The following is a 133,882-nucleotide window of genomic DNA, read 5'->3' as shown; positions in this document are numbered from 1 at the left end:
TCTCCAGTTTATCAACACCCTTCTTGAATTGTGGACTCCAGCTCTGGACACAGTATTCCAGCAGTGGTTGCACCAGTGTCAAACAAAGAGGTAAAATAGCCTCTCTATTCTTCCTTGAGATTCCCCTATTTATGCGTCCCAGACTAGCATTAGCTCTTTTGCTCACAGCATCACGCTGGCAGCTCATGTTCAGCTGATTATCCACCATGACTCCCAAATCTTTTTCAGAGTCCCTGCTTCCCTAGATCTAGTTGGCCATCTTGATTTTGTTTACATTTAGCCACATTAAAATGGATATTATTTGCCCAACCAATCAAACTTGCTCTGAATCAGTGTCCTGTCCTCCTCATTATTTACCACTCCCCCAATTTGTGTCAATCTGTAAATTTTATCAGTGATGATTTTATGTTTTCTTCCAGGCCATTCATAAAAACATTAAATAATGTAGGCCCAAAAACTGCAGGACTGTACTGGAAACATAGTCCCTCAATGACTATTCCCCTTTTGCAATAACATTTCGAGACCTATCAGTTAGCCATCTTTTAATCCATTTAATGTGTGCAGTGTTAATTTGATACTATTCTAGTTTAATCAAAATGTCATGCAGTACTAAACCACCCCAATTCAGTATCTTTTTTTCCTTTATCTTTCTCTTCCTGATTTACAAGACGCTTCTCTATGCTAATTAATGTGAAGGAAAACATAGCCAAAGGCTTGATGGTCTGTGAGGCCCTCCTTATTGACTGATGATCTGAGGGGGGTGACTGTGGATGTTGTATCCCAGCCAGAGGAGTCTCGGCCTCTGTACTGACTGTCCAGCTCCATTTGGAATGATCCATGAGTGGATTCATGGGTATTGAGTTCTGCAGTCTGTGCCTGGGCACCCTTGGAGCTGGGACTTCTGCAGGCAGAGTGGTGTTCCAGCGAGGCTAGCCCTTTCAGCCCTCTGCTAAGGCTGTAATTTAAAGTAATGAACAACACTCTGCACTTTTATTGCACCATGTATCTACCCCTGTTTCTCATTGACTGCAACAAAAATCCTCCCCCTTTGATCACAAATTAAAATATTTTTCAGTACGTGCTTATATCTCCTTTCACTCTTTTAAATTACCTTGTTGTGTTTAACCTTTTCATATAACTGCTTTAAAAAAATGTTTTCCCTTGTTGCAGTTTTCTGGGGCCTAATAAAACTGGGACTGATGCTTTGTGCTGAGTTGAGGCTTACACTAGTGGGTCACATTACTCTACAAAGCTGTATATAACTGAAGGAAAAATGTGGAAGTTAGTATGAACTGAGGTCTGTACTAGGCCCATAGTTCAGTCAGAAAGTGATCAGAGGTTTCAGAAGAAGGTTTAGAACTAAGGTCACATAATTACCCTATAAAGAGTCTACTCCGTAAATCTACTTGAATTGAAACGAGAACTCTCCCTGCAGGCACTTGTCTCTTCTCTTGCATTAGGGCTGTAGATGGCTCTGAGAGCGCAAATAGTGATGTCAGTTAGCGGTGGCTTTTTGTGATCTAGACACGGCCACTAAAAATGAAATCATCTAAATTCTTGAAGCCGAGAGAGTACCAAAGAGCCACCAGATGGTAGGTCGCATCCAGCCATTGCTGATTTGGCCCAGTTTGGAAAAGTGACTTGGAGGTGAGAAGTTTTGAGAGTTAGTCACCTCCAATGAGATTGAGAAACCTGCCTCTGACTGACTGTAGAGTGGCTCATTAGGCAGTGACTGTGTAGGCAGAAGTGGTGACCTGCATGGGATATTTAGAAGTAAAAAATACCTCTAGGGAAAAATGTCTCTCTCATGCGCCATTTCATTGTCTTGTGGGAAGTGGGGCTTGTGCACACAGCCCAGGTTCTCTGAGAACAAGGATGGTTTAGAACAGGGGTCTCAAACGCGTGGCCCGCAGGGTTCTTTCGTGCGGCCCGCCACACTCCCCGTGCCCTCTGCCTACCTCCAGGCCTGGGGTGGGCAAACTACAGCCCGCAAGCCCCGCACTACTCCCTGAAGCAGCCAGAACCACGTCCCTGCGGCCCCTGGAGGGGAGAGGGCAGAGGGCTCCGTGCGTTGCTCTTGCTTCTAGGCACCGCTCCCCGCAGCTCCCATTGGCCGGGAACGGGGAACCGCGGTCAATGGGAGTTTCAGGGGAGGTACCTGGAGGAGTGGCAAGAGCAGCAGGCAGAGCCCTGTTCCCCACCTCCCTCCCGCAGGGACATGGTTCCAGCTGCTTCCTTCACTGCCACCCCGGAGCCACTCTAGGTAAGTGGCGCCGGAGCCCACACCCCGAACTCCTCCTGCGCCCCAACTCCCTGCCCTGAGCCCCTGCTGCACCCTGCACCCCAACCCCCTGCTGCACCCCTCACCCCTCCTGCACCCCATACCTCAACTCCCTGCCCTGAGCCCTCTGCCACACCCTGCACACCTCCTGCACTCCCTGCCCTGAGCCCCTGCTGCACCCCAACCCCGTCACACCCCTCGCCCCTCCTGCACCGCACCCCACATCCCACCTCCCTGCACCCTGAGCCCCCGCCACACCCGGCACCCCTCCTGCACCCCCTGGGGGCAGGGAGGGGGTGAAGCTGGGGTGGGGACTTCCGGGAAGGGGTTGGAATGGGGCTCGTCAAGGCAAACTGTCTCTTACTATATGTATGTACAGCAAATAGCGCCATGAGGCCCCAGTCTTGGTTGGGGCCTGTAAACGCTAGCATAACACAAATGCTTTGCAGAACAAAATCTGTGCCTTGTTCTAGGGCAGCATGAAGGAGTTTTCAGAATTGCTCAGTGATGCAAAGGCCTGAGCTTACATCTGATGGTAAAGTGTTTTTTCCAAACAGACAGAAAAGGAATTTGTAAGACAGATATTAAAGCAAACATGAAATTAATATAACACGTGACTTGTGTATATGCCTTTGCCATGTCTTTACATCTAGATGTTGTATTTACTGGTTGATTGTCAAAATAGGTAATATTCCAGTTAACCTGGAGGTGGGGTCTGTAACAGACAGGACTATAAAGCACCATGGCTTTGGGTGATTTTTTATCGTTTCTGTTACAAGAACTTTTTGTAAAAGCACAAAGTGCTTCTAAAAAAAATAAAAGCCCAAAGGCGCCCTCCTCCAAATCTGCTTTCCTTGATCTTTTTGTTCTCTTACCTCATAGTTTCACAGAGCAGCTCCTTATCATGAAATTAAAATAATAATTTGTACTGGAAATGTTTTTACAATTACCCTTCTGGGAGCAACCAAGAACCAACCACTGAGTAATATATCCTAGTATCTTGGATTCCTGGGAAACATGGTGGGTTTGGATACATAAATGTACCCTTATGTTTCTTTTCAGCTAAAGGAATCGTGTATATGCAGCATGTATTTGGATGTATGTATCCTATGATGTACAGCCATTTTATTTGGTATTAAGTTCATGCTCTCAAAATATGTACAGGAGTTCAGTTTTTAAAATGCATATTACCTTGGGAGAGTGTAGGAGAGAAGATTTAGTGCTATTCTCCAGAGCAGTGGTTCTCAACCAGGGATCTGGGGCCCCCTGAGTTTCAGGGGGTCCACCAAGCAGGGCCAGTGTTAGACTCGCTAGGGTCCAGGGCAGAAAACCAAAGCCCCACGACATGGGACTGAAGCCGGGGCCCTAAGCCCCACCATCCGGGGCTGAAGCCGAAGCTTGAACAAAGTAGCTTTGTGGGAGGTCCTGTGGCATGGGGCCCCAGGCTATTGCCCTGCATGCTACCTCTAATGCTGGCCCTGGCTTTCCTATGCCGAAAACCAGTTATTGTGGCACAAGTGGGCCTCAGAGTTTTTATGCCATGTTGGGGGGGACCTAAGAGAGTAAAAATGGTTGAGAACCCCTGCTCTAGAGCACAGACAAATCAGGCAACAACTGAGACTACCAAAAAGGATCCTAATTTTTATATTTAGAAAGTCAAGGTGTGTAATAGGCAAAAACTGAGAAAAAGAGATGACACACCAGCATGAAAAGTAAAATTACTTACTGTACTCTCCCACATCTGAGATGAGCATGCAGCCTTAAAGTCAAGAGTAGAACAGCCGCTCACTGGAAGAGCTTCTCAGAGAAGCCAGCAGAGAGCTGCATTACTGGATGCTGCAACAGCACAATTGCTGTGAGAAGGAATAATCGTCGTCATCATCTTGCCTTGATCGATCCTGCAGCACTTTGCAGATATGGAGGAATCATCCCCAATCCCTAGCCACCACTGGGATGGAATGACAGCTGTTTGTATGGCACACAACTAAACACATCCAAGTTAGTAGAGAGTTACAGGAACGCAGGCTCTTGGGGCAGGGACTGACTTTTCAGTGTGTATGTGTGCAGCACCCTGCACAACGGGGCTGGGCCCCACACCTTCCCACAATACTAGTGACCCTGTGTGTGGGTGCAGTGCCTGGCATGATGCGGTCCAGTTTCCCAACTGAAGCCGCTGAATGCTAAGAGGTCACCAGGACACAGTGCCATTATGTTCACACTGGGGTGAGGATGCGGCTAGTGCTGGCCTGGGCTGCACACCAGGAGGGGGTGCAGATGCTCATGGGGGCTGTGGTGTGGGGAAATCAGGGGGGTGGCTCTGGTAGGGGCCTGCACAACCCACTCACAACCAAGGTCCGTCCATCCATCTATGTATTCCTCCATTCTGCTATCGATCCTTCCATGGACTCATCCCTCTGTCTGTCTGTCCAGCAAAGTGTCAAGAATCTGACCATCCCTAGGTCTGTCCATGGATCCATCAGTCTGTCCATTGGTCTGTGAATCCGTCCATCCCTGTGTCCATCTGTCCACAGACCCGTCTGTCTGTCCACAGATCCCCCATCTCTCCGTCCATCCCTGTGTCCGTCTGTCCGCAGACCCGTCTGTCTGTCCACGGATCCCCTGTCTGTCTGTCCATCCCCCGTCCGTCTGTACACAGACCCGTTTGTCCATCCCTGTGTCCCTCTGTCCGTCCGCGGATCCCCCGTCTCTCCGTCCATCCCTCTCTCCGTCTGTCCACAGACCCGTCTGTCTGTCCACGGATCCCCCGTCTGTCTGTCCATCCCTGTGTCCGTCTGTCTGTCCATCCCTGTGTCCGTCTGTCTGTCCGCGGATCCCCCGTCTGTCCGTCCACCCCTCTGTCCGTCTGTCCACTGACCCGTCTGTCCATCCCTGTGTCCGTCTGTCCGTCCGCGGATCCCCCGTCTGTCCGTCTGCGGATCCCCCATCTGTCCGTCCATCCCTCTGTCCGGCTGTCCACTGACCTTTCTGTCCGTCCGCGGATCCCCTGTCTCTCCGTCCATCCCTGTGTCCGTCTGTCCACCCCTGTGTCCGTCTGTCCGTCCGCGGATCCCCCGTCTCTCCGTCCATCCCTGTGTCCGTCTGTCCACCCCTCTGTCCGTCTGTCCGTCCGCGGATCCCCCGTCTCTCCGTCCATTCCTGTGTCCGTCTGTCCACAGACCCGTCTGTCCGTCCGCCCCTGTGTCCCTCTGTCCGTCCGCGGGTCCCCCGTCTCTCCGTCCATTCCTGTGTCCGTCTGTCCAGGGATCCCGTCTCTCCGTCCATCCCTCTGTCTGTCTGTCCACAGACCCGTCTGTCCGTCCGCCCCTGTGTCCTGTCCTGCCCGTGCACCCGCGGGGGCAGAGGCGCGGGCCCAGGGAGCGCTGTCCCCGGACGCCGGCTGAGACCCCTGAGCGCCGCGCAGGCGGAGGGGCCCCGGGGGACCGGGTCTTCGGCCGGGCGTCGCGGCCCCTTTAAGCCGCCGCGGGCGCGCGGGAAGCGGCCTCGCGAGCCAGGAGACGCCCCGGCCGCCGTGCGGAGCGCGCTGACGTCACCGCGCGCCCGCCGTTGGCGGGAGCCTCGAGCCGGGATGGCGGAGGGCCCGGAGCTGCGCGAGCGGGACTCGGACGGGAGCAGCGAGGAGCTGGTGCTGACCCCCGCCCAGCTCATCCGCAGCCTGGAGCAGGTGGGTGGGGCCGGAAGCCTGGGGCCCCGGACGCCTGGGTTCTATCTCCGGAGGGGCTGGGAGCCCGGACTCCTGGGTTCAATCCCGGCTCCGGGAGGGGAGTGGTGGGAGGGGCTGGGAGCCCGGACTCCTGGGTTCAATCCCGGCTCCGGGAGGGGAGTGGTCGGAGGGGCTGGGAGCCCGGACTCCTGGGTTCTATCCCGGCTTGGGGAGGGGAGCCTGGACTCCTGGGTTCAATCCCGGCTCCGGGAGGGGAGTGGTTGGAGGGGCTGGGAGCCCGGACTCCTGGGTTCAATCCTGGCTCCGGGAGGGGAGTGGTGGGAGGGGCTGGGAGCCCGGACTCCTGGGTTCAATCCCGGCTCCGGGAGGGGAGTGGTTGGAGGGGCTGGGAGCCCGGACTCCTGGGTTCAATCCTGGCTCCGGGAGGGGAGTGGTGGGAGGGGCTGGGAGCCCGGACTCCTGGGTTCTATCCCGGCTCCGGGAGGGGCTGGGAGCCCGGACTCCTGGGTTCTATCCCGGCTCCGGGAGGGGCTGGGAGCCCGGACTCCTGGGTTCTATCCCGGCTCCGGGAGGGGAGTGGGGGCTGGTGGGTCAGATCACGGGGGCTCAGTGTTAGGCCGGTTTGTGGCTCACTGTTCTACTGTGCTGGCAGGCCTGGCTGAATGAGAAGTTTGCCCCAGAGCTGCTGGAGAGCAAGTCTGAAATCGTGGAGTGTGTCATGGAGCAGCTGGACCACATGGTGCGTGTCTGGGGGCACAGGTGGGGGCAGGGGTTGGGAATGGCTGGGCAGGTTCATACTGTTATTGCTAAACTCCGTGCCCTGGGGTCCCCTGCCTAAGTCGGGCCAGTGCTTCTATCCGTCCCCCTCTCCAGTGTCCCCCACAGAGGGTGGATGTAGTTCTGAGCATCTTGTGGTTAACCTGCATGCTCTGCCCAAGCAGTGATAGTTCATGCTATGTGCTGAGAGCAGCAAGAGCCCCCAGGCTCCTGGCGTGTTGCTGTTAGTCACAGAGGTTAAAATTGGCATCAGCTGTTGTTGTTGCCCTTGTCTGCTATTCTATAGGGCCTTCAGCGTGGTTGCTGTTCATCCTGGCCTGCAGCTTGTTGTTCGCCAAAGTGGGCTGGTCATGGGGGCAGTGCTGCTAGCCAGTTCCTGGTTCTTTGTGCAGTTGTTTGCTACAGAGGTGGTGTAAATCTCCTGCTCCAGGCAGACTCACAGTTGCCTGGATGACAGAATCAACCATCTGCAGTCTTGGCCAATGGCCATTACCTGCCCAAATCCTATATACTGCAAAATCTGGCATGTGGTTCTTGGATTCCCTTTTCCAAGGAGCTGTCCCATGTGTTGGTTCCCATGTGGCAGTGAGGGGTGGTAACCTGCATTCGTGGTGCAGGTGCTCTGTCTGCAAGAGGCAGCTGCAATCTAGGTCTTTCCCGGGGCTCAGTCTGCGGACATTGGCCTCTCTGTGTCTTTAGCTATTGAGTGTTTGAACAGTCTGATATTCCCCCCATGTGCCCCTTTGCAGGAGTCAAATCTGAAACGAGCCAAGCACGGAGACCTGAAGGTCAGCATCCACCGCATGGAGATTGAGAGGATCCGCTATGTCCTCAGCAGCTACTTGCGCTGCAGGCTTGTGAAGGTAACACCCTGCTATTCTGTGCCATGGCAAGGTGACTCTTAAGAGAGTGGCTGGAGGCATGGCGTTCTGGCCACATCAAAAGCATATTGCTTTGGTCCGGGGCTCTGAGTCATGGGCCCTTGACATGTTTGGTTAGAGTGACCAGAAGGTTCACCTGGGGAATCCATTCCTCATTGCTGTCAAGCGCAGCACCTTGTTCTGGGTATCACAGTGACTTGGTGGGGGGGGTCACAGTGCTGTGGTGAGCATGTTTATTACCCTGTGGAGGGTCAGCACAGTGCAATCTTCCTCCTGGAAACTCCATTGCCATCCCACCTCTCAGGCGCAGACAGCCCTGCGTGGGTCCGGAACTAATCCCAGGGCAGATGTGCCACCTTTGCACCTCACCAATCTGCAGCGACAGATTCCCTCTGGCTATAGAAGGGAGGATGCTGGGAGCTGCCTATGATGGAGCTCTCTGTTTCGATCACAGCTGGCTCTTCTTTGGGGCTTTTCTTCCCCTGCAGATCGAGAAGTTTTTCCCCCATATCCTGGAGAAGGAGAAGTCCCGAGCGGAAGGAGAGCCTTCCATCCTCTCTCCAGAGGAGTTTGCCTTTGCTAAAGAGTGAGTAGGTATGGAAGGAGGGCTGGGCAGCGGGGTTAGCCAGGTCTTGTTCTACTGCGCAGTAGAACTAGGTCCAGGCCAGAACTGGGGTTGTATGCACTCTGGCTCTCCCTTTGTGCCTCCGCTTCACATGCTGTAGATCCTCCCTTGGCAAACTTGGCTGTGGCAGCTTGGTTGGAAAAACCTTGTCCCCTAGTGACCAGCTAACGAGTCCCTCGCTCTCTGTTGGGCCTGCAGTGAAGCTAGAGGCTTGGCCCTGAGCGCTCCTGACTGTCTGGGAAGGCGTTGAAAAAAGATCCCCGCTCAGCCTTCATCAGTCTTGGTGTCTGCCCACTTGCCTCCTTCCGTGTGCATGCCAGATTCATGACCGGAGCCTCGTCCTGCTGCACAGCTTCCTCTCCTGTCTCCAGTCAGCCTTCCACTGGCAAACTGTGGCAGGCCATTGGCCAAGGAGGTATCTAGGGGCAGTCTCACTTCAGCCACCCACTAAACTATGCCAGAAAAGTTCCCTCTGCTGCCCGAGTCCTGCCAGTGGGAAGAGCCCTCACTGCCTTTTGTGTCACTTTCCCTTGGAGATAGGCTGTGCCCTTGGGTGCTGAAGGATTTGTGTGCGCTGTTTTGCTGGAGCAGAGAAGTCTTCATTTCAGCTTCTGTCCCTCCAGACCCAGCCGCTTGCTGCTGTCTTCCCACCGTGCTTGCGGGTTCAGCGTGTCTCGCTGGTACCTGGAGTCCATTCTGGCCCACCAGCTTTTGCCGTGATCTGACTGACAATAAGGGCTGTTTGTTTCAGGTACATGGCGAACACAGAAACCTACCTGAAAAATGTGGCCCTGAAACACATGCCTCCAAACCTGCAGAAAGTGGATCTCCTGAGACTGGGTAAGAGAAGCCCGGCTGCAGTACAGGCAAGAGGATTCTAGCAGTGGCTCTCTGGGGACGAGCCCTGGAGTAACCTGAAGTCCTAGAGAGCAAGCAGTGTAAGCGCTAGAGCTCCGGCGAGTGCTTGGAAGAGGCAGGTGTCTGAGCATGGCCCTCTCCACACTGCTGGCCCTTTAGAAGCTGTTCTGGATATGTTTGCACCGCCCTCTCCTAGAATCGCCCTCTTGGGAGAGACAAGGGGGTCACCAGGCTATTTACACTGGTCTCTGTGTTCTGACTCTCCTGCCGTCTCAAGTATGTGTTGGCTGGTGCATATGGGGCTGGCCAGTCACCTGTGGGGCTAGTGACCAGCATTGCACTGTGTCCTCATGAGCATCCCAGCTCCGCGTGAAGGTCCTGCAGAGGAGCAGAGACTGTTCCCAGGAGTGGCTCGTGCAGCACAAAGTGCCCTGATCTCAGTCACATGAGCCCAGGGACAGGGCTGAGTGTGTCACTTTCCTTGCAGTTCCCAAACCCAACCTGGACTCCTTTGTATTCCTGAGGGTGCAGGAGAGGCAGGAAAACATATTGGTGGAGCCAGAGACTGATGAGCAGAGGTAGGTGGCCTATTGCTTTGCTGTGCACTGATACGCACATGCCTTAGAAATGCCATCCCGACTGTATTCTGCTCAGCTTCCCGCAGCGGAGAGTGCAGGGGGGCGTCTCTGCGAGTTGCCTGTGTAGCTGTGGGTGGGTGGGCTGGATGGAGCAGCACCCCTCCTCCTTGCCTAATCCGGTCATGTTGCCGCGGCTGTTATACCAATAAAATAAAAACCAGCAGGAGCTTATTAAAGGGGAAAAGGCAAAGTGCCACATTTATTGTGAATACAGAAAGAATCATAGTAAGCAGTTAGTTATAGCTATAACTTTCCATTCAGTTTCATATTTATTCACACATTCATTCATACACACACACACACACACACAGAGGTTCTGCAAGGTTGTTATCATAGTTACCAGCCTTAGAGTTGCTCATGCCAAGCCACTGGCCAGGTGGCCTGGACATGAGGAGGGAGCAGGGCCTTGTCAGATGCTCATCTGATGCTCCTGGAAGTTGGTTTGCAGAATCAGACCCCCCCAAAGTTCTCACTTTCTAGAGTCCATTTTTATAGGAATTTCTTCCTATGCCAGTCTATGGGAATTGCTTCATCATGCTGTTGCTGAATCAATCAGCAGATGGCACATTCCTGATGGCTCCGTGCTGCCAGATGTTATCTTGTTCTTTGGTTCTCCCATTCTTGAGGCTGTTGGGTGGATCCCAGTCTGCCCTCCGGGGGTCCTCTGGTTATTTCCACTTGACGCCTTCTTCAGCCGATGGACACTGGATTCTTAGGCTGGCACCTCCCCGATCATTCAGTTATTATCCACACCAAGAATCCAGCCACATGCATCCTCTATCTCTATTTTAATCACAATTGTTAACAGAACGAGATGAATACAACAAAAGGGCGGGGAGCCTCTGGGTGCTGTTGTTACAGAGTATTGCTTTGAGTCTCTCTCTGTGTGAGTAGTTGTTGTTACAAAGAATTGCTTTGAGAACAGACTCTGTCTTAGAATTAGCAGCTTGCAAGTTTCACACAGAGAGGGAGAGAAACAGTACCAAAAACCAAGAGACCTCTTAATTAGTAATACCCTGGAATTTAAACTATGGGGAATCAAACTCATTTGTGATTTTAATACAGAACTTCTTTTATATGATCCAACACTGCAACCCTGAAAAGCAAGCAGGAGCCTCAGGAGAATGCAGCACCTCTCTCCTCTCGGTCTGAGCTTGCTGCCACCCTTCCATCTGAACCTGTCTCTCTTTCCCCTTCAGAGAATATGTGATTGACCTGGAGGAGGGCTCACAGCACCTGATCAGATACAAAACCATTGCCCCCCTGGTGGCCTCAGGAGCAGTTCAGCTAATTTGAAACATCACAAAACTTAAAGGGGCCAGGCAGGAGGCCCTGCAGTCTGGAAGGGCAAGTGCCGTGCACAAGACCACCTGAGAGCATCGTTGTGCCAGTCAGCACATGGGGACACAGCAGTTGTGGACAGTTGCAAATACCCATCCTTCCCCCGGCCCAGCCTGGGGGCCCAGCAGCTCAGTTTTCTGTAGCCTGAGGACAGGAAGATAAACAGCCAGGTAAAGGTGCCATCAGCAAGTGCCCCTGTGTGGGGAATGAGGAACTGCCGCTGAAAGAAAGCTGAGCCCGGTCTTCTATCCAGCTGCAGCCTCTGCAAAGCTACTGCTCTGTTGTGGAGCCAGCAGGTGGCACCATTGCCCTGCTTATACTCCGGATATTTCAGCTGGCTGGCAAGAACCCCCTGGAATGAGTTAGTGACTGTTGGAGGAGGATGTGCCAGTGTGAGCGAGGTACGTTATAAAGACAACAGCAAAATCTCCATGCGTGCCTAACAGGGCACCACTGCCCAAGATCCTGTCCAAGCCTCCTGTGCAGCTAAATTAGGAGAGATGCTTAAATGTAGTGTGGGGAGGGGATTAGGCAATGGATGAGTGCTTGTGTGGGTTTGCAGCAGGTATCAGCCCTGAATGGCCTGGGGTGGGGCTGGTCATGTGTGGAACCTGCAGGCGCTGTGGAGCTCTTACAGGCCTGGGGATGGCGAGTACAATGATCGGCCTGAGAGAGCACAAATAAACCAGTGGGGTATCTCTGGCTCTAGCTATCAATGAGGAGGAGGTGGCGTCTGCATCCCTGACAGCAATTCTGATTCACTTTGTTGTATTCGTGGCACCCATTAAACAATCTGTGACTCTTCCTGAAAGCCGGCAGCCTGTGTTCCAGACTGCATCCAGCATGGCCTGGGCATGGGCCGCCCAGCCTTCCCCCAATGAGCATTCCAGTTTCCAGGTCTGTGCCTCCTCTTGGGTGTAAAGCACAGGGGCACCAGTGCTTACCGTGGTCCAACAAAAGCGGGTGGTTGGTGTCAAACTCTGGGAGCCACAGCTTTAGAAAGACTGGCATCCTGGCTTGATGGGATGTTGGTTGCCAGGTCTGTGACCCTCTTGTGACCTGCCCACCTCCAGTTTAAGCACTGCCCTTTGCCAGGTGATCCATTCAGCCAAAAAGCACAGTGCACAGATTCTCCATTGCAAATAGTAGAGGTGGGAGTGACCGGGAGCTAGAAGTGGAGAGAGTGCTGGGCAGACCCTTCTGTGTGGGGGAGGAGTGGGGAGGAACAATAGCTTAATGTTCAGAATGTGCTAAATACCAGGTTACCTCAGCACAGTGTGAAAGGGCTGCTCGCTTGTTTCCTTGATTGCCAGCTTGATGGTATTAATGGGGAAAGGAAGCTTTGCCATTAGTACCTCATTAGGTGAATGGGGTCCTGAATGGCCTGGGTGTTGGACTGGAGATTGCTCCCAGCACCCTGGGAAGGCTCCTCCCGTGGGGACAGGCAGGGTATCTGTACAAGCTGTAAAAAGAAAAGTAGTACTTGTGGCACCTTAGAGACTAACAAATTTATTTGAGCATAAACTTTTGTGAGCTACAGCTCACTTCATTGGATGCATGCAGTGGAAAATACAGTGGGGAGATTTTGTATACACAGAGAACATGAAACAGTGGGTGTTACCATACACACTATAAAAAGAGTGATCAGGTAAGGTGAGCTATTACCAGCAGGAGAGGTGGGGCAGGGGACCTTTTGTAGTGATAATAAAGGTGGGCCATTTCCAGCAGTTGACAAGAACATGTGAGGAACAGTAGGGGGTGGAAATAAACATGGGGAAATAGTTTTACTTTGGGCTAAGCTTAATAGCTTTACCCTTTAGTTGGAACTGCCAACTGTCTCTGAGGATGCAGTCTTCCTGGTGTCCACCAGAAAGAGTTTCCTTGTATAAAAGTCCTCTTTCTACAACAAACCTGGATCGATGAGAAGAGCTGAGAGGCGGTGGGTTGCTCCGTGCCACCGTCCAAGCTCTCTGGAGGTTTTCATCTGCTTCCTGTTCGATCTGGAACTGTTCCCTTGATGCTGGAGACATCAGTTCCTCATTGGATTGTGGACCTGGGCTTGGTCCCTCTGGAAGCGATGTAGGGGTGGGGCTGTTTCCGTTGACTGTGAACCGCTCTCCGCTGGTGCACTATGCTGGGGTTCAGGCTCCAGCTAAGCCTCTTGTGTAGGGTTATCGGCTGCTGCTGGTGCAGGTTCGGTGGGGCCCTCTGGTGTTGGGGTTGCAAGTACTGGATTCAGTGCTGGCAATGGTTCTGGTGCTGGTTGTTCCGCCGTTTCCGGTTCTGAGACTGGCTCTGTCTGGGTCTCTGGGACTGGATCCACTACTGCTGTTGCAGACGTTGGCATGGGGTCCGGTTCCCTCACCTCTGACCGGGTCCTGGTAGAAGTTCCTGGAACAGAGCTAGGTGTGACAGCTTGCTTAGCCTGGCTGCGGTTGACCATTCCCACCCTCTTGGCTCACTTCACATGATTGGCCAAGTCTTCCTCCAACAGCATGGGGATGGGATAGTCATCATAGACTGCAAAAGTCCACGTTCCTGACCAGCCCTTGTACTGGACTGGCAACTTGGCTGTAGGCAGGTCAAAAGAGTTTGACTTGAAGGGTTGAATAGTCACTTGGACCGCTGGGTCAATTAAATTGGGGTGCACTAAGGAAGCATGGGTAGCCGACACTTGTGCTCCGGTGTCCCTCCGCGTGGTGACCAAGCTGTGCCATCTAGGTAAAGCAGCACACATAACTCCCAGTGTGGAGTGGCCACAATTACAGTGTAGTGATTCCTGTGGCTACAGGCTTGTCTACACGTCAGATGCTGCAGCAAAGACACCAGCTATGCAGGCAGGAGGTGTGGGCCCCATGGCAGTGGCGTGCAGTGAGTGTTTGTGCCAGAACCTCAGTGACTTCTGCAGGTTTCAGTGTCTGAGAGCCTGGCCCAGGTGACGCTTATGGCCCAGCTACCCAAGGCTTTGTCTCCCTGCATGCAGAGACCATGTGCTGTGCCGCTGCCAGAGCAAATACAGTTGCGCAGAGGATTTGGTGGCTTGCCTTTTACCTCTTGAAATCCTGTATGACTGCTTTGGAGCCATTGCTTCTAGAAGTGCCCAGCATGGGGGTCAGGGACCTTCTCTTAGCTTCTGTCTGTACTGATTGGCTTCAGGGAGAGGAGAGGGAGGTGCACAGCTAATCCCCAAACCCAAGGCCACTCCAGTGGGTTCAGCCAATGAACTCTAATGCAAATACATTATCTCCCCACTCCCTGCCACCCCTTGTATGTGCACAGAGAGGGCCTTGTCTAATCAGCTGGTGAGTGAAGGTCAGGAGGGCTTTGGGAGGAATTTCTAAGTGGCTCGAGGGAGTCCCTGTGGCCTTCCTGTTAACTGGAATTTCTGCCTGCAGTGACTGGTGCTCTGGACAGCACCTGTCTGCAGGGAGTGGCTTTCCCAGAGCAATTCTGCAATAGAGTCCTGCCAGGGAATGAGACCAAATCCCCTTTTCTGGTTCTCCTTTCTCCAGCCCTTCCCTTTCCCCACTCCTTCCTGTCTCTAACAGGAGTTTACACAGCACCTGGAGGATAATAGCCTTATAAGGAATAGCCAGCATGGATTTGTCAAGAACAAATCATGTCAAACCAACCTCATTCCCTTCTTCGTTGGGGTTACTGATCTAGTGGATGGTGGGGGGCAGCAGATGTGATATATCTTGATTTTTGACACAGTTCCACATGGCATTCTCATAAGCAAACTAGGGAAATACAGTCTAGATGAAATTACTGTAAGGCGGATGCACAACTGATTGAAAGATCATGCTCAAAGAGTAGTTATCAATGATTGGCTGTCAAACTGGGAGGGGTATCTAGTGGGGTCCTGCAGGAGTCAGTCCTGGTCTAGTACTAGTCAGTATTTTCATTCATGACTTGGATAATGGAGTGGAGAGCATGCTTATAAAATCTGCAGATGAACCCAATCTGGAAGGGCTTGCAGGCACTTCAGAGGACAGGGTTCAAATTCAGAACAACCTTGACATTTCAACAAGATGAAATTCAAAAAGACAAGTGCAAAGTACCACACTTAGGAAGAAAAAATCAAATGCACAACTACAAAATGGGGACTAACTCGCTAGGTGTTCGTTCTGCTGAAAAGGATCTCGGGGTTTTGGGGGATCACAAATTGAATAGGAGTTAATGGTGTGATGCAGTTGCAAAAACGGCAAATCTCATTCCAGGCTGTATTAACAGGACTGTCATAGGTAAGACATGGGAGAGGCCTCAGCTGGAGTTCTGTGCCCAATTCTGGGTACCACAGTAAAAAAGATGTGAATAAATTGGAAGAGCAACAAAAATCATAAAAGGCTCATCAAAAAATCCGACCTATGAGGAAAGATTAAAATCTGGGCACGTGTAGTTGTGAGAAAAGACCACCGAGCAAGGCCCTGAGGCTTCAGGCCTGTTCCGGGCTGTTGGAAAGAGGACGGGGATCGATTGTTCTCCATGGCCACTGAAGGTCGGACAAGAAGTGATGGGCTTGATCTGCGGCAAAGGAGACCGTGGTTAGGTAGCAGGAAAAACTTTCTAACGCTCAGGGTAGTTAAGCTGTGGACCGGGCTCCCAAGGGAGGTGGCGGAATCCCCGTGATTGGAGGATTTTAGGAACAGGTTGGACAAACCCCTCTTGGGATCCAGGTTTACTCGGTCTTGCCTCGGTTCAGGGGACTAAACTTGATGACCTCTCCAGAGCACTTCTCGCCCAATGTTTTGATGATTGTATCGTTTCCCAAGTGGGAGATGGCCCTGGAGGGAACCTGTTCATGGTATCCAACGGGAGCAGATGATCCATACTGATCCCTCACTCCAGTGCACAAAGGTTGCAGGAATGTGCTGTGTGAGGTTAGACACAGTGGTCAGATCTACGCGAGGTAATTTAAGATTCCGTACCCCACAGGCCTTGTTAAGTTCAGCTTCTCTGTTGCTAGCAGCATTGTAGACAGGGCAGTGACTGCAGGCACCTTGTCAACTAGCACCGAGGGTCTCTGCACTGAGGCTGCTGCTTTTGCTAGCATTGGTTCAGCACCCCCAGTGCTAGTTACCATGTAAATACTAGTGTGGATGGGACACAAGGATCTCTACCACTGTGTCTAGCCCTGCTCTGAGCAGATTTTCTTGCCATGGTGGGGAAATGCCCAAGCCCTGTCTGCACCAGGAGCTTAACACCAATGCGGCTGAGCTGGTGCTACCTAACTACAGGTATTAACTCTTCTAGCATAGACATACCCTAGACATGAGAGAAGAGCTCCGTCTGCAAGGCCCCTGCAGTCCCTGGCCTCTCCGCTGAGACAAGCCAACAGTACCGTCTGGGCTGTGACTGTCTGCTCCAGGGATCTAGATCAAGAGCCCCTGCATCCTTCAGGTACCAAACAGCTGTTCACGGTTAATGCCACTAGCTCCTTCCAACTTAGCATAGATTACAGCCATAACAGCATCCATATCCCAGTCCCCAACCTGAGGACTTAAACAAGAGTATGCCTTTCAGAAATGCACTGAATGTTGCTTCAGGTCTTCTCTCCGCATCTCAGGAAAAAGGGTACAGCAGAAATGGGAAGAGTTGAGAGAAGGGCAATGAAAACACGTAGCAACCTCGGAAGACTTCAGACAAGGCCTGGGACTGCTTAGGTCAACGAGGAGATAATAGGGGATGGCATGATGGATGTGTATGAAATGATGAACCATATAGTGAAGGCTAGGGAAGTTTTCCTACTGTATATGCCCTTTCTCATGCTATCTGGAGATCTAAATCAAAGCAAAGGATCACTCAATGAAATTAAAAGGCAACTAATTTAAAGCCAGTAAAAGGAAATATTGCTTTACCTGCTGTGTGACCTGTGAGACTCCCTGCCACAAGGTGTTGCTGAAGCAAAGAGCTTAGTAGGATTCAAATAAGGTGAAAAATAAGAATAGCGACAGCTAACATGATGTGGAAGGAATCTAAAGCCACATACTTCAGTACACGTAAGCTACCTGCCGGAGCTAGGAAGAAATTCTCCTAGGAAGATGTTATACCACCCCAGCCCATGGCAGGATTTTTGTGTCTTCCTCTGGAATAGCTGGTCTGACCATTGCTGGAGTTGGGGTACAGGGCTGGAGGGACCGTTGGGTCAGGCACTTCATTCCTTTGTCCTTGTTGGATAGAGAAGAGAAGCTCCTCCTTCCTTGCTGGTTCCCACATGCCTCTTCTGTGTAAGCGGGAGCCACTTCAGTAACTTCCAGGGCTCTGTGCCCCCTGCCGTGGCCATGGGTCTGTGGGTGTATCCAAGGGCACAGGCCTGCAGTCCTCAAAGGGCCTGGCCTCCCCTTCATGTGCTCTTGGGATGTGAGGGAGCAACCCAGCTCCCCTGGGTAGCAGGAGGCATGGGGATGGCATGTGTGCAGTACAGCATGGGGTGAGCAGCTTGGCGTGTGCTGTGGTTTAGAACATCCCTAATGAATCCATTTATGTAAAGAAGATTCATTAGGCACAAACATGAAGAGGAAGTTGGGTTTAATCCTAAAGAAGTGGCACCAAAGGCTGATGGTTACAGTTCCCACACAGGGATCTGGTCTATGCCCTGCCCCCACAGACAGCCCTTATGAAAATCCTCTCATGGGCTCTGCAGCTCCCAGACAAATCGCTGTTGAGTTTCCACTGGAGAAACAGATACTGTGGGAGAGACTTGCTTGAGTTTCTCTCTGTAGCACGTGTTCACTGGACCCCTTTCTCCTTCACCCTATTGGGTTTAATTAAGAACAGTAATTGTCTGGGCAGCTGCTTTAGAGTTGCAAAGTCTGAGCTGGGAGGGGAGAGCAGAGGGAAGTCACCCCTGCTGTCCCACGCAGGAGAGAGAAGCTGGATCTTTCCATCGGGGCACTTCTGGAGCTTGCTGCCCTCAGCCCTTCCTGCCTTTGGAAATGCAGCACCTGGGGCACCATCTTTGTGTCACAAAAACACCCTCCTTCACGCATGAATGCTCCATGATCACCACAGGACAGCGCTGCTACAGGCAGAGGATGGTGGGAGGGATAGCTCAGTGGTTTGAGCATTGGCCTGCCAAACCCAGGATTGTGAGTTCAATCCTTGAGGGGCCCATTTAGGGATCTGGGGCAGAAGTTGGGGATTGGTCCTGCTTTGAGCAGGGGCTTGGACTAGATGACCTCCTGAGGTCCCTTCCAACCCTGGTATTCTATGATTCTGTGACTGAGTGGTCGGAGTAGGGTGCTGAGAGCCAGCACCTGGGGCCAGATTTGAAGATGGAGAGAGGCACCTACTGGGATTTTTCAAAAGAACCTAGGCCAGGGGTGGGCAAACTACAGCCTGTGGGCTGGATCCTGCCCTTAAGCTCCCTCCGGGGCTTGCCCTGCTCCGGCACTCCAGCCAGGGAGCAGGGTCGGAGGCCGCTCCACGCGGCTCCCAGAAGCAGTGGCATGGCCCCCCTCCAGCTTCTATGCAAAGCAGAGCGCCTGGCCATGCCTCCGCAAAGGAGCTGGAAGAGGGACATGCCACTGCTTTCTGGAGCTGCTTGAGGTAAGCACCAGCTGGAGCCTGCACCCCGAGCCTCCTCCCGCACCCAAACCCGCCGCCCTGAGCCCCCTCCTTCCCTCTGAACCTCTCGGTCCCAGCCCAGAGCACTCTCCTGCACCCCAAACTCCTCATTCCTAGCCCCATTCTAGAGCCCGCACTCCCAGCCGGAGACCTAACCTCTCCCTGCACCCCCACCGCCCCCACACCAACCCGGAGCCCCCTCCCACACCTGAAGTCCTCCTTTCTGGCCCCACCCCAGAGCCCGCACCCCAACCCCAATTTTGTGAGCTTTCATGGCCTGCCATACAATTTCTTTTCCCAGATGTGGCTCTCAGGCCAAAACGTTTGCCCACCCCTGACCTAGGCACATGCCCTGCTGTAGCTCACGAAAGCTTATGCTCAAATAAATTGGTTAGTCTCTAAGGTGCCACAAGTACTCCTTTTCTTTTTACTCCTCATAACACAAGAACTCGGGGTCACCCAATTAATAGGCAGCAGGTTTAAAACAAAAGAAAATATTTCATCACACAATGCACTGTCAGTCTGTGGAACTCTTTGCCAGAGGATGTTGTGAAGGCCAAGACTATACCAGGGTTCAAAAAAGAACTAGTTAAGTTCATGGAGGATAAGTCCATCAGTGGCTATTAGCCAGGATGGGCAGGGATGGTGTCCCTAGCCTCTGTTTGCCAGAAGCTGGGAATGGGTGACAGGGGATGGATCACTTGATGATTCCCTGTTCTGTTCATTCCCTCTGAAGCACCTGGCATTGGCCACTGTTGGAAGACCAGCTACTGGCTAGATGTCCCTTGGTCTGAGCCAGTATGGCCGTTCTTATGTTAAGCTGAGCGCTGGAGGAGAAAGCAGGGCCTGGAAATAAGCATCCCAGGTACGGTGAGCACTGCTGCAGGGACTAGGGCTCTCAAACCTTACTCCTGCCGCTCAAGGTGGCTCAAGCTCTCTGGTTTGTCTGTGTGATGAGTTCATAGCCCAGAGCAGGAGGAGGGCACCAGTAGGGCGTTGATTTCCGCAGCCTCCAGTTTGAGTCAGATCCCTTCCCCGCAGGAAGTGGGCAGCGGAGGGTGGGGGGTGGTACTTTCATTGCTGGAGAAATGCCCAATGATGGTGAGCTGCTTGTCACTAAATCAGGGGGCAGGAAGTGAAAGCCACAGAGGATGTGATGAAAGGGTGATTTGGAGAAAGCAATCTGCTGACCTAAACTATTGGCTTAGTCACTGCCAAAAAGTAACAGACAGACGTGTGGTGGAGTGGGAGCTACGTGTGCAGACGTGCAAGCACTGAACTCCATCCAGCGCACGAACACACCACAGCCTTTAGACAGGCCACATACCTCCAGGGTGTTACTCCCATGAGCCCCTTCCCAGTCCCAGGAGCAGAATGACAGGCATGGCTTGAGAAACCTGCCATTTGAGTCTCACCTTGCACTAGCGCCTTTGCCGAAGCCCAGCTGCTGACAGCCACAACCCCTGCTGCATACCTCTGCAGTTCTGGGTAGGGTATGAACTTGGGCTTCTTGGCTGGGACGGGCTCTGCACTCGAGTCAGACCAGATGTCCCGAGTGGTGGTGTTCTGACTAGTGTGTAAGCTCCTGTGGGCAGGGCAGGGTGTGCTGGAGGCCAGTGCTGCTCCTTCCCCATCACCCTAGCCCCCGCGGCACATTACACATTATACCTATGTGCGTGGTGCTGCGTTCCATATCGTCCTCTGGGTATCCTGGGCATGTCCTTTTTGCTCAGAGGTGGGCCCTGAATTCTTTCCTTGTGCTCTGAGATGTGTGGGGGAAATGTCTGAGAGAGGTTCCTCTGGGCTTCTGAGAAGGAGCCTCCTGTCCTGCTCCCGGGAGCTGTGACTCAGGGCTGCATGTCTGGGGCTTTGGGCTGCAGCTCCTTCTCCTGGGGGTGTCTGGCTCCTCAGCCATAGGCCAACCTTAGCTGCAGGAAGCAGCACAGCCACGTCCAACAGCTGCTGAGGCCTTGTGGGAGTTGGCATCAGAAGATCGCGGGAGGAGCGAGCACTGCTGCTAATAGAACAGGAGTACCTGTGGCACCACAAGTACTCCTGTTCTTTTTGTGGACACAGACTAACATGGCTGCTACTCTGAAAGCTGTCTCTGCTGCAAATGTTAGAGTCCCTCAGTACAACTGCCAAACTGGGCCTGAGTTCTTGGGCTTTGGGACCCACGTCTCCCACAGCTAGCTGGGCACCCTGATCCTGCTCTGCCAGCAGCCTGCTTGGGCTGACGGAGGACAGGCCTATTAGGGAGAACAAGTCTCTGCAAGGAACAGCCCGAGTGTTTGGGCAGTGCCAGGGCACGGCGCTTGGAAAGGCCGGGCACGGCGCTTGGAAAGGCCAGGCACTACCCTGTACCAGAAGCCTTGGGCATGCTGCTAGTATATGGAGAGGTGTAACTGGATCCCTGTTATCAGTCAAGGACGCTGTGGAGCTCTTTCTCCCTGGGGGGGTCTGCATGATTACTGGGGAGCACATCATGTGTGCTCCTTTCCTAGCCCACTGGTCCTGACTCACCATTATCATTCTCTTTTCCTTTGTTTACCCACAGCTGCAGGAAAGCCCTGAACTCTGCAAGACCCTGGGAGGCAATGTCTAATGACAGGTTTCAGAGTAATGAGTAAACCCCAGGTGTTCGCAGAGGCTGCGGCTGGCAGGGCTCAGAGCTCCAGGTACTCAGCGGAGCAACTGTTCCCTGGCTGCTGCCCCATTCTCTGCAGCTGCGATGTCCCAGTGACTCTCTCCCTCTGCAGCCAGCAGTGGAGGGCAGCGTGACTAGCGCCTGCCCATAGACCCTCCCCACCCTCACTGCAGGGCCTTGCGCTCCCCACACCCTGAGGCCTTGCGGAGTGTAATGTGGGCTGAGTGCACAGAGGGCAGTGCTGCCCATCTCAGCTCCTGCGCCCTTGGCTGACTGGTGGTGGTTTTTAGCCATGTATAAAAGGGTCTAGGTGCACGCAGCTGTGTCCATATTGCTTCTTTCTCAGAGCAGCAAACTGAGAGGCCAGGTCTGTGCCGTAACCTGGTGCTGTCATCATAGGCACCGACTCCATGGGCGCTCTGGGGCTGGAGCACCCATGGGGAAAAATTAGTGGGTGCTGTGCATCCACTGGCAGCCAAGCTCCCCTCCTCCCATGCCTGACCTCCTCCTTTCCCCCCTGAGCGTGCCACATCCCTGCTCCTCCACCTACTTCTCAGCGCTTCCTGGCCGGTCGCTGCCAAACAGCTGTTTGGCAGTGTTAGCATGCTCTGGGAAGGGGTGGGAGGAGCGGGAACATGGCACGCTCGGGGGCGCAGAGCTGGGGCAGGGAGGGGGCGGAGACTTTGGGGGAAGGGGTAGGAATGGGCGCAGGGGCTTCATGGAAGGGGTGGAGCTGGGGGCAGAGGTGAGGGGGGTCAAGCACCCAGGGGAAAGAGGGGAAATCAGGGCCTATGGCTGGCATAGCTGTTAGTCGGGTGTGATGAGGTGCAGTTTGTACCTGACATCACTGTGCTGGCAAAAGCCACTAGTGTTCACCTGGCCTGAGTCTTGCCTGCTGGCCCCAGGAGTATGAGCATTTTGAGGCTCTGTACTCTACACCAAGGAGCCCTACTTTCTTCCCTGACTACATGCCGCTACAGAGGCAGGAAGGTTGGCGCCTTCTTGCTAGATCCTGCCAAAGCCCCTAACTTACAGCCTGATGCTCCAGCTCTGGCCCCATTGCATTGTCATTCTCACCTGAGTGAGATGGGTGTGAAATGTTGCACAGGCGTAAATGATGGCCCTAGGTGCTGGCACTGGAGACTCAGGCTTCAAGGAAAATTTCTCCACCATCACAGCCACCCCACCACCACTGAGATTCTCCCGTGACTCCAGCAGCTGGGACTTTAAAGAAACACCAAGTACTGTGAGACTAGTGATTAAACTCCTGAGTTGGCAGCAGTGTGCTGGTGTAGAGAAGCACCTGGAGCGGTGTGCTAGTGCAGAGAAGTGGCTGCCAGGTTATTAATTATTTGTATTTTAGCACCTAGGGACCCTTAGTCATGGACCAGGGCCCCACAGTCCTAGGTGCTGTACAGACCCGTAACAATCCCAAAGAGCCTGCATCTGTTGTATAAATAAAAAAACAAGGGGATCCAACAAAAAAGAGGAGCACAAGGTGAGATAAAACTTCAGCATGAAGAGCAGTGCAATTGTAGCCATCTTGGTCCCAGGACATTAGAGAGACAAGGTGGGGGAGGTAATATCTTTTATTGGACCAACCTCTGTTAGTAAGAGAGAGAAGCCTTTGAGCTGCATGGAGCTGAAGAATAGCTCTGTGTAAGCTTCTCTTTCTCACCAACAGAGGTTGGGCCAATAAAAAATATTACCTCCCCACCTTGTGTGTCAGCACGAAGAGCAACAGTCCAGCACACCAGCTGCGTACCCGTTGTCAGGTTTTTTGGTAGGCATCCCTGCAAAGGAGAGAGTGAAGGGGGGCAACAAGGGGCTTTTCAGCCCCGTGTTGTCCTGGGGGCGCAATGACAACCAGAAAGGTTTTTTTTCCCCTCTCCTGAGACTGGTCTACCTCTGCTGCCGCTGCAGTTCAGAAAGAGACAGAGCTGTCTAGCTGCCTGGGATCTCAGGCTAGTCCCGGTTCGGAAGATTTACCGACTCCTTGACCCAAATCAGAACTTGTCATCTGTGGTGCCTCTCCAGAGGCCACACAAGTGAGTAACTTCTGGGAAGGTGCAGTCCACTGGTGATAATGTCCCTGAAATGACGGCTCCTCCCTTCGACCTGCAGTAAAATGCCAGCCAAAGGCAAATGTCACCTGCTCTTACTGTTCCTCCAGACTGTGTGCATCCCCCCGGGCTGGGGGTAGGAAGCCTCAGGAAGGAGATGTCTGCAGCATCTGCTGTCTGTCTACATCAGGCAGGATGGTTGCATGATCCTCTGGTTTCTGGCCTCTAGTTCAAAGGTCCCTCTCAAACCCCACAGCATTGTAGCACTTTACATAGTAATAATAAAATCCCCGCCCCACCCCCAGCTAGCTCTAAGTTTGCTTCTGCTGCCAGGCAGAGAGCGGGATTTCTGTTTACATTTACTGGAAGGCTCTCAGATACCATGGTGATGGGCAGCCACGTAAAAAACACAATAGATGAGTTTCAGAACAGCAGCCGTGTTAGTCTGTATCTGCAAAAAGAAAAGGAGTACTTGTGGCACCTTAGAGACTAACAAATTTATTTGAGCACAAGCTTTCATGAGCTACAGCTCACTTCATCGGATGCATGCAGTGGATGAGTTGTGTCAGTGGCTGATGAAGATCTGTGCTGTCAGCAGGTGGAATCAGTCATGCTTAACGGAAGTGGCTAGGCAGCTTGAGAGAGATTAGCAGGGGGGCAGGGAACGGGTGAACTGATTCAAGTGCTGGCATTTTCTACCAGCAAGCCTTGTGAGGGCTGACTAGGAAAGGTGAACCTGAATGTTATTTCCAGACATGCAATATTGATCATTTTTACTGGACAGTCTAATACGGGCTCTCCCATTCCAGGACTCTTCATCTGCTCAGGATAGGGTGTGTTTCTCTGCAACTGCAGGAAACCCAGGACAAACCGTTTCAGTTGCAGCTGGTAGGCAGGCCATAGACTCTGGGATTAAACCTCTGTGTTTAGCCACTGGAGAACTAGAGGGGGGAGCTCAGAGTGAGCCATTTTTATCCATCTCTACTAGCCAGAGAGACCTTGAGAAACCATGGCCCCTACCTTGCCCTTGGATTCTGAGTTAGGTCTTTCCATGGCCATTACTGAGGGTTGTAGTTTAAAAAGAAAACTGTGATGATGTGAAACTCATTTTTTAGCTTTTTCAGAGCCACCCATGGGCCGGTGTCCTGTTAACTCAGCCCTGCAAAGCTGTGAACTTTTCTCTCCTTCCCCCTGGTCAATGAGGTGAGAACTGCCCTGTGCACGTGGGCTATCCAAATACCAAACCCTGGTCTGGCCTCTCTCCCTCTGCTTTCCCCACATGGCATCTCAACTAGGAACAGACTGGGAGTTCTGTCCATCTGCTAGCCTGTCCTTGTTCACAAACACACATCCACAGCTGGAGACTGGAAAGCAGCAACTTTGCGAAGTTTGTCAAGCAAAAGGGAGATCTTGGGTCAGTGCCTGGCTCTGACACTGTGACCTTGGACAACTCCTTTCATCTCTCTGTATCCAGGTTCCCTCTCTGTGACATGAGGACACTTTCCCATCTCACCCAGGCATTGTGTGGATAAAGCCAGTCCTGATTGCAGGGTGCTCTGCTATTACAATGCTGAGGGTGATGTTAGCATCCACCTGGATAGTACACGAGTCCTGATCTTCATGGGGCCCTCTGTGGCCTGTGGTGATACACTGCAATAATCATGAACTTCACTAGCAGAGAGACTAGACCGGGGTTCTCAAACTGGGGGTTGGGACCCCTCAGGGGGTGGCAAGGTTATTACATGGGGGGTTGCGAGATGTCAGCCTCCACCCCGCTTTGCCTCCAGCATTTATAATGGTGTTAAGTATATAAAAACGTGTTTTTAATTGGGGGGGGGGGTCACGTAGCAAGCCTCTGAGTGTGAAAGGGGTCACCAGTACATAAGTTTGAGAACCACTGGACTAGCCCCTGCACTGAGGGGCGGTACCCTTGCGCCGGACCCAGATGTCCGCGCTCAGCACAGATTTCCGCCTTCCCCGGGCCTTCCTGGCAATCCCTGGCACCCCAGGGCGCGGCTGCTAGGTCTGGCTGGCCACAGAGCGCATTACGGGGCTGGTTTTAAGCCCGGCGGGTGGATTTAGAAGCCGTGTCTCAGGGCTGGTGTTGGCGGCTGGTTCAGCAGGGGAGGATTAGCCATTAGCCCCGGCCAGAGCTGATGCTAATCGGGCAGTGAGCCGCTCCTGAGCCCTGGGCAGGCCGAGCCGAGGGCGGGGAGCCGCGGGCGGGGTGAGTGCCCCGCAGCAGCAGGCCTGCTCCCGGAAAGGGGTTGAGCAACGGCCCGTTCCCCGAAGGGAAGTGGCGCCCGGCCCCTTGCCCCATCCCAGCTGCTCCGGGCCCCGCAGCGCCCCGCACGTACCCCGGGCTGCGGGGTTTGGAGCGGGAGCCGCTGCGCTGGCACCTCGGGCCCCCCGGGAGCCCGGCCCCTGAGCCCGCAGCGCCCCGGGCGCCGCACATCCCGCGCCGGCTCCGGGCCCCGCAGCGCCCCGCACAGCCCGCGCCCGCCCCCCGCAGCGTCCCGCGGGGGCCGGGCTCCCAGGGCGGGGCTGCAGCGGCAGTCTCGGCTGCCATTGGTCGCTCTGTCCCGAGGGGGCGTGTCCCGCACGCTGATTGGCAGGCGCGGGGGTGTACCGGCCGCGCGTGGCTCCCAGCTGTGGCAGTGAGGCGAGGAGCGGAGCCATGAGCTGCAGCGAGTGAGTGAGAGCGGAGGGGGGGGGCTGGTTAGGGGCTGGGGTGACCAGGTGTCCCCATTTTCGGGTCTTTTCCTTGTATCGGCTCCTATTACCCCCCACCCCGTCCCGGTTGTTCACATTTGGTGTCTGGTCAAATGTTGGGGGGGGGGGGGGCGGAGGGGAACGCGGGGGCTGGTCTGGGGGTGAAGGAGAGCGGGGCGGGGCTGGCCGGGGGGGCGGAGGGGAGAGGTGGGGGGCAAAGGGGAGCAGGTGGGCTGGTTGGGGGGCAAAGGGGGGCTGGTTGGGGTGCAGTGGGGCGAAGGGGGGCAGAGGGGGGCTGGTCAGTGGGGCGAAGGGGGGGCAGAGGGGAGAAGGTGGGCTGGGGGGTGCTGGCGGTGGATTTGAGGGTGGATGTTGGTTGGTTTCTTGGGCAAAGTGGCTTCTGGTCTCTGGTGGGGCATGTGGGGCTGGTGGGTGGTTAGTGTGCAGGAGTTTGGGGGTTGACCAGCAGGGTGGAAGGAAGCAGCCCTAAGTTCATTGGTTGCAGGTCTCTGGCAGTGGGGTTGCTGGTGATCTGTGGTGAGTGGGTCTGGGAGGTTCTGGGGGGGGGTTGTTGCTAGGCATAAACACCACCCTCTTCTCGCTCTGATCGCAATGTCCCCTGGCCCTGCTAGATATCTCCTGCTGTTCTCGGCTCTCCTGCCCCCAGGCTACACCCCTAACCCCATGTCTGTGCTTCTTTCCAGACTGTTCCAGGTGTTCAGCACACCCCCAGCCATGCCTGTGGATTTTGCCATGCGGCTCTGCCTGACCCACTCTCCTCCCATCCGCAAGCTGCTGAACTCCTATGAGGAGCTGCGGGGTGGCCGGGGGCGCAAACCCCTCCGCTCCTGCCTGAACCAGAAGCCCAGTGCAGAGCTGGAGCAGCGGGACAGCGCCAAGGGCAGCCGGAGCAAGAAGAAGAGGGTGGTGTTTGCTGACATGAAGGGGCTTTCCTTGACAGCGGTCCGCTTCTTCTCCAAGATCGAGGAGGACCTGTGCGACCTGCAGCAAGCCCTGTCTGACCTGACCTGCCTCAGGCCCAAGCTGCGAGACCCCCACCTAGAGACAAAGAAGTACACACTGGACTTCCCACAGCCCTCTGCCGACTACATGGCTTTCCGCAGCCGCCTGCACACCAACCTGATCTGCCTGGAGAACTGTCTGATCCAGGAGCGGTCCCTGTCGGGGACCATCAAGGTCAGGAACATCGGGTATGAGAAGAAGGTGCATGTCCGCATCACCTTTGACTCCTGGAGGAGTTTCCGGGATGTCTGCTGCCAATATATGCACAGCACATACGGCCCCACTGATGCAGACACGTTCTCCTTCAGCATCACCCTGCCCAAAGCATCCAGCCTCCACGGAGCCATCGAGTTTTGCGTTTCCTTTCAGTGTGGGCAGAAAACCTACTGGGACAACAACAATGGGAGCAACTACAAGGTGCGCCACATGAGTTCCTCGTCCCCTCCCAGCACCTTCTCCCAGCTGGCAAGGGGCTCCAGCGTGGCTGGGGAGCACCTGGGCCCCTCCAAGGCAGCGGCGCTGGTCCTCTCTCACTGGCAGACCTGGAGGCGTTTGGAGAACCATGGTCCATACTGGTAGGAACGAGAGTTCTAAGTGTGGGTACAAATGCTCCACTCCAGTAGAGGCAATGCCTTGCGGGGGTCCCGCTGCGGAAGACACTGCTCGCTACGTCACTAGCTTGTCCGTGTCGCCTCTGGTCTTCGTGGATGCTGCTTCAGCACCAGGACCTGCCATAGAAGCTGGAGGCCGTAGCTCAGCTTGAATCCTGGGTCTGGGTTCTTAGCGCAGAACACATCACTAGCAGAGACTGTGCCAGGGAGGCTGGGCAGGGATTGTGCTGCTGTCTCATCATTTGCGAAAGTAGCTGGGGAAGGGCTAGGCCAGACCTTGGCTTGTTTGCAGAGGCCAGCAAAGCTGCTGGCGGGTCAAAGGACTGAGTTACCAAGCCGCAATAAAAACTGCCCAGCCAGCCTAGCAACCAAGGGTCTTTGGACTCGGTGGGGGTGCAGGTCAGAACGGCAGACCCAGTGGGCATAGAAACAGAAATGGGAGAGGCTGCCTAAGTGCCTTGTAGTTGCCAGGCATTTGGGACAAATAGGCATCCAGGCCCGTGCTGCAGATAATGGTATGAATGTCTGCGGCACCCAATGGCCAGCATGCGTACCGTGAGCTATGCCTACATCCCCCCTGAAGGGAACCAGTGGCTGTCGCTTTAAATCCTCTCAATGGCAAGGGGCTGCAGGACAAGGCACCGGCCTGGCTGTTAGGGCTGCTGTCTCATTTACCCCAGTGGGGGTGGCTGGCAGGTTCTTCACATTGAAGATGACAGACTGCGGGTGGCCTGGCACGGTGGTGAGCGGCTCATTGGGATGTGCTCCTTCAGGACCTGCTGCTGTGGGAGGAAGGCTGGCCTGGGCTCGGCTGGCTTTTGCTGAGGCCGCTAGTGACACAGCACATTGGTCGCTGCGTCAGTTCGTATCACGCCTCCGTAGGGGACCACGCTCACCTGCGTCTGGTGTCACTGGCCGCCCTCCAGGAGGGCAGTAAGTCAGTGCAGTGACAGTGTGCAAAGTGCAGGTGCCCAGTGTAGCCTGGCTCACTCTGAGTGACACTGTGTCTCTGCAGTCCGTGCAGGGCACAGGCTGAGCTGGACTGGCTGTCAGTGCTTATCTGGGCTGGCTGCTGCTGCGATCTTGGGCCTGGGCCACTGGGAAACCTTCTGGTTTTAGCTTTTGTGAATAGATTCAGAACCTTAATAAAGTCTCTGTATATTGAGAACCCTGCTCCTCTGTCTCTCCAGTCGACGGACAGCGCCTCCCACCCCTGTAGCACATGCCAGGCAGTGCACTAAACAGTCTCCGCCTCAGGTCCATCCTCCACGTATTGCACTGCTTTTTGGTGAGAGGTGGGAGCAGTGCCTGGTTGTCGCTTCGCTGACAGGCACAAGGGCATGAAAGTTGCCCTGCAGACTGTCCTCCCCCCGCCCCCACCCCCTGGCAAAGCTGCAAAGCTTGGACTAGCTGAAGTTTTTCAGAAAATTTAGTTTCATTCTGTTTCTATACAGGCCCATTGCTGTGCATGGAGCTGCAAACCGGTAACCAGACAGGCCCGTCTTCTTGTGACTGCAGCCTAAACAGCCAAATGCTGATGATTTCCTGCACAAAGAATAGGTCTAGCACCCACTGCCCCAATAATGGGCTGAAAACCTTTTCCCCCCCCCCCCCCATCAAACACAGGATGGGGAGATGTGATCTCCCTGGTATTGCTAAGGTAGCCCATCCCCCTCAATGAATCACATGGAAGAGTTACAGACCCCCTGGCTGCATGGATTGTGTTGTCCCCCAGCTGGGTTACTGCTGGGGAGAGTTGCCTTGCCAGTGTAGGCGGATGATAGGCACAAGCCTGTCTTAGGTTTCCTATCCCTCCCCTGAACAGAGCTCATCCCATTTCACCAAGGGAAGGAGCAATTTTGCAAGCCAGAGAAATGGCAACACCTTCCTCCTCATCCCTCCAAGTGCACCTCCTGCTGGGAGCCTCTGGTCACTGCACTGGCTGTAGTCCAGCAGGAACCTCCGAGGGAAGCTCAGCAGGAGCTTTGAATCTTTCCCTGCCCTGCCTCCACCACTCTGCTCAGGGCTGGGTGCTTTGAGGCACGAAGAACTGTGACCAAAATCTCTCTCTCCCTTGCCCTAGGGCTGTGGGAAGAAATGCCAAACCCACACTGCCTCCTGGAGTTTCCCCCCATTGGCACGTGCCAGTAACTTCAATGGTGTGACAGAGTCTAGGGCTGTCCCAGAAGCCTCTTCTCCCTGGCTTTCCTGTGTTGCCTGGCTGCCGGTGCAGCCCCAGGGTCTCTTGCCCCTCTTGTGGGATGTGTGTCTGTTGAGGGTCCCTTTTTCTTATGCCCTTCTCTGCTCCTCACCTTTAGGTAGTAAGCTGCCCCAAGGAGCCTGGATTTCAGGGGCTTGCGTCATGGAACTGAAAGCCCGTTAGCTCCTGCATCCTTTGCCAGTGATTAGCAGGCAGCTGGGATTGGAAGGTGACATAGCAGTGATATCTATAGCTCCTAATTCCTGAGTCCATTACAGCAAAAGCCTCTTTGGTTGGACTGTGGCCCAGTGAGCACTCTGCAGCACCAGCACATAACTCACCCTGGGCCTCGGTAAGTTACAGCTCCAGGCAGGTACCTGGGTCCTAGGTGACTCACCTTGCATGGACCCAGCTCCTACCACCAAATACTGTCCCTTTCAGCTCCTTGCATGCCCCTTTTCAGCTTGCAGTCTTCAGAGAGGCCAGCAGCTGTGGTGCAGTCAGTGACAGGTGCATGCCGGCTCCTACAGCACAGTGCCCCCCAGGTAGGAGGCCCCCAGGTCTGGCTGCCTGCAGCATATGCTGCTGAGTGCAGTGTTTGGTGTGTGGCTGGTGGAACGCAGAGCACCACCGAAAGCAACCCATCATGCTGTGCCTGTTACAGGACAAGGAGCCCTGGCCCTGATTGCCCCTAGGGCAGGCAGCCCCCATTCTTCTTACCAACTGCCAGAGCTCCCTGTGCCGTTGGGAGGAGCTGAGCAAGTTTAGGTTGATTCAGGCCCTTCCCCTTGGGAGGGGTGGTCAGTGGGGCTACCGGGGCTTGTCTGCACTGACAAGTTTTGTTGCCAAAAACTGCCTTTTGGTGACAAAACAGCAAGAGCGTTGGCCATAAAAAAAACTTCCACCCCTATGAGAGACTTATCTTTTCCCCTCCCTTTATTGTCAACAAAGAGCGTATACACGCTGCTGATTGTTTTGTCCACAGAACTGGTTTCCGCCAGTATCCCACAATGCCTGCCCTGATTGCTCTGCTCAGTGGTTTGATCTCTGCTGCCCTGCAGGCATGCACCCCTCCCCTTTCAAAGCTCCGGGAAGTATCTGTGTGCTACTCCCTTTGGGGAACAAAGAAAGAGCAAATTGTGGGAATGCTCCTGTTCTGCCCTGCACTAGGAACACAGACTGCTGTGCTGCTTTCATAGAGCTACTCGTGATGCTGCTCTGGGCAGCTGAGGGGCTGTGGGAGAACTCGGAGAGAATCCCAAGGTGCACCGCGATCGGCTCTTCCTTCCCACAATGCTGCACTGTGGGATACATACCCACCGTGCATTCCTCACCGTGTCAATGACGTTGTCCCCAGTGTGGACACGATCTGTCGACAGAGGGAGCAAGTGTGAACACCCTTTGGCGATTTTTGTTTTGTTGACTTTTGGGTGTTGACATAAGTTTTGTCAACAAAACTTGGTAGTGTAGACAAGCCCTAGGAAGAGCCTCAGATCTGCCATGACTGCAGCCTAACTAGCACCCCCCTACCATGTTACTCCTGTGTCCCCTGCTCAGGTGGGAAACCAGACTTTACTGGCAGCTTGGTAAGTAAATTAAAGCACCTCTGCCTGTAATGGCCTTGACCATTATCACAAATCAACAAGCCAGGCTTGGCTGTGTGACTTGCAATCTGCAGGTTAGCAAAGGCAAAGTGTTCAGATGGTGTGTGGCCATCGAGTTAGGCCTAAAACCCTTAAAAGCCCCCAACCTTAACCCCTAGCTGGGAGATGCAAAGAGCAGTAATGGTCTCCTCTCATCATAAACAGCTTCTCCCCTGCCAGGGGTGGGTCCTGGACTGGGGCTCAGGATTAAAGGGTTTTTTAATGTGTCCTAGGCCATGTTCTATAGCTAACAATTGCCCCCTTAGTCTCGCCGCGTTCTCATTAAACCTCTTCCCTCGCCCACCCCATCAGCGCTTTTACAGGCCCGAGGAAGGAAGTGAGGCAGGAGGAAGGGAGATGGCTGGCAGCAGGTCTGGCACCCCGCTCAGTAACGGAACTGGGGCTTTGTCCTGCACCCTGCACCCGCTACAGGGCCAGACGTAGTTCATCACGGTGTCTTCCCGCTGAACGGCGTTTGCCTGGCTGGGTGGGGGGCGGGACGGGCTTGCCCAGGGTTGTAGCGACCACAGGGAAGGACCGTGCTCGGGCGGGAGAGACAGCCCGGGCGGGCGGGGGAGAGTGCGGAAACCCCCCACCTTGGCAGTGGGCCAGGGCCGCGTGGGCGGGTGGCCAGGGGCCAGCGCCGGGCGGGGCGAAGGCGTCGCGGCGGCCAAGGCTCCTGGGAGCGCTCAGCACCTGCCCCTGCCCGAGCCTTGGCGCCTCGCCCGGGTGCTGCGCTGCCCGGCCCGGCCCGGCCCGCTCTCCAGGCCCCCCCCCCAGTCTGTGCGCTGACCCGCCCAGGCCAGGGCCCCGGCCGCGCGCAGCACCACGGGCCAGGGCAATGCTGCCGGCCTCGCGCCCCCCGGAGAGCCTCGGCTACAGCGGCGCGTTGCCCGGGGCGGAACCCAGGCGTCCTGGCCCCGCCCCTAGCACGCCCCCGGCGTGTCCCTTTGCCGGGAGGCCGTGGCGCGGCCGCCCTCTGCTGGGCCGGAAGCGTCACTACAGCGGACAGCTCCTGCCGGACAGGCCGGCACCCTGTCGGGCCGCGGGTTGCGGTTCGCCCCGCTTCTCTGACTACGTCACCACGTCGCGGCCATGTGACTGCCGTGACGAGGCTGTGGCGGCCCCGCCCCGCTCGCTCACAGCGGCACCCAGAGGGCGGGGCGCCCGCAGGACACGCCCCCGAGTGCCGCGGCCCGCCCCGCGCAGTCCCTGACGCCAAGGCGGCCTGCAGAGTGCTGACTCGCCACCCTGCGGGCCGCGCGATGACGTTTTACGTAACACAGGGCGAAGGGCGGGCACGCGCACGGTACGTGGTGGAGGCGGAGCCCGAGCCCGAGCCCGGCGGTAGCGGCGGCAGGTGAGTGACACTGGCCCGGTTCGGCCTGGCTTTACATACCCTCCCCGATCCCTGGGAGCTCCCTGCCGCCGAGCCCCGGGGAGACCGCCAGTCCCGCCCAGGCGGCGATGGAAAACCGTTATCCCCCACCCCCTGGCCTGCAGTGAGTGCGCGCCCCCCCCCCCCCGCGGTCCTGTGAGATGGGGCCGTCCGCGCAGCGCCCCCCCCCCCCGGCCGTCCCGTGAGATGGGGCCGTCCGCGCAGCGCCCCCCCCCCCCGGCCGTCCTGTGAGATGGGGCCGTCCCCGCAGCGCCCCTCCTCCCCATCACCCCCGGCCATCCTGTGAGATGGGGCCGTCCGCGCAGCGCCCCTCCTCCCCCCCCCCCCGGCCGTCCTGTGAGATGGGACCGTCCGCGCAGCGCCCCTCCTCCCCACCACCCCCGGCCGTCCTGTGAGATGGGGCCGTCCCCGCAGCGCCCCTCCTCCCCCCCCCCCGGCCGTCCTGTGAGATGGGGCCGTCCCCGCAGCGCCCCTCCCCACCACCCCCGGCCGTCCTGTGAGATGGGGCCGTCCGCGCAGCGCCCCTCCTCCCCCCCCCCCGGCCGTCCTGTGAGATGGGACCGTCCGCGCAGCGGCCCCCCCTCCCGATTGGAGACTCCCTCCCCGTGCTCCCTCCTCGCTGCTCCCCACGTGGGCCCTGCACCGCGGCCCCGCTGAGGGGTTCCCGTGTCGCGGTGGGTGCCCGCGCTCTCGGGCCTGTGCAGTGCCCGGCGCTGGGCCATTCTGGGCCACACACACACACACACACACCCCAGGTCCCAACACCCCGCAACACCCCTTCCCCACGGCGCCGCCGGCTCCCAGCGCTCTGCGCAGCCCCGGGCTCTGCGTGGGAGATACTGGGGGGCCCCGGTCTGGGCCCATTCAGCCTGGTTCCCCCTCTTCTGCTGCGCTGCGCGGGCCCAGTCGGCTCGCCCAGCCGGCGCTGCATGGATCAGACCAGCGGGGTCACGGCTCCCCCTCCCGCCCCCATGCGGGCATCCAGCTCGGTGTTACCAGGCGGCCCCGCGTCCCATTTCGGGGAACGGACGCCTGCACTGGCGCTGCTGCCGAGTCCTTGAAACCAGGCTGATGCCCTGGGGCAGGGCCCCTCCTGCCTTTGGCTGTTCTGTTGTGTGTGGTGCAGAGGATGCTGTTACCTGTCCTGTCTCTGGGATGCCTCAGTGATTACACACGCTGCAGGGAATGGATTGCAAGCACCTGAGTCCACTCTGGGCCGTAGAGTGGTTTCCCCTGATAGCATGGCACTGTTCTAGGAGCCATTGCTGAGGGGAAAGGGATTGCTGATCTCTCCTAGGGCTTCTGGCAGGGTCCCTGTGTTCACAACAATATGTTTCCCTTGTTTAGTGCTTAGAGCAGAGCTCTGAGGCCAGGGACTCCGGGGCAGAACCCCAGCTTTTCACTGACTTGCAGCATGACCTTGGGCTGGTCCCTTTGCCTCGTGCTGCTATTGCCCATGAGTAAAATGGACAGAATGTGCTTCCCTGACTGGTTCCCAGGGGCTTGTGAGGAGTAACTGTAGTTTGTACAACATTGTACTATGAAAATCTGGTTGTTGAGGTAAAAGTTCCTCATCCAACCCTGCTGGTGGTGGAGGACAGGAGCCTGCGCTCTGTGGGTATCAGCATGAGATCCCTGCAGGGTGTGAACCCTTGGAGCTATCTTGGGAAAGCAGCCAGCTATGCAGCCTGATCTGGGCTGTTCCTGGAGGGCCTCTGAGACAATCATTCCAGCAGTTGGGTTCCACAGGGAGCGTGCGAGGGTGACACCAGCTAGAGATCCCAGTGACAGTGTCACCACCCTGTCTAGAAACTTCTGTGGCTGAAGCTTGTGAGCAAAGCTGAACAGGGTTGCCTCAAATTATGCCTGGTGCTGCTGGTCATTGCCAGGGCATGATTTGAATTGGGCCATTAGGCCAGAACAGGGTGTTACATGGAAGGAATGTGCTAATTAAGTCCTATAATTCTTTCTCTTCTCCACCCAGGCACCTTCTGGTGAGTCAGGGCGGTGGTGAGTAGGCTGGCTGGGCTGACTGGTTAGTTTGCCACGTGGGATTCCTGGGTTTGGTGCATGAGGGGGCTGACATTCTGGGGAGTTAGGCGACTGATCAGCAAGGCTTGGCCCATAGGAGAGGAAGGCAGCAGCAGGGATAGGCAGAGAGTGTCTTCTTTAGGGAGCAGGGTTTACTGGTGCGGCATTCCATGCAGCACGGAGGATGCTCTTAGTGGTGCTGAGCCAGCAGCCAGAGCCTCCAGTGTGCTGTGGGAAGTAGCGGGAAGCCAAGCGGGGCTGGAGGGTTGTCTGAAAGGGGAAGGGAGGGCTCTCCTGCTTCCCCAGCTGTCCTGTGGTTGGGAATGACTCCTCCTGCAGAGCTGGGCTTGGTGCCCCCACCTATTGCCTGTCACTGTGTATCAGAGGGTCAGGCTAGGGCGGTAGGTGGATGGGAATTGCCCTCTCCCCCCACCCCAGTGATTCAGCAGGAGAAGCTCTCTACAGAGTGGGAATTGAGCCGTGGCCCAGCATGATGCAAAGGATGCTGTGCACCTGGAGGTGCCATCTCTCAGATGAGATGTAACACTGAGACGCTGACCTTGGTTTTAGTCACAGTCACCTGGCAAGTTCCAATTTGGATAATCATATTTAGCCTCCTTTCATTCTCACTGCAGGATTACTTCACTTCCTGTCCTAAAGTCCATTGTAGTGCTGCCATGTGTCAAAAAGCTGCCAAGTCCCACCCCAGAGAGGCTGTGTTCAGTGGTGGAAGAAATGTTTCTGAGTGTAGCTAGTAAAGTGCTCAGGGATCCCTCAGGATAGAGGTGCTGAGTGGTGATATCCATATCAGTCGGGAGGGGGTCCCTCACTCCATTTGCTGCTCTCCTGCTCTGGAGACTCACCGGCCTTATGCAGTACCTCTGTGAGCCAGGGCAAGGTACAGAAGGCTCCTGCACTGATCTGATTTGCAGACCTAGGCTGAAAATGCAGGGACCAGGAGGGTAGCGAGTCCACTTCCCAGCTCTTTGCACTGTACCAGTGTGAGGCAGGAGCTGAGGATTCAGATCTGCTGATTCCCAAACCCTGCACTGTGAGCAGTGTGTCCTCAGCTTGAACTCTGCCCTCTCAGATCCAGCGCCTCACTGCTCCTGGGCCTCAGGAGACCCTCTGTGCGTTGACGTCTCGCTACCTGATTTGCCTGACTCTGTTTTTTCTTTCCTCCCCTAGCACTGGTGGCATGTGAGGGGCTCTCTTGCCAAGAAGGCAGCTCACAGCTCAGGGGCCCTCACAGGGGCAGAGGCACTGTCCCTTTCCGCAAGGACTCCAGCATGGGTGGATGCCAGAGGTCTCTGGAATGACACTTATTACAGGCGGCAGGAGAGGCCCCGAACTAGTGGTGGCAAAGACAGTAGCTCCGCATGTGGCAGGCTCCTAGAAATACCGATTTTTCCAGAGGTCCTCCAATGCGGGATCAGGAATGGACCCCACCTCACCCCTGTGAAAAGACCTCTCCTTGTTGCTTCCTCAACAAGCCAAAGGGAATTCCACTGTCTGGCCGCGCAGGAGTCACCCTGCAACAAGACTTGTTTGGTGGGCCACAGGGGGAATCCCCGTTCACACAGCTGCCTTGTTACAGTGCCACTCGCAAACCCTCTAAGAACCCACGCTCCATGTTCCAGCCGCGCTGAGCCCCGGAGACCAAGCTGCTCAGTCTCGCCTGACCGTTCTCTCGTCTGGTTCCCTCGCATTCCTCCTCCCGCGGGCTGCTAGGAAAGGATGTGAACTTTGGAATGGAGTCTGTGACCTGCTGGGGACTCGGAGCATGCATGGGACTGTTGCTGTTTAGCAGGAGGACTGGCTGATTGCTGTGGACAGCCCTTCTCTCCTGGCCCCAGGGTCGCAGGGCATTGGCCTTGCCTGGACCCTCCACCATGTTCCTCCTGCTCCCCTTTGACAGCCTGGTTGTTAACCTGCTGGGGATCTCCCTGACCGTCCTCTTCACACTGCTTCTGGTTTTCATCATTGTGCCAGCCATTTTTGGGGTTTCCTTTGGCATCCGCAGGATTTATATGAAAACACTCTTAAAGATTTTCCGGGTGAGTCATGCTTCCAGGATGTACTGTGCAGGAGCTCGGGTGCCCTGACCACTGTCCATGTGTCTGGGGGAGATCCCTGCCAGGGGCATGTGCCTTCGAATAGAGGGTGTCCCTGGATGGTGGAGGGTGGGTGACTGAATGGGAGTTGGGCTGTTGGTGATGCAAGTGTTGGTGCTAGAAACCTCCGGGGGATCCTTGGAGTGGCTCAGGCATCTTAGCCACACTCTGTTATTGAGCCAGCTCCAGCTCCATAGAGCTGTGCTTGTAGGTCATTCCAAAGTGCCCCCATGCTGAGGACAAAGGCCTTGTAAACAAGTGCTGCAGAGACTGTATTGTCACTGGCTGACAGCAGCAGAGCCCCTCTGGAGAGAAAAAAGAACAGGAGGACTTGTGGCACCTTAGAGACTAACCAATTTATGTGAGCATAAGCTCTCGTGAGCTACAGCTCACTTCATCGGAGCTGTAGCTCACGAAAGCTTATGCTCACATAAATTGGTTAGTCTCTAAGCTGCCACAAGTCCTCCTTTCCTTTTTGTAGATACAGACTAACATGGCTGCTACTCTGAAACCTCTGGAGAGAGAAGGCCTGAGTCTCACACATGGCAGACCCAAGCAAGGGCAGATTTCAGCACCTCTCAAGAACAGCCCCGTGGTGGGAGGAGACCAAGGCGAACAGGGCCTGCGGGCGGGGTGAGGAGCAGGCACCTCGTTCCTGGGGTTGGGGAGGGCTGTTCATCTGGGGCAGCAGAAACAGCATCTCTTCTTTAACACAAGTTTGGGTGAAGGAAGCTGGGTGTCAGCTGGGCTCTCTGCCCTACAGGGTCCCTGGCCACATGCTCTGCCCCTTGTGGTCAGTGTGTTCTGTGCTGCCATCTGCCCATTGACCCAAGGAAACATGCCTGGCACTGGGGCCTGTTGCCAGCTGTAGAGCCAGTGTGGAACTGGCTGGCTGGGGCTGTTTCCAGAAGCCCTCTCTGGACCTCTGACCTCTGAGGGGTAGCCAGGAGCCCTCACGGCGCTTCTTGGCTCAGAGAAGCCAAGTGGAATTTTCCAGTCTGTTCCTGCCTGCCCTTCACAGTCTGATCTCCTGGGCTGCCTTAAAGCTGGGCCTCCCCCGAGACAGGGTCCATGCAGGCCCAGGACTCTGCTGAGTTCCCAGGAGGTGGGGCTGGAGGAGGCCAAGGCCGCAGGAGAGTGATGCTGTGTCCTCTACACTCAGTAGTGAAGTTCCATGCAGGAAACTGGAGTGCAGCGTGACAATGCTCATGCCCAGCCATTGGTGTCTATAATAGGAAGGAGGGTGCTGCCTGGGGTGATGGGTCTCAGGCCTGGCCAGCATGCTTAGCTCTGCAAGCTCTGGGGACAGCTAGGTCATTCTCCCAAGTCAGACTGTCGGTCTGTCCAGGTCCAGCCACTTCTGTACTCGCCTCTGGCAGTAGCGGTGCTCCATGATGTACCTAGCCAGTTGTGTGGGAGGTTTCAGGGGAGACTCCTAGCCCAAGAGGCAGTGTTTCCTCTGACCTCTGGCAAAGCATGGGGCATGGCCAGGATTTAGCTCTTGGAGATTGGAGACTACCCTGGGACATGTCTGCCTGGCTGTGAAGGAGCTCTCATCAGCCTTTCAGGGCATAGGGCTGGCTCAGTGCTGCCAGCAAAGCAGGTGTGATCAGAACTCTGCAAGGGCCCTTTCCCCCAAAACCTTGGTAACAGGGACTGACCTCAGACCGGAACCTCTCTAAAGGCTGCCAGGACACCAATTCCGGCCTCGCTCCCCTGCTGGGAGACACTGGGGCTGGAGTAGGTGTGCACATTTTGTTCACCTTAAGAGTTTGTTGTCAAGGCCCAAATTAAGAAGGCAGGCAAGCTTGATAGAATTCTGGTTTTAATTTCTCTAATTTTGGCAAATGATAGCAATGTTTGTTTTTAAGCATTTTTTATTTTTATCCATTTAATTTTTCACTGTTGTGGGAAATTGGGGGGGGTGGGCAGACAGTTATATAATGACAGTAGACACTGAGATTCATAAAGTTCAAGCTTTATAATGGTTAAAACACAAACTTGTCAATATCAGAAGTCAGAGTTTACAAAGTAAATCTCTGTAAGTTAAACTCTGATAGGTTCTCAAGCAGCCTTTTTCCCTTTGCTTAGCTGTACATTTTGATCGTTATCGATGGAATTATTTTTTTCTGTGGTTTGCATGTGTATGGTGAAATAGACATTTAGAGAAAAATCTAACCCTTCCCAGCCTAGCCATCGAGAAGGTTCTGTGGAGGGCAGGCTGATTGGCTGGAAATCCAACCTGTGTGTTTGTTTATCTGGTGCCCTTGGGGAGCAGCTGAGGGGGGAGATTTCTGTGAATAAGGGTGATCTGGGCATTGATTCTGGCTGTTGCTGCCAGATAGCTGCCTGGAGGCTGCTCAGGGCTGCTGTTTGTGAGCAATAGTGCACAGAGAAGTAGCAGCAGCTGTTAGCCAAGTGGGAGAAGGGAGGGGTCCCAGCCCTTCACACTATTGGCCTGCTGGTTCCATCAGCAACCTTGAAATGCAGCCTCTGATTCCATGAGGGAGGAAAAGAGAATCAGAAAATAGTGGTGGGTTAGTCACCTGATCACCCTGTGCTGGAGCCCCCTGCCAAGGGGTAAGAACAAGTGATCAGGGTCCATATGGAGTCCAGCCAATGGCACCCATGTCAGGGAGCAGCAAAGTGCCATGGGACTGCCTGAAAGCCGCAGAGCGTGCTCTGGGGCTGTGGAGAGGTGTTCCATAACGCCCTCCCCCAGCCCTGGGGTAGTTGTTGCTCTTCTTGAAGTTCCTCTGCTCTGTCTGTATCTCTCAGGTGACACGGTGCCCAGAATGGAATGCAGATGCCTGCAGAACAGTCTCTCCCAGTGGGGCTCTCCCCCCAGCTCCAGCCCATGCACCATCCTCATTAGTAGCCAGGTCCCGCAGCAGACAGCTGTCCTGGCTGGTTGCCTGTGTAGGCTAGTGGACTTTCCCAGCCCAATCCCCATTCTCTCCTTTCCACAGTATGCATCCGATGAAGTGAGCTGTAGCTCACGAAAGCTTATGCTCAAATAAATTGGTTAGTCTCTAAGGTGCCACAAGTACTCCTTTTCTTTTTGCGAATACAGACTAACACGTCTGTTACTCTGAAAACTGATCTCTGTAGGCTCTGACCTCCCGTCAGTGCTGTGCTGAGAACCCCTCTTCGAGCTGCTGGAATGAGCCCTACCTCTGTTCCCACAGCCAGGGACTTGGCGGGGAAGAAGCCCCGGAAGATGAGGGTGCCTGGGGGGTTGGAAGTCCTGCTTATCTAGTGTCTCTTTCAGTGGGCGACGCTGAGGATAGAGCGTGGTGCCAAGGAGAAGAACCATCCACTGTACAAGCCCTATGTAAATGGTGAGAGCCTGCCGTCCCCTCCCATCAGCAGCTCCATGTCTGTGTGTGCATGTGGGAGGTCCCTGTCATGAGTGGGTGGGAATGCCTCATCTCTGGGCAAGGGAGATATGTGGGGTACACCTGGTCTGTGGGTGTCCCATGTCTAGGACAGGGCCCAGGGGTGGTCCCACCTGCAGGCAGGAGGAGGGAGAGAGGGACCGGGGCTGGCCCCACCTGCTGGCAGGGGGCGGGCCTGTCAGGCTGCCATCGCTGGAACAAGTGGCCTTGTTGCAGGTATCATTGCAAAGGAGCCCACATCCCTGGAGGAGGAGATTAAAGAGATCCGTCGGAGTGGCAGCAGCAAAGCCCTGGATACACCTGAGTTTGAGCTCTCTGACATCTTCTACTTCTGCCGCAAGGGCATTGAGACCATCATGGACGACGAGGTGACCAAGCGGTTCTCAGCTGAGGAGCTGGAGTCTTGGAACCTGCTCAGCCGGACCAATTACAACTTCCAGTACATCAGTCTGCGCCTCACTGTGCTGTGGGGGCTGGGTGTGCTCATCCGGTACTGCTTCCTGCTGCCACTCAGGTGAGGAGCTGCTCCTACCAATGGCCTCCCTGCTGGGCACCCCTGGCACTGCACTGGCTGGCGCGTTGGCTGCTTCCAGTCATCTTGCCTACAACAAGAGAGGGGCCAAGGGCTGATGGTTAGAGCCAGGGGCTGGGACTTGAGGCTCCTGCCTCTGTCTTCGGCCCTGGGAGAAGAGTGTGGTCTGGTGGTTAGATCAATGGCGGGGAGCCAGGGTAGTGTGAGCTGGGGTGGGGGATCCCAAGATGGCCACGTACATTCCCATGGGCCCATCCTCTCTGCAGCAGTCCCAGCTGGCTCAGGGGAACCAGAGGTGCTGGGTCCTCCTGGCAGCACAAGGACACAGAGAGACACCCACCCTGCAGCAGGGTCCATTGAGAGACAGCTGCCTGGCAGGCAGGAGCAGGGCTTCACACCCACGGGGCTGCATGGAATTTGTTCACTGGCCTGTAACATCCCTCTCCCTCCTGCAGGATTGCCCTGGCCTTCACAGGCATCAGCTTGTTGGTGGTTGGCACCACAGTGGTGGGATATTTGCCCAGTGGAAGGTGAGTTGGCCCTTCACTGAACATGGAGGAGTATGGATGGAGTGGCAGGAAGGGGAGTCTCCCCCTCTACATTCCAGCCACTGTCGAGATGTATGTCTGTGGGTGAGGGGCCAAGGTGACTGGCACCTGCTTCCCTGGGGGGACGGACACAGCAGGATCTATGCCACAACTAAGCCCCTGTGGCAAACCTCACAGCCCTGAACTCTACAAAGGAGCAAAACACAAAGCCCAGCTCAGATGAGCAAAGTGTCACTCTCAGTTCATGGGTTTCTCTCTCGGCTTGTGACTAGCTTGGAAAGGGGTCGGGCTGGACTGATGGATGGGATGGCAGCCAGCCTGCATGGTGTCCCATTTGGGCTGGGTTAGTACAGTTACAAACACCTCTGCCCTTCACATGCTCCATGAGGGGAGGGGAAGTTGTTGTACACTCTTTTGTAGGGTACACAGTCAGGTCAGCCTTGTCACTCCCCCAGCCCAGTATACGCGCCAGCTCACCACATGGCCCTTGCAGCAGCTCCTGGCTCAGGGTAGGGCGCTCCAGCATGGGTGGCTTGTGGGGCTGTCTGTGGTAAGTCTCTGCTCTGCCTCTGCAGGTGGAAGGAGTTCCTGAGCAAGCACGTTCACCTGATGTGTTACCGGATCTGTGTGCGTGCCCTCACCGCCATCATCACCTACCATGACCAGTAAGGGGCAGCACCGTCTCCCGGCCTGCCTTGCCGTGCTCTTCCCTGGCTCAGGCTGGGCTCCCGCGTCCCTTGTCACCCCATTTTGGTTTTGTGTTATATTTAGGGAAAACAGACCCCGAAATGGAGGCATCTGCGTGGCTAATCACACCTCCCCCATTGACGTGATCATCCTGGCCAGCGATGGCTACTACGCTATGGTAAGGGCCACTCCCTCCATCCCCAGGGAGGCCTTTGCCCTGGGCAGGTCGCTGTGCTGCTGTACAATGGAGCCGATGCTCTTCTGCCTGGGGGGAGGAAGGTGTTCTGAAGCTTAGGGAGTTTGCAAAGTGTGTGGACCTGAATGGGCTGGTCTGGGGCCCCGAGCCTGGATACCCAGCACTGCTTGTGTACACAGCCCCTCTCACATCTGGTTGATTCCCCGCAGTGGTTCAGCAGCCTCTGGGCACCCCAGTTGCAGAGGCCAGTGCTCCTTTGGTGTGGGGACGCAGGACTTCCAGAGGCCCCAGGACATTAGCCATTAGTGCTGTGGGCTTTGCTGGCTGTGGAAAGGGCAGGTCGCAGTCTCAGCCTGGCCACTCTGAGCACAAATTGTATGATGAGGATCTGGGCTCCTCCCAGACTGTCCCCTCTGGCAACTTTGGTACATCACCCCTCAGGTGTGACCTTCCCCTAACAGCCACCTGGGAGGGGCAGGGCTGTCTCTCCAGCCCTCTGCTGGGAAGGGGGCAGAGGGGGAAATCTATCTAGTTATTGAGGCTAGGAGCTGCCTGGCGACTCCTGCAGGCCAAGGCAAAGACTTTAACCTGCATTTTCCTCTGGCTCAGGTGGGTCAGATCCATGGCGGGCTCATGGGCGTGATCCAGAGGGCCGTGGTGAAGGCGTGTCCCCATGTCTGGTTCGAACGCTCTGAGGTCAAGGATCGCCATCTTGTGGCCAAAAGGTAGGACAGCAGTCAATAGCTTTCTCTCAGGCAGGGGAAGGGAGGGCCTGCTGGAGACAGTGGGTTCTCCTGAACTCCATACAGGCATGGCTGGGGAGGGGGAGCCAGGGCTGTCTGGCTCCAGTGGAGGAGGAACCTGCTTCCTGTCAGGGTTCTGGTTGTCCCAGGTGGCTCTTGGGAGCCTGGGAGCTGTCCCGTCCCAGGGGCATTACATGCACCCAGCGAGTGCACCCTGACTGAAGGTTGATGGGTGCGCACTGTATGTTCAGGGCTGCTGGGTGCAGAACCAGCAGGGCGCCCCAGGGAGCTGTGCCAGTCAGTGACTCTCTCTTCCCTGCAGGCTGACAGAGCATGTCCAGGACAAGAGCAAACTGCCCATCCTCATCTTCCCAGAAGGTGAGCTGCAGGTCAGGCCACACTGACCCATGGCGGGTTGTGAAGTATGCCGTATGGCTGATGCCAGCATGTGTGTCATCCCCTCTCCTCTGGGGCAAGGCAAGGGGGGCCTGCATCCTCAATGTTGCCAGAGCTCTGAGGCTGTCCCTCAGGTCAGGGCTGAGCCAAGTGAGCCTGCAACAGTGCTGGGCACTGACTGCCGTGGTGGGGGGACCCCAGGGCACCTTCCTCGCATTCCCAGCCAGGACTCTGGCATATGCTCACAGGGGGAGGCTGAGGCAGCTGCATTCATCTCTTCACAGGCACCTGCATCAACAACACGTCTGTGATGATGTTCAAGAAGGGAAGCTTTGAAATTGGAGCCACAGTCTACCCGGTAGCCATCAAGGTGCGAGCAGCTCCCAGCCTGGGGCAGACAGCAGTGCCCCTCTGGGAGGTTGGCTGCGTTGAGCCCATCCCGCTAGGGCTGCTTATGGAAGGTGGAAACAGGGGTGCTATAGAACAAGGCCCTTCCCAGTGGCCGTGCAGGGAACTGGAGGGGCATAGACCCAGCTTCCCTGCAGCAGGGCCCCAAAGCTGTGAAGCCCCGGTTGGCATGAGGGGCTGTTCTCCGCTTTGAGTAGTGGGCAGTAGGGAGATGGTCCTGAATCTCTGGGGCTCATCTCATGAGCCTGTGCTGTGGGTGTGGGGAAGCCGAGATCTGGCCATGCTTGTAGGTTGGGGAGCCTGACTGAGGCCTTGCCCGTGGTGATGCCCCGGCCAGCCCTACTGTGGGTCTCAATCTCATGGGCTCTCTCGCCCTCTGCAGTATGACCCGCAGTTTGGAGATGCATTTTGGAACAGCAGCAAGTACGGAATGGTGACCTACCTGCTGAGGATGATGACCAGCTGGGCCATCGTCTGCAGCGTCTGGTACCTGCCCCCCATGACCAGGGAGGTGAGTGAGGGGGCTGTGCCAGGCCTGTGGAGGAGCTGCCGAGGGCTGGGTCCCTTGCTCGTACTAAACAGCTCTGCTCTCCCACAGCCTGAAGAGGATGCTGTCCAGTTTGCCAACCGGGTGAAGTCAGCAATTGCCAGGCAGGGAGGCCTTGTGGATCTGCTGTGGTGAGTCAGAACCAGAACTTCCCCTCCCAGTGCTGGGTCCAAGGCCTCAGAGGTACCTGGCTTACCCTGCTCCCAGGCTCCAGCCCACAGGAGGGAGGTCCAGCTGCCAGAGCCAGCCTTCTGGCCGCCTGGTTCAGGAGGGCTGTGGTTGTGAGGCAGGCAGCAACTCCTAGGTGCAGTACGTGTCCATAGGCAGAGTGTGGGGGCTGAGGGCACACAAAACCCCATTGAACCGTGCAGGGGCACGGTGGAGTTTTCTGGGGGATCCTGGAAAGGGCAGGGCTGTCGGGTGCTTGGAGCAGTGCACAGAGCCCTGCCTGGAGGTGTGTAGGCCTCAGATCCATGCTGTAGAGAACCATGTGCTGAGCATGCTCCGGCAGTGCCCTCTGGAGCCTGCAGCTGCATGTGCAGCCTAGACCAGCTGCCTCTTGCTCATGCTGTGTGGGCCTTACTCTCGAATGCCAGCTTGCGGTGGGACACCCTGCTTCTAAACAAACTCTCCCCTGGGTGGTGTCCTGGAATAGCAAGCCAGGCAGGTGTCCTTTCCCGATCACTGGGGCTTCAGAGGCTGAGAATGAAAAGTTCATCAGCCAGGCTCCTGTATCGCAGCCAAAGGCTGAGCAGGTTGGTCCCTCTGCTGCCGGGGGGTCGGGTGGCTGAGCACGGCCAGGAGCCCGGGACTTCTGAGTTCTGGCCCTGGCTCACCAAGTCACGGGAAAATGAGGACAGTGCTCCCATCCCAGGTGTGTGAGAGCTGGTCAGGGCAGCCCCAGCACCAACAGGGCTTGGGGAAAGGTACTGTGAGTCCAGGGCAGCCCTCCCCCACAGCCTGTCTGATCGCTCGACTCTCCCCAGGGACGGGGGCCTGAAGAGGGAGAAAGTGAAGGACACATTCAAGGAGGAGCAGCAGAAACTCTACAGCAAGACGATTGTTGGCAACCATGAGGACCGGAGCCGCTCCTGAGCTCTCTGCCTGCACGCTGTCCCCGGGCCCATCTGGAGTGCTCTGTGTCCAGCGCTGCCCCGGGCCCCTTTGGAGCCACGTTGTGTCCTCAGGCTGCTCCAGAGCTGCTCAGCCCACTCCTCCATCCTCTGGCTCTGCCCCAGAGACACTGTGCTGCCTGGAGCCTGCAGGCCCCGAGTGGCTGCTGGCAAAGATGCCTTCTCGTTACTGTTACAGCTCAGCCCGTTGCAGGGCCAGCATTAAATGGAACACTGACAGCTGTGCCGTGGTCTGTGGGGCCTAGTGGGAGGGGCTGGGGGGGCGAGTTGGTCAGTGCCAGGCTACTGCCAGCAGCCAGGAGAGGGGTCCCTGCTGCCCCAGATACCTCAACAGCAGGAAGGGACCTTGTAGGCCCACCCCTCTCAGTGACTCTTCTGAATAGCACCTCAGAGGTGCACAGCTTGGGCGCGTTGCATTGCCCTGTGCCCCGATGGCTGCAGCGTTGGGGTTCCCTCCCCCGGTGCAGGAATCTCCTATGGCTGGATGTGTCAGCCCCCCAAGCTCTAACCTCTCTTGGGGAAGCCAGGGGATAGAGGGACCCGCCTGCACTCAGAGCTGCTATACAGATACGCGCGCCGCGCCACCCCACCCCAGCTTCTTCCCTGGACGGTGGGGTGGAGACCGTGTGGTGCAGGGAGGCAAGCGGGCCCTGCTGATGATGCTTGGGCCCTGTGTCAGCATCAGGCCTTGCGGGGAGGGGAGTTCTGTGCAGACACATGCAGCTGTGAGCTCATGAGTGTAATGTCAAATTGCTGCCAGTCTCCTGTATCCCTAGTGACTTCCAGCCCCAGGGTTGCACCCTGCACTCCCTTCTTTTAGCCCCACACATGCAACCAGCTCTGGGGTAGAGGGCATCAGCCATTTCACAGCCCACAGCACCACAAGGAGAGCCTGTGCATGGCAGCACCACCTCTCCTCACCTCTGGTCGGTGAGTCAGATGGCATGACCACCTCTAGGGTGAGAGGAGAGTTCAGTCTCCAGGGCCCCCAGTGGAGCCTGCCAGGGGCTGAGTGCTCCTTGTGCACCTGCCTCTGGCCTTCCCTGGAACCACCAGCCCTGCAAATCGCTGTCTGAGCAGAGTGCTGTGACCACGGTTGCCAGGGCATGGAGCCATCAGCCTCGCTCAGCTGCAGCCCTTTCTGCTCTGCTCTGGGACGTGCATCCTCCAAACTACAGTCTAGCACTGTCTCCTGCTTTCCTAACTGTAGGGGCCTATCGCCTGACTTAAGGGGGAGAGAGTCAGGGAAGGCTGGGCCAGCCATGGGTTGGAGAGCAGCAGCCAGGGAACGGGAGAGTGAAAAGTGCTGGGCAGCTCTCCCTGGCTACTGAGCAGGCAGCCAGCCCCCTACTGCCCTGGCTCTACTGCCTAAGCGGGGGATTGGCTGGCTGGATTTCTGTGGCTAATTCCTTGGCCATGTGCTCTGAATATGTTCCATGATGGCATGAGGCTGCTGGCGATTATGAATTGGAAGTTAGGTGCCCAGAAGTTCCAGAAGTGCCGATTCAGCTGCAATGGGCCAGTGGGTGCTCACGGGATCAGCACATGGGTGGCATGGGGAATGCTGGCAGTGCAGCCTAGGAGTGGGCCTGGCAGGCTTGTGCATCCCCCAGAGCCATGGGCTTAGTCCCATGGGAGCCTTAGAGCCATTCCCACCTGGGTGAGCCATCTGCCCACCAGGAGAGCTTGGTGTGGTCTCTGGCTCTGAGCACGCCCCAGGCCTCCGCTTCGCAGGGGCTGTTCTCACTTTGTGCTGTGAGCCTGGGCTCAGGCCCACGTTAGTCCTAAAGTCACTGCTGTTTCTGGCTGCTATGCTCAAGCCACCAGATCTCCCTGAGCCAGCTGCAGTGGGTCCTGACTGGAGGTTGCCCACAGCCCCATTCTCCTCCCTCTGGGGCTTGGGCTGGTTTATTGCTCCTCCCACATGGGGCCTGGAGGGCCTGGCTTCTGTTTCCCTCTGCCCCAGTGCTGGGCCACTGGCTAGTCCCCTGCAGTGATACCACCAAATGCTGAGGCCTAGAGCCCCACCGTGAGTCCTTGCTGTGCTGGGTGCCTCCCCCAGGCTCTGCTTCAGCCAGCCTCCCACACAGGGTCTATGGCCCAGCCCCTCTGCACCCTGGCCTTTCCCCTGGAGCTGGGAGTAGGTTCTGCTCCAGCACCCTGGCGTGGGCACTGCACACACCAACATGCCTGCTTAACCCAGGCAAGGGGCTCCAGCGCTGCTCCACTGGGCCTCTCAAACCGGGGGGAAGGAACAGCCACTGGAAGTCACTCCAAGGGGAGTCTTTGCCCCCCATGCCAGGTTCTGGGCTCTCTCTGGGGGATCTCTCTACTCTCCTCATGTTGCGTGGCCCCCGCCTCAAGGCAGAAGCTCTAGCCCCAGCCGCAGCCTAGTTCCAGCTGCATTGCACGGTGTTTTGAAGCACTTCAGGGCCCATGTATGCTCAGGGGTTGGTGTGAGCGTCAGGCCCACCCCATCCCAGGATCTGGGTACCCTGGGGGGTTGGGATGAGCACCAGGCTCCCCCACTATGTATGCAGGGGTTCACCATGAGCACCAGGCACCCCTGGCCAGGGCACTTGTGTACCCAGAGGGGCCACCAGCCGCCAGGGTGACTGGACAGCAAGTGTGAACAATTGGGGCACTTTTTGTTTTTGGGGGGTGGGGGGAGGGAACTGCCTATATAAGACAAAGCCCCTACTATTGGGCTGTCTGGCCACCTCACCATGAGTGCCAGGCCCCCCATCCAGACTCCCGTGTAGTAGGCGGTTGGCGTAAGCCTGGGGCCCAAGTACTTAAAGGGGTTAGTGCAGATCGGCAAGGGGCAGGGCCCTTGCTGAGCAGCGGGGGCTTCTTGGGACCCCTTTGCTAACAGGTGTGAGCGAGGCCTTTGTCCCACAGAGGCTTCCTTACAAAGGCTCAGCTCTCGCTGGCCATGCTACTGGCTCTTGCTTGAGGCACCTTCCCTTGGCCTCTCACTGTCTACCAGGCTCCCCTGCCTGAGCTGTGAACTGCTGCAGGGATCGGGCCCTCCATGTGCACACCTGGTCATGTCACGCTGTCCGGGCCCCACAGGGGGCGCCCTTTCCCCACACACCAGAGCCGCTGCCCCCGGGGTGGTTGGGGAGGAGAGGGGACTAGCTGATGCAGGGAGAGGAGCAGCCTCTGGGGGAGCAGGCACAGAGCCTGCCCTGCCTACGGCAGCACCCCCCAGCCTGGCCCAGTCCCCTGCAGCTCCAGCCCTGGTGCCCACCCCCCTGCTGGGCCTCTCCCAGGTCTCTCCACAGCAGATCCCCAGGCCTGCTTCAGGCCTCCTGCAGCTCTCAGGCATTGCACATGTGTGGGCCTGGCCCCTGGGGCTGGGGAGCACAGTGGCTGGATCCTTCCCTCCACGCAGTGGGGCTGGGCTCTGAACACATGGACAGCCAAAGCCTTCCAGCGCAGTTCGTGGGCACCAGGGCTCTGGTGCCAGGCCCCAGCTGGGGCTTCGAAGTGCCTGCTCTCAGGGGTGGTAGGGGGCTCTTTACAGACAATGGCCTTGTCCCCGGGAGTGCCTAATCATTCTCCTCACTGTTACAGGGCCCTGGTCCTGCTCCTCCTAGGGTAAGGAGGGGAGACAGGATGCGCTGGTGATGTCTGGGTGTCCCTACTCCTGCCCTCAGCTCTGAGGTGCTGCAAGTGTCTCTGTGAGTGCCCATGCTGCAGAGCCACACACCATGTCTTCCCCAGGCGGCCAGGCTGGCTGCTCCCTCCTACTGCCTGGGCAGGCTCCGGCAGGCAAGGTGCGTGCCGGCCAGGTTAACATCCATCTTGCCGCGCTCCCCCTTCCCGTGGCCCCAGTCAATACGTCTCTCTCCGATGGGAAAGTTAATAAATTTAGCTCTAGATTAAAAGTATCGATCATTTCATTTGTAAACGATAAATAAACAGGGGGCGCTCTGGGCAGCCCACAAGGCAGCTGCTGCTGGCTCTAGCTGGTGCAGCAGTGGGGAGATGGGGATGGGGGGCGCTTGGCCCCTCATCTACATTCTGCCCTGCTGCCGGCATTGATTTCCTATTAGTCTCCCTGCACCACCCTGTAGCACATCATTCCAGGAGCTGCTATTAATGGCCTTTTGATAAATAATCACTTGTAAGTCAATAAATTTTTATTAAACAGTTTGGCGCTTTGATTTATGAAAATCCGACGGGGTTTGTCTGGGAGAAAAGGGATGTGGAATTGAAGTGGAGACGCCATCCATCTGCCTGCCAGGCCGGCCTGCCTGCCCACACTCACCACCCGCAAACAATCGCCTTTTAACACAAACAGCCCAGCCGGCCAGGGAGCTGGGGGCCAGGGAAACTTTGTCTACGTCAGGGTTCTTTGCTCGGAGCAGCTGCCAGCCTGAGTTTCTGTGAACGCTTAACTTGGGCAGCGTCCGCGTCCCACTGTCCTGCTCTGAGGGCTGCAGGCCCAAGCACAGACAACTGCTGCGGCATTGGATCGGGAGGTAACGGAGGTACCAGCAAACTCAGGGAGAGAAAGGACTGACAGCCTGCTGTGAGCTCCCCCAGCACAGTGCCCAGGTCAGATGCTAGTGCTGTGAGCTTCTCTGCAGCAGTGCCCTGCACTGCCTCACTGGGCCTCCTGTGCTGTGAGCTTCTGCATAGCAGTGCCCTGTCTGTGCCCAGCCAGGCCCCAGTGCTGAGAACGGCAATAGGCTGTCCATGCCAGTCTGGGATAGGGTACACCCCCCTCGCCCACCCCAGCAATCTGAGCTCCCTGTGGGTAACCAGTGGATGGTGCAGGAGCTGGGGGCTGAGGGAACCAAAGGGGTGACTAGTTTTTTCAGGGTAGTGGTGTGTCCCCCATTGGGGAGGCCTGCCTGGCTATGGGTACTGTCTGAGCCCCATAGCTGGGGGAGAGGCTGGCACCCTGTTGGTCAGGTGTAACCCAGAGCAGGTAGAGCAGCACCCATTCGATGGCTGCGCTTCTAGATCTGTGTGTGTGTGTGTGGAGAGGCTTCTGGCCCCACTGTGTCGCCTGGCTTGGAGACATGAGCATGGCTAGGCCAGAGTGTGATGGGGGAGCCTAGGTGGGGGGGGGGGTGAAGGGAGTGAGCTAGCCCTCCCTGGCAACACAGGGGTCTGTGGGGCAGAGCTGGCCCCCTCTGGAAGGGCTGCAGCAGAGGAGCCGAGTTGGGGCAGGCTGGTTACAGCTGCTATTTGTCACTCTCCCTGGCTGCAGGAGGCCCTTTGCCACCTGCTTTATTTGTCTCCCGGTGCTGACGTGGCAGCAGACAGGTGTTAAACTACTTAATCACTTTAAAATTGTTTTAATTTTCTGTTTTTTATTGATCTCCCCAGCACCAATTAATCAGCTCACTGGACCAGGCAGTTAGTACATTAAAAATTGTCAGCCACACCGGGCAGCTTAGAAAATGTCAAAAAAATATCCCGCCAGCTTCCTCGCAGAGCAGAGCCCAGGCTCCCAGCCAAGCGGCTACCTCTGGGGCTCAGGGCTGCTGAGACCCCCAAGAACCCACTGACCAGAGGAGTTTGCAGGGGGAGCCCCATAGTCCTGAGGCCTGGCTTCTCCAACCACCAGCTTACCTGAGTCGCTGGACAGGACCAGGCCGTGATGCTCTTGGCACCCTGGTGTGAGGCCTCCAGCCTGGCCCCTGGCTCTCTTCAGGGCTGCTTCTTTCGCTGGCATTCCTTCATCCCCACCTGCCCCCCGGGAGGAGTCGGGGGGTGGCACAACCTGGGCAGTGTTGCCGCCCCTGGCACCTCTTCGCTCTGTGGGAGAGGGCAGGGGCTGCTGGGCCCAGACACCCAGGGGACCCCACTGAGGGGGTGGGGACTGTGCTCAGAGTGGGGCCAGCCGAGGGGCCTGCGCTTTGCAATGGCAGGGCTGCCAAGAGGCCTGCAGGACAGGGAGGGTCCCACACTGCCAGGCGCCTGGCTTTGAGCTCAGCCCTCCCTTGAGAGGCTGAGGGAGCCGGGGAGAGGCTGGCAGCAGGGGAGTGAGGTGAATGCAGGCGACAGGGCCCGAGGGCGAGCGGGAGGGCTGCCGGGGCCAGCGGGCAGTCAGGCACTGCGGGCAGGGGGCACCGGCTCCGGGGAGGGGGCAGGCGGCCTGTGGCTCAGGACATTACGTTGCCGTGGCCCAGCGGAGCGTCACGACTCAGCCAGCCAGGCACCTGCAGGCTCCAGATGGGGCCGTGCGGCCTGTTAGGCTCCGCACAGGGCTAGCCAGCGTGCGCCCGTGTGCCCGGAGCCTGGCGGGGCCGGAGTCCTCCCTGGCACCAGGGCTGGGCAGCCAGCGGCAGCGCCCTGGGGCCCGGGGCTTGGCCGGCGTGCGGCCAGGCTCCAGGCTCATGGGGCCCTGCTGGTCTCCAAGCTGCAGGCCTCAGCCTGTCACCGAAGGAGCCCCCTCCCGCAATGGCGTACTCTGGGGCCGCCCCACGGGATCCCGCCCTGTTCCCCCATAGCGTCAGGGCAGAGATTTTGCTATAGGTCTTCATTCAGCTGGAAGGGCTCTTGTGCTGCCAGGAGCCAGGCTGTGCTGGGGGGGGGCCTCACTGTAGGGCCTGGGGCTGTATTGGGGGTTACTGTAGAGTCAGGTTGAGTGGTCAGGGGCTGGATTGCATGGCGGAGCTGGGGGCCAGGCTGTGGCACTGGGGCTGGGGGATGGGCAGTGGCGCAGGGGGGGCATGCCTTGGCGTTGGGGGAGCCGGGCTGGGGGCCAGGTGTGGCATTGGGGATGGGGGATGGGCAGTGGCGCTGGGGGCTGTGCCGTGGCACCAATGGACGGGCTGTGCGGTTGGGTGGGGGGCAGCCATGCCGTGGTGTTGGGGTGGGGACTGGACAGTGGTGCTGGAGGCCATGCCATGGCATTGGGGGTGGGGGGGCGGGGCAATTACGCTGGGGGAGGCATGCCATGGCATTGGGAGGGGCTGGACTGGGGGCCATGCTGTGGCATTGGGGGTGGGCAGGCTGTGCGGGGGGTGGGAGGCATGCCGTGGCGTTGGGAGGGGCTGGGGGGCCATGCCATGGCATTGGGGGGGGCTGGGCTGTGTGGGGGGGAGGCATGCCATGGCATTGGGAGGGGCTAGACTGGGGGTCCGTACCATGGTGCCAGCAGACAGGCCATGCTGTGACCCCGGGGCTGCATTGCATTGGTGATGGTTTCACGACAGTGGGGACTGGCGGATGGTGCAGCGCTGGGCTTTGATGCCAGGCAGGGGCTGCTGGAGGTCTGTTGGGGGTCCAGACCCCAATGGGTCATGGCAGCTGGGCTGGGCTACCTGGTTAAAGGTGCCCACCCCCATACTAATCACTCTATGATAGGCCCACACCACCTTATCTCCTATTGATTTCCTCCCCAGGATGCTGCAGCTTGTTTGCTCACAGCTGGCCACCATGTAATTGGCTCTCACCTTTGGTAAGTAGGAGAGCTTATCAGGGGCTGGGTTATTTGCTAGCACACAGTGACGTGCGCGAGTTTGCACACATGGCTCACAATTGGGGTGCCCAGGCCCGTCACATGTGGCCTGGCTAGGGCACCCTGTCCCCGTGCCTTGGCATGGCCAATACAGTGAGGCCCAAACCTCATACCAAGGTGACCCACCAACTGCAGTTTGTCTTTTTTGCAATCCACCCGCGGGACAAATTTTTTGCAGGGTGGCACCTAAAATCAGGCCAGCGTCCTTCTCCACCATTGCCTCGCCCTCCTGGGAGGGGGCAGTGGCCACCGGCTGCAGCACCTCCTGCCCTGGCACGGCCACCTTAATCCCTCCCGGGCGGTGGAACGGGAGCCTGTCCCACCTCAGTCTGCAGCAGCAGCTCCTGTCCTGTGGGGCTGTGGCCAGCCCGCCAGCGATGCTATTGTGAATGACGGAGGCCAAATCTGAATAGCTTTGCACCAGTTTGCGATGCCTGGCACTGAGGGGAAAGCCCAGACCCACGGGAAAAGAGCTGCAGGGGGACTGGCTTGCACAACAACTACCTCCCTCTCCCTTCCCACCCCGAAATACCCGCTCCCCCAGGGCTACCACACCCAGGCAGGGTCAGAGTCTGGCCAGCCCGTGGTTGGTGCAGTAGGAGCAGGAGAACCATGTTTACATGGGAACGTGGCATGGTGCACAAGTGCACACTCATCCCCTAGTGCAGGGGCTGTGCCCGTACTTCAACTGAACACATGGTATGTAGTCCCCCCACCCCGCCGCGTCTCAGAGCAAGCCTGGCTCCGGCTCTGAGCGCAGGCCAGCCCAGCCCCTTGGGGGCAGCCCATATGCGCCCTACAGGCAGTGCTGTGCCCAGGAGGGGCTGGGCAAGCCAGCCTGGGGGCCTAGCATGGGTGAGGGCACACACATGCTGCTCTGGGCACTCTCGCTTGTGACCCACACATAGGGTGGGCGGAGGGCGTGCGCAGGTTGGAGTGGCAGTAAACACTCCTTTGCTATTGACACAGCATCAATCGTGTGGCTGCGACAGGTGAATGGGCTTTCACTCACCGCCCCAAGATAAATGGTATTTATTTGCTGCTAATAAGTTCCAACAAGAGGCCTAACGAGCGACTTTTGAACTGGTGCCTCATGCAGTAGCTCAGGGTACGCTGAGTACCTGAGAGCTACAAGCTGCAAAGAAACCCAGAGCTCCCCTCCCCCTCCAGGGCGCTGACCCTGCTCCCCACAGCATCCCGGCTGGGAGAGGCTGGCACTGGGGTAGCTTGGTGCTCCTGCTGCATTCAGCACTCTGCTGTATGAGGCGGGTCTACAACAGTGTCTCTGCGGCTGTTGGGCTAACCTCCCACCTGGGACTGGTCACGCTGCCCCTGGCCTGCCTGGACCCCTCCCCCAGCACCCCATGGCCATTGCCCCTTACAGCTGGGCTGGTTCTCCATGGCCCTCACAGCGTTACTGCTTGTGCGTGAATGGCCAGCAACAGCTGCTGGCTCGGCCTCGGACACTAATGCTTGGACAGAGGGCTCCAAATGCCGCCTGCTGGGGTACCCGCCCTGCATGGAGCCGCGCGGGTCGGCTTCACCCAGCCCAGGGAGCTGTGCGGATCAGGTTCGCCCGGGCAAGGGACCAGCACGGACTCAGGCAGGGGCAGGGTGACAGCACGCAGGCCCTGCTGAGTCCATGGGGCAGAGAGCAGGGCTGGGCTAATGAGGAAAGATGGGGCAACGCCCCAGGTCAAACTTCAAATTAATTAATAAATAATGTACCCGCAGGAATCTAGTGCTGGTGGCTCCAGGACTGTGACCTTTTCCACAGCAGCGCTGTCAAGACTGCGTGCCAGCGTTACCATGGCAGTGCCAGCGTCCTTTCAGCTGCTGCCCAGCTCAGCTACTGTCTTTCAGCCCCAGTGAGTGTCCCCAGCGCCTCCCCCTGGTTGCGTGCTGAGCCGAGGCCCAGGCCAGCCAACACTCAGTGCAGGTCCCGCAGGGACCCTTTGTTCAGTGTGGGGTTCAATGGGTTATAGCTTAACCCCCTCACCAGGCAGCTCAGCCATTGACACTCTGCTACCGCCCCAGCCAGCTGCACCCACGGACACGCCGCAGTCAAATAACTGCCCAGATGCAGAGGGGGCTGGGACCTTTATTTCATCACTGCTCATGGCACGGCAGGGTCTGTAACACCAACAGCCCGGGACATACTGGAGCCCAGCTTCCTCCTGCCCAGGGTGGGGGCCGCCCCCTCCCAGCATGGGGCAGGAACAGAGGCAGAGCCCCCCTTTCCCATTTGCAGCCTGGCTCTATGGCCCAAGGCTGCACCAGAAGCTCCTGTTGGGTCAGGGCTGCTCCTGTCCCCTCACGACTCAGCCGGGGAGGAGGCAGGCTCCAGCATCCCTGCTCCAGGACCCTGTACCTCACGGTTCGACCCCTCCCGCTCAGAGCAGCCCCTGCCAGCTCGGGCGCTGCTCTGCGTGTCTCTGGCTCCGAGCAGGCTGGTGCACAGGCATCTCGGGCACGGGGCCAGTGCCAGGCACTGCAGGGGGCCGGGGGCTCAGCCACTGTGGGTGCCCAGACTGAGCACTGAGAACGCAGCCCGGTGCTTCCTCAGCAGCAGGCGGATCTTCTCATCGTCCGAGTCAGGGTCCAGGGGCTTGTTGTACTCGTCGTCCTCGGTCTCAGAGGTGGCCCGCTCGCCCGCCACCCGCTGCGAGGAGGACGAGGGCTCCAGCGCGCTCTTCTTCCGCCACTTGGTCCGTCGGTTCTGGAACCACACCTGGCCGGGGATGGGGAGTGCGTTAGGGCTGCACTGAGCTGATGGGCCCCCCTCCCAGCTCCCTGTTCATCCCCACTGCTGCTGAGGGGTGACCAGCCCCCACTGCCCTGGCCAAGCCCCTCAGTGCCCAGTGAACCGGCACCCCACACAGGCCAGTTTGCCGAAGGATCCAGCCCAGCCCTGAGGGAGCTCGGGTCAGTCTCCACTGGCCCCTTTAATAAAACGGCCCTGAGTGGCCCGGCCCCTGAGTCCCAGCGCTGGCCCTGGCCCCTCACTCACCTTCACCTGCGACTCGGTCATGCCGAGGGAATAGGCCAGACGTGCCCGCTCGGGCCCTGCCAGGTACTTGGTCTGCTCAAAGGTTTTCTCCAGCGCAAAGATCTGGTGGCCAGTGAAGGTGGGGCGCGTGTGCTTCTTCTTGTGGATGCTGTCGGCCAGGTGAGCCGGGGCTGGCGGAGGGAGGGGACCGGTCAGTGCAGGGGGTCTGGCACAGCTTGAGCTGACCAGCCAGGCACCTACTGCCCCAGAGGGCGCAGCTGGGCAGGACGCGCAGAGCCCTAGTGGAGCCCAGTGGGAGCTGTGCCTGCAGCCCCCCCCCCCCCCCGCCGAGTGGGTTGTGCCCCACGGTCCCCCCTTTCCCTGGGGTGACAGTTCCCCCCACCCCATGAGCAGGACATGCCTCATGCCCCCCCCGGGTAACAGTAACCCCCAGAGGGGAATGTGCCCTGCAGCCTTCCCCAGGGAGCTGGTAACCCCCCCAGAGCAACAGTAACACCCCCCACAGGGTGACAGTAACCCCCCCAGAGCAGGACCACCACCCCCCGGAGTGACAGTAACACCTCCCTCCCCCAGAGCAGGACACCCCCCCAGAGCAAGACGTGCCTCCCCAAGGGTGATGGTAACACTGCTTTTGAGTGGGATGCTCCCCACGCCCTGACCAGAGCAATAACTCCCCACCCACAAAGCTGGACATTCCCCACAGCCTCCCCGGGTGACAGTAACTCCCCCCTCCCAGTGGGCTGCTCCCTGTGCCCCCCCCCCAGCCCCCGGGGTGACAGTAACGCCCTGTATTGGGCACGCTGTTCTGTCCCCTGAGCGGGGTCTGGCACCTGCTGGGCTTGTTTCGGATGCTGTCATCACAGCCACAAGGGATGGGCCCCCCCATGCCTCCATCAGGGAAATGGAGGCCCAGCCCCACCCCCACGAGTGACATCAAATGCCCTTGAGAGGCCCAGTGGCCCTTGTGCCACATGGCACCCTGGTGCCTGGCAGCAAGTGGGGCACGCACGCTGCCTTGCCCAGCCAGCCAGGGGCATGGTGCCCATCCCGGCTGCTCCCAAGTCAAGGCCAGCTGCTATGGCCGCCTTAAAGCAGCCACTCGTGGCCCAAGGGCTTGTGCTAGCATGAGCAGTGGGGAAGTGCCCCAGGGCAGCCTGTCCCTATGGCCTGGGCTCCCCCCATGTTGGCCGCCATGGGGATCTGGAACAGGGGCTTGTGGCTACAGGGCCAGGCTTTCCGGGGTACCCACAGGTCAGGTGTGTTTTGGGTGCTGAGCCCCTAAGGACCCCCACAGGGTTGGGGATCAATCAACTCACTCCTCCCAGCACTCATCCAACACATCCCTTGGAGGGGTGGGCAGGGCAGGCTGACAGGTCCCTGCAGGCTCTGCCCCAGTCCTGCTGTCCCACCCTCTCCCTTGAGCCAGGTGATCCCTGAGCCGGCTCCTCTCCCTGCCCCGTGGGCTGAATGTAGTGCGTCCTGGAGCTCGCGCTGCTGGCAAAGAGAGCAGAGTTCCCACCCATGCAGGTGGGTGCCAGAGCAAGGCGCCCAGCTGGGGCAGAGGGATTCTGCCCCCAGCTCGGGATTCTGGGGCTCAGCCCCTCTCCCTGCAGGGGGCTCAGCTCTGTCCCTGCAGGGGGAAGGACGCTGATTTCTGCCCTGCCCTAGAACGGTTCTAACCACTCCCCCCTCCTCCCACCAGCGGGTGTGTAAAGTGACTTGGGTCCCAGCAGCAGTGGCCCAGGAAAGCAGTTGTGCCGTCACCTGCCATCCTTCCCAGGCATCCTCCCTGGTGCTCAGCACAGACATTCACCAGCCTCTGAGCGCAGCTCCGGGGCCCTCCCAGCCCTGCCTCTGAGTGGGTCATGGCCAGGCAGAGTGGAGGGGGCAGGGCGGGGCCCTTGTGAGCTGTCTCTGACCTCCCCAGCGGAATGGTCCCTTGGAGGGTGGCCCTGCCCCAAGTGCCTGGCACCTGCCCCAGGCTGGGAGCAGCAGTGGCTTTGCGGCCCAGACAGGGAGCAGAGCACGGGCTATGGGGCGCAGGCGGGCTGGGGCAGTTGGTAGGGGCATGGGGACCATGGGCTAGTGGGGCCTGCTGAGCCAAATCTCTATGTCTGGCCTCATGCTGCCGAGCCCCCTGCCCCCCCACCCCTGCCAGCTGCGGTGCCAAGCCAGGTACTTACTGCTGCCGCATGGTCGGCCTCCTCGCCAGTCCTGGCTGGTGTCTGCCCAGCAGTCCCTGCCACGGGATGGATAGTCGCTCCCTGCCTTGGAGAAGGGCCCCACCTGGGGTCCATAGTAGATGGGCTGGGAGCCCAGGCTGTTAAAGCCGCCCGTGTGGGGGTAGGCTGAGAGCAGGCTGCTGTTTGGGCGGCTCAGGATGTCGGTGATGCCGTGCGGCGTGCCGGCTGCCAGCTGGGCGCTGAGTCCTGGTGGGCTGAGTTTGTAGAAGGAGTTCTGCACCGAGTACTGGCACATGGGGGCCTTCGCCTCCGGGAAGGGGGCCAGCGAGGGGCTGTTGAGCAGGAATGTCCCCTGCAGGTTGGCGTCCATGGCTCCGCTTCGCCCCGGCAGAGGCCGGCGAATGCACCAAACCGGCCCCTAGCGCCCCGGCTGCATGCCGCCTGCTAGCAAAGCCATCCCAGGCAGCCTGGCCTCGGTGCGGGGCCGTGCCCGCTGGCCACAGTCCTGCCGCTTCCCGACAGGCCTGCCTGGGCGTCAGCTGCTGGCACCGCCCGGGCAGCGGGCACCACGGCAGCCGCGTGCCCCGGCGGGCTCCCAGGGGGCAGACTGGTCCAGGAGCACCTTGCCAGGTGCTGGCCAGGGCTCAGGCCCAGGCCATGCAATGCCGGGGCCGGCTGGCCTGACTGACCCCAGGTGCCCCCAGAGACGCTGCACCCAGGCCCCTGCCACAGAAGTTTAACTTCAAGAGAAGCAACATTTCTCTGATAAAGATGTGGGCCATTAGAATACTGGACCCCGATTGGCTGAGCTGCTGGGGCTAAGCTCCCATTGGCTGGGTGACAGGGCAGGCCCTGGATTGGCTCAGCCCAGACAAATTGCAATTTGAAAGATTAGCTGTAAAAAATAATCAGCTGCTTGCTGCAGGGCTCAGAGCCCAGGCCTGGGGCTGCCCCACGCCCCAGCCAGGGACGCTGCGCCAGGAGCCCAGGCTAGGCTGGGCTGGGCTGGGCTGGGCTGGGCTGGGCTGGGCTGGGTGGGGCAGGGCCGTGCAGGTGTGTGCAGGGGCCACGGGGTTGGGGACTGCCTGGGCCAGAGAGTGCGAGGCCACGTGTGCGCAGCAGGGCCTGGGTGAGCGTGCAGGTCTGGCTATGTGCACGTACATACATGCCTGAGAGCGTGGGCTGCCTGTGTGTGCAGCGCCCCAGCCCCAGCCGTGGGGGTCCATACCTGTGCGCGCCACTATTTGGCCATGGCTGGCATGGAGACGGTGGTGGGGATGCATGTGATAGAGCGTGTGTGCGGGGAGGGGCTATTGTGTATTGTGCAGTTGCGTATGGGGGGTCTTGTGTGTATGGGGCGGGAGCGCTCATGTCTGCGGTGCAGCGCCCTGTGGCTGCTGGCTTGTGGTTGGTGGGCTTGCCTGGCCTTAGCCCATGTGGCACCCGGGCCCTGCAGGGGTTCCAGGGCAGAGGCCGCACCGCTCCCTCTGACCCTAGGGCCCACGCAGCCGCCCACACTGATGGACAGCAGCTGTGGGGAGGTGCAAGCAGCCAACAGGCCTGATCCCTTGGGCTGCAGCGCAGGGCTCCTGGTTCGTGTGATGTGTCAGCTCAATGAATGGGGCAGGGCAGGGCAGGTGTGATTGCCCCAGCCTGGCGGGCTCCATTTTGTAGTATTAATCGTCCCTACTTGTACAAGCAGTGTCCTCCCGCTCCAGCCTGCCAGCCCCCGTGTGACGAAGTGGGACTGTTCTTAATGTTTCCTCTGAATAGTGTGGGGGTGCCTCAGTTTCCCCTATGCATTTCTTAAGTATCTAGGTGATGGGGTAAGGGTGTATGATCATTGCAGAGTCCTAGAGGGCAGGTGTGTGCAGGGACCTGGACACAGAGGATGGCCGACACCCTGTTTCCTGGCACCTGATGGCCTGGGCCCTTCCCCCCTGCAAGGTAAGAGCTAAAGGGTTGGAGAACAAAAGAATCCAGTGACCTCCTGGCCCGGGAAAGGGACAAAGCCCAGAGGAGGAGGGGCTGGAGGGAGTTTCAGTTTGGGGCTGGCTGGAGACATGGAGTGAAGGGCAGACGTGGTTTTCTGGCTCACTGCCCCCCAGAATGGACCCAGCTGAGGGGTCTGGTTCTCTGCACCTACAAGCTCTGTTTTAGACCATGTTCGTGTCGTCTAATAAACCTTCTGTTTTACTGGCTGGCTGAGAGTCACGTCTGACTGCGAAGTTGGGGGGCAGGACCCTCTGGCTTCCCCAGGACCCCGCCTGGGCGGACTCGCTGTGGGAAGCGCATGGAGGGGCAGAGGATGCTGAATGCTCCGAGGTCAGACCCAGGAAGATGGAAGCTGTGTGAGCCGTTTGTCCTGAAGACAGGCTGCTCACAGGAAGGCGACTGCCCCAGAGTCCTGACTGGCTTCATGGGGAGCAGTTCCAGAGCATCGCCCAGGGACTCTGTGACAACTGGTGGCAGCGGTGGGATGTACTGCACCCCGTGGACAGCGCTTCCTGCAGTAAGTGACGGGGGAGCAGTAAAACAAAGGGGGATTGACGAGGACCAGGAGTGCTGAAGGCTCAGAGAGGAGTGGTTTCAGGGGCGGTTAACCCCTGGGAGTGTGTGACCAGCAAGAAGGACTGTGCAGTAATGGGGTCCCCCTGGGGACTGCGGTGAGCAGTCTCCGGGGCGGAGGAGCCTGCGGCTTGGCCGTGGGAGAGAGAAGGACTTTTGCAGTAACAGAGTTCCCCGGGGGATTGCAGCGAGCAGTCCAAGGGGCAGAGGAGTCTGCCGCTCGACCCTGGCAAAGAGGTGGTGACCTCGAGAAGGGCTGGCACACTAGGGGTTCTCCCTGGAAACCGTGGGGAGCTGACAGCACACAGGCCTGTGAGTCCACAACAACTTGGGAAGAGCGGAGTGATGGCCTGTCACCATCACAGGAGAAGAAGGAGAAGAAGGACACTGTAACCCTGTGCAGAAAGAAAGGGTTGAGCATTGGAAAGTTCACCAAAGCACAGTTAATCGTGCAGCTGGAGGAGGATGACCGCTCTAAGGAGCAGATTCCTGACCCCAAATGGGGCTATAGCAGGATCTGGGAGCAGCTGGAGTGGTAGCCAGGCATCCCCAAGACTCCAGTCCCCGACCAGACGAGGGTCTTCACGATCGGGTTCCCCATCTGGGGATCGGAGATGGATGGGATTGGAGCTGAGTCCGAGAGAGCAAGAGGACTGTGAGAGACAGCGAGAGCCCGAGAAAGAGCTGCAGAAGCAGCAGCAGCATGAACTGGCGATGGTGGAGCGGAGAGGCCTAGGGGACTTCCCAGGGGTGAGTGGGGATAGACCCCGGGGGTGCCAGTTCCACAGGGAACCTCGAGACTAAATTGCTGCCCCTGGTTAAGGGGGGGGTGTGTGGATGCCCACCTCACTGCCTTTGAGCAGGCTGGAGATTTGAACCAAGGGGACCTGCGAAAAAGCCCCGGTGTCTAGCTCCCTTGCTGGGTCCCAAGGCCACAGACTCCGTCAGCCAGATGGGTGGGGAGGTGGACAGGTTCCCACTCCTGACCCCAACCTATATGTCTGTGTGGAGTTTCCTGGGGCCAGGCCCCTTGGACCTCCAGTGGGTGTGGAAGGTGATGGTCAATGGGGAGACATTCCTGGGGTGGCGAGATCCTGGGACAGAGAGAACTGTTGTCAGGCCCTGGGTGGTGCAGCCTCAGATGCTGAGGGGCTGTGTGAGCTGGGTGAGGGTCCCAGGGATGAAGCCCCTCGCCCTGCCTATGGCCTAGATCCCTGTGCAGACCCAGGAGGTGTCGGTCTGGCTGGCTGTTGGGGTGCTCCAGGATACCAGCTGCGAGACCCTGTTGTGGGGTGACTGTGTCTCTTTGGGACAGGATCCAGGCCTTGCTCCAGTAACTGCCAAGGGTTTGAATTTGAATCCAGGGAACCAATCGGTGGAGAGGGGGCTCACGCTGGCTCTGATGCAGTGAGGAAAGCAGGGAGCTTGCTGCCTACCCCACTGGGACAGCAAGGGCAGCGCTGAGCACAGTGGGAGCTGAGACCCCAGCTGAGGGGGGGAGACACAGGCAGGGCAGGGGATCTGTTGGGAGTGGCAAGGTGCTTGGTAAGGAAAGTCTGGATGAGCCTAGGCAGCCTTGTGAGCTGATGGCTGTGTCTAGTCAGCAGGGTGGGAAGGCGAGGAGAGTGGAAGATGAGTGTCCCTTGACCTTACCTGTTAGCTGGGTGGAGAATTGGGACAGTGAAGGAAACGTGCCTGTGTCTGTCAGGGGTATTGACTTGTCTATGGAGGGAGCTACCCTGATCTCCAAGCAATTGTCTGTGACCAGCCTTGTGTGCTGGGACAAGGGGAAAGAGATCCCAAGCTGTGTGTCTGGTCAAGGAGAAAGTGTGTCCGGCTCTTCTTTGTCTGTGGAGCAGACAGAAGGGGTCTTTCAGCCTGTGATGGTTGAGGGTCGTGCAGTTGTCTCAGAGCTGGTTCTGGATTCAGCTAAAGCCCAGGAAGGGAAGGGTCCTAAGTTTGTGTCTGCTCGGGAGAATGGTACTGTAACTAGGTCGCATCCAGTTAGTGTCTATGTAAAATCCCAGAGCCCAGACAATTCTGGTGCTTGTATTTTGCCCGTTGCTAGTGTGTCTAATCTGTCTAATCAGGGTGAGATCCTAGCCAGGGCACAAGGAGAGCATGAAGGTGATGTGATTATGTTACCTACTGAGGGTGTAGAAACCTGTAGCAAGAAGGAAAAGATTCCTGAACTGGTGTGTGGCAAAGGGAAAGAGAATGCTTCTGACCTTTTATCTAGGAAGTCTGTAAGTCTGCCTGAAAGGGGATTGTGTAGGAATCCACCGGATGGGCCAGAGGTGACTCTGGATGTAAGGGAGACCCAGAAAGAGTCTGTTGTTGCTCAGGAAAGTGTTCCTCTAGAGCAAGCCCTAGGTAAAGAGGGTAAGAGCAGAATTTCTGTGAGGGGTGAATTGTTGCACAGAAAAGCCCCTAGGGAAAGGAATCCTCATGAAGTCTTTGCAAGCAGTTTATTGTAACTGAAGGGTGTGAAAGTGATTTAATCAAGAAAGTTTCAGTTCCTAACAGCCAGAAATTTTCTGTTGTGAATGGATCCACTGACTTTCCTGTTGAAAGACCCAGTGTGGATAGCTTTGAGAAGGTCTCAGACGGAGTGAAAGCTGTTAAGAAAGTTAAACAGTCCTATAACCAAGTGGCTGTGTTTGGCCAGCTTGTTGGGGAGAAGACCCAATCCCAGTTTGACCCCCTGGGGTTCTGGGGTGGCCAAAGGGCACGGGCCACATAAACCTTCCCACATGCAGCCTGCGAGTGCTATTGACCACCCCCGACCTAAGGGAGGGCGTGAAACTGGAAGGGCCTGGTGTAACTCCTACCAAGGAATGGGAGAGATACTGGGGCATCAATGGGAACGTTGGTGGCTTCCAACTTCCCCAGGTCACTGGCTAAAGTGACCCCGCTCAGTTTGATCTCGAAGGGGGGAGAGATGTGACGAAGCAGGACTGTTCTTAATGTTTCCTCTGAATAGTGTGGGGGTGCCTCAGTTTCCCCCATGCAGTTCTTAAGTATCTAGGGGGTGGGGTAAGGGTGTATGATCATTGCAGAGCCCTAGAGGGCAGGTGTGTGCAGGGGTCTGGACACAGAGGATGGCCGACACCCTGTTTCCTGGCAACTGATGGCCTGGGCCCTTCCCCCCTGCAAGGTGAGAGCTAAAGGGTTGGAGAACAAAGGAATCCGGTGACCTCCTGGCCCGGGAAAGGGACAAAGCCCAGAGGAGGAGGGGCTGGAGGGAGTTTCAGTTTGGGGCTGGCTGGGACATGGAGTGAAGTGCAGACGTGGTTGTCTGGCTCACTGCCCCCCAAAATGGACCCAGCTGAGGGGTCTGGTTCTCTGCACCTACAAGCTCTGTTTTAGACCATGTTTGTGTCGTCTAATAAACCTCTGTTTTACTGGCTGGCTGAGAGTCACGTCTGACTGCGAAGTTGGGGGGCAGGACCCTCTGGCTTCCCCAAGACCCCGCCTGGGCGGACTCGCTGAGGGAAGCGCACGGAGGGGCAGAGGAGGCTGAAGGCTCCGAGCTCAGACCCAGGAAGGTGGAAGCCAGGTGAGCTGTGTGTCCTGCAGACAGGCTGCTCCCAGAGAGGAGGCTTCCCCAGAGTCCTGACTGGCTTCATGGGGAGCAGTTCCAGAGCATTGCTCAGGGACTCCGTGCCCCCCCGCCACACACCTGTCCCTGCACGTGCCCCCCCCGCATGCATGCCCCACCACACCTGTCCCTGCATCCCCCCCCGCCCCATACATCTGTCCCTGCATGCACAGTCATGCGTGCACACATGCAAATATGCCCTTCCCCTGCCCAGGCAGGAGGCAGGAAAACGATTAACAAACGGCACCAACTGGGAAGCTGGTTCCCATCTCCCTCCCTTGAGTCGGTGCTGTTCAATCCAGCCAGACACCTGCTGTGTGTGCAAACGGGGCTCTGTGCCCAGGTGCCCACATGGCCAAAGCCATGGGCCATTCCCCACTGTTCTGTGACGGGTCTGGGGGCTGGGAGGCAAAAGTCACAGGCAGCCACAGTGAAAGCAGCCAGTGCACCTGGGTGTGCCTCCGGGTGGCCCTCCCACAAGGGGCAGCGCTCAGCTGTGGCAAGGCAGCAAGTGACACGGGAGAAGCAGGGGCGGTGATGTCATTCCCTGCACAGGGCTGGTGCTGTCCAGCTGGGTATTTCTACCCTGTGTCCCACCAGGATGTCAAGCCTCCAGGCCTCGGCACATCCCCAGAGGATGCCACTGCTGGGTCCCACCTTCAAGGGGACAGCCCTGTGCTGGGGCAGCAGACCTGAATCTTTTGCTGCCCTGGGCACCTTTCTGTTTGCAGCTCTCCCTCCCACCCACCCTGGTGAGCAGGGAAAGCAGTGGTGTGCGTTCATGGCAGGACATGGACTTGACCACCAGATCTGCAGCCTTGTTACCCCTCCCTCCATTAGCCTGGGCAATGGGGACCCCAGGGAGGGAGCTGCTGTCTGGCTAGGACACCCCTGGCCCCCCGCAGAAAAGCAGAGACAAGGCCCAGCTCTTGTTGGTTTCTTTATTAAGTTGTAGTCTGGTAGCTGGTGTACAGGGAGAATGGTCTATACATCAGCGGCTAAGATGGGGGCAGGGAGAGCCAAAAGGCTCGTCGTCATAACAGTAAAAAAAGGAAATAAAATTATTTTAAAACTTCTAAAAAGCGTCTAGTGCGCAGCCTGCAGCATTCTCTAGGCGTCATGTCGAGCGCGCCCCTGCCCCTACCAGCTCCTACTAGCAATCAGAGCGCGAAGCAACGGCTCCCGCGGGGCCGGCACAGTGCAGTGGAGCATTCCCTACGGAGTATAGAGGCCAAAGCAGGGGGCCCGCACTAGACTCTGCGGAGATGCTATCAAAGTCAGCCATTCTAGGGACATTATGTTACAGAGCGGAGGGTTGTGGATGGACGGTCTGTACCCTACGTGGTTTGCAGTTGTGTCGCTTTGCTCTCCGAGGAGAAGGCTGGCCTAGTCGCGTCTCTGCATCTACTCCACCTCCTCAGCCTGCCAGGGAGCAGAGGGCTTTTCAACGAGACATGCCCACCAGCCAAGGCCTGCTGGGCATGGCGGCTGCAGCCTGGCTCCAGTGGCGGGCTTGGCCTGGGCGTTGCCACCAGGAAACACGTCAGCCCCTTTGAGACGGGGCCATGGCGACGTCCTGGGGAAAGCGCAAGTCCAATTGTTTCTGCCTGGCTCCTTCCTGCACCCTTAAGGGAGGTGAGGGACGTGGCAGCCAGCACCCCCTTCCTGCAACCAGCCTGCGTGGGGTCACATGTCACATAGCCCAGGTAGCTCCCACCCCCCCGCCTCCTGCCAAGACAGAGCTGTTGGCAGGAACAGCTGAGCCAAGGGGCCAGCCTGGGGCAGAGCTCTGCTGTCCCCAGTTAAAGCTCCCGGGGCTGGGACTCCAGGTTGCAGCGTGACCCTCTCTGTTCCGGCCAGACGGCAGCAGTAGGGTTTGTGGTGCCGACGCAGTGCACGAGCCTGGGAGAGCTGCTCTGACGCGCCTCCTTTGCCCTGGGCACTGGGGGTTGGTCCTGGAAGGGTCAGGGGACACTGGGGCTGTGCTGATTTTGGCCTTTCGGAGAGGCCGAGGGACCCTGGAGGGCCTCACAAATGGTGCAGAGGACAGGGGTGCAAACCCCACTGCTGTTTCCTTGCATCTCTCCTGAGCAGCCATTGTGCTGGGTAGAGCCAAGCATGGGCTGAGGCAGGTGCTACGCTGTGCCAGTGCTCACCACCTGCCCGTCCCGTGCCAGGGCAGTAGGGCCTGGTGGGAGGCTCTCAGCTCTGCCCTATCTGTAACCAAAGTGGGCAGGGGCTGGCACAGGTGTCCCAGCCCCATGCCTGGCCCCGGGTGGGTGTCAGGAAATGAACAAGGCCAAGGGGAGTAAAAGCGCCAGGCTGACACTGGGAGGTTTGGCTCTGTCGCCCTCTGACACCACCAGCTTCCCAGCTGCACTGGCCGGAGCTCCTCCCTGGCGGGGGCTGATGAGCCATCCCTGTCCTACAGCCGGCGAGGTATGCGGGCACGGAGCGGGCAGTGCTCTGCACACCGCTGAGTGCCCTCGGGCGTTGCATAGTATTTATTTGTTCATATACACAAGGCTGAGTACTGTACAGTTTACACTTTCAACACAAGCGAGGAGCTCAGTGCTGCTGGGAGCCACACGCTCACACTGGGGGAAGCTCCTGGAGAAACAGGGGCAAGGCAGCCACAATCCAGTCCCCTCCCCCTGCCCTTGCTGGGGCTGCTCCCTCGAGAGCTGCAGTTCTGCCCTCCCCCCACCGCCCCCTTAGGTTCTGACATCCCCCCTCCCGACACACTCCTTGGAAGGGGATGAAGCAGCAAAATCCAGCCAGGAGACAACATGAGGGATAGGTGGGAGCCGACGCCCCCACCCTGGACAGCCCTTCATAGCCGCAGCCTCCTGTCCGGAGTCAGGGTGTGCGCAGCAGAGTCACGTCCCTGCCAGAGAAACGCTGCCCCGGGTGCTGCTGGCTCCTGGGGTCCCCGTCCGTAGTCATGCGTTGGCAGTCGGTCAATCATGCGAATAGGACGGGAAGTAAGTCTCTTACAGAAATCATGCCATTAACCTAGAGCAACGTGTACAGCCAGCCCTGCTCCCATCGCCTGTCCGCTTTCGCCTCTCCTTGCGGGGCTGGCTGCACGTGGCTGCAGTCAGTGGTTCGGGGTGGAGGTGAGATCCTGAAGGACAGAGAAGACGGAGCTTGGGTTACAAACAGCGCCCTGCTGGCTCCCCCGCAGGGCAGCAGGCCAGAGCTGGGGGCATGACCCAACGCTCCACTTACAGGCATGGCTACTGGACCAGAGGACAGCAGTTCCGAGGCACTGGCTGATGCTGGGGGCAGGGACAAAGGTAGGAGGCAGCTGGGAAAGCAGAAGCCCTGGTGCTGGATGTGAGACCCTCTGGCACCCAACACTGCAGCACCCAGCAAAGGGCGAGATGCTGGCTGAAACCAGCCCCCATCTGTTCATTTCCAAGGGTCTGGTGTGAGGAGGGTGCTGGAGCCGCAGCTGTGAACAGCGGGAGTCAGCTGCCTGCTCAGAGGGAACAGGCCCCAGCAATGGCTGTCTGCATTGGAGATGTGCTCAGCCGGGGCGGCCGTGTGGGGGATGCAGAGGCGTGAGGCAGAATGCATGGACTGGGGGTTACTGCCCTGTGGTGGTCTGGGAGGGGAGGTGGTCCCTGGGCAGGGTGTGATGACGAATGCACAGGGGGGTGAGTGTCCCCCACCCCATCACCAGAGGTTTAACTGTTACTTGCAGCCTTGTGCAGGGGCCAGATGGGCTCTCTCAGGTTATTTCCCTGCCACACCCGCCCACGAGCGCTCTGTGCAGGAACATACACCCCACCTCAAAGCCATCACTGCAGCCACCAGCCTTTGCCTCTCAGCCCATGCTGTTCCAGGGAAAGAACCCAGGTGGCTGGGCCAGACTTGCAGCTCGCAGAGCACGGGTGAGGGAGCAGGGAGGCCCCACCCCTGGGGACTGCCAGCCCCAGGACCCCCTCCCCAGAGCACTGCAGAGAAACAAGCTAGGCTGGATACCTGTGTTCCTGCAGGACAGGCCATGCCATGCGTCTCATGCACACGCATGCACAAACGACAGAGACCCGAGGGAGCAGGCACCTATCCCCCTGGCTGTGCTCTAGCAGGATAGAGGCAGCCAGGAAAGGGTTACTGCTGCAGATCAGCCCCCTGGCCTCTCAGCAGGAACCGCAGCACTGCAGGGCTCCTGGGTGCAAGCGCGTGAGGGACAGCAAGGCACGCCGTGTCCAAGCATGCATCCAGCGCTGTCCGAGGGCCAGGAAACGACCCAACACCCAGCGTCACAGTGTCTAGCGCACAAGCTGCATCGAGGGCACTGTAGGAGGCACCCGTCCTGTGGTCGCCCCATGGCCCTGGCATCCAGCTGCCAATCTGGCTCAGCGCTCTGAGACCCGTGCAGACGTCACTGCAGACAGGCCCTGAGCAGCCAGGAGATCCTGGTGGGACTGGAGCCTGGCACTTCCACCCCACCAGCAAAAACAACCATCTCTGTCATAGGCACGCACTGCCCGCTGCCCCATCTGCCCCTTCACCCCCCGGGCACAATGCCCTGGACATGGGCATGCAGCCCCCCCGCCCCATCGCTACTGCACACATACCTGCCATGAGCACACTGACCTTCCTAGTCCCTCACTGCTGCCCGCTCCCTACACTCCACCCTGGGCACATGGCCCCCCCAGGCCACCGGCACACTGCCTGCGCCCTCCTCCCACCACGGTTCCACCATCCCTACCTGCAGCCGCCTGCAAGCTGTAGGTTCTCTGCTGCCCTCTGGTGCCCAGAGCCCCTCATGACCCCGCCAAGAAGGCCCTGCATGGCATGTTAGCAGCACTGCCAGGCAGCAATGCCCAAGGGGTGCTGCGGGTGAAAGCGGCTTATGTGGCAGGTGGAGGCGGCTGTGAGTTATGGGTGCCATGAGCAGGGGCTGGCCTCCCCCGGGTGCAACGTGCAGCTCCCTGCAGCACCCAGTCGCTGAGAGGGCGTTTGACGTGAGGCGGCGCCGCCGTGGGTCAGCCCCATGCTCCAGGGCACTTGGCACCTCATTCCAGGAAACCCGACCCCAGACCCAGGCTCCAGGACACGCTCTGGGGCACAGCTGACAGCGCAGGGACTGCCTGACAGGCTGGAATGTCAGCAACTTGTCACTGGGGCAGCATTCAGGGGCTATTTATAGCAGCGGCACTGGGGCCTCTGCAAGGGGCAAGGTGAGCACGCAGAGAAATGGGGAATGGGGCAGCTGCACTAGGGAATGGGGTCCAGGCAAAGCTCAGCCCAAGAGCTGGCAGGGAAGGACTGTGCCAAGGGCAATCTCCACAGCATGCATGCTGTAGCTACTGGTTACAGTCCCCTGGAATGCTGTCACTGTGGTAACACCATCGTGGCCACCACGGTACACTGTAACCTGGAGTAACAGTGCCCTTGGCTGTCGTAATTGTGGTGACACCATCGCAGCCCCCACAGTACGCTGTAACCCAGGCTAACAATCCCCCTGGCTGTCGTAACCGCGGTGACACCGTCGCAGCCCTCATGGTACACTGTAACCCAGGGTAACAATGCCCTTGGCTGTCATAACCATGGTGACACCACTGTGGTCCCCACGGTGCACTGTAACTAGGGGTAACAAGCCCCCTAGCTGTTGTAACTGCAGTGACACCATCACAGTCCCCACAGTACACTGTAACCCACAGTAACAATCCTCCTGGCTGTCGTAACCGTGGTGACAGCCTGACGCCCTCCTCCCCTAGAACGCCATGTGAGCCAGACAGACAGGTGCTACAATGGCAGCCTCCCCGGCACGCAGTGTGCAGAGAAGCCAGCCCCCTTCCCCAGGAGCAGCATGGGGCTCGCAGGCTTGGCAGCAGCGGGGAAGAGGCAGCCAGCGCTGGGCTTGTTCTCCAGCATGCCCTAATGGAGCAACCGAGTCTCCCCTCTGGACAGGGGGAGCGCACAGTGGCTGGGTGGGCTCCACACAGGGCACACAGCACAGAGAGCTGGATCTGTAGTCAGAACAAAGGTGGCATTACCTCGGAAGAGGCCCTGGGAGGGGTCACTGCTTTCCCCTTTTCAGGCTGGCTCGTTTCACTATGTAAGCCCCCATCCTGCCCCCGATCAGCTCCGATTCTGGGATGTGCCCTTGCGCCTCCTCCTGGGGAGAGCAGCAGAGAGAGGAAGCAGGAGGCGTCACACAGACAGACAGACACAGAGAGGACAAGGAGGAGGACGGGAGAGCCGGCTGGCAAGGAGAAGGCTGCAGCGCGGGGGGGAAGCATGGCCCCTCACAGCCCCAGAGGTACAGCAGAAGAAGAGCACAGGGAAGGAGAGGAGGCCAGGGAGGATCCAGCCAGAGCCCTCTAGGAGCCCTGCCTGGCTGGGCGCATGGCTGTGCTGCCCAGAGCTGGCGAAGGGCCAGGAGAGGAGCAGGCTCTGTACCTTGCTGCCCAGACTGTCCTGATGCAGGATGGCGTATTTCATAAAGTGATCTGCCTCAGCTTCCAGCTCCTGGGGCTCCTGCAGAGAGCCCTCAAGAATCACCTCCTTCTCCTCGTCGCCCGCGCTGATCCGCCGCACCACCTTCCGGATGATCTGCAGAGAGTGGGCATTAGAGCTGCCTGCCACCAGCCAGGCTAGGCCCCACACACCCCCAGGGACTCAGCCACACCACCCCTCCAGTCCTACTCCCGCTCGGCCCTGCCCTGCCATCGGCCCCAGAGACAGAACTGGGTGAGGGCTGTTTCCAGGGAAGGCCCCAGAATATCCAGCCCTGGGGGCAAGGAGAGCAGGGCAGACGCTGGGCGGAGACTGGGGGGCTCTGTGTCTGGCTCGTACTCACCTTCTTGGTGATGATGTTGCCTTGCTCATCAGTGAATTGCTCCTCGGTCACCTGCTCCCCCGGAATATCCTGAACCTGATTGCCCTGCAGCACCAAGGAGAGAACAGAGCGAGGCAGTGAGGGGGAGGGCAGGGAGCCAAAGCCCCACAGGTAGCCCCTTGTGTTCACTGCAGGGCACCAAGTGGGGCAAAAGCCCCAGCCCCTGCATAAGTGACACCAAATCCGACTTCCCCGCTGACTGCCAACCCCATGCGCCAACCCCCTGCACAACACCCCTGCACCACACCACGCCAGCTCCTAGCCCTGCCAGACCCCTCACTGGGAAGCAGCCATTGCTGGAAGCGCAGGGGCAGGGCCAGGACCAGGGCACACGAGTGCTACACTCCGGGCATGCAGGAACGAGCCAGGCTCAGAGCCCTGAGCTGGAACAGGAGGTGACGAGCCAGGCTGGCTCTGCATGGCTCCCCTGGGGCCAGCGACAGCCCCACAGGCAAGGCAGTGCCTGATGCCTCAGGGCTCCCACTCCCCGCCTGTGTTACCTTCACAATGACGCGCCGACGGACCACCCTGGTGGAGATGGACTCCTCATCGTCCGTCAGCCCCTCGCTCTCACCCAGCTCCTTGTCCAGCTCCTGGTGGACGTGCTTGAGCAGGAAGCGTACGGAGCCCTTGACAATGTGCAGGACATTCTGGCAGCTGACCAGGAAGAAGCCCAGCAGCACCAGGGTGATCAGCAGCTGGGTCAGGAAGGCCAACATGGTGCGTCTGCTAGGGCCACAAGCGCATGGCCACTTGCCGAGCCCAGCACCTAGATCCTGGCCATGGCGTCGCTCTGCAGTGGGGCGTGCACCCTGCCTCTGGCTCGGCTGCCCCCTGCTCTGTGCGCAGCCTGGGCAGGCTGCTGTAACTGTAGCTGCTGCATACCAGCCGGCTGCACCACTTGCCGGGCTGGGTTTGTCCTCTGCACTTGGAGCTCTGTCAAAGTCATCTGGCCTCAGACTGACAGCCGCAGCCCCTCCCCCCAGGCAGAGGGGAGCTGCCCCCCCCGCAGTGTCTCTGTGGCAGGCTGCGGACGGGGCAGAAGGGCAGCATGGGCGATATGAGCCAGGACGTCTCACCCACAGCAGACTTGTGAGGAGTGTGGAGAAGTCACACAGCCCCTCAGTGACTCCAGCCAAGGGGCTGCAAGCCGGCCAGCCCCCAGCATCGCTGCATTCACCGCAGGGCTCTTCCTCCCCGTCCCCCACCCTGGGGCTCCTGGGAAGTGCTCTGGGAGGATTGGTCCAGGGCGCTCCGCAGCACCCCAGGGCCTGCTACGCCATGCCCACCCTGCTCCACGTGCCATCCTGCACTAGCCCTTCCCTGGCCCTGCCCAGCTCTGCATGGCCATGGCAGGATTCCCAAAACCCCAGCCCTGCCCCTGGCCATCCGGGCCAGCTCTATTTCTGGACTCTCCATGCCTGGTGCTGGCGAACCGAAGAGGGCAGGCACCCTGGGAGCTACCCAATTAGGAAGCATGCAGGGTGGCTGTCTGGGTTATAAATGAAGAACAGAGGCAGAGGCTGATATGTGAAATCAAACCCCTGGGCCTAGTGCAAGCCAGGCTATTCTGGGCCCCTTCCCCCGCAGGAGCCTGGGCAGGGAGGCTGGCAGGGGGCAGTGCCCGGAGCTGGGGGCAGGGCAGCAGGAGGCACTTGCCCAGCACTCTGTGCCAAAGCATGCGTTATTCTGCTGAGGGACCCCAGCTGCTGGGGGAGGGGGCAGTGATGGGCAGGTCACCAGGCTCTGGTACCTCTGCTCAAGAAGCGGAGGCTCCCAGGCCAGGCTCTTCAGACAGGGCAGCCCGGCATTCACTCCTGTGTGTGCTCTGGCTCCCGGCAAGGGTGCCATGGGCCTCACACACAGCGAGGGGGCTCCAACCAGTGGCTCCATTGCAATGCACAGCCCCCGGGGGCCGGCTCTCGCTGTCACCCTCGTACCCTCGTTTGCCTGAAGAAGCTGCTATCCACCTTCTCCAGCCGTTGGCTGTAGTCCTGGCTCCTCGTGTGCTGGGGCTGCCAGCCGCTCTCCTCAGGGGGGTCGATTCGCAGACGCTCGGGCGGGGGCCCCAGAACCTGCTCCTGGCCCCTCCCCTGGGGGGCTGCCCCGGGGGCTGCTCTGGGCAGCAGACGTGGGCTTCTGGGAACCCCCTCCTGCCAGGAGCCCTCAGGCAGGTCCTGCAGGCAGGAGACAAAGGAGCCTTCTGCATTCCAGTCCCTCAGCCTGGGCAGCAGAGAGAGGAACAAGGACAGAGAGAGACACGGTCAGTTTCTACCCTCTGGCATGCTGCCCCCTGTGTGGGCCCAGCCTCGCTCTCCTGCCCACACACAGGCTGTCGGCCCCACTGACTGGCCTTTGCACTCGGAGCCCCCCTTTGTAACGTGGATCCTGAACTAGCCCCACATCCCACCCCACCCATGGAGCAACAGAACGCCCTCCGGAGACAGCCACGGGTGGCCCGGCCCTGTCTGGGCACAGCAGCAGGCTGATGGCACAAGGAGCGGGTGAGGAAGGGGAGGGAGCTGGCCTAGAGGCCAGCCAGGCCCTTCATGCTCGCCCTGCCCCTGCCTGCCCCAGGCACTATGGCAGGGAACGGCAGGGACTGCCAGGCAGCCCTCAGCCCCGGCAGAGTACCTTCATCGGGAGCTCAGCTCCCTGCCAACGAGAGCACCAAGGCCATCCCCGAGCCTGGAGCTGGGCTGGCACCCCAGGTGGTTGCTGAGGGATTCCCCAAAGCCGTGGGAAGCTCCTTGGCCGATCCAATCCTTCCCCTGGCCAAGCGTGCTCTCTGGGGCATCATGCTCAAATGGGGGCCTACGGAGCAGCAGCTGCACTGCCGCTCATCCCTCCCCACCTTACCCCATGGCTCTGCCCTGTGGCGTGGACACCCCAGGGGTCCCTCGGGCTGCCCTGTCCAGCTCCAAGCAGCCTGGCCAGGAAGCATTACCTGCCCTTGCTCCTCTCCATGACCCGGCTCACAGTTGGCGACTCCAGGATCCTGGCCTGCACCCTCTGCTGGTCTGAAACAAAAGAGACTTCATCCTCCGAGCCCTGCTCCCCCGCCAGCCCGGCCTGGCGCTCACACGCTGGCAGCTTCACCTCGGACCTCTGACCTTCCTCCTGCTCCAGCAGGTCGATAAGGCCATTCATGGCATCTGAATCCACTGTGTCGTCCTCAGCCAGATCCAGTGAGCCCAGGTGGTCCAGGCCGTGCACATCATCCAGCAGCTGCCCCGGGAAGCGGCCTTCACTCATGGCGTCCGAGTCCTCAGCCTTGCTGCACTCCAGAGAGGAGTCTTCAGCAGTCACCAGCGAGGGGGTGAGCCCCGAGGACCACACCTGCATGTCGGACAGCTCCAGCAGGGCGTCCTGCTCGGTGGGGGCCATGGGGATGGCATCCAGGATGGCCACCTCGTTCCAGTACTGGTCTGCACGCAGCGGGGACGGCAGCGTGTACTGCAGGGAGGCAGGGGAGAGGAGCTCATCCTGCAGCGAAGTGTAACCTACAGGGGCAGACAGAGGCAACAGCTCCAGCAGCCTTTCTGTGCAGACACGGAGAGGATGGGACAGGCCCACACTGTCCCCAGCCCCTGGGCAGCGCTGCGTTCCCTGCATCCCTGCCCAGGGTGGAGCTGCTCAAGGGAGTCCTTTCCAGGGCAGAGGAGCGCCCCAGAGCAGCCACCACACCAGCGCCCTGCACTGCTCCCCTGGCGGCACTGGGTGCCAGCAGAGCCCATGCCCCAGTGGAAGGGTCTGAGACAGGAGCACAGCCCTCAGGCAGCACCTGGCGCTGGGCTGGTCCCAGTGAGTTAGACAACAGGACCCCCTTGGCAGGGTGAGCTGCCTCCAGCCGGGTTCCCGGGAGGGGTGGAGACAGCTGCTCATGTTTTACTTCTCTGGAGCCTGAGTGCACGGCGTGGTGCTGTGCCAGTGCCCCCCAGTCCCCTGCTAGCCTTGCCCTGGGCTCCCCTGCCCCACAGCTCTGCCGGTGCCCCTCAGCCCCCTGCTAGCCCGCCTGGGCTCCCCCGTCCTACAGCTCTGCCAGTGCCCCCCAGCCCCCTGCTAGCTCGGCCCTGTGCTCCCCTGCCCCACAGCTCTGCCGGTGCCCCTCAGCCCCCTGCTAGCCTGCCTGGCCTCCCCTCCACAGCTCTGCCGGTGCCCCCCAACCCCCTGCTAGCCCGCCTGGGCTCCCCCATCCCACAGCTCTGCCAGCGGCCCCCAGCCCCCTGCTATCCCCACCCCAGGCTCCCCTGCCCCACAGCTCTGCCGGTGCCCCTCAGCCCCCTGCTAGCCCTGCCCTGGGCTCCCCGCCCACAGCTCTGCCTGTGCCCCCCAGCTCCCTGCTAGCCCTGCCTGGGCTCCCTCCCTGCCTCTGCTGAGATCTCTCAAATCTAACCCACAGTGCCCCTGTCATAAATATAAAGGGAACCTTTAAAATCCCTCCTGGACAGAGGAAAAACCCTTTCACCTGTAAAGGGTTAAGAAGCTAGGATAACCTCGCTGGCACCTGACCAAAATGACCAATGAGGAGACAAGATACTTTCAAAGCTGGAGGGGAGGGACAAAGGGTCTGGGTCTGTCTGTGTGATGCTTTTGCCGGGGACAGAACAGGAATGGAGTCTTAGAACTTAGTAAGTAATCTAGCTAGATATGCGTTAGATTCTGATTTCTTTAAATGGCTGGTAAAATAAGCTGTGCTGAATGGAATGGATATTCCTGTTTTTGTGTCTTTTTGTAACTTAAGGTTTTGCCTAGAGGGGTTCTCTATGTTTTGAATCTGATTACCCTGTAAGGGATTTATCATCCTGTTTACAGAGGTGATTCTTTTTTACTTTTTCTTCTATTAAAATTCTTCTTTTAAGAAACTGACTCCTTCTTTTCATTGTTCTTAAGATCCAAGGGTTTGGGTCTGTGGTCACCTATGCAAATTGGTGAGGATTTTTATCAAACCTTCCCCAGAAAACAGGGGGTAAGATTTGGGAGGATTTTGGGGGGAAAGACGTTTCCAAACGAACTCTTTCCTAATAATAATAATACCGGTGTTAGACATTTGGTGGTGGCAGCGAAAGTCCAAGGGCAAAGGGTAAAATAGTTTGTACCTTAGGGAAGTTTTAACCTAAGCTGGTAAAAGTAAGCTTAGGAGGTTTTCATGCAGGTCCCCACATCAGAGTGGGGAAGGAACCTTGACAGGTGAAAGGGTTTTTCCTCTGGCCAGGAGGGATTTTAAAGGTGTTTACCCTTCCCTTTATATTTATGACAGCCCCCTTGCCAGTCTTGTGCCTCCACATAGCTAAGCCTCCGGGCCCAACTCCGGTCTGGCTCTGGGAGAGACGGTACAGGATTCCCTTGGACTGCAGCTCCCAAGCAGAATGGGGCAGAGACAGGTGGGTGGGGGCTTCAGGAGCCCCTCAGATCAGGGCTGGCTGGTTTGTGGGCTGCGGGCAGAGCTAGCCAGCCAGGCCCCTCCTGCCCTATAGGCGCAGCGCAGTGCTAAGGGGTGGAGGCATGGAGGAGGCTGGGTGCACAGGGACCCAGCACCCCGGCAGCAGCTGCTCATTTCCCGAGCCACCTGCTGAGGCCCAGGTGGGCATTAAAATGGAGATGCAGCTGGGCAGCGGTGGGGCACGCACGGGCCATGCCCAGAGACCCTACAGGCACTGGAGGGCTCTGGATATCTCTGGATATCTCTCCTATCCAACAGCCCTGACGGCCAGTGACGGGCATGGGGCGCTGCATGTCCTGGGGACACTTGGGGGCAGGGTAGGGGCATCCCAGTAGCACCTGTGGTGGGCAGGGAGGGGGGCATCCTGGTGGCACCCCTGCTGCCATTTGCACACCCATGGAGAGCATGTCGTGGGCATTTCCACAGGGACCTGTGCCCTGGCGCTGTGGCTGCACCGGCACTTTGCCCTGTAACCAAACCGGCTCACATCCGTGCTGTTTGCACACACAGCCCTGGGGCTCTGGCCCGAAGGGCCCCGTCCTGGTCGCTCTGTGGCTGCGAGTGCTGCCAGGTCCTTGCACCTTGTGGCTGACTGCCCAGGGCAGCTGAAGAGGCAGAGGCAGGAGTGCCAGCCACCATGGCCCTGCACATCTTGCCACCTCACCCATTCAGAGACACTGTTCCCTGTGCTGGGGTGCCGTGTGGAGCCAGCCCTGGGCATTGCTGGGGGAAGCCCACAGAGGGCCAAGCGGACACACACAGCCATGAGGTGTTGGCAGTGCATGCACGTGCCCGAGCAGGACGGCCGCTCTCCCAGGGCTCAGCTGAGGTGGAGACAGTGGAGACAGGCCGTGGAGGAGGAGGCGAGAACAAGAGGTCAGGAGGAGGTCAGAGGAGAAAGGTGACAGGATGTGATCAACAGGAGTGGCCTGCACCCGGCAGCCTTGAATGGCATGTGTGAGAGAAGAGAACAAAGGGGAGAGCATTCAGCATGCAGAGCTCACGGCCACGCCCCCGGGGAAGGCACAAGGGCCCAAAGGGACTCCTGCTGCCAAGGCTGGCACCCGACCACACACCCCTGCCTGGGCCCAAAGGGACACAGGACCACTACGCTTACTGCAGGCACCTGACCATGCCCCCGGCACCCAGCCCTCCGCGCCTGGACACCCCAGGCTGTCTTTATACATGCTGCTACCCCGCCCAGGGTTGTCACAGGCTACAAGGGAAGTTGCATGAGCCCGGCTTGCAGCAGAAGGCAGGCAGAGGGCAGAGACCTGTCAGCTGGGTGGGAGGGGTGGGGCCGGCAGGGCACGTCTGCTCACTAGTAACACGCTGCAACCCGGGCTGAGCCTGAAGAGCCATGCAACCTCGCGGCTGAGGGGCCAGGGAGGTTGGGCGTGAAGGCTAGAGAGCTGGGGTCAGGCCTTGCAGGGTGCAGCACGTCTACACTGGAGCTGGCGGGGTCGTTTCCAGCATGGGCAGAAGTATGGGCACATTAAAAGGAGCCATGTGGCGGCTGCAGACTGGGCGGCGGGAGCGGCTATTCCGAGAGCCTGGTTGGGGCTGGCCTTGGGGTGTTTAGCTCCTTGCAGTTGCACTTCCCCCAGAGCGCTGGCATGGGCACACCCACCCCCCACTGCAGACGTCCCCTGCGGCCGCACTGCTCGCCAAGGCGTGCCTGCAGCATGGGAGGCTACAGACCGTGCAGACGCAGTGGTGCAGACTTCGGTATGGGCTAGCAACCCGGCTATGGACCTAGGGTGCCCGGTTTGGACAGGTCGCACTGTCGCATTGACACCGCTTTCTTAGCTGTGCTGGGGCAGGTACGTCTACCTGTGTCGCACTCACACCTGGCCACAGCATAGAGCCATGCAGGCCGGGCCCTTGGTCTGAGACTGCTTTCTCTGCCCACAGTCAGCCAGTCTGTGGGCAGCCCAGACAGGCTCAACGTCCTGCCCCAGGCCCCCCAGCCTTTACGTCAGTGGGAACTCGGATTTTGTCCGCACGGCTGGAGCAGAGCAGCCTGGCAGGGCCGTTGGTCTCATTGATGTGTCTTGTCTCTGCTTGGCTGCCGTCCCTCCCCAGGGCAATGTCACGCCCGCCCTGCCGAGGGACTCACGGCTCAGGCTCACCCGCGGGAGCATGGGATCCCCAGTGGGTTCACAGCCGAGTGCCAGGGACTCACCATTCATCTGGGAGGGTGAGAGGGAATAGTCCTTGTCAGCATAATGCCGGTCGCCTTTCAGGCTGCGGCTCTGCCGGCCCGAGCCCTCCAGCATGTTGACAATCTCGCTGCGGTCGATGCTCCTCAGGGCCGCATACAGATTCTCCACTGTCAGGGGGAGCAGCTGGTGTCATCAAAAGGCAGCACAGGCCCACCCCTGCCAGGCAGATCTATCCCCGCTGCCCCCACCCACAACACGCCAGCCTCACCCACCCTCTGGAAAGAGGCCCCAGCCCGATGGACTCAGCCACCCTCAAACTGCGCTGCAAATCCCCCTGGGAACAGACACGCATGCAGACCTGTGACCCAGCGCAGGCCAGCTGTGCATGGGAGCCAACAGCGCCCATCTGCACACATATGAGCCAGCGTAGCATGGCGTGTGCAAGGAAGCACTACATGTCTGTGGATGGCCCAGCCTCTTTTGGGGGGAAAGACTGGATAGGATATAGTGGTCCCCTCTTCTCCAACCTACCATGTGTATCCATGCCTGTCCCGGATCCCCAGCCTGCCCTTCCTACTCACGCCCGGCCTGGCTCTGCAGCCTCGTGTGTGTATCCACCCCGTCCCTCCTCCCCGGCCTGCCCTGCCTACCCACGCCCAGCTCAGCTCCCCAACCCACCTTGCCTACCCATGCCTGGCCCGGCTCCCCGGCCTGCCCTGCCTACCTACCCCCGGCTCAGCTCCCCGGCCCACCTTGCCTATCCAACCCCCGCCTGGCATGCCTGCTAGAGCCCCAGGCTGGCGGCACAGACCGCCTGTGGAACCCCTGGGGTGCTACCTGTGCCCTCGCCCCTGCAGAAGGTGGCAAATACCCACTCTTGGCATTCTTGCCCTCACGGCTGACCCACAGGTTGAGCAGGGCCACGCTCTGCTCCAGCAGGGAGTTGGGGTTCTCCACCCGGATCCTGTTGATATCGTCCACCCCAAACTGCAGCTCCCGGGCCAGCTCTGTAGGAAACACAGCGCATGCGTTAGGCATAGTCCCAGGCTCATGTGCAGCAAAGAGAGCAGGGGACAGCACCCGCTCACCAGTATCACGGGCGCAGCCACCTCTGCTCGAGACACCTCTAGGCAAGTAGCCCTGGGGATGCCGCCCAGGTCCAGCTGTCACCCACGTGTCTCCACCCATGTCCACCCAGAGCTTGTACATCCCACCGATGCAACAGAATAATGGGGGGGTGTAAAAGGGCAGAAGGTCCCAGTTTAGTGTCACTGGATGTGAAACAGGGCCCGCTGGGCTCAGCCTGGCTGCCTGCAGCTGGGTCACAACTGCTCTGACCGGGAAGGATGGTTCCTGAGCCTCCTGGTAGCCGTGGCTGTAATATAACAAGCGATATCAGCACTGCCCCTGCTGGGTTGGGCCCCAGTGCCAAAGACCTTGCTGCCCTGCTTCAGGAAGCAGGAAAACTTACAAATGCAGAGCAAAATCCTGTCCTGGCTGGCACAGAGATGGGGTGTGTGTGCATGCTAGCGATGTGCAAGGTGCACCAGTGCATGCCTGCGTGTGTGGAAGAGGGCAGTGAACAACAGTGTACATCCATGCCACAGGGCAGTGCCCAGCAGTGTGTGCATGCGAAGGTGTGTGTGCACATCCCCACAAGGGGGCAGTGCACCAGTGTGCATGGGTACACAAGGTGGTGGTGCACTGGTGTGCATGCATACCAAAAGGTAGTGCACAGGCATGTGTGCATGGGAATGTGCAAGGGGGAGGTGTACTGGCGTGCGGGGACGTGCGAGGGGACGGTGCACCGGCATGCAGAGACGTGCGAGGGGACGGTGCACCAGCATGCATGCACACTGGCTGGGACTGTACTCTTTTTCCGAGCCCCGTTGTCAGGGAGACAGAGCAGGATGTGGACCCGGTGCGCCCAGTGAACACACCCACCACCTGCTGCAGCAGCCTAGCCAGTGAGCTGCTGTTGGGGTGCACACAGATGCAGGAGGCTGCCCAAGCTCAGCCCCCAACTGCTCCACAGCCCCCAGAACAGTCCCACCGCCGGACAGGCAGCGTAAACTCGTGCCTGCTGTCAGCCCAGCTATCCGATTCGATGTCAGAGTGAGCTGGGCCGAGCAGTGCCCCACCGGGAGCTGCGAGCAACGGGAGCAAAGCCTGCCCTGGTGCACTGAACTGCAGAGAGCAGGGGTCCGCACCCCCTCGGTGCAGAGAGCGCCAGGCACAGACTCACCAGCCCAGCTGAGGCCCAGTTGCTCCGAGATAACAGCCATCTTCACGTCAGCCTTCTCCGTGCCGCTCAGAGGCCCTAGGGGACATGAGCACGTCACAGCAGCGTCTGCTCAGGCCCTGCTCCTACTCGCAGCCCGCAGCAGGGAAAAGGGGAGCTGCAAGCACTGCACTCTCCTCAGTGTGGGGTAGGGCAGGGCAGCCTAGCCACTGGGCCCAGCCCCTCCCTCTTGTGGCTCTTCCCAAGCACCAGTGGGCTGTGGAGGGCCAGGCGTGGATAGGCAGGGCGGGCCGGGAAGCCAGGACGGCCGTGGATAGGCAGGGTGGGTTGGGGGGTGACTAGGCAGGGTGGGTGGGGGAGCTGCGCGGCAGGGTGGATAGGCAGGGCAGGCTCAGGGGTGGATAGGCAGGGCAGACTCGGGGGTTGGATAGGCAGGGCGGGCCGGGTGCCCGGCCGGGAGTGGATAGCCAGGGTGGGCTGCATACCCAGAGTGTTCTCACTGAGGATGCTGTATCTCTCTCGCAGAGCCAGCGGTGTCAGAGTCCTCCTTCGCTCCTCGCTGCCAGTCCCCTGGAGGAGAAGCCACCATGGGTCACCAGCCCCACAGGGAATGGAGCCATCCGGCCCCTCAGTCTGGGAGCTCCCTGGCGGGAACTGGCGAGACCCAGGGTGCCCAGCCCACCCCAGGGGCGTGGGCTGGATCCCCCAGTAACGCCCCAGCTGCCCGGGCCCCTGGCCCAGCGCTCACTGACCTTGGTGCATGGCGGCATGGTGATGTTCAAGTGGCACAGGGCATGCTGCAAGTCCTCGTACTTCATGGCCTTGCGCAGGAAGGAGAGCGAGCCACCTGCCTCCCGGCTGCCGTCCCTCACCTAGACACCACAACACAGGTGGGCAGCATGGAGCAGAGACGGGCCCGCGGCCCAGCCCGGCCCAGCCACTCAAACCCTCAGGCGGCTGTTACCTTGACGGGGATGGCCAGTCGGTTCTCCTGGAAGGACTGGAAGTGGAAGCTGCGCTGCTGCGTGGCCTTCTTGACAGGCACCAGGTTCCCCGAGAGCTCGACATGCAGGGGCATCCCCTCCAGCACCTGGCAGAGCGGGGAGGGGTCAGGCTCAGAGCTCCCTTTTCCCCTGCCCCACAGGGCCGCAGCGCGGTGGGGGGCGGGGGCTCAGGCAAAACTGGGTGCAGAAACTTCAGGCATATTGTGGGGGGGATAGCTCAGTCGTTTGAGCATTGGCCTGCTAAACAAAGGGTTGTGAGTTCAGTCCTTGAGGGGGCTGTTTAGGGATCTGTGGCAAAAATTGGGGATTGGTCCTGCTCTGAACAGGGGGTTGGACTAGATGACCTCCTGAGGTCCCTTCCAACCCTGATATTCTATGATATTCTGATATTATAGGGATGAGGAGTGATGTGGTTGTCTCGCTCACTGCCCCCCAAAATGGACCCGGCTGAGGGGTCCTGTTCTCTGTACCTACAAGCTCTGTTTGAGACTGTGTTCCTGTCATCTAATAAACCTGTTTTACTGGCTGGCTAAGAGTCACGTCTGACTGTGGAGTTGGGGGGCAGGACCCTCTGGCTGCCCCAGGACCCCGCCTGGGCGGACTCGCTGTGATTTTATGACTCCTCCCCGACATCCCTTAGCCAGGGAGCAGGCAGGACCCGCCCCCCCCAAGTCCCCAGCACTGAAGCTGGGTAAGTGGGCGGGGGCTGCACAAACCAGGCCTTATTGTGCAGTGAGCAGGGGAGGGCTGGGACACCCCGAGGGCCGTCCGCGCACCAGGCGGAGGGAGGGGCGCTACCTCGATGTCCCTGCTGCGGGCCACTTCGCGGAAGTTCTCGTGCTGCTCCAGCGTCTTGTCCACCTTGTCGTCGGTCATGCAGTAGCAGCGCAGTCGCCCCTCCCGTGCATTGTTCATCTTGGCAAACACCACAAACTTGGCCATGTAGGGCACGGCCGTCAGCTCCTTGTACAGCATGGTGGCAAAATGGACGGCCTCGGCTGTGCGCGGGCAATCCGCCAGCCAGAACCTGCAGGGCATGAGCCCCAAGCTGGTCATTACGGCCAGGGGCCCCTCGAGCCTGACGCACCCAGGCCAGGCCTCCCCCAGCACTGAGCACCAGCGGCTCTTGCTGGCTTCCCATAAACCACATCCAAAGAACAAAGATTTCAGCTATTTCAGGCCGTTCTGGGGCACCAGGCCGGCATTGCAGTGCATGGCACACCGGGCACTGGTCGATCACGAGAGAGCGACAAAGGAAGAGAACAGAAAAATGGGGGAAACCCCATAAAATAAAATGAACTCCAACACAACCCTCCAGCATGACTGCAGGCTCTCCGCTCGCGAGCAGCCCAGAGCAGACTCGCGCTGGGGGACTGCTTGGCCCCTGCTTTTGCCCAGGGCACCCCCTGCTGGACATTGCTGTGTTCACAGAAGACAGGGCAGGCCTGCGTTTGCACGTATGTGATAGTACAAGCGTGCGAGGCTTGCAGTGGCCTACGCACATGGGAATCTTTGTTCAGACGCCACCGGGGCTTGGTGGCCCAGGGGCTTGAGGTGCCAGAGGAGAACCCTGGGGAATACTGGCACGGTTCCCTTCTTCAGGCAGCAAGAGCTGGCCTTGTGATCCAGGCTCTGGGCTGGGACTCAGGGGTGCTGGGTTCCGGTCCCAGCCCTGCCACAGCCTCCTCTGGGACTGCAGCTGAGCCACTGAATCACCTGCGCCTCAGCCCTGCTCTGTGACCTGGCACCTAGATGAGCTCTGGCCAAGCTCCATATGCCCCACAGCACCAGCCGGGTCATCAGCCCCAGGCCAGACAAGGCGCCGTGCACCCGTCGCTCACCTGGCGGATACATTAGTGGTGAAGTTGGCACACTCGTTGGCATAGACCAGCTTCGTGGTTCCTGTGATATCCTCCCACTGCGCTTGGGCTGTGCCTCCTGTAAGGACACAACAGGACCTGACGCACCGCCCCAGCCCGCAGATCCTGCCCCTGGCCCCTCTGCAGCTTGGGATCTGCCCCTGGCCCCACCGAGGTCCACCACCTGGCCCCCTTGCTGCTTGGAATCTGCCCCTGGCTGCTTCATCCCCTGGGATCTGCCCCGCGCTCCATCACCACCCAGGATTCACCCCCTTGTCCCCCAGGATCCTCCCCAGGCCCCTTTGCTGCCTGTGATCTACCCTGGCCCCTTCCGTCCCCTAGGCTCTGCCCCCTGGCTCCCTCATCAACCGGAATATGACCTCCCAGTGCCCCGTGATCTGCCCCCTACTCTACTGTGATCTGCCCCTCAGCACCCTTACTGCCCAGGATGCACCCTGTTTGCCTGCCCCCAGCTTCTTTAGCTCCATCCCAGCCCCTCAGCACCTTCCCCTCACCACCCCCACCAAGCCACTCCCAGAGCCACCTGTCTGCACAGAGACCCCACTGCCCTGGAGACACCGGCTTCCATCCCCCACTCCCCACCTAGCTGCGGAAGAGTGAACCTCATTTGCAGCAAAGCAGGGGAGCGCACAGGGAGAGGGAAGGACCCTGCGGAGCAGGGAGCAGTGCAGGATGGAAGGGGGAAGGACCCCAGGGAGCAGTGCAGAGGGGAAGGACCCCAGGGAGCAGCGCAGAGGGGAAGGGGGAAGGACCCCAGGGAGCAGGGAGCAGCGCAGGGTGGAAGGGGGAAGGACCCCAGGGAGCAGGGAGCAGTGCAGGATGGAAGGGGGAAGGACCCCAGGGAGCGGCGCAGAGGGGAAGGACCCCAGGGAGCAGGGAGCAGCGCAGGGTGGAAGGGGGAAGGACCCCAGGGAGCAATGCAGAGGGGAAGGACCCCAGGGAGCAGGGAGCAGTGCAGGATGGAAGGGGGAAGGACCCCAGGGAGCAGTGCAGAGGGGAAGGACCCCAGGGAGCAGGGAGCAGCGCAGGGTGGAAGAGGGAAGGACCCCAGGGAGCAGCGCAGGGTGGAAGGGGGAAGGACCCCAGGGAGCAGCGCAGAGGGGAAGGACCCCAGGGAGCAGGGAGCAGCGAGCAGCGCAGGGTGGAAGGGGGAAGGACCCCAGGGAGCAGCGCAGAGGGGAAGGACCCCAGGGAGCAGCGCAGGGTGGAAGGGGGAAGGACCCCAGGGAGCAATGCAGAGGGGAAGGGGAGGAGAAGGAGCCCTGGGGCAGGTGGGGGAGCAGTGCCAGGGGAAAGAGCCCCAGCATGGCCACCCTGCGCTGCCCTAAGGCAGTTGCAGCAGGGTGGGGCAGGTGCTCTCACCGACAACGCTGCAGAGCAGGCGCAGGCTGGTGGTGTCGCCCTCCCCGCTGTCCCGGGGATTGTCCTTCCAGGAGGGCGGGAGCGGGATGCGGAGCCCTATGGGCCGGTGGAACTTCCTGCGGCGCGGCTCCACAGTGACGATGGGACTGAAGGTCGCCTGGTTCCCCAGCAGCTTTGTCACCAGCTCATCCGGCACGGGCTGCGCCTGCGGGACAGAACAGGCAGGGCCATGAGGGCCAGCCCCCCACCACCCCCAGGCCGGGAGCAGTCCCCGGCTGGCACCCCTTGCCCTGGGAGATGATGGAGTACTGCTGCCCAGCACGGCTGGCCTGGAACCAGCACGCTGCCTGGGAAGAGCCCGCCTCATCTTCGTCTGCCCATCCACTCCGGGGGCAGGGATACCCGGTACCTGCCCTGCTGGCATAGACCCCATCCCTCTGTCCGTCTGTCTGTCCCCAGGGGCAGGGACACCCGGTACCTGCACTGCTGGCCCAGGCCCCGTCCCTCTGTCCGTCTGTCTGTCCCCAGGGGCAGGGATATCTGGTACCTGCACAGCCTGCCCAGGCCCCGTCCCTCTGTCCGTCTGTCCATCCCCAGGGGCAGGGACACCCGGTACCTGCACTGCTGGCCCAGGCCCCGTCCCTCTGTCCGTCTGTCCGTCCCCAGGGGCAGGGACACCCGGTACCTGCACTGCTGGCCCAGGCCCCGTCCCTCTGTCCGTCTGTCCATCCCCAGGGGCAGGGATATCTGGTACCTGTGCAGCCTGCCCAGGCCCCGTCCCTCTGTCCGTCTGTCCGTCCCCAGGGGCAGGGACACCCAGTACCTGCACAGCCTGCCCAGGCCCCATCCCTCTGTCCGTCTGTCTGTCCCCAGGGGCAGGGATACCCGGTACCTGCACTGCTGGCATAGACCCCATCCCTCTGTCCGTCTGTCCATCCCCAGGGGCAGGGACACCTGGTACCTGCACTGCTGGCCCAGGCCCCATCCCTCTGTCCGTCTGTCTGTCCCCAGGGGCAGGGACACCCGGTACCTGCACTACTGGCCCAGGCCCGATCCCTCTGTCCGTCTGTCTGTCCCCGGGGCAGGGACACCCGGTACCTGCACAGCCTGCCCAGGCCCTGTCCCTCTGTCCGTCTGTCCTTCCCCAGGGGCAGGGACACCCGGTATCTGCACAGCCTGCCCAGGCCCCGTCCCTCTGTCTGTCCCCAGGGGCAGGGATACCCGGTACCTGCACTGCTGGCATAGACCCCATCCCTCTGTCCGTCTGTCCATCCCCAGGGGCAGGGACACCCGATACCTGCACTGCTGGCCCAGGCCCCATCCCTCTGTCCGTTTGTCTGTCCCCAGGGGCAGGGACACCCAGTACCTGCACTGCTGGCATAGAGCCCATCCCTCTGTCCGTCTGTCTGTCCCCAGGGGCAGGGACACCCGGTACCTGCACAGCCTGCCCAGGCCCTGTCCCTCTGTCCGTCTCTCCATCCCCAGGGGCAGGGACACCCGGTACCTGCACTGCTGGCCCAGGCCCCGTCCCTCTGTCCCTCTGTCCGTCCCCAGGGCCATGGAGACTGCTACCTGCAGAGCCAGTTTGACTCTCTTGGTCACGGCTGTCTCCGGGAAGGTGGCCTGCACCGTGGGAACCAGCGTACTCTTCAGACACCCCCCTTCGGGGCCAATCAGGTCGCAGTCCTGGCAGACACGGGACATAACCACGAAGTAGAGGGGGAAATCGGTGCTGATGATGCGGCAAATCCTCTTCTTCTCCAGCTCCTCCAGGCTCTCCAGCTCTGTAACAGCAGCCCCACTTTGAGAAAGCAGGGCCCAGCCATGCACTGGCCCCGCCTCCACTTCACCCATCCCCATGTCACCCAGCCCCATGCCAGCGTTGCCAACACTCTGCACCAGCCCCACCACTAACCCACCCCATTTGGCCACCAGCCCCACCCCTACCCACCCTGCCCGGCCATGCCCCATCCCTGCCCCCACTCTGCCCGACCAAGCCTCAGTCCTGCCTGCATGTGCCAGCCCTGCCCAGACACACTCTGCCTACCGCCCTGGCTGTCACCTGCAGCCAGGCACGACCGCCCTGCCCCACGGGGAGCTGCTCTGCCGCGGCAGAGCCCATCCAGCCTGCCCCTGGCCTAGCGCACTCACCTTCGTCCATGCCGTTGAGCACCTGGTCCAGGTAGCTCTCGCTGTAGCGGTTGTGGTGTTCCTTCCAGATGGAGCCGTTCTCACTGCGCAGCACCACCAGCTCCCGATCCCGCCGCCCGTATGACCCAAAGTGTGGGATCTCCACAATCACAGGGCTGCAGGAGAGCACGGCGCTGAGAGGGGCCTGGGGCTGAGCTGTGCCGCTGACACTGCACGGAGCACCACTCGGCAGAGCCTCGCCAGGAGGGAATCAAGCCGCCCAGACGGGGGAGGGCAGGGGAGCCTAGTGGGTAAAGCCCAGGAGAGGGAACCAGGACATCTGTGGTCTGGGACTCACTCTGTGGCCTTGGGCTAGTCTCTTTGCACTGATCCTCGGCCTCCCCCCACCCCAAAGGTGCCAATCCTCCCTAGGGGTCATGGGACTGGCTGCTTGCAAAGGACTCCACAGGTCCCACTGGCCCATTATAATGGGGCCTGCTTGCTTGCGGCACTTGGTATCAGTGTGCTGGGCTCCAAGGGCCAAGCCCCTGCCAACGGGGTGTGACGCTGGCAGGCCAGGTGCCAGCTCGTGCCAAGGGCCCATGTCTCTGCTGCACACTGACAAATACGTGGCTGGAACCCGTCCGACTCACCTGGGTGTTAGTATTGTTAAAATGGGCATTAGGATTCTTAGCATGTGTTTAGATTTTAAGAACGCTGGTGAGCGGCTGCCTGCATAGGTCTCATAGCATCTGGATCCCATATTGTTCGGTAATATTTGAGCATTTGTTTTGTAAGTGTCTCTGCCACTGCAAAGCACCAGACAGGAGAGAGACATTAACTAGTGTAAAGCGCTGCTCTCCAACAAGAGCTGTTATGACCTGGCCAACAAGGAAGACTCATCGACACCAGACGGACTAAAGAGGGACATTAAAGAGGACAGAAGTGTTTGTAGCTCTGTTCTTCCCCCCATGAAGATGAGTCACACAAGTGGATTTCTCCCAGCAGCTGAGTTCTCAGCTCAGAGCACTGGGGGGAAGGGAATAAAAACCTCTGACAAGAAGGAACTGGATCTCTATGCTGCTTGAACTCTGGAGGCAAGGTTTCTAGGGCTCCCCAGCTGCTCAGCCTGGGTTAGCCCTAAAGGACGTACCGAGCTTGCTTATTATAGAAGCTTCTAATACTTTTTGAAACTTCAGACTGGAACTCTGTATGTGTATATCTATGTGTATCTGCTTTAACTTTGTAAATAACTCTGGTTTCCTTTCCCTGGTAACAAATCTATACATCATTTATTACAGGACTGGCTACAAGCACTGGCTTTGGTGAGAGCTCCAGGTGCAACTGATCTGGGGTAAGAGACTGGCCTTTGGGACTGGGAGTGACCTGCATTGCTGTGATTGGTGCTGTAAGGGACCATCAGCCACAAAGGCAGGCCCCCTTGGGTGTTAAAGAGACCAGTCTGTGACTCATGGTAAGGCTGTTACAGTGCCCGAGGAGTTAACCTTGATAACTGACTGATTCTAAGGGCAGAACTCACCACCAATGGGGGCTTGCACCCAGGTGCCCTGAGGTCAGAACTCACGCTCCCATGTCACTGAAGGGCAGCTCGACACGGGGTACAGACCAGAAGGTGTAAAATCCCTGGGCCTGACCGTCAGCTGGTGTAAACTGCCACAGTGCCACTGGCCACAGGGTGGTATGGCACCATTGGTCTGGGCAGTGCCTGTGGCTACAGTGGGGCTGTGCCAGTCGACCCCAACGGAGGGCCAGGCCCCTCTCTCTGCCAGTCCTAGCAGCAAAGGGAAGCAGAGGCCTGGCTGTCACCTCCCCTGCTCCCTCCAGGAGGGTAGAGATCAGGGCTCTGACTGGGAATTGACACCTCCCCACCGCTCACCTCAGGAACTGTGCCCCAGCGGGTCCCAGTGCAATGATCCTACTGGCCAGACCCTCCTCCTCAGCCAGGGGCGGTGGTGTTGTCAGTTTCTGTGGCTTTACCAGGCGGCAGGTGATGCGGGTGGGCGCAGCGCAGGTCCGGGGGGGAATGATCACTCGCAGCCCGTTGTGACGGCTGCCCCTCATGGAGCCGCCGCGGGCGTCCACCATGAAGCTCACCAGGAACCTGCAAGGACAGACAAACCCGGGTGTCCCACCGAGACTCACCAACTGCCTGGCATGAGGGTGCGCATGGGAGCTGGGCACTCACCCTGTGTGCACGGGGCTGGCCACAGGGCTGATGTTGTCCGAGGTCTCTGTCGCGGGGCTGCTGGGGATTAAGGAGTCTTCGTCGAACTCCTTGGACGGCTGAGCGAATAGGAAACAGTTCGTTAGACACAGCTTGCTTGCCCTTCCCATCTTGCTATGCTGGGGCTCCTGGCAAAATCCTGGCTCCCGTACGGTGGGCTATCACCACTCCCATGCCAGTTGAGACCTTGCTGGCGATAGGGCCAGGCCCACTGAAGTCCAAGGGGAGAAAATGTCCCTTCTCATTACAGCCCATTACAAAACCTCAGCCAGGGGCTGGTACTGGGACCTGGTGAGGCTCAGAGCCAGCTTGGGAAGGTCCCGAATATTGGAAACCTGAGGAACCAAGAGGCAGTGGCCTTGGACTCCTGCAGGCCCTGTGGCCTGGAACCTCAGCACCCTTATCGCCTCTGCCAGCAGCTCTGCCTCTCGCCACCAGCCAGAGAGGGCCCGGCCTTAGCTCCAGCCTCCTCTGAGGCCCCTGGAACCCAGCATGCACCCAGAGATACAGCTGCAGCACCCCTGTCTGCCAGAGGCCCCTCAAAGCTGCCCCAGCTGACCTCCCAGCCTGGGCCAGCCCTGCCCACAGGCATTGCCAGGGGTGCAGCTCAGGATGGCACCCACTCTGCATGGGTGGGAATAGGGACACAAGAGAGAGGGGGTCTGCCAAGCCCAGGCTGGCTGGGGAAAGCCCCTGCCCAGAGGACAGCTCTGAGCCAGACCCCACAAGAGCTGGATGGCCAGCACAGCATGAGGGCGGAGGTGCGGTGGCTGCAAGCCCCCTTTCCCCAGGGCAGGTGAAGGAGGCGGCTCCTCTGCAGCTTCTGCTCCTCATGTCTCCAGCTGGCTTCTGATTGCCCTCCCCAGCCGTTCTCGCCAGACAAGGCGTTTGGAATGGACCGGGCCAGACCTCAGTTGTGCCAGGCATTACCCTGCAGTGCAGCCAGCCAGGACTCTCTGGCCCTGGGTGGGGCAGAACCCACCTGCTCAGGCTCCTCCGGTTTGATCACCACAGTCTCAGGTGTGACGCAGGGGATCCGCGGGATGGCTGGAGACTCCACCCTGGGCAGGTGACAAGCGATACGGTCACAAGCAGCCTGTGACAGCAACACTTGTGTGCTACGATTCCCCTGTGGGCCCCAGGCCCTGGAGCACCCGCCGAGCGTGAGGTGTCCCTGAGAGAGGGCTCTGCAAGACCCCAGGCCCACGAGCACCGACTCTCGCAAAGGACCACACCACGAGTGACCTGCACTCCCCGGCGCTGGCCTGACCCCACCGCTCTCTGGGGCGTGGGCTCCATGCTCCCAGCACCCCTGGTGTGAGCCACTGGCTTGGGGGGAAGGGGGACAGCATTACCCTGGGGACAGCAGCAGGGAGGTAAAGCTCAGGCTGGAAAGGGCCTTGTAGACTGAGCTAGGCTGAACCCCCTCACCAGCCCCCCCATGCCATGTCTGCTCCACAGCCCCACCATGCCACCTCTGCCCCACAGCCCCATGCCTGTCCCACAGCACCCACCCCACAGCCCCATGCCTGCCCCACCATGCCACCTCTGCCCCACAGCACCACACCTGCCCCACCATGTCATGGCCACCCCACAGCACCCACCTGCCCTGCCATGCCAGCTCTGCCCTAGAGCACCCCCGCAGCAACACGCCATCTCTGCCTCACAGCATCTGCCCCACTATGCCATGACTGCCACCACACCACCGTGCAGTGCTTCTTACACTTGATCCAGCTTGGGGACAAACTCCATCTCCTTCTCCTCATCCTGCTCCCTGGAATCCTGCTTCTCAGGCCTGGTGTCAGCCAGCTCCTCCCCTGGAACCAAGACATGGCTCAGCCCACCGGGGCAGAATGGCAGAGGGCCAGACGTCAGGTCCTCTCCCTGCCCCGGCCTGGGCTAGCACAAAGCTAAGCTGGTTGTGCCCAGCTCCACATGGGCTGGCATCTCCACCCCCAAGCCAGGGCTTGTTTCTTGGCTCCTGGTGTCAGCCAGCAACACTGCCCCACTTTTGGCCAGCCTGTCTCCAGGGGACGCTGTCTGCCAGCTGGGCTGCCTTGTCTCTGGGTGCGAGGCCCATGCCGCGGGTTAGCATGAGATGAGCTGTGGTTGATGTTACAGCTGCCCAGGCAGCACGCCGGCCCCTCTCCCAGAAGATCCTTACCCTTCCTACTGACGGGTGCTCTCCTGCCCGGCCTGCTCCCTGAGCGCCCTGCCAAGGGCATGGTGCAGCGGGATGAAGGTTGGTGCATGGGACGGGAGAGACCCGTGCTCCCCGATCACCAGCCCAATTTACACTTGGGGCAGGGGGCTCAGCCCACTCTGACGGGATTCCCCCGGGAACAAAACCCAGCGTTCTGGTGGAGAGGCCAGAACCCCTGGGGCAGGAGGGGCCGAGACACAGCAGGCCAGGAACAGCTCGGCACCCAGGCACCCAGATGAAATCAGGAGCGCTGCAGTGGGCAGTCCCTGCTGGGCAAACCTGGGCGCCCATCTCCCACAAAACACAGGCTCAGGCTCCCTTCCTCCAGCGAGCACCCCTTGCCCGGGCGCTTTGCCTGCCCCTGGCTGGCCTGGGAGCCCCCGGGAGTGAGGGGGTGGTTAGGAGGAGACAATGCCCATTCATGCAATCAGCACAAGGACGGCAGCATGGGCACAGACAGATGGGCAGGGCGCAATGGCGTTAGGGCCCAGGCTGGCTCCAGCCCAGCAGCAACCAGGGCCGATGGGAAGGCCCACGGGGTGGGATGGGTCAGTGAGCGCGTGTGGGTGAAATGGGGTGGTGAAGCGGGGCCACAGTGACACACACAGTCCATACCCATGACAGTGACCTGAGTGGAGCCTGCAAAGGAAGAAGAGTCAGAGTTGAGGAGTGGGCGGGAGAGGCGCGTGAGCCACATGTGACCCTCACTGCCCTGTGGATACCAGGCACGGCCCCTGCCACACTCATGGGGGCAGCTCACCAGGGCTCGCCGCAGCGGGGAACTGGGAACTGCTACAGCTGGGACCCCGATGGTGTGGCCTGACGGGGGCAGTGGTGTGTGCTGCCAGAGCCCACCCTCCTTGGGCAGCCTCAGCCATGGGCAGCTCTGCACCCATGGCGAGAGCCCCTGGGCCTGGGCAGGGGCTACAGGGGTCTGGGGTGTCTCTCCTTGGTGGCCTTGGGGAAGTGTGCAAATCTCTGATGTCACAGACCCCCAAGAGCTGGCCCGGCACAGCTCCCCCCTTGATCCCAGGGAGACCCCGCCTGGCAGAGCTCCTCCCTTCACCCTCAAGGAGACGCCGCCCGGCAGAGCTCCCCCCTCACACCCGAGGGAGACCCCGCCTGGCAGAGCTCCCCGCTTCACCCCCAGGGAAACCCCGCCCATCAGAGCTCCCCCCTTCACCACCCCAGGTAGATCCTGCCCAGCAGAGTTCCCCCCTTCACCTCCAGGGAGATCCTGCCTGGCACAGCTCCCCCCTTCACCCCCCAGGGAGACCCTGCCCAGCACAGCTCCCCCCTTGATCCCAGGGAGACCCCGCCTGGCAGAGCTCCCCCCTTCACCTCCAGGGAGATCCCTCCTGTCAGAGCTCCCCCTATTTCCACTGGCACATCTCCTCTCTGCCCTCCAGAGATACTGTGCCTGGCAGAGCCCCCAGCCCGGGGGGCTCCCTGGCCTGCAGGAGCTCTGCTGTCCTGCCCTCACCTTCATCCTCGGACACATCCAGGATCTCATCCACCGTCTCAGGGAAGCTCATGCGGTGCTTGTCACTGACCAACTGTGAGAGGGAGAGAGAGTCAGAGCTGGGCAGGCCCCAGAGCCTCAGCCGGGCACACCCAGCCCACCCAGTGCGGCTTGCTGGGCCAGCCTGGAGCTAATGGAGCTGGGCCTTCAGCTCACCCCAGGGACTCAGACCCAGAAGCCTGGGTTCAAACCTCTCCACCAACGACCCACCCAGGGCGTAAGCTGACACCACAGCTGGGCAGCAGGAGCCTCGCCAGCCTGGGCCGCTGTGGGCAGCACCAGGGGGCACCAGAGCTCCCCATGGCTGAGCCTACCCCCCATGGGATCCTCTCCCCAAGGCCAGGCCCCAGGGATCATCCCAGAGCGTATGCAGGGAGTGCCCCGTGCTGCGAGGGAGGGGCAGGGACTCACCGGGGTGCTGGTTTCTTCTGTAACTAATTTTAGCACGTCCGTGACAGAGATGTAGCCGAGGCGCTTAGCGATGGCCAGGGGCGTGGTGCCATTCTGCACAGGGAGAGAGGGGGCAGGGTTAGCCACGTGGGGCGGGACTGCACTGGTGTGCGTGGCAGGATCCCAGAGAGTGGGAGTGTGAGGGGTGGTGGAGGGGGCAAGCGAGAGGACGCTTGTAAGAGAGAGTGTGTGTGAGCGAGGGGCAGCAGGGCATGAGCTGCAGGGCACGGCAAGTGTGCAGGGCGAGTGTGAGTGGCACATCTCAGAGAGCAGCCTCGGGGCTGGCTTCACTCGCAGTACTCACCGTGCTGACCTCATTGGGGGAGGCGCCGTGCTTCAGCAGCAGCGTGACGATATCCGTGTGACCCTGCTGAGCAGCCTGGTGCAGAGGGGTGTACCCTAGCTGCAAAGGGAGGCAGAGGGCTGTGACAAAGCGACAGGTTGCAATGTTTTTATGATCCCTGAGTGTGCCTCAGATTCCCTTATAAGCTGCACTGTTACCTGGCGGGCGATGGGATGGGGCAGTGGGGGACTGTGCTCTCAAGGCAGGACAAGAGACACAGGCAGGAATGTCACCTCCTGGCCTGAAGCCTGAATGGGTCATTCGAAAGGACTGGCTGAGGCTAACCCCAGGTCAACGGAGCATCTATCTGAGAAGACAATGACAAATGCAACCCCCAGGACACTGACACCCAGCAGCCAGTGACCCAGAGGGAGAGGGATTTGTCCACCTCTCCGGGTGCCCGGGGTCAGAGAGGCATAGGGGGCTGGGCCCATTCTCCGGACATGCTGGATGGTCCCCAGGCTGCTCTGCCTTCTCCCACGCTGCCCCTCCCAGTCAGAAACACATGGGCTGCTCAAAGCAGCTGGGCTGTGGGAAGGTGCCCAGCAGAGCCAGATCCCAGGAAGGCTCAGTCAGCCATAGTCTGTGCTGGGCCCAGCCACCACCTGACCCCTGCAAGCAGCAGCCACCCGGCCACGGCATGAGATGGAGCCAAACCCAGGTGCTCTGCCCCCTCCCGCAGCCTGGGGAGGCACTCCACAGAGCAGAGAGGCGGCGGACATGGCTGCCCACTGCAGGCAGGCATGGCATATGGGCGCAGAGAAGGTTAGAGGGCTCTCTGTACCTTTGTCTTTGCATTGACGTCTGCCTGGTGCTGCAACAAAAATTTCACCAGCTTGATGTTCCCATAATGGCTGGCCACGTGCAGCGGTGTGTAGCCCATCTGAAAGGCAGACCAGGGACCCGGGCTCATACAGCCATCTCACGCCAACCCGCTCCCTCGCCCTGACTCAGGGTGCACCATCCACATGGGGCTGGGGGGCCCACAGTGCAGCAGGCACATCAGATTGGAGCCACTCCTGGCACCAACCTTGTGCCCTGGCAGTGCCATGCCAAGAGCTCAGAGCCATTGCAGAGTGCCCCAAGCACCCCGCCCCCTGGCTGTGCCAGGAGCCCCCTCCTATCAGCGTCCTTTGGGGCAGGAGGGGGACAGTGGGGCAGGAGCCCTGAGAGGTAAGCCGAGGAGACTGTCAGAAGGAGAAATGCCTTCTGCTGTTGGCTTTCAGGAACTGGGAGCTAGAGAGCAGGGCTGGGCGGGTGCGGGGGGAAGGGGGGGCGCTAAGCCCCTGCACGTCTGCAGTGAGAGCCTGTGCCTCCCTCTTTACCCGGGTCACTGCATCCATTGTGACGCCATGTCTGATCAGAACATCAGCGACTGGCACGTGCCCCTCTTGGGCTACCAGGTGCAGAGGAGTCAGGCCACTCTGAAAAGAAAGCCAGGTCACATACTATGGTCGGGCCACCCACCTCCATGGGGGTCAGGGCCGTGGCACCCTGTCTCTGTGGAGGGCAGGGCTGTGACGCCCCCCTGTCTCCATTGGGGTCAGGGCTGCGCCACCCCTCCCACCTCCATGGGGGTCAGGGTGACGCGATGCAGAGTCGGTTATTAACATGTCAGACATACACGACCGTGGGCACTGCCGTCCAGCGCAGTACAACACTGGAGGCAGGCGGCAGGCGAGTCCAGCCCCAGCGTAACCCAGAGAAGCTGGCGCAGCGGCTCTGGGGAACGTCAGTTTGAATTTGGCATCCAAATACATGGTTCAAACACAGCACACCCGGCGACACCTTTAAAGCTCCCCTGGGGCAGAAGCAAGACAGGTCCCCCTGGACACAACCACTGCCCCTGCCCCAGGGGAGGGCGACGGGGGAAGTGGGCTCCCCAACGTAGCCAGGTGCCAGGGCTTGCCCAGAGCCAGCAGGGCAGTGCAGGAGTCAGGACTTGGGGGCCCTGCCCTCCAGCCACTGGCCCTTGCTGCCTCCTTGGCTCCTTCCCACCCTGGAGGGCTCCCCGTGTGCCAGGAAAGCCTGGCGAAGTGGGTTGTTCCCAGCCTTCCAGGCAAGAGCCCATGTCCCTGGCTCCGCTCTGCTCACCTTGTTGCCCAGGTTCCCATTGGCCTGTTTGGAGATAAGCAGTGCCGCCATGTCCGCGTGCCCCTCCTGGGCAGCAAGGTGCAGAGGCATCACACCCTGCATGGACTCAGCGTTAGCAGAGGCCCCGTACTGCAGCAGGCTGCTGGCCACCTCCAGCTGGTTCTGCTTGGCCGCTATGTGCAGGGGGGTGTAACCGTTCTGCAGGGAGAGAGGAGTCACTCACCTGGCAGACGCTGGGCAGCCCTGCTAGGTCCCAACCAGTCCACCCACGGGCCAGGCTCCAGGCAGGACTGCTCCCCCCAGCACATATCCACAGCTCCAAGGCTTCTCTCTCTCTGCCAGAGCCAACGTCTCCCTGCCGGGCAGCCGAAGTTCAAAGCAGGGCAGGGATCTGAGAGACCACCTGTTCCAACACTGACTGGGGCGAGCCAGGGGCTCCCCAGGACCTGGCAGTTATTGCTCCTGCTTGCTTCTGGCTCAGCCTTTGGCCAGTGTCCCAGGGATGGGGTGCAGACCGGGCCTCCCCGCTCGCTGTCCTGTGCTCTGCCATGTGTGAGCGTGGAGCGGGAGCCCGTCCAGTGCAGCACCCCTCTCGCCGGGGTGTCAGCAGGGCTGTCAGGCCAGGAGGGTACTGGCGTGCAGGCTAGGCGGTGGGAGAGTCAGGCATAGGAGGCCGAGTGCACACTCAGAGAATACTGCTTCTGAAATGACCCTGTCTCTGAAGTGGCTGGACAGGTGTATGGGGCCCCTTCCAGGTCTGGCCAGTAGCTCAGAGCAGGGGCGAGCCTGGCCCAGTGGCTGCCAGCATGGAGGTTTCTAACATTGGTGGTTCCCCAACGCACAGGCCACATGCGATTCCCAAACTGCCAGACAGCAGCATGTCTAACAGTGGTCGCCATGGAGACCACATCCCTCGCTGACGGCCTGCATGGGGCTCTCCTCTGTGGGTGATCCTCCTATGCAGCCAGCTCCCACCCCCAGCCTGGGAGCCCAGAGCCAGTGAAGGGCTCTGGCCATTGGGGGGAGTGGCAAAGCAGGGAGCCCGGCAGGCTGCAGGGGAAGGAGGGGCAGAGAGCTGGGCAGGCTGTGGATGAAAGGGGAAGGGGGAGGGTGCCACGGGGCTGGCAGAGGGACAGGGCATGTTCAGGGTTAATTGGCTCAGCACCCTTTGCTCCCAAGTGGGCCTGCTGGTCCCTGCTGTGGCTCCGTGCCCAGTCACAGTGGAAGGGCCGTGGGCAGCCGGAGGAGGCCGGTCCTGCACACAACAGGGCTGGACCACATGGGTTCTCCCAACCACATACAGCCCAAGGCCCCAAGGCTGCCAGCCCCAGCCCCGCCGGTGCCTTACCCAGGCTGAGCTGTGCGGGGAGCTCCCCTTGGGCAGCAGCAGTCTCACGATCTCCAGGTTATTGTGGTGGACAGCCACGTGCAGCGGTGTCAGGCCGTTCTGGGGGGAAGCACAGACAGGTCAGTCGCAGCCCAGCCCCCCGGCTCCCTGGCTCCCATGGCCAGGCGGCACTCACCTTCCCTGCCGCATTGGGGTGGGCATCGTGCTCCAGCAGCACCCTGGCCACATCCACCTTCCCGTATTTGGCTGCAACGTGGAGAGGGGTAAATCCTTTCTGAGGAGAAACACAGAGCGTCAGGGCCATGCACAGCTGGGGAGGGACCCGAGACGCAGCGTGGAGACTAGCTGGGGTACGAGGGAGCCCTCCTCTCTCCCCTCTCAGGAAGGCACTGAGGAGATACGTGGCCCAGGCTTCCCCAGCAGCGGCCTGACCCAGCCCCGCCTCAGCCCCGCCCAGGGACCCCTGCCTGGACTGTGGGCACAGGCCGTACCAGCCTACCTTGGTCATACAGGCCTGCGAGGCCTCCTTGTCCAGCAGCACTAGGGCGGTGTCCACATGCCCCTCCCGGGCAGTGATGTGCAGGGGTGTGTGCCCAGCTGTGGTGGCCAGGTTGGGGTTGGCATTGTTCTCCAGCAGAAGCTCCACCATGCTTGTGTGGCCAATACGTGCAGCACAGTGCAACGGGGTCTGGTCATCCTGGGAGAGGAGCAGAGAGAGGTTAGGGAGGGACCCACTGCTCTCTCCCAGCCCAGCCAGGGGCATGGAGGGGAGCCCACCCTCCCCGGCCCGGCAGGAGCTGACCCAAGTCAGACCGGACGGGCCACAGGTCTGATCTCCTTCCCAACTGAGCTCTGTGCCTCGGCAGCAGGCAGGGTGGTCCTCGGGGCAGCTCTCGCTCACCCGGCAGGCGTCTCCATCAGGCCAGGAACAGCTGCCTCGGGGACAGGTGTGCCCTGTCAGAGTCCGGAGCCCTCCCATTGAGTGACAGCCCTCAGGGCTCAGACCTGCCACTGGGGCATTGCATGGCACTCTGGAGAGAGACCAGCACCCATTGCCCCCAGCACCCAGCCTGGCCTCAGGGAAAAGGGGAGACCCATAGAGCTGGGGACACCAACCTGCCCAGGGAGGTTGGCCTCAGTGCGCCCTGCCCCACAGGCACCTACTATGTTTGCAGCTCCCCATGGCAAGTGGCAGCTCCAACCACAAGGGGAACCCACAGACCGTTTCCTGCCATTGCACAACCCTGTGGCCCAGCTCAGGCCCAGGCAGGTGGAAGGAGAGAGGGGACCCAGCTGGCCGGAGCCCCCTCCCTGCCAGACATACCTTGGCTTTTGCATTTACTTTGGCTTTGTTCTGCAGCAGGTACTTGGCCACTTCTGTGTGCCCAGCTCTGGCCGCCATGTGCAGGGGTGTCTCCACCTTCTGCATCCAGGGACAAGGGAGAGGAGAGTGAATAAGGGGTTCCGTGCTCCCCGGGGAGCTGCCCCAGTGCAGCCTGTCAGTCACTGCACGCAGGCTTCACCCCGCGGAGAGCAGCCTCAGGCCGGACACATGCGAGGGAGGGTCCAGGGAGACACCTCGGGAGCCTCTGCAGCTTGGAAGCCCAAATGGGGATGGCAGGACCCCACACGACAAGCCCTCTTGCCCTGATGGGACTCACCACATTAGAGACGTTGGGGGATGCGCCGCGCTGGAGCAAGATCTTGACGATGGACAGGTGCCCCATGAAGGCGGCCACGTGCAGAGGGGTCAGGCCAGACTGCAAGAAAGACAGGCAGGGAGTCAGTACAGCCGGCGCGGTGCCCGCATATGGGGGACGAGAGAGAGAGGCAGGGAGTCAGTACAGCCGGGGCAGTGCCCACACACGGGGGACGAGAGAGACAGGCAGGGAGTCAGTACAGCTGGAGCGGTTCCCGCACATGGGGGACAAGAGAGACAGGCAGAGTCAGTACAGCCGGCGCGGTTCCCGCACACGGGGGATAAGAGAGACAGGCAGAGTCAGCACAGCTGGCGCAGTGCCCGCACACGGGGGATAAGAGAGACAGGCAGGGAGTCAGCACAGCTGGAGCGGTTCCCGCACACGGGGGACAAGAGAGACAGGCAGAGTCAGTACAGCCGGCGCGGTTCCCGCACACGGGGGATAAGAGAGACAGGCAGGGAGTCAGCACAGCTGGAGCGGTGCCCGCACACGGGGGACAAGAGAGACAGGCAGGGAGTCAGCACAGCTGGAGCGGTTCCCGCACACGGGGGACAAGAGAGACAGGCAGAGTCAGTACAGCCGGCGCGGTTCCCGCACACGGGGGATAAGAGAGACAGGCAGGAAGTCAGCACAGCTGGCGCGGTGCTTGCGTATGGGGGACGAGAGTCCACCTCCACCCCGCATTTCCAGGAACTGACACCATCACCGACAGACCAGGCTCCTGCTGCCAGCTGAGACAGGCTAGCCCCAGGGAAGGGCTGGGGGGAGGAGTCCCTGCCCCCCTCCGCTCCCCCCGGTGGACTTATCCCCCGTGTGTATCTGATGGCCCTGGGAGGGGATCAGGGGGCTGGGAAGAGCCTGGGCAGAGTGTCTGAGCTCCTGCAAGCAGCTCTGCTCCAGGCCACCAGCAGCCCCTGCTGTGGCATGGGGGGGCCCTTCCCAGCTCTGCAGGGAGCATGGGAAGCCCCCCGCTGACACAATCAGCAACGATGGCCTTGGCTGTTTCCAGGGTTGTCACCTTGGCTCAGTGACGGGGAGTTTCCCACATACCCCAAGATCAGGCCCAGAAGCCCTGGGGTGTCTCATGCTGGTGCCCAAACTCACAGGCCACGGGTGAGGGAGAACGGTGTCCCGGTTCCCAGGTCCGGGAGGTGCCGCAGCCCAGCACACCCAGCCCGGCTACCCGGGGCCCCTGGCCAGGCTGGCAGAGAAGAGCTCCCTGCTCCCTCCCACCATGGGCAGTGAACCTGTGGCACTGCTCCAAGGTGCTGCTAGGCCATGGCCTTTCTGCTCACTGCATCAGAGATGGCAGCGCCACCAGAGCAAGGCACCTGGCAGGGCCGGGGCCACCACCCCATGGACCGTAGCCTCCCCCGGGCTGGCCCATCCTGCCGCATGCCAGCAGCAACACCCTGAACACAGGAAGGGCAGCCAAGGCAAGTGTGTCTCCGCAGCTGGGGCAGAGCCGCACCTCCGTGACAGCATCGATGGAGGCGCCAGTCTTCAGCAGCAGCTCCATCACCCGGATGTGGTTCTTCTTGCAGGCGATGTGCAGTGGCGTAAAGCCATTCTGTGAACAGACAGGGAGGCGTCCGGTCAGACCCTCGGCGAACAGCCCTCCCACCAGGCCCCCTGCCCAGCCCACGCTACTCACCAGTGCTCGGGCATTGGGCTTGGCCCCCTTGTCCAGCAGTATCTTGGCCACGCGGTGGTGACCGCAGTGCGCGGCCACATGCAGCGGCGTGAGGTGGTCCAGGGTGATGTCGTCGATCTCAGCGTTGTATTGCAGCAGCAGCCGCACGCAGTCCAGGTGGTCTCCCTGAGCCGCCATGTGAATGGGCGACAGGCCATTCTGAGGGCAGGGAACAGCCCGGGCATTAGGGCAGAGCCAGGCAGGACACAGGGGTTTCCCCTGGGCCAATGGGGCACAAATCCGGCCCCTGCTGGAGACCCAGGGCAGGGAGAGGGACTGGGGGCCCTGCACAGGCATTGAGATCCCTGCAAAGGGGCAGAGGATGCATGGTGCTGGGCTGAGGCCGGGGGACAAGCTGCAGCACTGCTGCCTGGCTGGCTGCGGTATGGGGACTGCACCTTTCTCAGAAGCCTTGTTCCCACTGCAGGGGATGTTTGTGGCCTGGCCCCAGGAGGCAGCAGGCGGGTGTGAGTGAGGGGCACTGCTCGGTGTGGGCTGGGGAAGCCCACACTGCCTTGTGCGTCAAATCAGAGCTGCTCTTCCCCACCCCCAGAGCGCCAGGAGCCCACTCCAGGCTGCTGGGGCAGGCCCAAGCATGCACTACAGCTCAGGGAGCCTCTGTAGTGTGGGGCATTCCCAGGTCTCTGCCCACTGGCAATGCCCAGCTAGCATAGGCCACTCAGAGCCCTAGCTTCCCTAGCACCCAGGGAGCAGGCCCAGCCTCCAAGGCAAAGCCAACCGGCAAGGCAACACTCAGAGCCCCACAGGCCAGGGCCAGGCACCTTGGTTTTTGCTTGGATGGGAGCCCCGTGGTCCAGCAGGATCTCCATGATTCGCATGTGTCCATTCCTGGCTGCACAGTGCAGGGGAGTCAGCTCGTCCTAGAGAACAGAGAGGGAGGTCAGAGTCTCGGGGCGGGCGGGTGTGGCTAGAGACTCTGGGGACCTCAGGGATGTGAAATCAAGCGCACAGGGTACAGGAGGCTTGTCCCAGCCTCACACTCCCTGCACGCTCCAGGAGCCAGCCACACCTCTCCATCACGCTGCCCCCTTCCCAGGGCCCGGCAGCACACCCGCTCACCAGACCGTCTGCACAGTGCACGCACATGGCCAGTGGCTCCCACTGCACAAGGGCTCTGGTCTGTGGGGGCTCTGCACAGCTCCGCCCCCGGGGTGGGTCTCTGGCCCATGCACGCAAGGTGGGGGGACACAAGCTGGGGACACGGTGAGTCTCACCTTGGTCCTTGTCTCTATCTGGGCCCCTCGGTCCAGCAGCAGCCGCACCATGATGATATTGCCCCGGCGGGAAGCCACATGCAGTGGAGTAATCCCGTTCTAGGGGCAGAGAAATAGCATCAGAGAGCGTCGAGCTGGGAATCCCATGGGCTGTCAGAGCCCACTGCCCCACGGAGCTGGAGGGAGGACAGTCAGCGCCCACTGCCCCACAGAGCTGGGGGAGACAGGTCGGCACCCACTGCCCCACGGAGCAGTCAGAGCTGGGAGACCCCAGGCCAGCGCTTGTCGTGAGGAGACGGGTCATTCGTGCGCTGCATGAAGACGGGGCTGTGAAGAGTCAGTTCCCAGCAGAGCCGAGAGAGGCTGGAGGTTCCCAGTGGGGTGAAGGCGGCTGGGACAGGTGGGAGGGGTTGGGGTAGTAATTGCTGACTGCAATTTGGAGCCCCTGGCGAGGCGGCCGTCTGCCCAGCCCATGGGATCTCTGCCCTCCAGTCCGCACACCCCAGAGCAGCCGGGCAGACTCCAGGCGGTTCATGCCATCCCGGCAGCACAGTAAGACATCCCCGAGCCCCTGCCCCTTGCTGCCGAGCGTGTGTGGCGCTGGGCTGCCTCTGACCTACCTGTGGTGTGAAGTTGACACTAGCACCGCGGTTCAGCAGCAGCTGGGCCACGTTGAGGTTCTCATAGTGAGCCGCGATGTGCAGGGGGGTAAATCCGGTCTGGGGAGAGAAAGGGGGGGTCAATGCAGCCCCCCAGACAGACCAACCGACTGCAGACAGGCTCTGACCCTGACTGCAGCCCCCATGTCCCAAGGACCTGGGCCAGCTGCCGATCCCCTGCCCCAGCATGCTCTACGGTGCAGTCTGAGCCAGCCCAGGTCTGCAGGGCCTGGAAGGAAATGGGACTTTCAAACCCTTTGGCACAGAGAGGGGAGCAAGGCGGGAGTGCCGGGCTCTGGGCAGCCTCTGCAGCATGGCTTCCGATGGGAGCGCCAGCTGACACCAGCCCTTGCAGGGGAGCCCATGGTACCTTGGAGAGGACGTCAGCATTGGGGTCATTCTGCAGGAGCACCGCAGCCGTCCTGGTGTCATCATTGCGGGCAGCAATGTGCAGGGCGGGCAGACGGACCTTCCCCTTTGTCCCATAGTTGATGAGGTGGGCGACCACATTCTCATGCCCCTGCTGCAGAGCAACGGCCAGCGGCGTGAAGCCGTCCTGCCAGAGACAGAGGGGGAGGTAAGATGCAGAGCAAGGGGAATCCTGTGCACAACATGATAGCCCGACAGCAGCACTGGCCACGGGCTCTGGGCACCACCCCCTGCAGGGTCTCACCTCTGTGGCTACATTTTGGTTGGCGCCGCTCTCCAGCAGGAATTTGACGACTTCCAGGTGATTTTCCTGCGCTGCCATGTAGAGGGGCGTGAAGCCTTTCTGCAAACACAGAGACATGCATGACCGTCTGTGATGAAGCAGGACTGTTCTTAATGTTTCCTCTGAATATGTGGGGGTGCCTCAGTTTCCCCTATGCAGTTCTTAAGTATCTAGGTGGTGGGGTAAGGGTGTATGATCGTGCAGAGCCTAGAGGGCAGGTGTGTGCAGGGGTCTGGACACAGAGAATGCCAACACCCTGTTTCCTGGCAACTGATGCCTGGCCCTTCCCCCTGCAAGGTGAGAGCTAAAGGGTTGCAGAACAAAGGAATCCAGCGGCCAGGGGAAAGGGAAAAGCCCAGAGGAGAGGGGCTGGAGAGAGTTTCAGTTTGGGGCCTGGCTGGGACGAGGAGTGAAGTGCAGACGTGGTTGTCTTGCTTACTGGACCCCAAAATGGACCCAGCTGAGGGGGTCCTGTTCTCTGCATCTACAAGCTCTGTGTTAGACCATGTTCCTGTCGTCTAATAAACCTTCTGTTTTCCTGGCTGGCTAAGAGTCACATCTGACTGCGGAGTTGGGGTGCAGGACCCTCTGGCTGCCCCAGGACCCTGCCTGGGTGGACTCACTGCGGGACGCGAATGGAGGGGCAGGGGATGCTGAATGCTCCAAGGTCAGACCCAGGAAGGTGTAAGCTGTGTAAGCTGTGTGTCCTGCAGACAGGCTGCTCCCAGAGAGGAGACTTCCCCAGAGTCCTGCCTAGCTGCCTAGGGAGCAGTTCCAGAGCATCGCCCATGGACTCCCATGACACCATCATGGACTGCTCCTCACCCTGTAGGACCCCAGAGCTCCCTGCACGCCTGCAGCGACCCCCACCCCACATGGTGAAACACAGCAGGGGTGGGAGGAGGAGTGAAACCCCAGTGGCATTTGGGGGGCAGAAATGGATGCTGGGACTGTCCCAGGAAACCTGGCAGGGGTAATACCCCTGCTCTTCAGAAAGTGCCATAGGATCTCTGAGGAGAACAAAGGGTCAAGAGCTGGGTCTGTACAAGATGGGAAAGCGTCTCTATTCGCTAGTGCTAGTAAATATCCACACCCCAGTAGCACCCAGCAGCTCCAGACAGGGCCCTGTTGTGCTGGGCACTGCACAGACACAGCCAAGTTATGCTATTGCCCTGCAGGGCTCAGTGCCTCGCCAGACAGGTGACCAGTGACAGGGAGGCGATCAAATGGATACCATCTCCCTGTCACATACCCAGTTCCTGGGTGGTTCTGTGCATGAAGTGTGGTAACATGCTTTCCCCATCCCCGCCCCTAGTCATTAGGTGCCGAGTTCAAGCTGCGCTCAGCATGCTGGGTGTACGCTGGAGGCTGAGTACCTGTGGCCACAGAGTTGGGTGCTGAGCCCTCGGAAACCTGGCCCTGGATGTTTTCACTTTCCTCCTTTCTACCCTCTTCTCTTCTCTCTCTCTCCAGCTCTTACTGACCCTCCAGGAGAACAGCAGCTGCAGTCCACCACTGGTAGCATGGTTGTGTCCCCCTGCCATGACATTTCTAACCCTCCCCAGCCGGACAGAGGCGCCGTGTCTGCTCAGACACAAGGCTTGCCAATGGCTCAAAGGAAAATGGGAAGAGAAAAGCCAGCCAAGGAGTGGCCGTCAGCACTGTGGGGCTGGGAAGCGGGCGGGCTCTGGGGCATGGCCGCTCAGCACTGTCAGGGCACCCCAGCTAGGAGCCCGCGCACCTGCCTGGGGGCTGTTTAACACCCAGACCCGGTTCCAGACAGCATGTTTTACCTGCGACTGTGCGTTGACGTTTGCCCCATAGTTCACCAGCTCCCGGACCACGTCCTCCTGTCCTGCCAGGGCCGCGATGTGCAGAGCCGTGTTTCCCTTCTGAAACACAGCAGGACAGGGTGAGTCAGAGCACGCCACAGAGCAGCCTACAGCATACGGGTCAGGGTCGGAGGGCGGCTGTGCATGGGGAAGCCAGGCAGGTGTGCTTGGAGCTGGTGTTAGAGGTTGCGAGCTATTGGGGAGCGTGCACCCTGTCCGCGCAGGCCAAGTCTGCGCTCACGGAAACGTGTAATTCAACATGCCTTAGCTGACACCTAACCAACACGCGCAGACCCCATGTGCAGACAAGCCATGGCATTTCCACACATGTCCCAAGGGAGGGCACAGAGAGTTAGTTAGCAAACAAGCACTCCAGGGTAGGCAAACCCAGCGTGCACACAGGAAGGCTGTGTGCACTAGCCATGGGCATGGACTCTGTACCAGGGAGGGGGATGAAGTGTGTATGTCTCTGTGTCCCTGGTCCTGGGAGCCGGGAGGCCATGCTGGGGCCACGTGGGCTGGTGGTTGTTTCCATGCTGGAGAGGTGCGTAGGGGGTGACTGGGAGGGATTCACTGTGTGCAGGCGGCTGTGGAGACCCTGCTTCCTGGGGAAGATCAGTGTGGGACAGGGGGCTGCTGAACGCCCATCTCAGGTGCTCCTTGCTGAGCTGGGTTTGCCTGAGACCAGGGCTGTCCCCCTGCTAACTCACCCGGCAGGCTGCTCTCCCTATGCCCCCAGCTGCTCCTGCTGCCCTGACTGCATCTGCTCTGTGAGCAGCTCTGCAGAGCCACAGGCTGCCTGAGTCCCTGGGCCAGCGAGAAGGGCCCCGCTGGACCAGGCCGGCTGGCACCTTGCCAGCCAGGGGAAACAGGGCTCGTGTGGGAGCAAGCCGCAGGCAGGGAGTGGGACACAAGAGCCAAGAGGCAAAGGTGTGACGGGGGTCAGACAGCGCAGGGAGGGACGAAGGCAGTGCAGGGAGGGGAAGGAGCAGAGAAAGGGAGACAATAAACGAGAGAACAAGTGACTGGAGCCAGCCCACCAGCTGGCCACTAGTGACAGAGGAAAGGCAAGAGGGCCCCAAGTCAGCGGACAGAGCCAGCCGCTGTAGCTAGGAGCGAGTACGGGAGCAGGCAGGGCCCAGCCCCGCAGCGCCTGGGGTGGGAGGGGAGAGCAGGGCCTGGCCCCCTTGGAGCGGATGCTCCTGAACCCGCTGTGCCCGTGGATGGCCCTGCAGCTCCGTGCAGCACGCACAGGATGCTTGCCCACACCCTTTTTTTCAGCACAAGGAGGAGGAGGATTTGGTATTCCCCCATTAAATCAATGGCAGCGCAAGCAGAAAACCCTGAGTCAGGCTCAACGGGCCTCAACAGCCAGAGCCCTAGCAGGGGAGAGCAGGAGCTTAGCCGATCCATCACAGGCTCTGCTGCATCCCCTTTGCGGGTCTCACGCCACGGATGTCAGCGCCCTCCTAACCCAGAAGTGCTGGGAACGCGCCGGCAGGGAGATGCAGACACAGACTGTGCTGGAGGTTGCTCATTCATCAGCCTGTTCGCTAAAGCCTTTGTCCCGCCTGTCACGAGTGAGCACTGCTCTTCTCCGCGGTGACTTTCGGGTGAGGCAAGGTGACAATGACACATTATTGAACTACGACCGCAGGGAGCTGCCTTGGGGCAGCAGGGACCAGGCTGGGCCTGAGCAGCTCAGCCCAGGGCTGGGAGGAAGGGACTGTGGGGTTCTGCTGGACCTGGGATAGGAGATATGGACAGGAGGAAGCTCTCACAGGTTAGGTACCTGCTGCTGCCCTTCTCCTGGATGCGTAGTGACGTGGTCTCCTCTTTCCCGCGTCAGAAAGCCCCTCACTGCTCCTGGAGTGGGTTCTCCCCCTGTGCTCCCCTTGCAGGCTCTGAACCCAGGCCTGGATTTCTTTGCACCTACTCACCCAGGGATGTCTCCATGGTCCTGCTTTGAGCAGGGGATTGGACTAGATGACCTCCTGAGGTCTCTTCCAACCCTAATCTTCTATGATTCTATGATTCCTCTAGCCCTGTTATCCAACTGGGAGTCCCATTTTGCTTTACACACGACACAGAGAAGGCCCCTGTGCTCCGGGAGGCAGGTCAGTATCACCCACCCAGTTATAGAGCAGAGAGGGGAAGGAACCTGCCCAAGGCTGCAGAGAGAGGCTGTGGCAGAGACAGAAAACAGAACCCAAATCTCCTGCGCGTCAGCCCAGTGCCATTACTACAAGCCCAGCCTCTACCGGGTACAATGTGGGCAAAGGATGTGCTGAGCCCCATTTCCTGCCCGTGCCAGCCCTTACCTTGGTTGTTGTTTCTAAAACGATTTCCTTGTGCAGCAGCTCAGCCACCCATCTTCACGTTGGCCTTCCTTGGAGGCCAGATGCAGGGCGTTCAGCCCGTTCTGGAAAGAGCAGAGTGGCGGGCTGGTTAGCCAGGTTGGGGAACACACTTGTGGAAGCTGTGGGCAGCAGAGGGGAACCCCACTGCCACGGAGCCAGGGCTGCAAACACAAAGCCCACGAGACTGCACAGAGCAGAGCGAAGCCCTGGGCTACCAGCTGCTAACAGCATTGAGCCTTTAGATCAGCTACCCCAAACCCAATGCAGATCAATCTCGCTGCCCTGTGATACAGATGGGGAAACAGAGGCAGGTGTAACTTGCTCGAGGCCTCAGAGCTGGGACTATGATTCAGCAGTTGCTGGGTCCAGCCAGTTCACTCTCCCTGCGAAATGCTCCTCTCTAAGCAGGGACATCAGAATCCCAGAAGCGATAAACCCCTGTGAGGAGCTTGCTGCCCTCAGGAGATCAGCTCACATCAGCATCCAGATGGAGCAGAGAGAATCCGCTGGCACCTGGTGTTTTGGTGCCCGCCATCTGCCCACCCACAGAGCTCCTGTGCCAGACAAACCCACCAGCATCTGGCAGCAGCATCACCACCCCCAGCATCGTTCTTCCAGCAATGCCCCAGTGCCAACGGCTCTGCACAGCAGGCTGCTAGGTTTAGCACAAAACCCCACCAGCCGAGCCAACACCGGGACTCCCAGCGACACCCCACCACCCCAGTTGGGACGAACACCTTGTGGTGCTGCTCTGAGTAGCACAGCCACACGGCTGCCTGTTCTGCTCACACACATCCTGCTGCCCGTCAGGTTCCCCCGGCCCCCGGCGTCTGGGATGCCACTGGCTGCTGCAGGGTGAACACAAGCGCCCCGACTGTTTTCCCTTGCCAGCACCATGCTCCACTCCTCCAGGCATTCACTCTTAGTATCAGCATAGCAGCAGCACCCAGAGGCCCCGCTCAGAGACCAGGAACCCTCGGGCTAGGCACAGTACAAACCCCAACCCACTCCCAGTACTCTGGACCCAGAGCTGTGGACTCCAAAGCCTCAGCTGGTGAGCAGCCCTCTCTATCCTGGGGAGCCCTGCCCAGAGCCCCTTCCCAGAGGGTGTCTTACAAGGCAGGCCAAGGGCTGGTGCCGCAGCAGGCTCCTGCTGGGGAAGCAGTGGGAGTGTTTGCCCTGCTATCAGAGCCTGATGCCGAGGCATCACACAGCAGCTGCTGATGCAGTCTTCTCCCTGCACCTTGCACTGGAGGATGAAGGCTTGTGACGAAGTGGGACTGTTCTTAATGTTTCCTCTGAACACCGTAGGGGTGCCTCAGTTTCCCCTAGGCATTTCTTAAGTCTCTAGGTGGTGGAATAAGGGTGTGTAATTGTTGCAGAGCAAAGGGCCAGTGTACATAAATGGCCGACACTCTGTCTCCTGGCAACTGATGGCCTGAGCCCTTCCCCCCTGCAAGGTGAGAGCTAAAGGGTTGGAGAACAAAGGAATCCGGTGACCTCCTGGCCCGGGGAAAGGGACAAAGCCCAGAGGAGGAGGGGGTGGAGAGTGAGTCAGTTGGGGGCTGGCTGGGGACAAGGAGTGAAGTGCAGACATGGTTGTCTGGCTCACTGACCCCCAAAATGGACCCGGCTGAGGGGTTCCTGTTCTCTGTACCTACAAGCTCTGTGTTAGACCATGTTCCTGTCATCTAATAACCTTCTGTTTTCCTGGCTGGCTAAGAGTCACGTCTGACTGCAGAGTTGTGGGGCAGGACCCTCTGGCTGCCCCAGGAGCCCACCTGGGCGGACTCGCTGTGGGAAGCGCACGGAGGGGCAGAGGAGGCTGAAGGCTCCGAGGTCAGACCCAGGAAGGTGGAAGCTGTGTGAGCTGTGTGTCCTGCAGTCAGTCTGCTGCCAGAAAGGAGACTTCCCCAGAGTCCTGCCTGGCTCCGTAGGGAGCAGTTCCAGAGCATCGCCCAGGGACTCCGTGACAAAGGCTGACTTAGTGCATGGTGCTGGAGCTTACTTGGGAGCCGTGGGCACCGTGAGGGGGCTCAACGAACGCCGGGAGCCATCAGCAGCTCTGTGAGAAGAGAACGACTCTGGCCACAACGCAGCTCTCCCTGCCAGGGCTTTATCTGCTCACTTCGGCGGTCCTGGCAAATTCCCACCCTGGCACAATGGACAATAATACCAATGGGCTCAGCTCAGTCCCCACAGCACACAACGGGGAATGACTTCCTGCCCCTGCTGAAGAGGACCCAGCATTAGGTGCTGCAGGTCAGCGTTACAGTGCATTGGCAGAGCGAAGGTGGGTGGCACGCGCCTACAGCTCGGCTAGCCAGGGGCTGCAGATCAGGACTGAGCTGCATCAGACCAGTCGGATAGGACGAGTCTGCAGAAGCCCTAACATTCATCAACATTTAAATAAAAACTTAAAATGTAGCTTGGCACTCTGTCTGGGCCACCGATCGTATCAGAAACAGCAGCTGCCTTTAACCTTGGCTCCAGACACAGGCACACAAAACCCACCAGGTATTAGAGGAAATGCCCCAGGGGAACATTTTTCACTGAAGTTACTGTATAAAACATTAGGTGCAAATATTAGGTCATTTTTTTCATCAGCAGAAGAACCAGTTGCAGAGGCCTATGTCCAATGGCAAATGACTTTTACACGTCTCTGTTACCCTGCAGCGCCTGACACGATGTGCAGCTCATTCACCTTCCCCTTTGATACTGTTTGTTCTGCCCTTCACTCAGCTGAGCCCATTCCGAGCCAACCTTGCCTTGTGGTTCCCATGCACCCCCCCACACACCCCACACCCCCGCAGCGCTGCACTACTGGGGCTGCAAACTCTGCAAGGGGAGGCCAAAACCCAAACAAACTGCTGGTTTCTTCCTTGCTTTGCAAGCTGCACAGGGAGGGCCCAGGCATGCTGCTCTCACTCAGTTACAGCTTCCATTGTCTTCATCTGGTAGTGAGGAGTGCAGGGTCAGAGGAGACTGTGCGGCTGTTAAGCTGCACACACTCCAGAACTGGTCATCAATAAAACAAAACCCCCATGGACATTTCTATTAGTGCCTCGGTTTGGCATCTCTCCTACACACAGCCTCGGTATGCAGCTAGCATTTCACCACATCCAGCTGTCAGCACAGTCAGCACACGAGAGGCCCACTGAGGCAGCTTCTGCTCTATTCTGGTGCCCAGTTCAGTATCCCAGGGGTGAACCAAACAGGGCTGGGAGGAGGGTGGGGAGGGGCTTAAACCTCATAGGCCGTTTCAACTGGGAACTTCTGCCCCCAGAAGAATGCCTCCCGCACGGGGGTGCTTCCTTGTTCCTGCAGCGGGGTGTGTGGAGCCATCATGAGCTGTGAGCATCCCCTGTTGGGGACACACTCCTGCCTGGTGCATCACACGTGCTGGCTGTCTGCTGGTGCTTCTCTAAGCAGTAAAAGGTCACTTTAGGGCATTGATTTGTCTCACTGAAATCCGGCTTGCACGGGAGACACAAGGAAGGGCTCCCAGCAGCATCCCTGGGGTTCCAGGCTCCATCCAGCTTCCGGGAAACATTCAACATTAACATTCAACTTAAAAAACCCTCATGGTGAGTAATTTTACTACAGAGTCTTTCCTTCTATCTCTGCTAGAAAAGCCCCTTGCAAAGTACCAGAGCCAGAGATGAATTTATTCCTTGTAAAATATTCTTCTGTTGATCTCTGGAGACAGCCCCAATCGTTACAGAGTAAAAACCTACAAATCCACACACATCTGCTGAAAATTGACTCAAAAGACTTTTCAGATCCCATGAGGGGAGAGGCATCATGCCAAGCGGAAATGGCACCTAGCCTGGGAGGACGCAAAGCTCCTAGAAAACAAGCTGAAATGGAGAAACGGATATTGTGCAGTGAAAGCAGGTTCTGTAACACACACACAGCCATAGACACACTCACTCTGTAACTAACTAACACACACACACACAGCACATGGCTATAGACACACATTCTGAACGACTGCATACCAGACACATGAACATAGACACACAGGCACTCTGTCTGTGACACACACACATGGCGATAAACACACTCAGAGACTCTCTCTGTAACACACACATCCTGTCACGTTCAGGGTCAGTAAATATAGATTCATAGAGTCATAGATATCAAGGTCAGAAGGGACCATTATGATAATCTAGTCTGACCTCCTGCACAACGTAGGCCACAGAATCTCACCCACCCACTCCTGAGATAATCCTCTCACCTATGTCTGAGCTATTGAAGTCCTCAAATCATGGTTTTAAGACTTCAAGGTGCAGAGAATCCTCCAGCAAGTGACCCGTGTCCCATGCTACAGAGGAAGGCGAAAAACCCCGAGGGCCTCTTCCAATCTGTCCTGGAGGAAAATTCCTTCCTGACCCCAAATATGGTGATCAGCTGAACCCTGAGCATGTGGGCAAGATTCACCAGCCAGATATCCAGGAAAGAATTCTCTGTAGTAACTCAGATCCCACCCCATCTAACATCCCATCACAGGCCATTGGGCCTATTTACCATGAATATCTAAAGATCAATTAATTGCCAAAATCATGTTATCCCATCATACCAGCTCCTCCATAAACTTATCGAGCTTAATCTTGAAGCCAGATAGGTCTTTTGCCCCCACTGCTTCCCTTGGAAGGCTATTCCAGAGCTTCACTCCTCTGATGGTTAGAAACCTTTGTCTAAACTTCCCGATGGCCAGTTTATATCCTCTCAGATGCTGGGAAACCTGTGAAAAATCATTATTCTCCGGCTCCAGAGTGATGAGGCTGTATTCAAGCCTCGAGAACAACGCAGTCTGTTCGAGCATTTGACCCAAACCAATCTGGAGGACCGGAGCCTGTGCAGTGACCTAAACGGAAAGGCACCCTGTTCCCACACCTAACTGCTGAGAACGCTGCCCAGAAATACTCTGGCCAGTGGCTGCATGCACAATACACTCAACCATTCCGAAAACACGAGAGACGGGGCTTTGCTCTCTGCAGGGAGCGAGATACAGGTCCTGGGCGAGGTTACAGATTAGGAGATTGACCTGGCTGCACACCTGGACAGCCCAGATGGCAGGAGGGCAGCAGGTAATGCTAGCTCCTATTGACCAGGAAGCTGGCAGCAACGGGCTTTGCCTGTTCTCAGGTCTTGAACTGAAAGCGAGGGCAGTGAAGTGCCCAGGAATCGGACAGACACGTGGAGGAAGGAGATGCACAGTGAAGATGCTGGTACTTGTGCCGACGATGATGATGGAATCAGAAGGATGGGGATGAAGATCAGATGGCATGTTAAGGTCTCTGCATTTGTGTAAGAATACAGGGCCTGTGGGATAGGTCTGACCACATATATCCCCTTTATTATATACAGGACATGTGAGGTTGGACCTTTCCCACAGGTCTGATATTCCCCAGGAGGGAAACCCAAAGGTGCCATCTAACCACAGCAAGATGGCACAAAGCAAACGGGAACCAGTTTGAAGACATCACTGACGGAGGCTCCTGACTGCCGCAGTCACACGCTCCCAGGTCCTCCCAGTCCAGGCATTACAGCATCTCACCAGCAGCAGGCTTGGCAGGGCTCCCTGCACATCGCTGAATGGAGACTCTGGCTGATGGGAACCTGCATCCCCCACCGTGCTAGGAAAGGGCCGTCCAGAACCAGCCGCGCGAGCTCTGCTCTCTGCCCGCACAGCCTCCTCCAGACCCCAGCATTCCTTCTCTCTGGGAATAAAGCGATGGGGCTGGACACATTCTCAGGTCTCCTCAGGAGCTTTCAGTTATTCTCAAAGGTGAAGTAGCAGCATGGTTCAAGGCCCTCTATTCATGACTTCTCACACCTTGGAAGTAGCCACAGCCCCCTCAGCTCACTCTCGCCTGCTACCCCCCAGCCTTGGGGATGCCCAAAGCTGAGCACAGAGCAGGCAGAACTAACAGATCCCAGCTTCCCTTTGCATCCAGCGACACCGTGCTGCACTGGGGGGGAGCTCCAGAACGCATATGAAAAGAACGTGACTCAGAATTAAACGTCCCTCGCCCCCTTTAAAAAGCCCCCCACACACATTCCAAGTGATCTGAGAGAGCAGCGGGCCTGTTAAATACCCTCACTGAGGAGTGAAGTGAATGTACCCAGGAGCAGGGCGAGCGTGCCAAGTAACTGGTCTCATGCGCAGCTCAATATCAGGGGCTCCGCTCCGCCAGGGAGCCCACAGAAGAGAGCAGCAGTTGGGTTTAATGAGCGTGCTGGATTCGGAAACGAAAGCACAGCCGCTCGGAAGATGCTGCCTGGATTCGGTGTAAGTCTGTGATCTACTTAGCATGGAGCCTGGCACAAAGCCCAGGGGCCTGGTACTAAGGTGAGGGTGAACTGTTCAGATCTACAAATCCTTCACATGCCAGAGACTCAATAGCAGCATCCCCATGGAGACTTACACAGTAGCAAAATACACAATCAGTTCCTGCTTTGCGTACCTGCCAGCACCTGGGCAGGGGTCCGAGTCTCTGTCCCAGAGGAAGGAGCCCAGGAAAGGGGAGAGCCCAAGGGAACAGCTCTCATTCAAAGAGTTTAAAGGATCAGCAAAGGTAGAGACTTTCTACAGGTCAACTCTGGGCCAATTCACTTCTGACTTCCATCCCTGCAAGCCCAGCGCAATCACAGGCAGCATGTGAACATGAGCTGGATGGCTAGAGCCTCTCAGATACCATGGTGATGGGCATGAGAATCTGAGCAGACCAGAGCGTGGGCTCTAGAAGCCTGTGTGTGTGATGATGGGCCCCGATGTGACTGGCTCACACAGCATAAATTGCAATGACAATGCTTCCTGGAGATGGGTCCAAGTGTCGAGCTGGGGGCTGCTAATTTGATGCTCCCTTGCTGCTGTGAGACAGGTGCCTTTGATGAACTCCCCGCTGCAGGGTCTGGAGCAGTGACTGCACAGACCCAGCCCTCCACACTCACCCTCCTAAGCCACCGCAACTGGGGAAACCCTCCCCGGCTAACAACATGCCACCAGTCCTAAGCTCCAACGTGTCAGAGCAACAGCCCCCCGGGGTGCCCCCTGAGCATGCAGAGATCACAGTTCCAGCCTGGCCCCTTCATCAGCCAGGATACAGCCATTACCACCAGGAGCCTGGTTTCTGGCCTTCTCTTTGCTGGCTTAGGAAAACCTCCCCTGGGACTGGACACGAGTGGGGCTCCTCCAGATACTGTTGGCTGAGAGCACGTTGCTCTCACCTCCCTTCTGCCCCTGCCCCCATCCTTTTAGCACTTTCCAGTGAGAATCTCCCCCCTCCCCGCCCCCGGGTTCCTTATATTCCCTGAATTGGTTTGGGCTCCTGTGATCATTGGCTGCTGTCAAGACAGCACCGCCCTGGACTCTGGCTACCAGACACACTGGCAGCAGCCTCCCGTGCAGGGCACTGGATCAGACAAGCGCTGAGCAGGACCGCCTGGCAGCTGCCTTCAAACAGCAGCCACAGGGACGGTCTCAGGCACAGCTGGGGCCAGTGGCAGGGTGCACAGGCACATGGTAGCAGCCAGAGCCCCAGACCTCGGCCCAGCTGAAGAAGCTGCAACCAGGGTCACTGCATGGCAGGATCACGAAAGCCCCATGTGAGGGCATCATGGACTGCTGAAACCCAGACAGCCCAACCCCCCACGCAAACACACACAGCACCGCACACCCAGCGCTACACACACACACACACACACACAGTGCCATACATACACACAGCGCCGTGCACACACACACAGCGCCACATGCACACCCACACAGCACCGTGCACACAGCGCACACACATACACACCCACCGCCACACCCACACACACAGAGCACCATACACCACACACAGAGCACCATGCACACAGCGCACACACATACACACCCACCGCCACACACACGCGGCGCCATACACACACGGAGCGCCACGCAACACACACACAGAGCAACCATGCACACAGCGCACACACACCTCCCTAGCACCACACACAAACAACAACTGCGGGGAGCGTGTACATTTGCATGAGCCATGTATGCGTCTGACAGACCGAAGAGAACAGTGGCTCATCCAGCTGTGACAGAGACATTATAACTTTCGCCTTCCTCTGCCCACAGCGACGCTTCCTCTAACCTTCCAGTGGCCCACATACCGCCACTTGCACTGCTGGATGCCGGTCAGCAAAGGTGCTGCAGGGGCCCAGCCAGAGCCGGATGCTGGGAGCAGAGGAGTTCTCTCCAAGCCGGGGAGAGACTGCAGACGCCTGCTCCCCATTAGGAGCAAACTTCTGTTACAGAGAGCTGGGGCTGGGCTGAGGCTGGGCTGGGCTCTCAGTGACAAGAATTACCCCCTGCAGTCAATGGAGTTCCCCCAGTGTCACTGGGAGCAGAGCATGGCCTTTGATGTGCTTCCAAGGGGCTCGCTGGAGCCAGGGCACAGCAGCGCTGTACATGTACCCCTCCACCCGGCGGTGTAGAAAAGGCACTGTCAGGTGCAACCTGCCTGTAGCCCCTGCTCCCGTAGCTGCAGTGGCTGGATCAACGGGAGTGGTGAGTGTGAATGGGGCAGCTCTGGGGCTCAGCACGAAGCAGGCGCACGTACACTGACACTGTCTGCAGAGTCTGTGCGTTCAGAGCTCACCCCCCTCTAGCCCAGCCTCCTCTGAGAGCACCCACTGCAGCCTGAGCCATCCCGCCCCCTTCCCCCCCCCCGCCCCCCAGCAGGCGCTCCCCCTGCCTCAGCCCGGGCCCTGCTCTTTGGCAGCTGCCCAGCTGTTGTTGACAATCCCTCTGGAGACTGCAGCTCTCACTGCCTGGACAGAGGAGCCGGGCCTGACAGTGTGAGTGGCTCCGCCAGTCCAGCACCTCCAGGGAGCCCTAAGGGCCTGGCATTTTGGTAACACCCCTCTCCACCTTCATCTACTACTGCTGAGAGCCAGGGGACCAAATGCTGGGGGTGGGGGAGGTCCATAAAGGCCCTTGAGGATGGCCTCCAGGCCCACATACTGCACCCGCCACTGCTGATCTGCCCTCTATCCTATGACAAGCACTCTGCGCCCCACCCAGCGGCCTCAGCTCCTCACACCCTTCAGGGGAGCCGCCAGCCACGCTCCCTGCCTACCAGTTCGCTCCCCTGTTACCAGCAAACACCCCCACTCTGGGGCGGTCATTACATGGGCTAAGAGGGCACATTATTATAGGACCTCAGGGGCTGGTACCAGAATCCTAGTGACCTTAACCTACCTGATTGCAGGTGTTAATATCTACCCCATTCCTCAGGTGATCCAAGGCTTTGTCCAGGTTCCCGGATCTCGCAGCCCTCAGAAAGCTGGTTGCAGCATCGGCCTGGGAGAGAAAAGAGAGCACATGAGTCAGCATATACCCTGGCTCTGACCAGCCCAGGGTGCCCATTGCAGGGCTAGGGGCATGAGTCATTCCTAGCACTGGGCACACGCTGTAGGGAACAAGTGGCAACCAGCCAGCTCCAGGAGACCTAGCAGGGACCTTGCAACAACAGTGGGCTCAATCACCCATCCCCCCAATTCCTGCTGCCCCCGTCCCACACCAGCACAGGAAACTGTCGCTAGCAGGCGGCCTTTTCAGTGCTGGAGCCTGGCTGGGTGGTCCTGTGCTGAAGCAGAAGGAGCTGTCTCTGAAATGCCCCGCAGCAAAGCTGCCGTTTATATGCAGACCCAGCTCAGGAACACAAGGGAAACGGCTTTCCTTCCCCAATGCTCTCACCCCGCCTGGCTTTTACCGGCGCTGAAAGCCCTGAGCCGGCCACTGGATGTGCAAGAAAAGGGAGCAGGGCTCTCAGTGCTGCAACAACATGCATGCAATGCCCCATTCAAACCCTCCACTGTGCCTGTCCCAGCACCAGCTTCCCCTCCCAGCCCCTGCCAGCAGGGCAGGCTCCCCCTTGCTGTGCTGGGAGGGGATCGCATCATGGTCAATGGAAGGGAGGGAGGAGAGCTCTGTCATTCCCAGTGTGTTTGTGCATGTAGCAGAAAGAGGGCCTGGGGTGCTACTGCAGTGAAAACAATCCACCATCATCACAATCTTGGTGTGAGGGAGTTAAAGAACCAGCACCAGATAGCGGAGCTCCAGCAGCCTGCTCGGGGCTTCACCTCCCAGCAGTGGTGGCTGCACTGGGACCAGGAGGGGAGGGAATGGATGATGGGGCGCCATGAGGGACGTGGTCCCTGGCCACTTCCTGGGTGAGGCTCCCAAGGCTGGCCTGACACAAAGCAGCTGGGGAGAGATGGATGAAGCTAGTCACACAGCCAGGCTTTCCACAGCTACAGAGTTTATAACCCAGCCATAGCCCTGCCCACAGCTGGGCACATCTGGTCTGGCCCAGGGTCCTGTTCCCCCTGGCCAGGAAAAGTCAGTGTGGGCGGGACATGGACTATTTCTCCATCCTTGGCATGGAAATCAATGAAAAATCCCTTGAAATAAAAGTTAAGAATAAAAGAAATAAAAGGGCCACGAATACTACAATGAACCAAGCTTGCTACAGAGCCCTCCTTCTCCACACCAGAAATCTCACCAGTTTATCCAGAACCATTTCCAGCCACTATTGGTCCTGCTTGGCTCTGCGGGGCCCTCTCCCAGCTCTGTGTGCTTGTCTGGATGCAGCCCCTGGCCTTGGCCCCAGCCTGAGCAGCAACGTAGTGCCCCTCAGGAAGCAAAGCAGGCAGAGCCCCCGGTGAGACATGGCTAACTGAGACACTTGGGCTATTATTAACCTTGCACTTCCTGTGCAGGGTGATGCTAATATAGTCACAGGTCATGAAGCAGGAGGCGACAGAGCACAGGGCAGGGGGGCAGGGAGAAGCGCTTCGCACACTGATGCAGACCCCGAGCCTCTGCCCAGAACCCCTAGGAGTGCACACATGGGGCTGCGGCTTGCTGCCCGTGTCGGCATTTGAAGAGAGGTGTATTAGCTAACATGAGGGAAAGACAAGAGAGCTGGTTAGCAGGTCAAACCCTTGGCTCATCCCATCCCCAGACCACACTTGGCGGCTTCCCTCAATACTAGAACTGCCTATGCGCATTAGGGTGCGTATTATGGCAGCACCCAGGGGTCTGGGCTCTGCACAGATACACAGTGAGACAGTCCCTGCCCTAAAGAGCTTATGCTGTAGACAGGCCAGACTGGCCGGGTGGAAAGATAACCACCCTTCCATCGCATACGGGGACCAGGCCTAGAGAGATTTGCTCAGAATCACACAGGCAATCTATGGCAGAGCCAGAAACCCAGATCTCCAGTGTTCCAGTCCAGAGCTGTAGGCTCACGGCATCCTTTCTCTACGGGACGAGCACCTATTGCCAGAGCTGGCAGGCCCTAGCCACGGTTCGGTAACATTTTCAAAGCAAATCATGACTTGTAGCAGCAGAGCAAAGCGAGACTGGGGCGGAGATGCTCAAAGGATGTGAGAAGTGACTTGGGAAGAGCCGGTCTCTTGGCTCAGAAACTACAACAACTGGTGTGGGTTAAACTACAATTATAATAAAACCAACTCTGCTGTCTGGAGAAAACCCTTCAAATGGGTCTAGAAGGGATCACAGTGTCGCAGCGCTATGCATCCAATGAAGTGAGCTGTAAGCCCATGAAAGCTTATGCTCTAATACATTTGTTAGTCTCTAAGGGTGCCACAAGAACTCCTGTTCTTTTTGCGGATACAGACTACACGGCTGCTACTCTGAAACCTGTACTAAAGCAATGAAGTAATGGCAGTAACACACATTTACTGGGCGCCTTGCACCCCGAAGGATCACACAACACTTCACAAACAGGAACTAGGAATCCAGCCACCACTGAAATGCAGCCACCTCTGGGGTGATGCAGCAGCTGTTTAAGTAACACTATGCAACAACTTGGAATAGGAAGTAAAGAACAGTGAATCCAGCTGAAACTATGGGGCAAACACTGAGTGGCAGTAGGTGATGACCCAGGCTGGGATTTGCCCAGGACACCAGAGTTAACACACCTAGGGCCAGATATTCAGGTAAGCATGGCACACTGAGTCTGAGCTCTTAGCAATCTGACCCCTAGAGTCATCTTTCACAAGGTGCCCTGGAATATGTCTGGCAAGTGGGCAGGCCCACTCAGTGGAAAGGCAGCTGCTTCTGCAGCATAGCACCCCTCATGCCAGACAGGGGCACTGCTCTGTTCTGACGCAGCAAGAGGTGGCACATAATCACCAGTGCTGCTTCCTTCAGGGGCCTGGCCCAGCTCAGCCCGGTCCATGAGCTCCGTTGGGTGCTACCCTGAGACTGCAAGGCCCTCAGGGCAGGGACGGTTCCTTCTGGAACGCACAATGCACAGTGTTGGGTGCTGCTACACAAGCCAGTGGTACCATGGCTGCAGGCTGAAGCAGTGTCTGGGCCTGGGGCTCTGTTCTTCTCTCTCTGCAGTAGTTGTGGGTTCGCTCAGTAGAGTGAGGACATCACCCAGCTCTCTCTCCACTCCAACTGCAGCCTCCTGGTCCGATAACCCAGTACCGACTGACCTCTCTGCTCCCGCTCCAGGGAAATGCAGCCAAGCCCCGGCTATTGATCCAATCCCATGCACCAGAGAAAACAAGAGTCTGATTACTACTTGTGGCGGAGGTCCCGTCAAAGCAGCACTGGCTGCCCCCAGTAGCATCCAGCCCACCAGGCTCACCCAGTCCTTGCCACCATTCAGCCCCAAAAGGATGTGCAGCAAGATCCTCAGCCGCATTTCTTGCGGGAGCCACTGGACCCAGCACTGGCTAACAAGGCTCCTGGTGTTAGCATACTTGGCATTACAGGGAAGAGGTGCTGGAGGCAGTGCTGTGGTTTCCGATCACAGCAGAGCAGCCTCCTCATGCCAGGCGAGCGTGTACAGTCTGTGTGAACCCCCCTGCCTGCTGGCTCCCTCCAGCCTTCCGAGGAAGACCCAACTCCAGGGACCGACCCATTGTTTATGGTGCAGAGTAACGAGGAAGGCATCACGTGGCACAGAGATGCCTTCTGCTCAATCAGGTTTATCTACTGTGATAGACAGGACCTGCAGCCAGAGATGTCCCCGTGCCATGCTCAGCAGTGCACAGTTTGCACGCTGAGCCCGGTGTGCTGAGCTGGAGAGCCCATGATTCACAACAGGGCAGAGCTGAGCATTTTATGTTGCAGCCTCAATGCAGAGGGATTTTCCAGCTCTGAATCCTGCTAGAAGCCTCCTTTGCTCAGTCAGGAGCCACAGAAGGGCAGCACCTCAGCTTGGTGTGGGCATTTCAGCCACTGCCCAGAGACCTTGCAGAGAAATCCCCTTGGAAGCGCAGAGCACAGTACAGATTCCCTGTCCATAACTCACACACAGCGCTGCAAAGATTAAAATGAGATAACTCCACGGGCTCCAACAGCCCATGGCTGCCAAAGCCCCAGCACAGAGCAGAGCAGGGAGGTGGCCAGGAATGCAGCTAGAAAGCAAACAGAAAAGCAAAGCAGAGCTCGCCTGGTGCACAAAGGAGAGGCATGTTGAATACTCACAGCCGCATCTAGACCGGACCTGCCCTGTCGAACTGCCATAGTCCAGCACTTGAGCTGAAACCCGAACCTGGTCTCCCCTCTCCCCCTCCTTTGCTAGCTACTCCCCAGCTTTGTGCAAGCCAGTGAGTTACTCTGCATTCTGGCTAAAAATACAGGCTCCCTCCTCGCTCCAGCACGGGCCCTCCAGGGCTCGCCAGACACTAATGGAATTGGTTCATTTTCTCTCCATTATTCTGTCAGTTGGGATATTTACTACTGAGCCTCCTCCAGAAAGCAGCTGACTGCTGCCCAGGGCCAGGGCGTGGGTCGGAGCTGCAGGTGCCCTCCTGAGAACAGCAGAGAGGATAAGCTCAGAAGACATGCCAAGGAGCCTAGCGTTCAATGGGCAACACATGCCACCAGGGAGGGGGGCTACGGTGTCCTTGTGGCCCCCAACTGCTGGAGGACAGGGCCCTGCAGACCAGGCTGAGGCCTGGGGGAGCCAGGCAAACTGTGGCTTTTCTCCCCACAACCCACATGCATGTCTCAGGGATGCATATCACATCCTAGGATGTCAGACAGCAGCAGACAGCCTGAGAAGAGAGGACAGCTCAGCTTGGATGTGAGTGGCACAGGAAACAGATCTGTGACTCTACTGTTTTCTTGGTGCCAGAGCGCGTCTGTCTGTCACTTCTGGGTGTCTTTTCATGGCGACTCTCTGCTACGTCAGTGAGTCACCATGTCAGAGGCCAGAGCAGATGAACTAAGCCATTGAAAAAGTACCACGGGGATGACACAACAGGGCTAATTTCCAACAAAAGGACCTTCTGCGTCATTCTTAAAATAAGGGCAGGCAGGTCGAGAGGAGCTCAGAAAGGTGTGTCTGCCCTCAGCCCTGCACACACACACACACATCTTAGTATGTTTGCTTGCCACTTACACAAGTGCTTGCACGCCCGCACACACACACGCACTCACGGTCTCCATACACAGAGAAGCCATTTGTATTTTTCTGTCTTCAAACTGTTTGGACCGAGTCTCTGTCCCTTTCCGTCTCCCGGGCAGTTTTCCGGGACAGTGTAGTCCAATAGGAGGAGATATTCTTCCTGACTCCCTGTCCTGCACCACTTGCACTCTGAAACAGGTACAGAATCCTCCCCAGACGCACTGTGTTCCAGGGGATCATGCGTATACAGGCCCTGATCCCATGAGATGCTGGGCATGGCATTGCCCACTGAACGCAACGACAAGAGAGACTTGATGGGAGAAGGATCAGACCCAGACTTTGCCAAGGGCTTTGCAACTCCCAGGATGAACGGCCAGAGAGGAGCACTTGTCACTACTCTTATTCTACCTGCTTTCTGCTGACGATTTACTCTCACCCTTGTCCCTCCCCTGCGCTTGGCTTTCTCTTCCAGTCCCGAGCGCTGGGCTCTTCCAAGCAGTCCAGCCCAATGCAACACACACATTAGGCTCTCGGTTCAGACTCACTTTGCACTCACTGAACCAGCCTCTGTGGGATTCACCCAAATTGGGAGCCACTTTTGAAACGCAGGCCCAAGTATCTGCCCAAAGCCCGCAGTGAGCAGCTGGAAGAGCCAGTGGGGCAACCTCAGCCCTGGCACCTCGTCCCCTGCAGTAACTGCTGCTCTTGGGCACTGCTGAAGCTATCTGCAAACAGAAAGGCTAGAAACTTCCTGTAGTTAACAAATCATACGTGAGTGACTGTGCAAGTCCCTAAGCCTGGGCTCAGGCTGGGTTTCCAGGCCCGTGATCAGAGGATGGCTGTCCCAGCTCACTGCTCAGGACACTGGACAGTGACGGAGTCCTGCTCTCATCTCCTCCCCTTCAGTCCCGCCCAGGCAGCTCTGCACAAGGCTGATAAAGGAAGGGAGGTTATTAGTAACTCCACCTTGTTCCATGAAACACAGACACATTTATATCAGCCCAGGGAGCCCGCTGCTGCCTTTGGAGCTCTGAGCAGATAATGTTTTCCAGGCAAACACCCAGCAACGTGAGCTCAGCCCCAGTTGCTAGGAACACTGGAGGCTAAGGCTGCTTTAGCAATGTTGCCTCAGCCACTGAGCTAGGCAGGTAGCGCGTAGCGATCACTGCTCCTGACCCACTAAAGGATAGGCACGTGTACGACACTTGTGACCCCATTCTCCCTGCCTGCTTGTCTGCTGGACTGTACACGACTTGGGGCAGGGACTGTCACTTCTGAATATTTGTACAGCACCAAGCACAAAGCCCCCTCCTCCCCCCGTCTGCCGGACTGCACTGGAAATGCTGAATAACAATGGCATGGTGCACATCTGTCATATTTATCGGTGGACAGCAACAGCGGAATAATTGTTATAGCTTCCAATTTGCTGAGGACCTTCCCTGTGAGGGAGGGGAGATGTGCACATAGAGGATCCAGGGAGATGACCTGGCTAGGGACATGGCAGAGAAGAGATCCCAAGGCCTGTGAACCGAGTCAGGGATCCCCCGGCCGTCCAGCACATCTACGCACTGCACTCTTCCCAGGCTGGCAGCCCCAGAGAAAGCTGCCTGAGGAATCCACCAAAAGCAAACCCCAGTGCTGCTTCCCAGTGCTGGGGAAAGCTCTGGCACCTGCCAGATGGCTCCCAGGGCCACTCTCTAGGAAGCAATTCTGCACTCAGATCTGTTTTTCTGGCACATCCCCATGGGTTTTCTTTTATGACCCCAGTGCTTTGATGCTGCAGAGCTCCCCAGGCCCCTCCACCACCTGCAGTGGAATGGCCAGAGCACAGCAAGCAGCTAGCCAAGCCCGGCTCTGTGGGAAGAAAGAACGAGGAGTACTTGTGGCACCTTTAGAGACTAACAAATTTATTTGAGCATAAGCTTTCGTAGGCTAAAACCCACTTCATAGACTAAAACCCACTTCATCAGATGCATGCAGTGGAAAATACAGTAGGAAGATATATATATACACACAGAGAACATGAAAAATATGGATGTTGCCCTACACACTATAATGAGAGTGATCAATTAAGGTGAGCTATTATCATCAGGAGAAAAAAATCTTTTGTAGTGATAATCAGATGGCCCATTTCCAACAGTTGATAAGAAGGTTGAGAAGAAAAGGAGTACTTGTGGCACCTTAGAGACTAACCAATTTATTGAGCATAAGCTTTCGTGAGCTACAGCTCACTTCATCGGATGCATTCAGTGGAAAAATACAGTTGGGAGAATTATATACACAGAGAACATGAAACAATGGGTGTTACCATATACACTGTAAGGAGAGTGATCACTTAAGATGAGCTAATACCAGCAGGAGAGCAGGCTCATCTTAAGTGATCACTCTCTTTACAGTGTGTATGATAACACCCATTGTTTCATGTTCTCTGTGTATATAAATCTCCCCACTGTATTTTCCCCTGAATGCATCCGATGAAGTGAGCTGTAGCTCACGAAAACTTATGCTCAAATAAATTGGTTAGTCTCTAGGTGCCACAAGTACTCCTTTTCTTTTTGCGAATACAGACTAACACGGCTGTTACTCTGAAAGAAGGTGAGAGTAACAGTGTGGGGGGAATAAGCAAGGGGAAATAGTTTTTCCTTTGTGCAATGACCCATCCACTCCCAGTCTTTATTCAAGCCTCATTTAATGGTGTCCAGTTTTGCAAATTAATTCCAATTCAGCAGTCTCTCATTGGAGTCTGGTATTGAAGTTTTTTTGTTGTAATATTGCGACTTTTAGGTCTGTAATCGAGTGACTAGGCAGGTTGAAGTGATCTCCGACTGGTTTTTGAATGTTATCATTCTTGACATCTTATTTGTGTCCATTTATTCTTTTGTGTAGAGACTGTTCAGTTTGGCCAATGTAAATGGCAGAGGGGCATTGCTGGAACATGAGGGCATATATCACATTGGTAGATGTGCAGGTGAACGAGCCCCTGATGGTGCGGCTGATGGTGATTAGGTCCTATGATGGTGTCCCCTGAATAGATACGTGGACAGAGTTGGCAACGGTGAGCTGAGAGCCAGGCGATTTGCCATCGATTTGAGCTCCGACTCTGAAAGGGCCTTTATGCTTTTCCCCTCACGGCTGACGTGCAGCACAGCTGGAGCCTGCGCAGAGAGCTCCTGCCGCTGGCGTCCCCCCCACACAAACAGAGCTGCCAGCAAGTCCAGCAGCGGCAGCACCAAGGGCTCTGTTCTGGGAATTGAGAAGGAATAAATGGGCTAGAGGTGTTAATACCGTTTAATACTGTTTGATGTTGAATGGTGACTAAATTATACTAATCCCGTAAACCAATTTATTCCATCTCAATCAGTACAATTATTATAACAGTTTTCACCCATCTAGCTAAGCCCCTCCTCCTTCCCCCGGCATCTCTGTGATGCATCTTCAGAGACCCCAGCCAGCCACAGTGACAGTGGCAATGGACCCACTGCAACTTAAACATCTCTTCTGATGCTAAATATTCCCCAGACACCATTTCTCGGCCTCTACCCCCCTGCCAGCAGACGAGTGACCCACAAAACTGCATCCAGCCTTGTCCGCCTCGCGATCCGGGAACCCACTGTGACAGCCCCAAACTACCCTGCAACCTAGCAGAATGGGCAGATGCCTCCACACTCACATGGGGGCTCAGGAAAGGGTGAGTTGTGCAGGTGCCTGTGTGCTAATCCCAATCCCCCGCGAGGCAATGGCTGCAAACGTGAAGTGGGCTCCACTCTCCCAGGAGTCCTCAAGGACAATGTTGGCACAAGAACAAATGGGTAAAACTGGCCAGGCAGAAATTCAGATTGGAAATTGGAAGGAGGTTTCTCCCATCAGAGGGTGAGGTTCTGGAACAGCCTCCCAATAGGAGTGGTGGGGCCAAACAACTAGTTTTAAGAGACAGCTGGACGAACATATGAGTACGATTGTCTGACAAGTCTGTGTGTGATGGAAGGGGCAGGGCTCAGCAGCCCTGGGGCTCACTTCCAGTTTGTCTTATGTTCCTAACAGCTCAAGGATCAGGGCTTCAGCCTGGGTCAGGAAAGGGTTGCCCCTGAGAGGGGGCTGGTCTCCTTCCACTGGAGCATCAGCAATGGTGACAGCTAGAGCTGGGACATTGGGCAGGTGGGCCAGGGCTCTGTGGACTACCGTGGCACCCAGTATTCTCTGTATCTGTGTTTGGTTGGCTGGTTCTAGTTCACACTCTCAGGGTCTCACTGACCCCATGTTTGGGGCTGCAAAGGAATTTTCCCCCAGGCCAGACTGGCAGTGACCTTGGGGGGGTTTCCCTTTCCTCTGCAGCATGCTGGTGTGGGTCACTTGCCAGGATTCTGCCGTGCAAGTAGATGTACCTCATTTAATCATTTCCCTGCCACTTAGGGGGAAGGCTCAGGCACTGGGGCACCTTGGTCCTCCCTGTTCACTGCCTGTGGTGCACAGCAGTCTAGTCTCCTGTGGACGGTGACACTTCGGTCTCACAAGTTGTTGGGTTAGTGTGCGGGTGTTGGTGAAATACAGGAGCTCAGACTAGATGACCTGGTGTCCCTTCTGGCCTTGAACTCTCGGGGTATGTCTACACTGCGATAAAAACCCTGCGGCACCAAGTCTCAGAGCCCAGCTCAGCTGACTCGGGCTGGGGCTGCAGGGCTAAAAATAGCAGCGTAGGCATTTGGGCTGGGCCTGGGCTCGGAGACCCTCCTCCCTTGCGGGGTCTGCGAGCCAGGGCAGTCATGGCCAGGCAGCAGTGTAGACACATCCTAGGACTTTGCAGTCCTTGCTGGCAAGGAAGTACATGCAGCAGAGCTGTCTCTATCACAGGGCTTTGCTGAGTGAAGTTTCCCTGGGCTGCTCTCAGGCGGAGAACTTGAAAGCAATTCAACCCAGTTAATCCACTAATGCACGTCTGTCTCTTGAGTTTTACCACTTGTGATAACATTACAGCTTCAAACTCCTGTCTCCTCCACTTCCTTTGGAAAGCCATGTGCTCCTATCAGCAAGGTACTTAGCGGCCCCTGCTCAGCATCCTGCTGACATCTGCTTGCAAATCCACATGTCTGAGGCTCAGGAGCAGCATGTGCCTTGCTTTATCTCAGCTAAATGAGACACAAGACAGGATGTAAAGCTGCTCCCATCACAGGCATGAGTCAACCTGGAGGAACCAGGTCAGGACAGTCCACTGCCCCAAACTCACCTTGTCCCTGCCATGTAAGCTGCTTGGCAGACAGACCGTGCATACCAGCGAAGGACTGGGCATGTAACGGAGTCGCCAATCGCAGGGCAGCAGCCCCCTCCCAGAGACAAGCTGCAGTGCTAAGGGGAAGAGGCAGTTTTGCCTTTGCCTGCACGTGGGTATCCCCACTGCTCAACAGCACCAGGGGTGAGTGATGGCCAGCCACGCAGCCAAGCTGAGGACAGCGCTGGCCTTGGACACAAAGTGGCCAGAGAAGCCTGTCGATGACGTGAAACAAAGCCAAAGGTTTGCAGACTCGGAGTGAGAAACGGAGCAGGGGTAGGAAGACTCCTGTCCACTCCCTGGAGACCAGTGCAAGACACTTTCCTCCAGCACATTAGCATGGGCTTCATCCCTTGCAGTATGGTTCGCCACTGGCATGCAGCTGTGTTGTACAGAAAACAGACAGAGAAGGCCCCTGCTCCAAGAAGCTGACACCTGCCACGCACTGAAATACTAATTAACACTGGGGTTAAGTGGTCCCAGTAGCCGGGGCTTCCACCGCTTCCCTGGGGTATGACTCTGCCATCAGATAGATGGCTCCAGAGGGAAATGGTTTCTGAGGTTCAGCCCTTTCTTCATTTCCAGTGCTCCTAGCTTCCCCCTGAACAAATCCTCTCCCCGTGTTCACCGCCTTCACCAGCTGGCCAGTTATCACAGATCCCTGCGGCTGGGTCTGTCAGCCTCTGCCCTCCAGACCGCCAGCACTGCCTCTCACAGTGCAGCTGCTCTGCCAGTGGGGGGCTGTGCTGTGTAACTCTGCTCAAAGCAGACCTACAGTGTGGTGAACATGCTGGCAGCATTGGCTATTGCTCCCTCCTTGGCTTTGGGGGGAGGTGAAGGCTAATGTAGCCATAGTCCCTGTGGTCATTTAGCCAAGTCAGACACAAGTAGCATTTCTAATCTTCTCCATAAATCCATCCCACCTGCTCTCTGACCTCATCATGCTCTTCTGCATGGCCCCTCCCTGCCTTGCTGATATCAAGGTGCCCAGATCAACAACCGAGTCCTTTCTCACCGGGCTGCTTATGTTGAGAAGCTGCATCACCTTAGAACACATGCTGTCTAGCACTCCTGGGAGATATGGGCTGTCAGGTCCTGGCTTGCCCTCTATGATCCCCCAGGGCTACACACAGCCAGCTGACAGAGTGTGAAACAGGTCAGCCCTTGTCTACACTACGCGCTTTGGCAGCTTTTACGGCCTGTTCTAAGGCAATGAAACTTCCCAGCACAGACAAGCCCCCACCGCCACCTCCTGGCTCTCAGTGCCTCTGCACAGGCAGCGCCAAACAAAGAGCATTGTCTTACGTGGCTGCCATATCACCCCAAAAGCTTCTCCCCCGCTGGCGCTCCACTGCTGTCCAGTGCACTGCCTTTCCGAGTGGCATGTCTGCCGTCCGGACAGAGCTTCCCAGATGTTGTAGCTGCACCTCCCTCAGGATGCTATTTTCTTCCCATGTTTCTAAGCCCGCAGTGGGTCCCTTTGTTTTACTTTGGCCTCCAGAGTGTCCACTCCCTCCCCCTGTAAACAGCGCTGAGAGGCTGCTTCGCTCCCTCATCAGGTTCCCTAGTACAGGGGCCTGACACCAACCTCCTTGGTCCAAACCCAGCATTGTGATCATGACCTGGCACGCAGCACCCGTGCTAATGGGCCCAGGAAGAAATGGCATTAACACTGCTGTACAATGACAGGTTTCAGAGTAGCAGCCATTTTAGTCTGTATTCGCAAAAAGAAAAGGAGTACTTGTGGCACCTTAGAGACTAACCAATTTATTTGAGCATAAGCTTTCATGAGCTACAGCTCACTGCATCCAATGCATTCAGTGTAAATTACAGTGAGGAGATTTATATACACACAGAACATGAAAAAATGGGTGTTATAAATCTCCTCACTGTATTTTCCACTGAATGCATCCGATGAAGTGAGCTATAGCTCATGAAAGCTTATGCTCAAAAAATTGGTTAGTCTCTAAGGTGCCACAGGTCCTCCTTTTTACTGCTGTACAATGTATCCATATTGCACTTCCCCAACTATGGAAAATCATTTAGGGTGAAAGGGGGGCTAAAGCTTTTCTCAACCTCCAGACATTTTATTTTGCTGCTTTTGTTACCTTTCCCGCCATTTGTTAGGTTATAGGCACCTTCTGTATCTGAAACTTTCTAGCCCCACATCTGCAGCCCGGGCGTTTATGCCAGCTGGGATGCCTTTTCATTCCCCTTAAATGCTCCCAGTTTAACCATTTTAATGGGAAATGGTATTTTGAACTGGCCCAGACACTAGCGTAAGGCAGTGAGGCTGGCTGGACTGGGGCATGACCGCTGTGGCCTGTCTGATGTTCCATAGCAAGCAAAGGATCACTGCCATCAGCAGCACTTCTCTGGCCCCCAGCACCCTCACCTTCACAATCAGAGAGAGACATGTGGCATCAGCTTAATTCCTCTCGCACAGCTCCAGAACCAGAGGCAGCAAGCCGGGGGGAGGGACTGGCACAGAGACCGAGGGAGGCTGCTAGCTGACCCAGCTTGCTGAGGTCTGTGCCAAATAAAACCCAACCAGCTACTAGAGACCCTCTGGAGTGCATGAGCCAGGCTAGCCCCAAGGATTCTGTGTACTCACCAACACAAGAGAAGACCCAGAGCCCCAGATCATCCATTGACCACATTGTTCTCAACTACAAAGGGATTCCATTAATCCTTAGGGCTCCAGGAACCATTTAACAGCCAGCACATAGGTCAAGGATTAAGGCAGACCACAAGTCCTATAGGGATCAGGGATAAACCTTCCCAACTGTCCCGGGGTTACAGGGGGAAGATCAAAGATAGAGACATGAAGTGATTTGCTCCAGGTCTCACAGCGGCTCAGTCACAGAGCCAGGAACAGAGCTCAGGACCCCTGACTCCCACTCCACCGTGCTCCCTCTCTCTTGGAACACAGACCCTGGCAGGGATGTGAGAGAGGAAACCATATTTCAAATATTTCATTTTGGGGCCAAATTCTCAGGAACCACCTCTAGTTTGTCACCTCAGTTGTATATGTGTAGTCACTTGCGACCACAAATAACGACACAGACAGCTCTTGACGACTGCTTTCCGGCCTGCCATTCACCAATGTACGGCGCACTCAGAGCCCGGTTAGCTAGAGCTCTGGTTAGCCATTTAGGATCTTAAACAGCTGCTGTGGCTGAGGATTAGAAATGCTCCTCAGCTCCCCCTGTGGGTGGGTCCCACTTGGCTGGCAGCTGCAGCCAGAGCAGCTTTGGGGACACAGAGCGGGAGGGTGCCACAAGCAGGGAACAGCCCACGCCGCAGGCATCAAATCCCTTTGATAAGGGCGTAAATCCTGCTGCTCTGAGCACATTTGTTCCCAGACTACACCCATTTGACACGAATGGGTTTTCTGAGAAGCAGGATTAAGAGTCTGTCCTATTATTCACAAATTCACAATCGCCCTTGATCAACAGCCGGGCAGCCAGCACCAGAAGAGGTGTCAATGGAACAGCATCCCATGGTGTTTGGCCAGGGAGCTGCAGACTGGGGAGCCAAGGCTATGGAAGAGTTAACATGGCTGCAGCTCCTGTCAGCATGGGCCATGCACACCCCAGTGAAACCTGTCACTCCCTCTTGAGGCTAGCAGAAGCCCCCGCTCTTTGTGCTCCTGAGCGGGGAAATGCTATTTTTATATCACCAGGTTCTGATTTAAGACAAACCTCTAGAGCTTGCTGTTCATGCATTACACCTCTTATTACAACCTACCAGGGCTTACAGCTGGTTAGAGAGACACAGCAGCAACGTGACTACTTGATTTTTTACCTCTTACTCTCCTAATGCACTTTCTTCCTGAACCATGACAGCAAATAAATGTACCTGAGTCTGCGCAGATGGGGATGTGCAGAGAACACACCAGGAAAACCCAGTGAACAGAAGGTATGTGACAGATTCCACTTGCTGGTAAAAACCAGGGACAAATTCTGGGCCTGCCTGGTGCAGCTCAGAGAGGGGGGGCAGCCTCTCCAGCAAAGGGCACGTATGGTGCACCCAGCCTCATCTATCCCAGACACGGCACATGGCTCCCAGCACTGAGGAGAGGGGCTGGGTTCCAGCACCCACCGACAGTGCTCCAGACCCAAATCCGGTTCCTTCCGAACAGATTCATTCTGTGCCCAGGGGAAGGCTTTTAAATGTTGCTTGTGAGCAACTTCTAATTTCTACAATCTGTTCCCCCTCATTTTTTCTAGCCCTGCTTCAGCAGGTCTAATTCGCACCTGCTCTGCCTGGATGCAGTGGGCAAAGGCCTGAGCAGAGAACTGTCTGTTAGAATCTGTACAGCTGTGGCTGATCACTATGCTGAAACTGTGAGAGAGGCAGGCACTGCGCTGTGGCTGAAACACGCAGGGGCTTCACGCTGTCCCGGCTGCTGTGCGTGTGACGAGCTCTCTAAGCCAGCGGTTCTCAACCTTTTCCTTTCTGAGCCTCCTCCCAACATGCCGTAAAAACTCCACCGCCCAGCTGTGCCACAACAACGGTTTTTCTGCATATAAAAGCCAAGGCTGGCATTAAGGGGTAGCAAGCTGGGCAGTTGCCCAGGGCCCTATGCCACAGGGGGCATCGCAAAGCTAAGTTGCTCAGGCTTCGGCTTCAGCCCCAGGTGGGGGGCTCGGAGCCCCGAGCTGCAGTCCTGCATGGCAGGGCTTTGGCTTTCTGCCCTGGGCCCTAGCGAGTCTAATGCCAGCCATGCTTGGCAGACCCCCTGTAACCTGCTTGCAGTGCCCCAGAGGGCCCTGGACCCCTGGTTGAGAACCACTGCTCTAAGCCATCAAGGGAAGAAGGCCCCGAGGGAGGTTGCCTGCAGCACAGCTCTTAGAAAAGATCCCCCCTTGCACTGGCAAGGGGAGCTGTGCTAGGACCCTGTGAGCAACACCTGCACCTAGTGAAGGGAAGTTGCTGCTAGCCTGGCTCCAAAGGCAGCACAGCCCCCAGTTCATCAGCAAAGGCAGATGGAGCCTGCATGGAAACCCCACCCAGTGCGCCTGACCCAGTGCTTTAGGTGGGCAGGAAAGATGACAACTTGGCCGCTGCTGTTTACCGTTAAAAAAGAAAACTGGCAGCCAATCCCCCTCCCCCCTCAGCTATATCAGCTCAGAATACGCTGGCGTGGAGAGCAGGGATGGTCTTGCTACTAACTCTCCAGCCTGGAAACAAGGGGTTCAGCTCAGTTCCTGGCTCTGCCACTGACTCCCTGTGTGACCTTGGCCAAGTCCCCCATCTGTACAATGATTCATCCTGTGTCTCTCGTCTGTTTGGTCTGCAAGCTCTCTGGGGCAGGGGCTATCTCACCATGTGCACACACAGGTGCCCAGCACCACAGGGCCCTGATCCCATGCTACCAGTTCCGACAGGCACACACCCCAGACAAGATAGGTAAACAGCCTTCCAGCTATCCTTGCCCTAGGAATTGAGTTGCAAGAGCCCCCCGCTGCCTTTAGAGGCTGCCCGAGTACTCACTTTCCGTAGGTGCAGCAGGCCTGGCATCCCTATTGGTGAAAGGGAAGCCCCCATCTCCGTGCTTGGGGTCTGCACAGATGCACAGTGAGCTCTACCTCCAAAACAAGTGCCCAAGATCCCAGCAGGCACAGGACTTTATCAGCAGCAGCAGACCTCTGCCCTATCGTCCCTCACACGTGCAGATGACGAGGGGAGGCTCCTGCCTGGGGACTGGAGATTACGGGAGCTGCCCCATGCCAGGGCCCATGGTAAACAGTGGCTGAGCTCTTCTCCGAGCGTTTGAGAGGGCAGGGTGTCTGGAACATGCTTTCTAAACACGTCTGCAGGCAGGTGAATGGGGCTCCGACCTCAGGCACCTGAACCTTGCCTTTCAAACAGGAAAAGTGCAGGGCAGGTCTCGGAAACATGAGACACAGTAAGGACAGAATTCCTCGTCTGAAAGCTGCTCAGGGCCAGGACTGCCTCTGACCTTGTGCGTGTAACACCATCACAAGGGGACCTGATACCTACACGTTACTGCAACACAATGAAACTTCCTTCTCCTAGTCACAGGGCAGATGCCAGTTCCAGCCTTCCCTCCTGGAGATTCCTGCATGCAGGGAGAAGGGAAGTTAGCCCTAAGCTACTTGGCGCAGGAAGCGGGAAGTCACGGCACAGCTCATGAGAACAGACC

At 58.4% G+C, this 133,882-nt stretch overlaps 5 protein-coding genes across 12 annotated transcripts; 3 read left to right on the top strand and 2 right to left on the bottom strand.

Annotated features, from left to right (window-relative positions):
* The first annotated feature begins 5,761 nt into the window (after positions 1–5,761).
* On the top strand, positions 5,762–11,894 carry GINS4 (GINS complex subunit 4). Its single transcript, XM_037886456.2, has 7 exons — positions 5,762–5,963; positions 6,616–6,702; positions 7,490–7,603; positions 8,110–8,207; positions 8,998–9,086; positions 9,592–9,682; positions 10,942–11,894. Exons 1-7 carry the CDS (start codon positions 5,868–5,870, stop codon positions 11,036–11,038), a joined length of 672 nt encoding a protein of 223 aa, XP_037742384.1. The 5' UTR covers positions 5,762–5,867; the 3' UTR covers positions 11,039–11,894.
* Positions 11,895–24,542: 12,648 nt separating this feature from the next.
* On the top strand, positions 24,543–28,873 carry LOC102933198 (protein phosphatase 1 regulatory subunit 3C-B). Of its 2 annotated transcripts, none has more exons than XM_037886454.2 (2): positions 24,543–24,562; positions 26,776–28,873. In XM_037886454.2, the coding sequence occupies exons 1-2, from the start codon at positions 24,558–24,560 to the stop codon at positions 27,671–27,673; spliced, it is 903 nt and encodes a 300-aa protein (XP_037742382.2). In that variant the 5' UTR covers positions 24,543–24,557; the 3' UTR covers positions 27,674–28,873. The 2 variants fall into 2 exon arrangements, with proteins under 2 accessions (XP_037742382.2, XP_037742383.1); XM_037886455.2 differs by lacking the exon at positions 24,543–24,562 and adding an exon at positions 25,927–26,050.
* Positions 28,874–32,671: 3,798 nt separating this feature from the next.
* Positions 32,672–45,899, top strand: GPAT4 (glycerol-3-phosphate acyltransferase 4). Of its 7 annotated transcripts, XM_043536396.1 has the most exons (14): positions 32,757–32,908; positions 36,167–37,035; positions 40,364–40,433; positions 40,707–41,004; positions 41,478–41,552; positions 42,146–42,235; positions 42,342–42,435; positions 43,063–43,178; positions 43,519–43,574; positions 43,877–43,962; positions 44,383–44,511; positions 44,599–44,678; positions 45,534–45,652; positions 45,690–45,899. In XM_043536396.1, exons 2-13 carry the CDS (start codon positions 36,871–36,873, stop codon positions 45,640–45,642), a joined length of 1,368 nt encoding a protein of 455 aa, XP_043392331.1. In that variant the 5' UTR covers positions 32,757–32,908; positions 36,167–36,870; the 3' UTR covers positions 45,643–45,652; positions 45,690–45,899. The 7 variants fall into 7 exon arrangements, with proteins under 7 accessions (XP_037742285.1, XP_043392328.1, XP_043392331.1 ...); XM_037886357.2 differs by having other exon boundaries at positions 32,672–32,908; positions 45,534–45,899; XM_037886358.2 differs by having other exon boundaries at positions 32,902–33,050; positions 45,534–45,899.
* A 9,350-nt stretch (positions 45,900–55,249) lies between these two features.
* NKX6-3 (NK6 homeobox 3) lies at positions 55,250–59,110 on the bottom strand. The gene is made up of 3 exons (XM_037886332.2): positions 58,360–59,110; positions 56,177–56,346; positions 55,250–55,897 (listed from the first exon to the last, which is right to left on the bottom strand). Exons 1-3 carry the CDS (start codon positions 58,727–58,729, stop codon positions 55,676–55,678), a joined length of 762 nt encoding a protein of 253 aa, XP_037742260.1. The 5' UTR covers positions 58,730–59,110; the 3' UTR covers positions 55,250–55,675.
* A 6,345-nt stretch (positions 59,111–65,455) lies between these two features.
* On the bottom strand, positions 65,456–133,365 carry ANK1 (ankyrin 1). Its single transcript, XM_043536392.1, is given in 44 exon segments — positions 65,456–67,655; positions 70,949–71,101; positions 71,349–71,432; positions 73,328–73,610; positions 74,335–74,890; positions 79,016–79,162; positions 79,871–80,002; positions 81,241–81,315; positions 81,723–81,807; positions 81,990–82,109; positions 82,202–82,327; positions 83,040–83,268; positions 84,083–84,179; positions 85,484–85,688; positions 87,056–87,267; positions 87,635–87,789; positions 89,511–89,735; positions 89,820–89,917; positions 90,841–90,919; positions 91,582–91,675; positions 92,677–92,700; positions 93,545–93,617; positions 93,995–94,087; positions 94,338–94,436; positions 95,161–95,259; positions 95,702–95,800; positions 96,471–96,668; positions 97,819–97,917; positions 97,994–98,092; positions 98,318–98,515; positions 99,143–99,241; positions 99,480–99,578; positions 100,990–101,088; positions 101,173–101,370; positions 101,994–102,092; positions 102,447–102,545; positions 103,067–103,165; positions 103,476–103,661; positions 103,779–103,877; positions 105,611–105,709; positions 107,971–108,024; positions 108,027–108,071; positions 117,251–117,352; positions 133,210–133,365. Coding segments are annotated over 44 exon segments (5,694 nt in total). The 5' UTR covers positions 133,264–133,365; the 3' UTR covers positions 65,456–67,628.
* Positions 133,366–133,882: the final 517 nt, after the last annotated feature.

This window comes from Chelonia mydas, chromosome 26 (genome assembly GCF_015237465.2).
Source record: "Chelonia mydas isolate rCheMyd1 chromosome 26, rCheMyd1.pri.v2, whole genome shotgun sequence".
Lineage (NCBI taxonomy): Eukaryota > Metazoa > Chordata > Testudines > Cheloniidae > Chelonia > Chelonia mydas.
The sequence above is the reverse complement of the archived record's forward strand: the minus strand, read 5'-3'. Positions and strand labels throughout refer to the sequence as shown.

Coding starts and splice junctions, on each gene's coding strand:
- NKX6-3 (XM_037886332.2), bottom strand. CDS start 58,729: ATGGACGCCAACCTGCAGGGGACATTCCTGCTCAACAGCCCCTCGCTG. Junction 56,347..58,359: donor AGGCCGACCATGCGGCAGCA/GTAAGTACCTGG, acceptor TCCCTCCGCCAG/CCCCGGCTCACCTGGCCGAC. Junction 55,898..56,176: donor TGACCGAGTCGCAGGTGAAG/GTGAGTGAGGGG, acceptor ATCCCCGGCCAG/GTGTGGTTCCAGAACCGACG.
- GPAT4 (XM_043536393.1), top strand. CDS start 36,871: ATGTTCCTCCTGCTCCCCTTTGACAGCCTGGTTGTTAACCTGCTGGGG. Junction 41,553..42,145: donor GGATATTTGCCCAGTGGAAG/GTGAGTTGGCCC, acceptor CTGCCTCTGCAG/GTGGAAGGAGTTCCTGAGCA. Junction 43,575..43,876: donor CATCCTCATCTTCCCAGAAG/GTGAGCTGCAGG, acceptor ATCTCTTCACAG/GCACCTGCATCAACAACACG.
- GINS4 (XM_037886456.2), top strand. CDS start 5,868: ATGGCGGAGGGCCCGGAGCTGCGCGAGCGGGACTCGGACGGGAGCAGC. Junction 6,703..7,489: donor TGGAGCAGCTGGACCACATG/GTGCGTGTCTGG, acceptor GCCCCTTTGCAG/GAGTCAAATCTGAAACGAGC. Junction 8,208..8,997: donor GAGTTTGCCTTTGCTAAAGA/GTGAGTAGGTAT, acceptor TGTTTGTTTCAG/GTACATGGCGAACACAGAAA.